General features: G+C 40.7%; 4 protein-coding genes across 8 annotated transcripts; 1 reads left to right on the top strand and 3 right to left on the bottom strand.

Annotated features, from left to right (window-relative positions):
* Positions 1–11,253: 11,253 nt before the first annotated feature.
* On the bottom strand, positions 11,254–16,290 carry PDP1 (pyruvate dehydrogenase phosphatase catalytic subunit 1). 4 transcript variants are annotated; one of them, XM_082753005.1, is made up of 3 exons: positions 16,212–16,262; positions 15,826–15,860; positions 11,254–12,921 (listed from the first exon to the last, which is right to left on the bottom strand). In XM_082753005.1, the coding sequence occupies exons 2-3, from the start codon at positions 15,854–15,856 to the stop codon at positions 11,270–11,272; spliced, it is 1,683 nt and encodes a 560-aa protein (XP_082609131.1). In that variant the 5' UTR covers positions 15,857–15,860; positions 16,212–16,262; the 3' UTR covers positions 11,254–11,269. The 4 variants fall into 4 exon arrangements, with proteins under 4 accessions (XP_082609131.1, XP_082609133.1, XP_082609130.1 ...); XM_082753007.1 differs by lacking the exon at positions 15,826–15,860 and adding an exon at positions 14,212–14,268 and having other exon boundaries at positions 16,212–16,227; XM_082753004.1 differs by having other exon boundaries at positions 15,826–16,290.
* Positions 16,291–29,429: 13,139 nt separating this feature from the next.
* Positions 29,430–59,718, bottom strand: TMEM67 (transmembrane protein 67). 2 transcript variants are annotated; one of them, XM_082753370.1, is made up of 28 exons: positions 59,557–59,718; positions 57,466–57,554; positions 56,110–56,203; positions 54,554–54,653; positions 53,490–53,559; positions 53,324–53,398; positions 52,306–52,368; positions 50,992–51,146; positions 50,763–50,871; positions 48,238–48,324; positions 46,779–46,844; positions 45,857–46,013; positions 45,355–45,478; positions 43,995–44,100; positions 43,606–43,662; positions 43,413–43,511; positions 42,809–42,907; positions 42,366–42,452; positions 41,875–41,974; positions 41,635–41,774; positions 39,104–39,244; positions 38,537–38,617; positions 37,336–37,452; positions 35,996–36,112; positions 35,802–35,906; positions 35,344–35,446; positions 32,962–33,104; positions 29,430–32,545 (listed from the first exon to the last, which is right to left on the bottom strand). In XM_082753370.1, exons 1-28 carry the CDS (start codon positions 59,693–59,695, stop codon positions 32,465–32,467), a joined length of 2,904 nt encoding a protein of 967 aa, XP_082609496.1. In that variant the 5' UTR covers positions 59,696–59,718; the 3' UTR covers positions 29,430–32,464. The 2 variants fall into 2 exon arrangements, with proteins under 2 accessions (XP_082609496.1, XP_082609497.1); XM_082753371.1 differs by lacking the exon at positions 43,413–43,511.
* A 2,012-nt stretch (positions 59,719–61,730) lies between these two features.
* RBM12B (RNA binding motif protein 12B) lies at positions 61,731–68,354 on the top strand. Its single transcript, XM_082755270.1, has 3 exons — positions 61,731–61,831; positions 64,469–64,514; positions 65,234–68,354. Exon 3 carries the CDS (start codon positions 65,262–65,264, stop codon positions 67,362–67,364), a length of 2,103 nt encoding a protein of 700 aa, XP_082611396.1. The 5' UTR covers positions 61,731–61,831; positions 64,469–64,514; positions 65,234–65,261; the 3' UTR covers positions 67,365–68,354.
* A 2,253-nt stretch (positions 68,355–70,607) lies between these two features.
* CIBAR1 (CBY1 interacting BAR domain containing 1) lies at positions 70,608–90,781 on the bottom strand. Its single transcript, XM_082755271.1, has 8 exons — positions 90,594–90,781; positions 89,429–89,663; positions 87,720–87,788; positions 83,129–83,230; positions 78,855–78,959; positions 77,866–77,979; positions 76,492–76,611; positions 70,608–72,569 (listed from the first exon to the last, which is right to left on the bottom strand). Exons 1-8 carry the CDS (start codon positions 90,623–90,625, stop codon positions 72,486–72,488), a joined length of 861 nt encoding a protein of 286 aa, XP_082611397.1. The 5' UTR covers positions 90,626–90,781; the 3' UTR covers positions 70,608–72,485.
* Positions 90,782–144,179: the final 53,398 nt, after the last annotated feature.

The raw sequence follows: 144,179 nt of genomic DNA, 5'->3' as shown, positions 1-144,179 counted from the left end.
CAAGTCAGATTCACATCCTGGGCTTCAGAAGACTTTGGCTTCTTCAGGTATCTGCTTAGAAAAATCCTGTGCGAAGGATCCATCCCTAGAGTGAAGGGACCATGGGAGCCAGTTGTGGTGGTTTTACTTGGTTGGGCAGCCAAGTTCCACCACAACCACTCACTCTCCCTTCTTGAAGGGGGAGAAAATAGGACATAAAGTGCTCAAGGGTTGAGATAAAGATGGGGAGATCACTCAGCAATTACTGTAATGGGCAAAACAGACTCAGAGCAGGGAGGCAGTAAGATTTATTGCCTATTACTAACAAGCTAGAGTGTGGTGGAAGGACTTCTACATGTATATCAGCTGCAAAAGGAAGCCAGGCCTGCTGCTGAATGGAGTATGAAGGACATGGAGAAGGCTAAGGTACTCAGCGCCTTCTTCACGTTGGTTTTCACTGGTAAAACCAGCTTTCAGTAATCCCAGGCTCCTGGAGCCCGTGAGAAAGACTGAAGCAAAAGGGGTTGAGTAGGGTGAAGTTAAAAAACACTTGGAAAAGATGGGACACACACAAGTCCATGGGACCTGCTAGGATGCATCCATGCCAGCTGAGAGAGCTGGCTGATGGTAGAACTAGATGATCTTTAAAAGTCCCTTCCAAACCAAATCATTCTACATTATATGACACTGAAAGGTCACGATGACCAGGAGAGGTTCCCAAACAAACGAAAAGTGAAAATGTTTCTTCTATCTTCAAGCAGGGCAAGGAGAAGAACTCGGGAAAATACAGGCTGGTCAGCCTTGGAAGGTGATGGAGCAAATATTCCCAGAAACCATTTCCAAGTGTATGAAGGATGAGGTGACTGGGTGCAGTCAGCGTGGATTTTGTAACCACAAACCCTGTAATACTGCAGAATTGGTAATAGAAATAGCCCATAAGCTTTGTACTGAGCTTGCAAGGCCTCAGGCTGAGGCTTGCTCTCTCTAAACTACTCCTGACTTGCCTGAAGCTTGGCTTTATTTGGTTTGACTAATTTGTCTAATTGACATGGGAGGGTCGAACAGATTTGGGCTGGATGAACCCCAGCAGTCCCTACCAACCCCAACTTTCTGTGATTCCATGAAAATGAAGCCTAAAGAAACACACCCAGAGCTTTCTTCATGTTAACGATCAGCAAAGACAGTTCTTTTTTATTGTTTGAATTTTAAAGAACATTTCAAACCACAATTTCCTCCTTCTTCTGACCTTCCTTCAAGTGACTAATTACAAATCATGAAGGAATTAATGGTAAAGAGCTGCTATAAAGTGTTTGGGAGGAGCTTACGGATTTAGGGTCATTTATTCAAATTCTTTAATGACAAAATACTGTTTTAATTTGACTGAGTGTTTTAGAAAAAAATGGCAACAAAAGAATGTGAAAGTACTATTGTTCTTCTGCACTGCTTCTCCACACAATGACTCAGAAAATTCACATATGTGAATGCTCACAAATGGATTTAAGCATATGAAAATGAATACACATTTTGAATCCAAGATACCTTTTGCAAGCATCCTCACTTTGGCTGCTTCTTAGTTTCCTCCCATAAAAACAGCCGGAAACAATGTCTTGGGTAGGTCTGGTGTCTTCAAATCAGGAGTAGATCAAAACTAATGTCAGTTTGATCAAACATTTTCTATGTCCTCATTTTCTCTTCTTACTCCTCTTTGTATAAAAAAACCCTTTGAATTTAGAGAGGATCTTTTTTCCAGATGAATTGGTATTTCTCTTCACATTTTACAAACTTTCATCCAGAAAACATTGTTTTATTGACATATTATATATATATAGCATTGCCCATTAAGTTATTATGTCTAAGATCTGAGTCCATTTTGTTATTGACTGGGTTTTGCATTCCTGTTCTGCCTTGCTGCCAACTCTTGGCATATTGTCCATGTTGATCTGATATTCTAAAATGTCATTTTTCCTTTCTGCAGAGTAAGAAATGTCAGTTTAATAATTCAACGATTCACTACTGCAAAGTCCAAATGTATTTTGGAGGTTTTTTGTTGTTGGAGTTTCTTGCAGTTTTCGCCCAAATTATCACATCCTCAATGCAGACTTACACACACTGTTCTGCCAAACACTCACTAGTGGAGTATTTTAGGAACTAAATATATTTCAGAGGGTGTGTCTGGAAACAAAATGTCACAGAAAGCTACCTTATGATATATATCGAAGGTCTTCCTCTGGGAAATCCCAGCTGCCAGGAATCATGTGATGATCCCAGTTTTGCAAACAATGCTGTCACCTGATGGTTTACTGCCCTCGGGGTAGTAGATGACGTGGTCGTTTGATGTTCGCTGTGGGACTGGCAGGGTCTCTCAGTGCCCTCAGATTTTGTTTGAAGTACGCCCACAGACAACATGCTGTGAGCATGAGCTGGCACTTCCATTGTATTAAAGCAATTCAAGATGGACAAAATTAACTTTCTGTACTTTGTCTTCGGGACAATAGCTTCACCCAAGGTATAGAGAAGTAGAAAAACTTGGTGAACAAGGGAATGCCACAATTAGTATTCATTTGGGCAGCAACTGGTATGAGAATGTAAGAGAAAAACCTATGTTTTTGCATTATGACTGTAAAAATGTCAGTGAATAGCTGCTTTTAACTACACTGCAAGCCAAGCATAGCTTTTAACAGTCTACAAGCACAGCCTAAAGGCACAAACATCTGAAATATACTGCAAACATTCAGATTATCAGACTTTGGAGGCTGATGGAAAAAGAAAATGAAGTGACAAGATGATAAACAACAGGGAATGGAGAAAAATAACCCTCACCAGGCTGTGACACGAAGACAGATATGACGGATTATCGACTGCGCACTATCATTGACAACGCAATAAAGAAGCTAAATGAACTCTCATGTGCCAGCTGCTTTCTGTATGTGCTTTTCTACTTTTCTTCCATCTTTTCTACAGGTGCTTCCCAGCTGTGATTTCTTTTCTCTGTTTAGTCTGTTGTTCTTCTTTCCCCTGAGTTTTCTTTCTCCCTTCTGCACTGAAGGGTCATAGCAATATAAAAACCAAAAAGTTATTATTCCTTGATTTGCACAAGCCTTGTTTTTTTAAGTTTCCTGCACTCATAAATTCATCTTGCTGACTTGTCTGGTTTCAGCTCCGGAGACAAAAGTGGTAATGCAAGCCTCATTAGAAATTAAAACAGCAGCACCTGCGTTTTGTTCAGTTTTGTTTTGGTTGGAAACAGCAGCTTTTTAGTCTTTGCCTTAGCCATTCAGCTATTTCTGATCATACATTCATTCTGCTCTTTTTTTTTTTTTTGAGCAGGACCATGTCACCACTGTAACTGATAAAATCTCTTCTGACATTGTTATAGTTTGTGCTACATTTCTTTTGTTTTATAACAGATTTTATTTCATGTGTATAATTTCAGCTTCAAAGACATACTATGGTGTTATTTCCCCCCTTAGGTCTGCCTAATTTACTTTTTTAAGGATTCGCTCTCACTATATTTGTGTACTATTGAAAAAACACACATTCTGCTGCTTTTCTGAAGCCACCTAACTACTTGCTGCCATTTCATTCACTGCCTTAGAGATTATGATGTGCTTTTTCTGTCTCTTCATTAGCTAGACTTTTTTTTTTATTTTATTTTTAAAGGTAAATAAGGCTCTAAGTCAGAGCTTTCAAGCACCCTCTGTGTTCGTACACTGGGAGGCTTGATCTCATATCAAAGAGTTTCATGATTGCCTGACTTCGGAACTGAGCTTTTAATCTCACAGCTGTGACGTTCTTCAAAGGCTCCTGCAAGAAGCTGCGTCAGGAAATCGGGCGCACAGCACTCAGATTTCTATTCCATACAGGTTAGCAAATTCAGAAGGAGAAGTTGTCTGAATCATCACTGAACAAATTCAGTAATGACACATTCCACCTGTTCAAACCCTTGACATACCTCAGGCAATTTTCCTTCGTAAAATATTGTTTGCTAAGGTGGCTTTAAAAATGCAAGGAATATCAGCTTGAATGCTTGCCAGCTACCAACCTGGAGGGGAGAGAGGGAAGTATTTGCTATTTTGGGGACCTAGCCTTGTATTGTTTTCTTTCCTCCTTGTACTTTCTGGTCTGTTGGCTTTTCACAATAGCTTCTTATCTACTTTTGTCAAAGTACCAGGCGCAGTCAGTAGCCTTCCTCAGATGTCAGAAATGAGCACCTCTGGCTTCTTTTCACCTGCCTGGAAAAGATTCAGATGAAACAGCATGAAGTTCACATAAAGGTGGTCCAAACCTCACAAAAGAAATACTGCCAGCTAGCTCATCACAAACACTCATTATGTATTTTATACTTAGCTGCCTTTCTGACACTGAGCTAGACAGCTCCTCAGACTCTTTCATGTCAGTGTTTGCTGCAGTTTCACCAGCAAGCCCGCCCTTCTGGGCAACTCCCTGCTAGAAGACTCCCTTCTGTACTATTAACTACAAGTCAAGGACTGTCGTTAGGGATTACAAGGAAGCCATGTATTCCTCACTTAAAACTGTTTAGCAGGGAAAATAAAGGGAGTTCGATGTAATAGCAGCCTAGGAGGAAAAGGGATGAAAAACCTACAGCCCAGGAGAGCCATGTCCTACATCTGTGTAGGCCAACATAAGAAATATTAAGGCAGTGGGCATGACAGGCACTTCCATTTATCTAACAGACCAAAGGGCAAAGGCAGAATAGGGCTACTTACAGGTACGTCAGGTACAACGCTGAATTCAAAAACCAAGATGTGTGTGTTGCTGTGCAGGATGGGCAGATGCAGGATCCGCAGACTGACCGTATCCTTGAAGGCCCTGGAAAGGAAGGCTGAGGCTTGCCTCCAGCGAGCACCCGATGGAGCTGCCTGCATGTGAACAAGGTGACCAGGCTGGTGCAGTCAGTGGAGTTGAACAGAGGTGTTTTGGAGTGGGCTGGAACAGCTCCCACATCAAACTTCCATGGCCTGTATTCAATACAGCTCCACCACCTGCAGTAGGAGCTCAAGACACTCAGTGTATTTGTACATACATGTGCACACAGATATAGGGGTCTTAAGCTAAAGCTGGTATGGATCTGTCCACAAAACTTGCACGTAATCCATAAAATCTTGGGAAACAGTAGTCCAGGTGGTAGCCACCAGCATGGCAAGGCAGCACCAGGGATGGGCAACAGGGAGCACCTGCAGAATTAAGGGTTATGGGCTTGCAGCAGTTCTGTCAGATGAAAGTCATCGGGGGCTGACTCATTTTGTGAACTCAGAGTTTTTGGAAAGAGCTGGGCTTAACGCGTGGTTGTGTCAGCTCCTGGGGTGTTTTCCTGTTAACGTCACCATTTCCCTGTTTTTCATTGGGTTTTTCCTGTTCTGAAAGCTAGCCGAAAGGCATGTGACACCGCACACAGGCAGACTGAACTGGATTAACTTCACGATTATGTGAGGCACTAACAAATGCTACCCTTAAGCACAGATACAGGATATTAAAAATGGACTGTTTGATCATGATGCCACATAAATAGTTTGGCAAGTTCTATCAAGCAGAACTTACTAGTTAAGAAATTTAGAATGAGAAGTCAAGGACCATTTTCCAGGTCAGAAAGAAAGACCCACCATGACATCAAACAGCCAGTCACAACACCACCTGCAATCTGTAAAGCCAGTTAGCTGATTCAGACAGGAACAGATACACACCCAGCTGGTTTTCAATCTTTTTTTCCCTGCCCAGTGAGATGAAAGGATAAAGGCAGAACCATCTCAAAACAATCAGAAGTCTAAGGCCATCCTCCACATTGTTGCTGAAAGGGCCTGATTTATTTTTTGGAGTCACTTTTTAGTCTACTCCTTTTATTAGTTCATATCCAAAAACCCTAATTTCCTGGTAATTGCCACCAGAAAGCAGTTTGCCATTATCAGTCCAGTGCCTGAACTTCCTTATGGTGCATTTTATGTAATCTGAGAAAGTTTCACAAGCGATTAGGTGAGTCACTTGCAATAAATGCAGTTTTTCCAGAAGACTTGCACGCTGACATTAGCACACGAGACAAGGTTTCTAACACCACGGCCTTGCAGCACAGCAAACAGATGAGCATTTATTCATCTCAGATTGCTTTTGTATTCACAATGCAGTGCTGCTGCCAACTCAAGTTCCATTTGTGATCCAATTATGAAGGTCAGAAATTTATCCCTGCCCATTACCCTGCCATCTATTGTTTAAATAACACATACATAGGGACAGAAGTAAGACAGAAGACACAACCAGAAGGAAAAGCAAAGAGGACAGATTAATCTACGGCATCACAAATATGACCCTGGATTTATCAGGGCATTAACATGGGGGACAATTTATTATTACTGAAATCTGCCAAGTGACTGAGTTAAGTTCTTCTGATTCTTCCTTCGTTCAAGCACAGTTGATGTGGGTTCAAAGGATCAGAATTCAGACTGGACTGTGTGTTTAAAGGATGCGGTACTTACAAAATTTAGTCTATTTTCTCTCCCCTCCACCAGGAACATACTTCACATGATACAGGCAGCTTGGGATTAGGTCCAGACTTGGCTTTCATAAGACAAGAATTAAAATCAGTCATCAGTGTTTAATACCAGCTGGCTAGGATAGGAAAAAAAAAAAAAAATGAACTTCACTGCACAGGTATAACATTTATCTCTGAACTACTGACTAATTAACAGGGTATGTTATGAGATTCATCTAAAAGAAATAACCCCCTAATCAAGATTTGGTAAATCGAGTTAATACAACTGAGAAATAGTGATAATGAGCTTGAATTTAGTTAATAATGCTCCCGATGAAGGGACATCTACTTGTTTGCAGAACAATTAAATATGCTGTAGCTGTTAAATGAATAATTTAATCCAGAAGGCATCAGCGAGCCTTTTTCCTACACAAAGAACACCTAAGGGTAGACAGTTATATCACTGGAACGACTTTCTGTATTCACTGCTGAGTAAATGGCAAAATTCTGGAAGTGAAACCATTTGGCAAAGGCAGGCTTTCAAATTAAAACAGAGAAGAAAGGACAAAACAGCTAAACCACCATTTTGAGGCATGAATGCATTCATTCTGAAGCCTGCTTTGTTTAAAGCTTCTTTGTATTAAGACAGGAACCGATACACAGCAATGAAGTATCTCATCAGCTTCTACACTTAAGCCTCTGAACATAACAGAATAAGGCATCTCCCAAAGCACTATCACACTTGAAGCACCTCTCAGGAAGATGCAGATCTCTGCAAACCATCACTTTGGGCTCATTTCAATAAGTTTAGCTTAACTTCTTCGTTATTCCATACAGCAAGGTAACTACATCAACCTGCAGCGTGCAAGAAAGCTCCTTCTTATCCTATCCCCAGGATGGGCTTCATTCTCAGCTTCCCCAAATTAAAGACAAGGCATTTTGACTAGATACTCCATCTCCACAGATTGTTTCTATTTACATGTTACTGAACAGCAACGAGGAGCTTCCTCCATAGAAAGAAAACTATTAACTACAAGAACTATCCCCCTGGCACGCCCAAACACCTCGTGCAGGTACCGTTCTTGGACTGCCGTGCAGCAGCACTGCTGCCTGTTGAGCAGCCACACTGATAAAGGTCACCGGTGCACATCAGGTGGCAGGGAGTTACTGTAAGCCATGAAACCAGACGCTATCTGCATCAGGGAGCCTGGGATATCACAGATGGGCAGGACTGAAAACCCGAATTGTCCATTGATGCCAGGTAATCTCATTACAGATATGCCTTCCCCCAGAGCAGCCTAACTGTTTTGTAGCACACTCGCTGGAAGCAGTTACCAGACATCCTTTTGCTCCAGAACGGTTCAAAGTACAGGAACCCAAGTCTAAGAGTCCAGCTATAAACAGCACATCGTGATGAGACTATGCTCTTACAGCATGCGTCACATTTTAGGAGCATGACACGCAGAACTCTGCCCTATGGTAAGGAAATGGAAAAACAAAATGAATTCTGAACTCAAGTCTTGCATACAAAAGGCAAAATGAGAATGTGGAAGCTCTCACAGTAACAGCTGTAACACATTATACTTGCTTTTGGCAGAATTTTATAACACATACCATTTTTTTTTAAACACAAGGGAATGGAATTAAATCCTTAAAATGAAAGCAGATCACAGGAAGATTTGCCACTCCCCCCTTATCTAGGATTGTTACTGCAAAACAGTTCTGTTGGCATATTCACCTAGAACCATTTAAAGATATTGGCTTAAAGATGAATTTGAAGGCTTAGGAGCCATCCTTCTGGGTTAAGCCATCTACTTGCAGCTGTGAAACACGTATTTGTGTAACAAGCAATCGCTGCACCCTCCTCCCATAGAGCATAGCAATGCTCCCTGCAGTGCAACAGGCTTGGTGAGCAACCCAACAGAGCACATTCTCAGCCTGTGGTGCACGAGCTGCTCCTTTTTAGCTCACCATCAAGTCATTTTGATCTGCATGTGTAATAGATCATTTGCTTATGAAATATTGCTCTGTATAGGGCACAGTCCACAACTTATGTTGTTGCCTCGGATTTCTGTGCGCTGATAACGCCTGTTTTTATTTCCAGCACCCCCATCTCCCTTCCCAAGAGAACAATGAGGGAAGGGGAACGCTCAGGAGGTACCAACAGAGAGGATTTAGGCTCTTTTTAAGCTCTACTGCCAGCAGGCGGCAGCAGCAGCACACCTGATGTAGGGTTCAAGCCTCCGTGGCATTTGGAAGCTTTGAAGCCCAGTTCCCAGCCTGTTTCCATTTATGCTTTGCATTGTTGAGCCATCTGGTCTATTCATAACTGTGACTGCACAACAGAACACACTTGAAATGAAGAGAGCTCCATGAGCTCCACCCCTGGCAGAGCCACTGCTGCATTCTGTATCAAGCCAATACACAAGGATTTCTGCATAATTGATCATTTTATTTATTCTATTAAAAGACATTTGTTCAGATCACCTGTTCAGCAGGCAGTTCCGCTGTTTCTGTTCACTGCATACATACTGAGCAAGTCTCCAAGCAAGACATAAATACTATTTTGTCTGACCCCATACATATGCGTCTTTTCTACAAAAAGCAGCTTCTCCTCAAAAGTTGTGTACATGGGACCAATATTCATTTCTTCTAGCCATGACTTGTACCAAATCCATATCAAGAATCATAGGTTAAATACATCAATACATGTAATAGAGCTTTAACAGTAAAAAAAAAAAAAAGTAAGAAAGTTAAATACTGTAACAGCTTAGATACATACTGCATTTGAATGATAGAACATGAAGTCTACTGACCTAGCTAAAGACAGGCACCAAAACACAACATACAGAAGCAATGTCAACAGCCAGTACTTGTCTAAGCATTTTAGAGTTCCCCTTTTCCCTTCGAATAAAGAAGGGCTGTTCACATCTTGGATGCAAACTGAAGATAGCATTAACCTTCCAGCAAAGTTGATCCTGGTATTTTCAGGCTGGGTAAAGGGAAGGCAGATTAAAGCTGCAGGCCACTAAGTACACCCAGCACTCATGAGTCCGAGGAGCCAATGTTTACTATAGCACAGGTTCCTTGTTCAAGCTAAGTGTACCCTATGTAACAGTAAGCTTAGCTGGAAATATTTGCATTTAGTGGAAAGTGCCACATTACTCAACTAACCAAACTAAGCTGGGCTTTTTTTTTTTTCCTAAGTGTTTGTGTTTTCTTTTCGTATTGGCAATGAAGGCTTAAGGAAGTTATTTTAGCTGAAACACCTCTGTGAAATGAAGTATGCTGACCTATGATTGATCTAGAGTTTCTCTAGAACACGACTCAAGTTACAAGTGTTCTCCCAGTCACCAAGGACTGGCATTTTAGCCAGCATCTCAGTTTTTAAATTAAGGGCAGCTTAAGAGGAATCTGTACAATGTGACATATCTCAAACAGATGCAATGACAACCTTTAAGTTAGTTGTCAGTCCCTCCTTTTTACAGTTAGAGCCCAACAACTCGAGGCACCCAAGTTTAGTCCAGGACACTACTTGTTAAGTTCAAACTCAACCCCTACAAGCCAAACAGACCCATTTAGGAGACTGCCATGTGGTAACATTCTGGACTGTAAGAACATGCATACACCAGCTGTCCAGAGAACCAGAGCTGCTAATAAAGCTGCTAGAAAAAAAGCCACTAAACATACACGTGCATGCCAGTTAGCTTCCCAACTAAAACCCTATGTACAAGCCATACTTCATTTTTTGTAATTTGTAGTTTTTTAAATCTGACATTCTTACTAATATGTATTCAAGTGCAAGACATTCATTATGTGACCACTTGAAACAGCCAAAGTAAAAACGAGTGCAAATTACAAAGCCACAATGAGGTTAGTAATGATTTCCTGATCTTTTCAGGTGAAGGTTTATCTTACCAGATAAGTAACACCAGACAGGGTGGAGTACATGAAGGACATGACCTTTAGGAAAGCCAACACAGTCTTGACTAGCAATACAGACTCTTTCTGAGGAGTCTGCAAGTTTCTTCATGCAGAAGTCCTCCACGAAGTTATTTGATACCTTAACTGCATGTTGTAATGTATTATTGCCCTACAAGTTGTGCAGAAACCCACAAGCCAAGAAGCTATTGATGCACAGACATTTAGAAGTCACTGCATATAAAGATATGATTAAACCAGAACAGAATCTCAAGTATTGATTATGGCTTAGACCTGCATTGAAAGTCAACACTTAGACAAATATCCTTAAGCAAATGACATTGTCTATATGAGTGAGATAATTTTGTTACATTGAAGACCTACTCGGTTAAAGTCATCCTCCTACTTAGAGGAAAAGGTTGTCAATATATTCACAAATAACCAACCGCACCTTCTCCGCAAGAATTAGCCCTGTAAGAATTCAACAACATTCCTCATTACTCATCTTTTAAGACAGTGATATTTACAGATGTTAACAGGCTTCGTTTCTTGAACAGCCAGATGTTTGGTAGTTAATTCTTAATCCTCCCTTCCCTCCCTCATGCAGCTCTGCCAAATTCAAGACATTGTTCTAGCAGCATTCATGAAATCAATAGTGCAAAGTTATTACAAAAACCTCTTTTCCCAAACTGTGACTTCCTCTTCAAGTGACTTAAGGTCAAGAGCACTCCCCCTCTATCTAGAGCTCTGTGGGAAGGCAGGAACAATGGATTATGTTGAATCTAGCAAGCAACCAGTTTGCTCACTTATTGAATTTGTCTGTTTTTCCATCTGCTGCTCGTACTGGCCATCGTTACAGCTTTGGTAACCAGTTCCCTACGTGCAAATTCACAGTTCTTCATTTTGACATGCACCTATAACATGCGAGTTGAACTGCACCACGATAATGGTAATGTCATCTCTATACATGCGAGCCAGCTCTTCTGGAAGACTGAGCATCTTGGACAGCCGCTCGTGATCCACAGTGCCAAACTCGTTATTGCCCACTGCGTGACGGATCAGGTGAGTCGCCGCGTTCTGGTCTTCGAATACTGAAGAGATCCTCGCTCTTCTTTCTGTGAGGAGACCGTGCATCTGCCCCAGAGTTACCTTATAACCGCCAACAGCTATCGGCTGCTGGTGGTGAACCCCAGTGAGGTACTCCCCTACGATTCTAGCCACATCTTGCCTGTGCATAGTCTCCCACAGCCCGTCTGTAGCCAAAACCAGGAACTTATCCTGCGGCCTTAATTTGTGATGGATGACCTCTGGCTCAGCGGTGAGGTAAGGGGGAGTGTGATAATTGGGAGGAATAAACTTGGTGTATTCATTGTCATTCAGCTGATCCGGGCCCGACTCAACCACTCTCTTCTGTAGTTCAATACTCCACTTGAACTTCACATCACCAAAAGCTCTGAAAGGCATCAGCAGGCCCAAGAGGCGGTCTTGTTTCACCAGACTCTTCTCTTCAGATTTGGGATGCTCTGTTTTCACACGTTCCACTTCCCGTTCGTTTTGTGCGTTGTGGTCGTAGGAGAGATTGACTGCGGACCAAGAGCCGTCTTCTTCCTGAACCCCGAGCATGGCCCTGCTGTCACCTGTGTTTGCCACATGCAAGTCAACACCATCTACGTGGGCCACACAGGCAGTTGCACCAGAGAACGCTACTCGCAGTACTAGGTAGTTGAGGAAAGAATTTGGATCTCCTACTTGAGCTTCCAGAGAAATATCATTATCAAGCCTCTTAAAAGCATTAATTAAAGCTTCTTTCACATCCGTAGTCTCTCCGCTATTGAGATCAATCAGCTCCTGCCAGTAAGTCCTCAGACTATTGAAGTAAAGCTTGGAAGCTTCTTTGCTAAAGTAATCATTGGGATGCTTGTGCCACTGCAGAATAGGCAAGAGAGCTCTACCGCTTTCCACAGCATTTTCTATTTCAAGTAAAGTCTCATGAGGTAACAACGAGACAGCGATGTAGTAGAACAGTCTCTCACTGACAGCTTGAGCACAAGCACAGCCTGCGTGGCCATCAAACACACCCAGAAGCATCCCTCGTGTCTGTAAGCAAGTGGCAGCGCTTCTCCGGTCTTCGATTGGAGCGTTAGCAGGCAACTGGTTGCTATCAAAGCCAAGGACAGAGCTCACATTCTTGCCATCAAACTCTGGGACTTTAAAACTGTATTCGTTTGCCTTCAGGATGCTGTTGACCTGTGGAGGAGTGAGGTAAAATCTCTGTGGTGTAGAAGCGTAATCCCTCGCGTGAATAAAATGATTAAAGTTCTCCTTTGGCCTATAAAGTGCTGCAAATCTCTTCTGAGGTGCATATCTGAAGTGACCGTGAGCAAAATGAGAGGAAAAGCAACACAGATGTTTATGGTGGCAGTAACAAGCAGTACTGCATATTCTGCTAATCTCACAGCTACGAATCAATGGGAACAGATGAGTTGGTGCTGGCATGGCATCAGACAGCAATGGCAGCCTGGAGCTTCGGACTGGAATTGCTGAAATACAAGAAAACAACTGTGCTTAGGGGGACAGCTAACAGATTTTTTCCCCCAGAAGACTGTGTTAAGACTTTTACAGCCCCTAAACAAAGTTGCTTATAACATGAAATAAACAGAAGAGGAAGAAGTGCTTGTTTATACAGTGCTGGGCTATAACAACAGAAGCTGTACCATACTCAGAAGCTCAGCATAGAGGCAGTAGCTCTTACACCCACTCAGACAGTAGTAAGGAAGTGACAGCGATCCAGACAGACAATGCAGCTCCATATAAGATTTCAGGCAACAATTAGCACGCAGCAATGCAACAGAGCAGTGCCATGCTCCACGAGGCTTCTATGGAGGTTTGGTTTCCTGCTGATGCTGAGATTCCAGCTCGGCAGAGCCGGATGCGGCACAGGAAGATGCAGTCTTTGTGAGACTGAAGAGATAACACGTAACAGTGAGCTTCGAGGAACAGCATCGAGATGACAGACAACCAGCACTAAGATGAAGATGCTTTAGATGATAAAAAGCAAGCAGCAGACAGCAGACCTATTTTAGGCAAACAGAAGCCAATAGCAAGGTTTGTTCCTTCTCCCCCCTTTCACATGCAAAACTGTCACACTTGTGACATCACGGTGTCTATATATACAAAGCAGCCACAGGAGTCTAGGCAACAGATTTCTAGTTCATCAGATAAAAATATAAGTGGTAGAAAATGTACATCTGCTACTAACAGCTGATCTACCTCAGTTTTAGGATTATAAATTCCAAAAAAAAAAAAAAAAAAAAAGCTAGTTAGTTGAAAGATTACATACAACCTGGGTTTTCTTCCACCACTAGAACAGCGCCACACTAACCCAAAGCTAGATCAGTGCTACAGTAAAATAACTAAATTTAGTGCCCAAGAAAAACACTAATGCTTTGCCATGCGTAAGTCTCCCTAATAATTTTTCATTCCTCTGGAAAAAACTTACTCGAACATCACTTTACTTGTCCCCATCACCACACTCATTCACAACACTAGCACAAGCACCTCTTAAACCTCTTACTCATTATGCTTCATTTTCAGGTAGTGTTTTAGTGTGAAACTTGAAAAAAATGCAGTGGGAAGAGAGCAGAATTGCATTTTTTTTTTATGCAAAGTGTGCACAGTTAATGGCAATTCATTTTTCTCCTTCCATCTTTTATGATCAAGTTTCTTTATGATTAAGCTTCAGCGTAACTGCTTCTTCTAAAAAGAAGATTAGAGTTCTTGTACAAGGCTTCCGCAGCCCTAGGTATTGTTGTTAGGCACTCGTCTCTCACCTATTCTCTGCTTCCCATTGATCAGAATTCCGTGGCAGTCTATCAGCGAGGAAGTATCTAGAATAAGCACATGAACACACCCCGTTCTGTGTTGGAAGGCAAGGAAGCAAGCAATGCTCTGCAAGCCTGCCTCTTCTTAGGAGTAGACCCCGTTGCTTTCAGCATTTTACATATTTTGTGACTGAGAAAAGTAGAATTTGTGTTTTACCATTCCACTGGCGTTCTCACATTGTACTTTCGTTCCCTGAAGAAGCGCCCGTCAATCCAAACTTGTATTCACAAAGATTTTTTTGTCCACTGACCTCTGCCAGGCCTCCTCCTGACAGCTATGATGCCTGAAGAGGCCAATTTGCTGTGGTTCAGCTACCAGGGAGAGCTTCGGTCATAGTCCTGTGGACCCCGGCCAGCTGCCCATATACTCAGCAGCAGTGCACTGGCTTGAACTCCCAGGCACATAATAAATTTATGCTAGCCACTGGCTTCCCAGAAAATGTCTTTCTCCAGCCCAGACTTCACATGCACACAGTATGGCACAAGTGAACTGCAACTCCAAATATAGATTTTAAAGTCTATTACTGCCTTCTAATTATACAGGAGCTATTTTGGTAACAGTTATGTGCATTTCTTCACATGACATTTGAAAGCCACAACTTTGATTACAGAATGGGATCCTCAGCATTCTACAGATGTGTCAGGTCTGCAGCAGCACCTCAGATCCCACGCTGGTCTCCTGCTAGACCCCTACTGAGGGGAGCTCCTCTGGCTGCTACATGCTTGAGTTCAGTGCTGACCCATGCATGGTTTACAGCTGTTCCAATAGCTTTGCTGTCAACCCATGATGAAGCAAAATTACAAGCATACTGCTGATATAGTGGCCCTGCAGTGCCACTAGAAGTTATTTTGCTTATTTTTTATCCTTAGTTTAGCAAATGTTTAATGAAACCTGTGAAGATGCATGAAGAAAATAGCCTCCAATTTTCCACTGCCTGTATCTCTCACAATGAATCCCTGCCAGCTTTTCCGAGTCTGCTTTGTGTGCCTGATTTTAGACCCAGCTGATCAAGTCAAAGAAATTCCAAGTCTACCAACATCAACTGAAACCATTCCAAGTCTCTCCCATTTAACCCTGCAACATGGATGCCCAAAATAAAAGCACACTGCAGCTAGCCCTGAAGTACTTTAAGGCCTTAAGTTAATGAAGATGATAGGACAAAACGAAAAGGCATTAAGAAGAAATTTTACTATCCAAGCAGGATTTGTCAGGTGATTGGTAGGAGGATAGATTTTAAAGCCTCTTCAGGCTGAGAACAGGGTACAAACACTACTTCTCAGGCCACAAACATGGCAAATAATGAACCAGATGGCCAGTTTATGGGTTTTGTAGTACTATTCTGATTAAACAGAAGAATATCACCCCTTCCTTTAACAAGGGCTTACTACAACTGTCCTACAAAGGCCACTTGATGCTGCTCCTCCAAAACACCTCCTGAACAGCACTGTCAGACACTTGACACGAAGGCAGCAGGCTGCTGGAGAAGAGGGGAGAAGGAACGAGGCAGGCTCGGCCCTGGGGACCCCCAAACCCCTCCCCAAACACCGGTGCGAGATACATACCGATCCGCCTGGGCCCGGGGCACACACACATTCTCCTGTCACAACAAGAAGCCGCCAACATCCACAAAGCAGAAGCCCGGGGCGGGGTGGGGGGAGGGAAGGGAAGGGAAAAGGGGGGGAGGAAAAAAAGAGGGCGAAGAAGCAAAGGCGGAGAGGACGTTAGAGAAGACGGAGCGCCCGGGGGGGCGCCGGGAGGGAGGCACAGCACACACGCAGCCGCTCCGCGCACACACCGAGCCGCCGCCGCCCGCTCCCCCGGGGCAGGGCAGGGCAAGGCCTGGCCCGCCCCGCCGGCCGCCGCTACCCCCTTAGGTTAACACAGCCGCCCTCCATGCCTCCTCCCGGCCCTTCCTGCCCCTCTCCGCGCCGCCCCAGAGCTGGCTCACCTGGCTCCTGCCCGGACGGCTGCAGCCGGGAAGCCGCCGCAGGCACCGCCCCGCGCGCACACCCACTCACGCCGCCGCCGCCGCCTCACTGCTGGGGCCGTCGCGCGCAGCGCCGCCTTATATAGGCTCCGCGGCCCGCGGCGCGCCCGCCCATTGGCTGCCGGGGAGGGCAAGGAGGGGCACGTGACGCGGAGGCTCGGCGGCCGCTGAGGCGCGCGGGTGGAGGGAGGGGGAGGGGACGTTGCGTGCGCGCGCAGGGGCGCGAAGGCGGGAAGGCGGCGAAGCCACGCCCACTGCCCCCCCCCCATGAGGGAGGGGGAGATGGCGGGGGGGGGGGGGGGGGCATGGCTGAGGCGATTCCTGCGGCGGTGCCCGTGGGGCTGCCCCTGCCCCTGCCGCTGCCCCTGGCTCTTTCCAGAGCTTTTTCTTCTTCTCGCCGTGTCTGCAGGGAGAGGCGTGGTGGCTTCCTCCCGGGTCGGGAGGCAGAGCCCCGTCCTTGCCAGCCGTTAATAAAACCGTTTGCAGGGGCGTTGTTCAAAGTTGCCGTGTGGCGTGCTGGTTTCTGAGCCCGAACAACTTCAAAATAACGAAATGTGCTCTCTTGTCCCCCCTTGAAACGCTCCAGAGGTGCCTTCGTGTTTTATGAAGCCTGTTAACGCTGCAGGAGGCGACTGAAGCCCATGCTGCAGCACTGGGGGTTTGTGCTGCTCGTTTGCGCCCTGTTTTTCCACTGCCACCAGCCCCATTTCTGGGAACATCGGGGTTTTGGGCAGCTGCTGCCAGCGAGGAACAGCCCGAGGGCAGCAGCAGCCCTTGCCCAAAGGAGCAGCGCCCATCGTGCCCCACAAGCAGCTCTCCCCCCCGTTAGGTACAGTCCTGTCCCCCTTCCACATCTCCAGGGCAACAGCCAGGTTTTTTGAGATGCTTTGAGCCAGCCTGGATTCTGCATATACATTTCTGAAAACAAAACCATCATAAATTCAGCAATGTTTCGATTTGCTCTGTTTAGAGGTGCCTGTGCCCTCATGCCTCTCCAATTCTAAGGTGGCCAGGCTGCCCGCTCTGCTGAGCATCAGACGTGCAGCTACCTGTGAAACATTGCAACAAGCATTCCTTTAACAGCTGTAACGAAACCTTAATTTTGACTATATTTGCACCTTTATCCAGCTTTGGTAGGTTGCTCACAGATGTAGACAGAAATGAAGAGAGGAAACAGGAAAATCTCTGTGTGTATTACCCAAAAGACTCAAGATGCCTACTTATATTAAAAAGTTCTTCTCAGTGACCCTATATATGAAAACCAGCTGGGAGGGTATAATGCCACCCTTGAATATACAGGTCTTCCACAGTGGTATCTGAAAGCACAAAATACTAAAATGACTGTTTATCGGTGTTCTGGGCGACTTTTGTGACATTTATTTGTCTGAAAAAGTACACCATCATCCCTCTCTTTGCAGCCCACTTTAGAGTAAAAAGCAAGTTAATGGTGTCTGACACCGTTGCACATAAAATACTTCATTAAATGGCATGGGGGATGAATAATTTACATTCTTTTTTAACGGTAGCACATGGGTGGAAGTAGGTTGGCAGGGTGTGCTGTAACAACAACCATCTACATCATTTTGTATTTGCAAGAGTGACTGTAAAGGTCCCGAGATTAGAAAGGTCCTAAGGCTACGTAAGGAGGCACAACTGAGGCATCCTCATTCTCCATCAGGAGATAAAAGCTTGTGGGAAGACAGACCTGTGCCTGGGTCTATTTAAGTGATCGTTGTATGATGAGATTTGGTTCAGTTATAATGAAAGCTGGTTCAGGACTACGGGGTAACGCCTCGATTGATTTTATAGCCCTTGACTGCTTAAGGCTTTAACAATGTCTTTGCACACAGTGTTTCCCAAATGCCATCGTGCTGCTGCGCCTTGTGAAAAGAGCAGGTGCCTATAAAACCTGTCCCAAAATTTGGAAAGCCAAAAGAAAACCCTAAAAAAGGGGAAAACGGGGCAGAGAAACATGGCACGTACTGAATATATAGGAAGGGTAGGACAAGACTGAATTACTCTTGTCACCTTTCCTGAAAGCACCACAGAAGTAATGACAGCAATGTAAATCTGTTCCCATCGTTTATTTTTAGCAGAAATCAAATGCATTACGTGGCAAAAATAAACGTGTCGTTAGAGCTCGAAGCAGACAGCATACCTGCAGACAGCGATGGCCTGCGGTCTTCATTCAGACTGCTTCAAAGACAGGTTTTGACTGCACCTTTCTGTATCCTGCTGCCCTGATCCTTTCCAAAACACAGCCGTTGGGAGCCAGCATCCCAGAACCAAGATAAGCTAGGACAGGAGCTCGGTGAGGCTGCCCAGGGCCTCAGCCAGGCTGGTCCTGAGCACCTCTGAGATGCTCAGAGACTCTCCAGCCTGCCTGAGCCCCAGTTCCCATGCTTCACCGCCTGCTTTCCAAAGATATTATTTTCCTTAAACAGACTTTTTCTTGCTCAGCTTGTGTCTGTTGCCTGTTGCTCTTCAGGACTTCCTTGCACCATCCGATCATATTCCTCAAATCTCGTTAGCAGATAATTAAATGCATTTTCTTGCACTTGGTAGGAGCTGTGCTCTAGCTTACACACTTCATCTGGGTGGATCTTTCAGGATTTGGTATCCGATTTGGGGAATTGTGGTGCTTTTACCTCTTTAGGCAGCCAAACTCCACCACAACCAGCCTCTGCTGCAGGGAGGGTTAACTCCATCCCAGCCAGACCCAGTACAGGAACAAAGCATTCTGCTAACTTGCTGAAGTAAAGGAGACACTGCACCAAAATGTCAGTGGAAAAGACTTTTTTGGCAAGCTTCAAGAATGACACTTTTGACATTATCGGTGCCTGTTCTGTGTGGAAACAATTTCAGGCTATCGGGAGGTTGGCTCCAGCAATCTTGGCTCCGAAGGGGCTGTTCCCTTCTCCAGCTGTTGCTCCTGGTGTGCAGTTTTTACATTTGCTGCAAGCATTTAAAAAGGTAACTGCATTTCCAGTCGTGCTGGCTGATGTGTAAAAGATTCAAAAGGCTCCAGGGGAAATAGCAGAGAAAAAATTATTATTTTTAGAAGAAAGATGAGTTAGGGTCCTGTTTTCCTTGGTTAATAAATAGGATTACTATCTCAAGCAAACCCTCCTACATAAATATTTGCTCTTTGCTTTATACGGTATGTTTAGGTTATATTTTTAGACAACAAACCCCAAAATGTGTTTGTTTTGTCCTCCCACCTTCAGCCTGGCTTGTCTGCCCGTCCTCAGGCAGCGGGCTTCGCAAAACAAGGAACATACTTTGCTGTTGGCCACCGAAAGGATCACCTTCGGTCCAGACACAGACAAATAACCGAGAATGTGCTCCAACTAACACAAACATTTTAAAATGTCTGAACTCTTAGGGCCGGATCCAGGGAATCATTTTGTTCTTCCGGGTTGAGTGCCCCAAGCAGAAGGTCACGGAGCCTGAGCCAAGGCGCGGAGGATTCCTGTGTGTCGGACAGCAGCCGGCGGCGCGGGGTAGGGATTACCCTCACCCCAGCTGACCGGGCACTCGGGGTGCTCTCCTGGAAAATCAGACCAGTTACAGGGAATAAGCTTTTGCCACTGGGCTCTTCACACGGTGGAATAGGAACCTGTGGAGGGAACAACACTGTGTTTTAGGAGATAAGCCAAGCTCTGTTACGGTGTTGAGGAACTGGAGGAGCTGACACCTCCCTCTGAGAGACCCCGTGGATCTCAACACTACAAAGCCACGCTCCTGAGCCAGGCTTTTAGCTGTAAGACAAATCTAGACTGTGACCATTTCCACCAGGCCGGCTTTAGGAGTGCCTTTCTTGTCCTCGGGAGTTTTTTAGAAGGGCATTTCGGGATCCCAGCTCTGGCTTTGCCGCAGGTTGGCACCTGGGTGCCGTCCTCGCCTCTGGATCCCAGCCCAGTGCTGGGCTTAGCTCGCAAGTCCAAATACCCGGCATATTCAGCTGCACGGATCAGCGACGGCAGGGGTCAGGGAGGTGGTGCAAAATCGCAGATGATTTTGGGCCTGCAAGTGAGCAACCCAGGCACCTTGCTCTTCCCCCGGGGTCACTTTACTCAATGTGTTTCAGATGGGCTGGAGCGCGTCCAGACTGCACGCTGTGTGTTTCAGAGCAGGGTTTTGCGAGGGAGGGATTATTTCTCTCCTGCTAGCTCCGATACGAAACGCTGGGGCGAGACCCCAGCGACGTCAGGGGATTTCTTTGAAACTTCTTGGAGCCGTGGCTGCATCTCCGAAGCCCACAGCTTTGTGTGACCGCAGGGGGGTTGGTTCGATGGGGCTGGGTGTTATATAATCAGCCTTTTCTTCTCCCTTTCGCTTGTGCTCACGCTATGTAGGCTGCCTTCTTGGATTTCAGCAACCCTACGGCAGCCTGAGTCATGTGTGCGAGGCTCTTTTCTGCACGGTTGTGTAAGTGAGCGAGTTGCAAAGGTCATGGGAATGAGTTATTTAAAAACTGAAGCATGCTGGGCTCCATCCAGCTTCGAATAGATGAGCTCGGAAAGGCATTTACGTTTTAAATTACAGCACTGGTGATCGGGAGCTGATTGACTCCGAGTCAGTGTTTCTGTTTCCTCCTCAAACTGCAGTATCGCAGTGCTCCCGTTTCTTCTAAAAGCGCTGCTGATGTGATTATGAAGCCCCACGTGAGACAGCGAAGAAAGGATTTGCTCTCAGCCTTCAGAAAACAAACTCGCTCCCAGATATTGCCATCACAGGCACCGCTTTAATGCTCTCTCATTTTCAGCGCTCACAGGAATTCATCTCCCGTGGCTGGCCGTGCTTTGAAGTGGAAGTGCTCCAACGCACCCAAAGAGCGTTTCCAAAGTGATGAGGTAAGATACGTCGTGGTGGTTCAGCCTGAGGAAGCGGCTGAAGGACTCTTTGATTACTAAAAAAAAAAAAACAAACAAACAAACAAACAAAAAAACAGAATAGTACAATCCAGCACCCAAAATATTGCACCTGTATCACAGTGTGAGGCAACAGCACACCCCGTGAGTCCGTGGAGTCACAAATGCACACATAAGGGGAAAAAAGGGGTTAATAAACAAATAAATTAATAAATAAAGCACCACAAAAATTAAGGGCAGAAATGCAAAGGGCGCAGTAAAACGAGTTCAGGGGCATGACACTGAAAATGACAGCAAAAAAAGAGGACGCTAGGGCAAAGGGCTTCCTGGAAAAGGCTTCACAGGTAGGCTCTCGCTGTTTGCTGCTTCGCATTGACTTTGAACTCGAAGCCCGCGTAGCAGAATGAAGGCACTGCAGCAGCCTGGAAGGGGGATCTGGATGTGACTGAGTCACAGATAGATAATTCCTTCCCTCTCCATGGAAAGCACATACAAAAAAGGTGCTTTGTGCAGAGACACAGCGCTGGCAAGGAGGCTTCTCCGCCTCAAGCAGCTCTAGGAAGTCATCTGGGGCCGCAGCCACATTCCCAGGGCTGTAGGAAAGGTCAGCGCCTCGTTGTCCTTCACCTCTGCGGGGCTTGGCTCAGCAAATCCGCGCCGCCGGCCTCTCTGAAGTGCTTCCAGCTCGTGATAAATTCGGGCCCCACGCGCACTCACGGTGAGCTCCCTGTGCCCAGCCCGTGCTCGGGGGCATGGGACCTGCTGCCCAGCGCCGGGCTCCAACACCCAGAAAGAAAATGCTGCCAGGTCTTCATCCAAAAAAAAAAAAAAACAAAACAAAAAGGCTGGGTTTAAATCCTGAAGGATGAGCTACAGGCACAGACCTAGCTCCTGGTCTCACATCCCTGCGTGCTGACGCCAGCGAAGGTGGGAGGGAAAAACGTGAGCAAGAGGGGAACGTGGCTCAGAAAATGTTAATATTTAATTCTGGAATTCACCTCTTTTTTTTTTTTCCCTTTGTGCATCACCCTGCAGTGCATCTCCCCCAGCGTCTGCCTGTTCGGAGAGGACATTTCCCCGCAGCCCGCAGAGAGAGGGGAAGGCAGAGGTAACGTCAGGTGATGAACGCAAAAGTTTAATTTCGGTGAAAGTTCACATCTTTGCAACATTTGCAAGCCAGTGTTTTAGATGATTCAGGCAGGCCTGCCAAGTGCACCATCTCCCCATACTCCCAGTGAAAGGCTGTGAGTGAAGGTTGCCATGGTTACAGCCGGGTCCCAAAATTGGCTTTATTATATCGTAATTCTCGTTTCTCCTCCCGCCCAGATACAATGAAAGACAGATTGCCATTTCTGTAATTAACCATGATACAAAAGCTTTTGCTCATTTAGCGATGCTCGAGCAAACGTGTGCGGGGGGACGTTTTGCAGTCTCATTTCCACCGGGACCAGTGAGCGGCGTGGCATTTGCTGCACCCAGCCTGCAGAAATTTGGTACATAATTCCTCTTGTTTCCTGAAAGTTAGTTCGGTATTTTCATTTGTTGCAAAAATATCGCCCATAAAGCAAACAAGCACACCCACGACTTCCTTTTATAAAGGATACGTTGCGTGTAAAGACCCGCATTGTATGAGCAGTTATTTTCACTGGGGAAGAAAAAAAAGAGCTTGGGGTGACTGAAGATGGTGGCTGGTAAGAAGAAATCGTCCAGGACTTCACGTTGTACCTGCTGAGAAGCAAACGGCTCCTCTAGGTGAGACATGGCAGGGTATCTTCTGACTGTTTGCATAAGTGACACACGAATAATCAGTAATGATTTGGGAGCTTTTTAGGCTCCTGGGTCATCGCAAAGCAGATTTTGTGAGCCGGGTCACACCGCCCTGTGGGTGAGGGCTTGGCACGCCTGGGGCTGTGCCCTGGTAATCGAGGAATGCCAGAGAAAATAGGATGGCACATCAGGACAAGATAAATGTGGCACCAAAAGGCTGCTCATAACCCCTGCTGTAGGGTTGTCCCCAATCCTTTTTGTAAAGGATCAACCCCCCATCACCCAACGGGACCAGGATTTTGTCTCGAAGCAGCTGAACAAGATATGCAATACAAAACTGGCACAACATTGAGGAAGACCAGCATTTGCCGTGCTTTAATCTTACTCTGAGAGCTCTCAGAGCTTGAACGCCTGTCGCCGAGTGCACGTAAGGCATACGTATGTCGTACCCACCGCGCAATAAATCTTTCGTTTGCTTGCAGCCCGGGAGCTGTGGAGGAGGCACATGCTTGGCTGAGCACCGCTGCTGACGGGGGCTGTGCAAGGATGCTCCGGGCTGCGCCGAGCGAGCAGTGAGTCACTGGAGTGGGACGGCACAAAAGCTGATTTCCCCGCTTACTCAGAGGTAAAATATTTCTGGAACCGAGCCTGGTTTGTGGTAGGAATATTAAGGATGTTTCTGTCTTTTTCTGATAAAGCTCCTTTTGAAAAAAAAAAAAAAAAAGAGAGGGAGATCATTGGTTCAGTTAGCACCGAATCCTTTCAGAAAGCCTGCAGCCGAGTTTTCCTTTGCAAATCGGTTTGCACGGCTCTGTCTGAAACACGCCTCGGAACAGCACTGGCAGCTCCTGTACCGAACACCGAGCGCTGCGTTTTCCCTTTGATCTCTGCTTTGTGTTTAATACCCCGTGGAGAACCGGATTGAGCCCGCGTCTGAAACGCGGACCGTAGGAAATCTGTGAGTTTTCAAGCCTTGATGGAGTAATTAGAAGATGAAAAGCCGTAAGATAAAAAATAAAAAAATAAAAGAATAAAGGCACGTTTAGCTCCTGTAAAACCCTTCAAGTTCCACTAAATAATGAGAGGAATTTAAACCATTTTTTAATTAAAACCTAAGTCGTGGAAATAATTTTCCTGCAGTGAAAATCTGATGAGGCTAAGAGTGAGGTAACGCTGGAACTAGAGGTCCAGTGCCTAAAGGGGGCTACAGGAAGGCTGGGGAGGGACTCTGTGTAAGGGGGTGCAGGGATAGGACAAGGAGGAGTGGCTCTAAACTAGAAGAGGAGAGATTTAGATCAGATAGGAGGAAATTCTTCACTCAGAGGGTGGTGAGGCCCTGGCACAGGCTGCCCAGAGAAGCTGTGGAGGCCCCATCCCTGGAGGTGCTCAAGGCCAGGCTGGATGGGGCTTTGGGCAGCCTGGGCTGGTGGGAGGTGTCCCTGCCCATGGCAGGGGGTGGGAATTAGATGGGCTTTAAGGTCCCTTCCAACCCAAATGACATACGGCAAAAGCAAAAAGAGGTCAAAGAGAAAGAGGTAAAAGACTGTTCAGTTGTGTCTCTGAGTTCAGTAAACACATGTCCATCAGGGTGGGAAAAGGATGGGACATTGCACAAGTCATAACCCCTGCTGTAGGCACCAAGCCTCAGTGGTGAGAATGGGAAAACATTTTTCCCTCCAAATCCCTCATCTTTCCTCATCTTCCTTTGTCTTTTCCTGTGTCGCTCACTCCTTCTACTTTCTGCAGGCAAAAGAAATGAGAAGTATTTAATATATTTATTGTGTTTCCTCAAACGCAGCCAGAGCCATGGGGCACCTCCTCTGCTCTCCGCCACTCTTGGCTTGCACCCACGCCAGGTCTGATGCTAAACCAGTGCTCTGGAGGAACGTGCGGGCATCTGATATGGATGTTAACGAGGAATTCAGCTCTGTGCTCATAACTAAGTGCACTCTTAATTGCAGGTAATCAACCAGAAGCAGCAGCAGAAGCTCTTCACAGGGAGGTTATAAGCTTGTGTCTTGCCCCTTGGGCACTGGGAAGTGTTTCTGTCCTGGGCTTGAGGTCGGTTATGTCAGGTTTGGTGTTCCTATAACCCTCTTTTTTCCCCCATTAACTTCCTTTTGTGTTACCCGTGCCCTCTTCAATATGCCCAGGCTCCTTGTTCCCTGGGGGTGGGCATGGAAACCCACCTGTCCTCGGAGTGAGATGGTGTCCTGGGGGGTGCCCGACTGCAGCCTGCACTGCAGGGGGCCAAGCCCAATTTCCTGCTAGGCATTTCCAGCATCCCCAGCTCTGGAAAATAGTCTGAAATATTAGGAGTCCCCCAGACACACAGAGGTGGGAACCCTGCAGTTCAAGAAAGCAGCAATGAATGAGATGGTTTCTGAACAGAAATTTGTTTTTTGCTTTCCTCAGAAGTCCATTAGGAGCCGCTCGGCTGGTTCGAAGCGCTCTGATTCTGATGAAGTGGCATTTCCTGACGAAAAGCTGTTGTTTTGATGGAAAACTTCCCTCCAGCTTCCAATTTGTTTATTGACAGTGACAAAAGCAGGTTTTTACTTCTGTCAGCAGGGACAACGCGGCCGTAAAACGAGCAGGCTGCCTTGCCTCACGCGTTATCAGCAGAACTGCCAGCTAAGCACTAATTCCTGAGCCCTGTGGTGGCCGATTCTCGGCAGTGATGTATGGAGCAGAGCAGCAAAACACGGTGCCTTTTTCCATTTTGCTGTGCTGGGGGTTAGAAAAAAAAAAAAAAAAAAAAAAAAGACTTTAACCAGTGAAGTGATTACACTGCAAAAAGAGGGGATGCGTGTGCCTGCAGGTGAGCGCGTGGCCCCAACATACCGCTTCATGGATGTGTATTTCTGATCGGGATTGATGTAAAATAACTGGAGGGGGTGGCAATATCTACCTGTTTTGACAGAATTCAGACTTTCCGGCTAAATCTGGTAAGACGTAGATAGCAGTAACACGGAGCTGAGGGCAGTGGAGTGATTTGTGGTTCTCCATCTAAGAGTAAACATATCTAACACGAACGTATAACAATACAATAGGGCACACAACTCAGACTATTGTGAGCCTAGCACTGTAAGAATAACGTTTGCTTGAGATCTTTCCAGAGAGATTGTTTTTGATTAGCCTCACCACCGTGCTTTCTCCACTGGAAGCATCAGCTCTGCTGCTTTGTTCCTTCAGCCTCCTCCCTTGGCACCGAGGGAAGGAAAGCAGCAGGGTGACACCGCCGGCTGCACAAAAGGACCTGAGGGTGCCACGAGAAGAAGACACGCCAAAGGCACAGCGTGGAGCGGGCTGAACTCAATAAACACAAGCAAATGTGTAACAAGTAAAACAGAGAATATTTAAGGTCACTTACTGGCAGGGGGAGGTTTAAGCAACACATTTTTTTAACCCGATCTTTTGCAGCTTTTATTTTTTCATTGTCCTCTGGCCACAGAGATGTCTGTGTTATCCTTCACTTTTACCTCTCTCTCTAGTATCAGGTCCTGTTCCAGGCTTCTTGTTTTGAAGCCCTTTGAAGGAATTATCACAGAGATTGTCCCAGGCAGAAATGGGAGGTTTGCTCTTCGGCTTCTGCCTCAAAATCACCCTACAGCAGCCAGCAGTGACAGCACCTGATGTGCAGGGGCCAGGTGGGACGCTCAGAGGATGTCACAGCTCTGTCCTCTTTGAAGAAACTCATGTGGTTTTAGTTCACACTGACCAAGGTGTTGCAGCTTGTGCTCAGCCTCCGAGGAAATGGTGGGTGCAGCTCGTGACGTGGCCGTGCAGAGCACCAAAGCTCCTGAGACGAGGCAGCACAGCCCTCCACACCACCAACCTCAAACGGCAGCAGGGGACTTGCGCTCAGCCTCAGCGCTGAGCCCAGCTGGCAGCGCTGGGGCAGCTTTTCGGGAAGGCAAAATTTGAGCCAGGGCTGGTCCCGGTGCTGCTGCCCTTCGAGCATGAGCACGCTGCACAGGCTGGCTTGCACCAGGGGCCTTCTGTGTGTTCCTGGGCGTTTTTGCCCTCCTCCGCCCAGCAGCAGCAGCTGTACGGGGGGAGTTTTGAGCCTCTGCACAACATCTTTGACCCAAATGCGCCGGGTCAGTGCCAAAAATGCCTTTTCGGAGGCGGGTCGGGGGGTGTGGCGGTGCTGCTGGGATTGTGCTGGGAGCAGCAGCTGGAGGAGGGGGGGAGGGCTGCCAGAAACACCCCTCCTCAGCCTGCACCCATGGTTTGTAGAAACGGGTCCTTCATCCTGCATTTTTTTCCTCCCTGCCAGCTCCCTGCTGCATTTGGGAAGCTCAGGAAGGGATTTGAAACATTCCCGTCCAGGGCTTGCTTTGAGCGCAGCCTTCATCACGCCTGTGCAAACCCAAAGGAAAATTGCATCTCATTCACCGCCGAGTTCGTCGGGACCGCACGTGATGGCCCCGCTCCCAAGTTAATCACAAAGTAAATATTTTGGGAGCAAAGCGGGTAGGAGCCGGTGCTACCAGGCAGCCATGGGAATCGGCCACCAGTGGGGTTTCAGCACGGGCTTGGTGCTGTGGGGTTTTTTTTTTTGACTGAAGTGCTGACAGGCACCAGCGGCCCCGGCCAAAGCAAACACGAGGATTTTTCTTCCTCCCCTCTCCCTGAGCTAGCAGCAATCCTTGGAGACAGGGAGCTGCAGCATCGCAAGCCTTTGGACCGAGATGTGAGCTTGGGGAGGTTTTTATGGTTGCTTACAACCTGTCTGCAAACTCTTAAGCAACACCTTGGGGCCACAGGGATTACGGGGCCCTGCTGCCTCTTGGGCTGATGGTCATAAACCATTTTTTTGTGGAAATGAAGTGGTGCTGGGCTGGGGGAATCCACCTGCTGGCTCCTGAGGCCTGCAGAGCCGCTCTCTGCCCAGCTCCACCTCAGCGGCCCTTCGTGGGCGAGGTGGGCCAGCGCGGAAAGCAGAAGCTGAGAGCTAAAAGCCTCGGGAAATAAAAGCCGTTCCCCAGAAGGGATCAGCTCCTCTCCGCTTTTTTGTCTCATTTAAACTCCTCTGCCAGCCTGGGCCCTGCGCCTCAAAGCCAGACCCTGGGATTGGGATGTGACCATGAGCAGCTACGAAAGCCTCGCGATGAGAGAGGTTGGACGCGGTGCTTGGGGACACGGTTCAGTGTGTGACACTGGTGGTAGGGGATGGTTGCACCAGGTGATCTCAGAGGGCTTGTACAACCCTAATGATTCTGAAAAGAGCTCTATGAAAAGAGTAAAACTGTTGCAGCACTGCTTGGCCCATGGATCTGGCTAAGCCTAATGCAAATACCTTAGTTCAGCATTGCAGGAAGAACCGGTGACTGATTTTGTGAATGATTAGAGGGGAATTATTTCCCCCTGGTTGTAAAGCGGGGTGAAGAGGTCACGAAGAAGATGGCATTAGAGCTTGTTTGTTTTTCATTTCAGCTCCTTCCACACCACGTGAGCTGGCCAACTTCTTCCTTCACTATTTTCAGTGATTGAAACCAACCAAGCAACCCAACCAACCAACCTCACTCGATGGCTTTCTGCCACCCTGACGAAGAGAGCTGTAAAGTGGAAATTCAATATCCATTATAATAGCAGGGGTTTCTGTGTGGGGTTTCTGGGGAACATCACTTCATCTGTGACCCGTAGCCTCAAGCAGGTCTCCCCGCAGGCACAAGAGCACAGATGCCAGCCTGCAGGGCCACAGCCACGGCCTTGCTCTTGCTGAAAGCACCATTTTGCGTGTGCTTCCCTGCAGAAACAGGGCTTAGCAGCTGATTCCCCAAGCAAGCTGCCAGCTTTGAGCAAAGTGCCAAGTCCCCAGGCTATGAAGTTCCTGCACAAGCAGCAGCTGGTACAGCAGAGCGGCTGTGTTCATTTAAATTATTAATGCCTTTTGCTGAGAAAAAGGCGAGCAGGGCACCTGCCTGACATTTCTGACGATGTGGGGTGAAGTACGAGGCTGCGGCAGGCACTGCTGGTGGAGGATGAGGTGCAGGAAAGAGGGACAGGGGTTCGGTGCTTTCAAATGGTGAGAAGGCACACTGGAAAAGGCCACGATACTGGCTAGAGAAAAGCAGAGACACACGGGAAAGCTTGTGTGGTTGCAGGAGGCTGGCTTTGAGGGCTTTGCTGGTTACCTTCTTCCGCCATCCCAGCTTCCTCATGCTTTTCTTAGGAGCACGTTGCAACGTCACCCTCCCCAAGTCATCCACTGGTCATTTGCAAACAAAGAGAAATGTTTTGGTGGCACTGCCACCTCGCCCATGCTGCAGCAACCTGACAGGCAGGGTGGAATTTTGAGCCTCACGCCAGCTGCACCTCTCCCCTCTTGTATGATTTACCTCCGTGCCATGTCCCTTTCTTACCCTTGTCCCAAGAGAGCTTCAGAACGAGCAAACCACAGAACGAGCAAACACCTCCTGCCCTGTTCTGAAACCTCTTGTGGTTATGGAAGGAAAAGAGTGTTGTAGACTTGGGTCAGCTGAGTGAATGAGTGCAAAAAGACTTCTCCAATCCTTGAAAACTTCTTTATTGCTCAGAGGGACGGGTATGAAAGTTTGATATGGGATTATCAAATCCATAATCCCAATCCTGTGGGATTAAAACATTTATAAAGTTAAAGACACTCAACACACGGATGACACATTGTAGCTGCTGACTAATTTTAAAAAAAGAAAAAAAGAACACACATTAAATTGGAAATACAATCATAAGAGCTATTTCTTGAACAAATACCAACCAATAGGAGAACACAGCACAGTTAACCCATTTCAAGCATTCAATAGTCATCAGGAATGAAGAAAATCTATGAATTCCTGGAGCTTTTGACTCCTGTAATTATTTTCTAAATCATGTACAGCAACCATGTTAGCTATATTAACATTTTAGATAAATGGCCTGGAAAACTAAAACACAACAGAGTAGTGTGTGCACTGAGGAGAAGTAGGGGAGCAAGTGACTCAACTGTTTTGACAGGACAATTTCAGGTTAATTTATCATTTATCTGCAACAGGAGTTGCCTTTACCAGTAGTTCTTTCAAACCACAAGGCCATTAAAAGCTTCCACACACCCTTCTGAACAGCAGTTAATCAAAGGCAAACTCAAAGTGTAATTTTTGCATGGAAAGATGTACCTGTTTAGCAAAAACGTTGAGAATAAGGTATAGAGGGAGAGCCCACATGCTGCCACGTCTCCATTTCTGCTGTTCCCAGACTGACTAAATTAATGCTACATGGCTGTGTCTGCAGATGGCACAATCACATCTGCATTATGCCTGCAGACATTCCCTGGTTTAGCAGGGTCTGATTACTACCTTTACTTGTTCTGACTGAAGTCAGTCACAAACCAGGACACTCTGGAGGAGGTGTGTTTGAAGCAGGGCTCAGCTCCCTGAAATAACTAACTTCTTGACTACAAACCCATCATTGGAATCTACAGAGAGAAAAAGCTTCTGTTATCACTGACAACGATGCTCAGTTCTATCACGGGACGTGCCAGAGTTGTAAGATCTGGGAAGTGTAGTTACACGTGGGTAAGCTATGCAAAGATACTGCCCAGAGAAATGCATGGGCATCATAGGAGCCTAACTTTGCCTTGCAAATGTCCTGTTGCAGACCATTTTTCAGATGGCTCCATAGCTTAGTTTAGAGGTTTGGCACTCAGTACATCACTGACAGGTGATATGATAGAAACCTCACAACTAGTGAAGTCACGTCATGGTCCTCAGTGGGAATACGGTTTGGGGCTGTTTTTATAGATCCAGAACCTAAAGGACACTTCTACTTACTACTCTCCCTATAAAGGCATTAACCTTGATTTTATGCAGTGGACATTTTGCTGCTGCAAATTATGTATTCTCAACTTTTTTGTGGCATAGGGTGCACCAACAAACTAAGAATTGCGCACAGTAGTAGACAAAAATAAAGAAAGCATGGTATAGAAATGCTTACGCTAAGCTGCATATTAATAAATGGATGTCTTGCTGAAAAATCAACCTTTCAGTTATCTCCCTTACAGCCTTACTTGGCAAATACACATCCTATCAGTTAATGGAAACCATATTGGACAAGAAAGCTACACTATTTTTGCAACACCAAAAGCAAATGCATCAGAACAAGTGACCCTGAGATTTACGTCCATATTCCTGGACATAAGTTTAAATTTACGATATGATATGGTATTAACATTAACAACACCTTTCTCTTTGTGAAACCAAGAAACACCTGAAAAACAATGCTGCTCCAACTCCAATAAGCATGCCTGCATTTAAAATCTGCTAGGTGCAACTAACCATGTCCTTCATCTCTGTTCTGAATAAGGATGCTAGCCTTGACTTACTCCCTTATGGTTTTTTTGCTGGTGAGAGTCCCTTGTTGAATCATCTAAAGACAAATGACAGTTACAAAAACAGCAAACAATATTCGTGTTTAATCATTTAATGAAAAATATTACTTTAAAAAAGCAGGGAGACTTTTCAAAGATACAAATGGGAGGTAGACACCTCGCTTTAAGGTGTTTCGAAGGCCATTCGTAATCTCCCTTAACACTTAACAAATGGCACTTGAACAATGATTAACTTGGCTAAATTTCAAAAATATGATAAAGGTATGGTTGTTAAGTCCAAAGACAACAAAGCCAGAAAATTAGAGAGCCTGAAGTATATGAGCATATAGGCACCCGTGAAGAACACTTTAAGAAGATATGAATAGTTGCTTGTGTTTCACTTGTGTGGAAACAGCACAGAATTAGTACTATTATTATTTCCCTGAGCAGCTCACATCAGATGAGAGAAGATCAGGATCAAACCCAAAATACCTACAAACATCTCCTCCGTGCAGTTATGACTAGCCTGCTTTTCTGCATTGCTGTAGTGATGCTGTATCTCAGACATAAGGAAACTTTGTCATGTATAGTCTACACACAAAAAAAACAATGATAAAGAAAAGAGACAAAAGCATTTACTACTATGACACAATGAAGAAAAGTTAAAATTTCAAGATGGAGTCACTATAAATAAGTGGTTTTTAGATAGTCCTCTTGAAATATTAATTCAACTCAGAACAAGGCCTGTGCTGAATAAAACTGAAATATGTTTGCTAAACATTATACCTCAAAATAAATTAAAAACAACAAAATGTAAAAAAAAAAAAAAAAAAAAAACAAAAAACAACATTTAAGGTATTTTCAGAAAACGTAAGAGTTGACAGCCAATCTTGCCAAAGAGAATGCTCAAATTATTTACTCAAAATTAGTGGTCCATATCTTATCAAAAGACATTAAATAATCTTTACCTTCTTCTAATAAAAACAACGTTAAGTTTACTTCTGTCTTTTTTTAATTTATCTTTCCTTTTAAAGGCCTATGGCTTAGTGTTCACAACGTAAAAACATTTGTAAATATACAAAAATAAAATCTAATACCAGACAATATAAAAAAAGATAAATTGCAAAACCATTACATTATGATTGAAAAGTACACCAGAATTAATCTGTAGGTGAGAAGAGATGCTTTGGTCCTGGATACAACTTCCATGATTAACTCCTCACCAAAGTCTGTAGTCTTTTTAACTAAATGAGAAATCGCTCATCCACCAAGGTTTTGGATGTCAAATTCTTCTGCCCAACTGTATTACGAATAAACCTGCATATCTAACAACACAGAGAAACTGTATTAATGAAGAAGTGCTTAGAACAGCAGGTTTCAATAGCCAACATAAAATAACTACATATTATATTTAAATAATAAATAGTGAATTAGGTGTCTTTAGCAATTTCAAAGTATCTTCCGATATCTTTTCACCTCAAAATATGATAAAATTGTGATTAATTTTAACAGATATTTGTGTTTTCTACTGAAAGCTACTTGTAGCCTCTTTACTCATGACATGCATGTGAATAAAATTAAGCCTGTTTTCCAAAAAGAAAAAATAATGAATAACTTTATAAGCTCTCAGTATAATCTTCTGTCACCACATACTGCCTACAGGGTTTAGTTATCTAACTATATAAGCTTTCATGCCAACCTCATTTTAAAGATACAATTGTATTCTTAAATTGAATTTTACCTCCTGTTGCAAGTACGTTAGAATAGCTGCTAAAACAAAACTTTGGGAAGCCAGATCCACAATGGAGAAAAACAGGATATCAAAGATGAGCAGTGTTGTCTCATTGCCGTAGTAGAGAACATCATCGAAAGAGTGTCCTTCATCTACAGAAAGAAAGGAATTTTTGAAAAAAGGGTTATTTCTGTGAATTACAGGTTTGCGAAGTTCATCAGTCCACACTGATAAAGCTGGTAAGAAAAAGTAAACTTACAGCAAGGGTATTTTGTAAGGTAGTTATGGTTTTCCATTTAAGCAAAATACTAGAAGACCTTTCACTTATGAAATGGTTTTAATACTGACAAGAACAATAGGAAAAGCTCATGTGCCACACACAACTTTGTGCACTCCAGAAGTCTCAATCAAATTGTTAAAAAAAAAGTGGCCTTGAACAAGAGGCAGACAAAACTTCCTCATCACTGAGATTTTTAACAAGTGTTAAACTCTGTGCCCAACTCAACAAAACAATGACACACATGCTTAAAACCTTAATCATGAGGAGCTTCAGAGATTAGTGTTATCTTTGCTCATCTGCTAAACAGTCTTCCAAAAAATGGGTCTTTTAAGCTTAAATTACCTTTTTCCATTGCCAAAACAGTTTAAACCACTTATCAACTTCTTTGCTTTGTTACCAAGCCCCACTCTCAAAAGATAAAACACTTAACTACTGAAAATAGGTTCTTTTATTTCTTTCTGCTTTTTTATGTTATTATGTTTAATGCAACTTTTATTGGCAACAGTTTATTTTCATTACAACCTGAATACACCTGACTTCCATGAAATCCTGACTTGTATCTAACCTTCTAGGAACTATGGCTGTCTAAGCCATCTCACAATATATTCAGAGCAAATCTTGTGATGGTGATGTTTGAAACAGTGGCAGTCAGGAAACTAAAGCAGAATATTATATGATTGTCCTAGATACTGGTTACCTGGTAATACACATTACCAAATACTGTGCTTTGCCTTAATAGGGAAGGAGAGCCCGATCCTTTGCTGAATTATGTGTAGCTCAGACATCTGGGATGAGAAAAGACCTCACACTACAGCCATGGCTTCTACTTCGTCTGAAAGCATGTACTGCATTCCAGACTATATAGCAAGGCTTGTGATTCAAACAAGGGGGTCAGCTTTTGCAACCCCGGTGTCTGAGAGAGCAGCGTAAGTTCTGCACAGCTCAATAATCAAAAGTGGGGATTGCTATTATAAAAGACAATGACATATTTAGGATGCATGATGGTCATCTGGTAATACCAAAGGATTGGATTATGGTTCTGATAGAGTTTAAAGATTCTGAACAGTGAGGCTGGAGAGCCAAGGACCTAAGGGACTCAAAACGAGGGGCTGCATTGTCACAGATCACTAGTTAATATTTAGGTTTCACAAAGGTGATGGCCATATTTATGATTAGGGGTAGAATAAGGGTCTGAACTAAGTCTTTCAAAGATGAAGCTTGGAAAGACTTTTGATGGATTCCGAACAGCTCAGGGACTGAGGAAACAGACTGGCATCAGGCTCATACTCCTACTGCTTCACAGCTTATATTGCATTGCAATGTGGATGCTGATCCCTAGGCTGTATGTTAGAGGAGACCACAACTCAGGATTTCAGAACCTTGAAGGCTGAAACATGGTTAAGAGCTTTCATTAAACCTATTCTTACCACATGTACTTGGAAATACTTATGGCTAGGTTTAGCATGGGCTTGGGCTTCAGGACAGTGCATTGGAGAACCCAAGTGTCTGATTCCAAATAGCCCCAGGGACCAGAATCAGAACTTGTGTCATCCCTGTGCCTGCTGAAATACTCGTTTTGGTGTAGATATTGGCAACACTTAAAAAGCTTCGAAATAAAATATTCAAGAACCTCAATTACTCCGTACAGTCTGCAAAGATGTGTGGTACATTAACATCAACTATTCCACTAAAGCGTCCTCACTATGATCAATATCCTCTTTAGAGAAATTGTCTTTCTGGATGTTTAGCTGTTTCAAAAGCAATTTATTTCTATACAAAACAAAACACTGAGCTATTTAAATATTGTGGCTCTTCTTTCCATTTACAAAGTGTATATTGGATCTAGATAGCAAGTCAAGGTAGCACTTCCTAACCACGTACACAACTCTACTCAGTATTTTCAGTTGTCTAAAAGAATAAAAAATTGCAATTAAGTTGCATAATAGAAATAGAATAAGAAAATAAGAACACCTGTTAAATAATTCCCTTAGAAACTATCATTTAATGACACCTCTTGCTGTAAAATCCAGTTTATATTGTAAATCCTGTGAAGTAAATCTACATTGAAACCTACGTATTATAGAAGTACAAATGCCAAGTCACAATTTTACCGTTGTAAAAAATACTCTTCTCTATTGGCTCCATGAACTCCATGCCTAGAATCCGTTCAAGCAGCAACTTATCTTTAACAATATAATCCATTTCTTTATGAACCTATAAGAAAAGGAAAGACAAAACTTGTTTTATGATTACAAAGAGAATGTACTTGTTACAAAGTGGAGTATAGCTACTTAGACCTGTACAAATGAAAAAAGCACCAGTTTATTTCAAGACAAAACCAAACACATAACAAAAAAGGATTTGTCTTTTTTAAGAGCAGGCTGTACTGCTGGACAGTACTCCAATTTTTTACTTGAATGAACCACTGTTTCGGTTGCCATAAAGCCTTTAACAAGAAGTTTTTAAGCACAAATGCTTGAAGAGAAATTACTGTCTTTCTGATTTACAATTTTAAGTCTCTACTTATTATATATATAATTTTCCTGAATATATTAATATCAATACATACGTGATCAATAAAAGAACTGAGAAATTTGTTCATGGCATTGTATGCCCTTGTGCTTTGTTCAAAAGTATTTGCAGATGAGTCCAAAAACCTAGCAGGACCACGTCTCTGAAAAAAAAGAAATATGACCATGATTTCAGTGGAAAAAAATTACCTTTTTTAAAAAAACATTTACAAAATAAAAACGTCTCACTTACTCTTGTTAGGGTTTCATGAATCCTATCGTACTGCAGTCTCATTTTCCTTGAGATGGAAATCTGAAATGTCTGGCCATCTGTGTTTGGTAACAAACCTCTCTGACTACACAGGTTTTCCTACACAATTAAAACAATTGTTAATTGACATAATTAATGTCATACATAGACCAAAAAAAGTCAAAGGCTTTTCTTTTCCTCTCTTTCATGTATATAAAGTACTTGATATCTCTAAATATTTGAATCCATTGCACCTTGGCTCTGTTATAGCAAGATTTTCTTAGAACATGAAATCCTGACCCCTGCTGTCACAAAGTCATTGCTCTTTTTAGTCATGTTCTTTTCATTACCTTCTAAAACATCTTTTAATGTTCATTCTGAAGCCTTTTGTTTCATGTTTATCATTTGTTCTGTATTTTTCTGCTTTTTCTTGTGCTTTGGATTTCTGACTTTTCCATATCTTTACCAGATCATTCTTAATAGATCTCAGGAAAACCAAGAACAGAAAATTCAACATCTCCATAAGGGAAAAAAAACACCTTTTCCCAAAATTATATTAAAATAAACAATTCAGAAACAAACAAACAAACAAAAACAACAACAACAAAAAAACACAGGAATACAATTAAGTCAAAAATTATATTTAAAAGATTCCTTGACATTTCAATGTTAATTTTCACACAGCCTTTTTTCAGTTATCAGTAATAATCACATCCTTTGCCTAAAGTAATTTCTTCCTACTTGTCCATACAAAAGTGCAAGATGTCACGAAATTTCGTGCAAAGTGCTCCCATCATGCACCAATCATATTAGACATTTGCTTGATCTTGCTAAAAAGATGCAACATACAACAAACCAGAAAAAAATACTTATTCAAATGAATTTCTGTAAAGGTCAGGTTATGTCACCAGAAGAGGATAGATAGAATAAAACAATTTATTTGAAGAGTAGATGATTCTTTACTAGGAGTTTTTCAGATTTGTCTCTTTATGAAATCTTCTTTGTACACGTATTGTTGCATGTGGCCATGAGCTTATGAAAGGCTTCAAGATTAAAAAGCTCATGTACAAATACATGAAAAAAAATGTTAGAAAAACAGGATTTTTTTATCTAAGAATTGTGAAGAAGACAGCAAGTAGTGAAGAAAGGTGAAGAGCTAGTTATTAAATCAAAAGCACTACTGGGTCACTTATTTGCCAGCCAACAGCTGGTATCTTTGAAGTACAACTTGGTATTATGTAATGCAAGAAGAGTTGATCCATAATGGAAACCTTTTTTTTAATTACAGTTAGAATTAAATTAGAGGAACAGACCAAGTGTAAAATTTTGCTGCTTTTACTTACTGCTTCTCTCTTTAGGTTCATATTCATTTCCTCCATATTGGTATCTGCATGTCCGTGCACAGAGCGACCATGGATGTAATAACCAAAGCAGCTGTGAGACAGGATAAACACTGAAATCTAAAAGAGGTGGTGAAGAGAAGAATACTGTCATTAAATACTATTTTTTCACAGAGATTGGTAATATCAGCCCTTCTAGAACACAAAATAAGTAGGTAGCAAAATACATACCACAGAAAAGTATTTAGAAACTTATCTGTGTTTAACCAGAGACAAACAACAGCTCCAAGTTTAGTTTATCAACAGCAAGGATCAGCATCTAATTCCACAGAACCAAAAAACATTAAAACAAAGGTATTACCTTTTATTTCAGTTCTGTGATACATAACACATGTGCATGATTTCAGTTGAGCTCCTAGGAGACTGTATGTAATAGAATTTCATTCAGTGTGATTTATTGCTTATATATCATGTAAAATACGAAATTAGCTCTTTATACAACCCATGCACTACATGGACTTTCCATGGGAAAGGAATAACCAAGGCTGAAAAGGCTGATAAAAGGGGTTAAATCCTGTATTTTTAATAAGTTCTGGCCAAATCAACTAATTCATCCTGTTCTAACTGTACTCTTCTTGCAGTATAGAGCTCCAAGACTCATATTTAACCTAATGGAAGTAGTTCAGCTGTAAATGAAAGTGTGTGAGATAGGTGGTAGCTATTCAGGAGGGATAACCATGAAGTTCAGCATCTGAGGGACAACCAGAAATTAAGAGCAGAAACTGAACATTTACATATTAAACAAAGCCAATGCAGTTGTGCCTAGAAGATAAGTAGTAAAGAGCATACCAGTAGAAAGAATGGCAGTAAATGGTCCAATGCCAAATTTCTGTCACAATTTGTTACTTTTTCATTCTGTATGAGCACATATAACTAACATAATTTGAAATAACAACCTAAAAATCACGTCTAGAAGTACATATCGATATTTAAGATTCCAGGATCTTTTTTCAACTAAAATTTAAATGAAATTTTCTTGTAGATTGCACCAATGAAGTGAGCTGAAAGAAACACCACCTTTGGCTGTTAGCTAGTGATCTCTGAATAAATTACACAAATAGATATTATTTAATATTCTTTAAACTATCTTATGCTTTATTGTGTTCAAAACGTCACTGTACAAATAAAACAAGGAAATACTTACATTGCTCACACAACACAAATCAACAAATTGATTTAGCTTGTCTTCGACAAATCTTTCATAAAACACAGCAAAAAATATAATCTGAAATAAACCAGACAGATTTTATTTTATTAGTTCATCAGATTTGACTTTATTTTATGAATTGCAAAGCAATTAACTTCAAAGTTCAATACCCATAAATTAAAGACTTCTGTAGTGGCCATCATTGCATGGGGGTCTATGAAATGGGATTGACATCCTTCCCCTGTGAAATCAAATCGTAGCAATAACCTGATTTTTATTTCAAATGTGGGAGATGCTCCATGGTTGATTAAAACAAAACAAAGTAGCTGCATAAATTCTCCCCTTCGGGTGATCAAAATTGTGACTAACAAAGCAAGATCTGTCATAGCTCAGAAGATTCATTTTTGATTCTAATTTTGTACCACACTAAAGAAGCTCAAAGTCTACATCAAGAAAAAAGAGTTAAGGATTTACTCAACACTATTGTAGGTAGCATGGATGGCTTAGTGATACATTTTAGTTTCCAAGAAGCAGTCTGAAAACTGTTACCTATAGATGTCATACCTGTAGGAAGGCAATGGCTAACCACAGTGCAGCAGACACACCAAATCTTAAAATGCGGCTCCAAGGTGCAATGTAACTATCACTGCTTCTTGTAAGGCTGGAGGAAGAATCCATTAAAGCCAGGTTTGAAAATCCCACCACCTGAAGAGATAAGGTCAATACAAAGGCATGAGGCAATGAATAGCATTAGTTACAACTCTGTTGTTTCCATCATAACAGGAAATAAAAAGAATAAAAAATCGAGAGAAACAGAGCTGGGAAAAGCAGCATGTTCATTTTGATACAGCCCAGTTGTGGGATCCAGTATTATTACTGAAAAATATAATTAAAACCAAACTGTACATACCTATGTTGATGTATAAATATACTAACATACACAGCTAAATCTCATGACAAGTTAACACTGATTTTTGCTGAAAAGGTCCAAAAGATTCTCCTGTTAGACTGCAAAGGGATCTTACTTCAGCCAAACTTCTACCTTCTTGTCCTAGATAGTCCAGAGTTAATAATTTTTTTGTTTTCATATATAAGAAACTGAGGATTTTTTTCATTGTTTTTATTGAACATAAATATATTTCCCTCTACTGTCCTTATAGCTGAATCTATTTTAAATAAACAATCTAGAAAAAGTTCCCAAATCAAAACAATGAAAGAAAAATTAGGCATTGAAACACTTAAGAGGTGAAAATTTGTGAAAATCATTCAGAACTAAAGCTGCAATAGATATTTGTGGTGGGTTGACCCCACCACAGCAGGATGAGGCAAATAATAGGGTGAACAAAAACAAGACAACTTGTGGGTCAAAAGAAAGATTTAATGAGCAAAGAAAATGGAAGGAGAAAGGAAAAAAGACAAACACTTACAAAAGTAAAAAAAAAAGTGATGCAAAGCCAGTCACTAACTACCTCCCACAGGCAGACAAATGCTCAGCCAGTCCCCAGGCAATGGCTACATACCCAAAACACCTACCCTAATCATTTTTATTATTTTATTATTTTTTTATTTTTGCTGAGCATGATGTTATATAGTTCCTTTGATCAGTTTGGGTCAGCTATTCTGGTCATCCTCTCTCCCCTACTTGCTGCAGGGGGGCACAGTGAGAGACTGAGGAGACCTTGATGAGACCTTGATACTGTGCTCTTCAGCAACAGCTAAAACATTCCTGTGCTATCGCTGTTGCAAAAAAATCCAAAACCCAGCTCCACATGGGTCGCTGTGAGGAAATTTAACTCCATTCCAGCCACACATAGTGCAATGTTCAAAACCTCAGTTTTGCTGCCAGTGCTATCTTCTCTACTCTTACAGTCAACACTGCAATGATGACCAGTGCCAGCCAGAGGCTGCTTTGGTGCCAGAAATAAGGCCTAAGGCAAGGGAGACTCCTTCTGCACTTTCCTGCTTCCTCCAACTGATAAATTTCCAGGCTTCTTTTTTACTCCTGTCCAGCCTGTCACCATGGTGAATGAGAACTGAACTGCCACATTATCAAAACCGGTAACTGGAGTATTTTTAGCCTACTATTTAGGCTAAAATCTTTCATGACTTCCTCTACTATTGGTGACAAGAAAGGGACTTTTCCAGAGGTAAATTCATAGCAGGAATTACTAAGCAAGATGTAAAAATGAGACTCTCCCTGCTAGTAATAACAGGAGCCTTAGAAGATTAATGTGAGGATGCTAGTTAAGTTTTGGGAATACTTGCTCTCTTTTCTCCCATTCTTTCCTTGTGTCATGGCACTGACATTGGTCCTGTGCTGTATCTACCGAAAATGCTGCAGTATTTAAAGAGAAATTAATATTTTAACTGTCATTAATTTAAAAGAAAATAGGAAATTCAAAACCAGAAATATTAAAATGAATTAAGGTATTAAAAAATATGTCAGAGAACCTCACGTGAACAACTATACACTTTAAGAGTGCTTGCCAAATTAAACTGCTTTCCAAACAGTCCAGAAGAAATAAAAGAAAATGATTTTGAAAAGCTAAAGCACAATTTCTCAGATATCCTTGAGTTGTGACTAAGGCTTACAACAGCCTTATGTTAGGACATCAGAAACAGAACTGGCACATTTCATTTCCTGCTTCATAGAAGGTCACTACAGCAAATTAGGAGGAAGGAAGCTCCTGTCCAGATAAATATGGAAGCAGAAATAAAGCTGCAGACTGTGGCAGGAGGGAGCAAGTAGGCAAATAAAGATGTGAGTGTGTACACAAATTTATCAGCCTCTTAGGCCATTTAGGGTAACTCATTAGCTTAAAAAAAATAAAACCAACAAAGGTCTATAAGGTAATTAAAGTTGTGTTTTTTTTAATCTTCCTTAATGAACTAGTGCAATGACACATACATGCATACACATAAAAAAGGTGTCAAAATAGTTATTTCACCAAGCTACATCTTATCAAGTGAACTTGGAAGGTCATCTACTATTACCACAAAAACTGCAATAATTGAAATACAGACCATTATGTTACAATTCAGATGTGAAATATAAAAAATAATAAAAATAACAATTTTAAGTGTAGTGGTAATACCTCCAGGAAAAAAAGAACTGCAAGCACTTGAAAGACGGGATTTATCTTCCTCACTGTCTGAATTTCGTTCCATTCATTGGCTATAAAGTATGTTCTCCATATGCTCACAGGTGCAGCAGCGCTTTTTACTGCACCTTTACCTAAGAAGAATACACATAATAAAGCTCTGAAATTTAACACTTGAGAGCACTATGAGAATTTAACAGAGTTTTTTATACAAACAAGCGTAACTGGAGTTACCTTCAACTGCTTTAAGAACTTTGCCCTTAGGTCTTTCCCAGTCAATAAAGAAAATATCTATAGTAAGTTGTGAAACCAGTAATTGCAAAAATTGCAGAGCCTATGGAAAAAACAGGAAAAGAACTCAAAATAGGAATATCAAGAGCATAAAGGCAAAAATGAAGTAATTGTCATTGCACATGTTATTCATTAAATATAACAATACACTTGACTACACTTGAAATTGCAACTTCATCACTAAGATTTGATAGATAAATATATATGCATTTTAATTAAAGGCCTGGAATAATGGTAAATCATGTGACAATGTCTAGAATTATTAACAAAATATATATAAATTCCTATGGAGAAAATGACTTAATTCTTAGTTGTCTAACTGTTCCCATTTATGTGCTAATGAAATGTACTGTTCAAGATGCTTAAGAAGCCTACTGAAAATATACAGGAGCATATGCTAACATTTCTTTAATACCTGAGGAAAAAATACTTACCTTCAGACTGAAAGCACATGCTATGTATGTAACAAAAGCTTTTTCTTGAGAAGGAAGTGGTAAGAAGACAGAGACAAACTGCTGAGCCTGTAATTGAGAAGCTACATTGAAACACTGTGGAAAGCATAGGTAACAACACAGTAAGTGATTAGAAGAAAATACCTTTTTTAGAAAAATATCAATATTTAATTTGTAATTGTTTCAAATTATAAAATATTTTATCTATTAATATGACTGCAAGCATAATGAAACCTAAGGAAAAGAAAGAAGTGATCACAAAACTTTAAGCACATAGAACAGAATATTGTGTATAACTTGCCTCAACAGTCTGACCAGAAAGGCGAAGAAAAAAAGAAAAAAAAGAAAAAGAAATGAATTTTTGTGTAAAAATGAATGCAGTATTAATAGGTATTCATAACAGCAAAATCTGGTAGAACACTTACTTTGAAAAACACAAGCCAATAAATCCCTGTGCCCACTGTGATGATAAAGAAAACGTTGGCAAGGTCTCCAGCATAAAATAGTAAGAACTTCAAAACTGTCTGCAATTATAAAAGCACACTGCACCAATTAGTTCAGTAACATATACACACACTTCTATAAAATGTTATGCAGCTAATACTATAGGAGACTCTACTATTGAAAAGTAGCCCCTAACAACATTTCTCTACTGTGGCCACATATTTATGGTATATTCAGTATATGAAACTCTTACTCTAGCCTTTGTTCAGAGAAGAATGAATAAGAATGAATATGAAAACTACAGCTCTATTTATAAATACCCTTCCTTGTGAGTTGTTTTTTTTTGTTTTGTTTTTTTTTAAAGCAAAGCTATTTCCTGAATGACAACATTAGAATCTAAGAAAATGGAAAAAAACTACTTCCTCAAGTGATCCCAACTCCAGGACACAGTTCCATGCAGACAGGCTAGAAATTACTTCAATTTCCATAAGAAACAGAACAGTTATATCACAGGGAATGACAGCAAAGGTCTCTAACTTAAAGAGAGGAAAACATGACTCTTTCTGGTTTATCAGCTATTTATACCTGCAAGTCAATAACAGAGCTTCCTGTACGCCTCTTCCAGCCCGCAGTCTTGAGAAGGGACCATAACACTGCGAGCCCACCTAACACACCCAATGTGATCTGAAGAGAATGGAAAACTATTTGTAGGTATTTTTTACAAAGACAAGATATAAGCAAATCATTACATCAACAATTAAGGAGCAATACAACTTACGTCAGTCTGAATCTGAGCCTCCGATTGATTCATCTCATAATTGACCGAGAAGGAAACCTGAATATTAAAATACAAAAGGTAAATATCTACAGAAAGTCTTAAATGCTACAACCACTATAATCAGTAGTGGTTTTCACATGTTTTAGTTGGTGAGGATTCCCATTCAGGGCTACTATCCAGATGCAACATACATTTTTTACTGTATACCTCCTCACTTGGTACGTGCAGTACTAGCATGTGTTTTCCTACATTTAGTGCTGATTTTACCAGCTGAACTATAAACTGCTTAGTTTTTTTACAGCCTCCAAAGTGTTCACTCAAGTGGAATTCCAACAAAACTAAAAATATGATTAAAAACAAGTTCAATTAAGATAGCACAAAGATCTCACCATCACACTCTCGGTGTCAGGGTTTTGGACAAGCACGTCTGTGTAAGCAATAGTAATTAGAGGTGGGTAGATATTTCCTCTCTGAGTATGGGATACCAAACGAACGCTGCAGAAATACAAACAATATTATTTAAAAACAGAAAATGGATGAGCCGCTTGAAAGGTATTGACTGAAACTTGTACTAAAAGGAAAATATTAAACAAAGAGAACAATCTGATCAATAAAATGTGTGTTTCAAACTCAGAGACATGGCAATTCACATTTTAAAAGCAACTCAAAAGGGACGTACACAAACAGATAAAACTAGAAGCTCGGGAGAATTGTTCCTTTGTAAGAAAATGCCTGAATCAATCTTCACCTACTATTACAACATTACAACAGTTGCAACTGAAGTCAATTCCAAAAGGTGACTTTTTCCAAAAACATTGCAGAATGACCTTTTCTATATTTATTTTGAATTTCTGTCATTGTTTTTTCAGGGGGTATGACAGATGACAACACGGAGAATGATACAGCTCTCCTAAGGTAGATAAACTAATCCTTATTTTTTGAAATAGTCTAATCTGTAACTCATGGCAAACAGGAGTTAATACTTTAAATTAACCTTCAAGATGTTTACCTGTATGGATGAGTACACATTGCTAGTCAGCAATCTTCTTAAACTACAGCTTCACAATAAATTGTGAAGAAGTGCTGATGGACAAGAGAAATCTCAATTTTCTTTAGACAGTGATCTTAGAGAAAGATGTTATATAGAGAAGGAAAAAATATGTTCTAAAACATATTCCACTTCAGATTAACAAGCAGTAATGACCCTAAAAAGCAGTCTCACACTTTCAGCTGAATGACTACAAAACCCTTCTGGATTGTGTGACAGCATTTAAAGGCAACAGTTTATTAAAATACTTCAAAAAAGAATATGAATATTGAAAGCATCCTTGTATAGTCTGCAATATACACATCGAAAAACAATTAGCAAGAGACCTAAAAAGGTCTCTTTTTAGACTAGATTAGAGACCTTAAGAAGGTCTTGCCAGATGACAACTGCTAATAAGAGTTTACTGAACGCTTTCTAACTTGCATTATGCCTGCATGGTCTGATCCATCTTAACTGAGAAGTAACCACGGTAATCTTAACCCTCACGAGTCAGTGTTAGGTATTCTCACTCATCAGAACAACCTATGGAAACTCTTGCTATTTCCAATTAAACAATGGAAAAAGCAGCATGGGACATACTAGAAACAACATAAAAAAAAAACAAAAAACAACAAACTTTCATTTAGGAGACCATAAAATTCAGATTGCACAAGATTGGCTTTGTTTTCTATGTACAATATATTTTATATGTATTTACTTACTTTATTGAAATTTTGCTAGCAACTCGAATTACTCTTGGTAGTTTTCCCATGTCATTCTCTTTTCCACTTAGTGCATCCACCAAAAAAAATCGACGAGTCAAAAGCCAGTTGTTCATATTGCTGCCTTTGAAAAAACATGACAGAGCCACGTAATATTTTAAAAATTAATTCAATACATAGAAGGAATGAAATCTACTAAAAGTAATATGTATTCATGTATTCAGGATGTAAAATTATTTATTTTCAACTTAAAGAAATGTATAATAAAATTAGATAACCTTTTCGTGCATAGTATTGATTGGGCCAGTGTATTCAACCAAAACTTGCACATACCACTATCAGAACCCGCTCACAAAATGATAAATTCTTAGAGCAGAAACAAGTTATGGTGAACTGAGTTATCCCAAAAAACAACTAAGTGTCTGTAATTAATACAAATTCTTTGTAATTGAAGTTATTCAGATTATTTAAATTCAAATAAATGTTACTGTGATATTCGTACCTTGATTCACATACATTTCCCTGTATTGAAGGTCCAAATTTAAAACTGGCACAGCCCAAAGATATTGTTGTCCATTGTCACCATTATATTCAAGGAATAGGTCATAGAAGATTGGATTAGGAAAATCCAGCAATATCTTGGAAACAGAAATCTTACACTATGTGAAAAAAAAAAGAAAAAAAGAATAAGACCACTTTCTGCCATTTAGTAATTTTATCAACTTGTGGGTTCTTCCCCTATAAACTTACTGTGAAATTTGTCTTATGCCCTTTGCAAAAGACAAGGCATTCCAGCTATTTCCAAGCGATTGTGAAGTACTAACGATTTTATACAAACCTCTGAAAAATGACTGCAATTGACCAGAACAACTAATGAGGAGAATGAAGCTCTGCTAACATTTCTTCTCTTATTTTTCAACACATTCCGAAAAAATATCCTAGCAGCTTTCACAGACATAAAATTTGAAATGGCATGAACACTAAATTCATGGAGCATTGTGTCTGGTCCTGAGCTCATCAGTGCAAGAGAGATATGGAGCTACTTGATATAGTCCAGCGCAGGTCCACAAAGATGATGAAGGGACAGTTACACCTCACCTATGAGGAAAAGCTGAAAGAGCTAGAACTGAGAAAAGGCTGAGGGGCGATCTTATCAGTGTCTACAAATACCGAAGGGAGGGTGCAAAAAGGATTCTTTGCAGTGGTGCCTGGTGAGGCAACAAGAGGAGGCTCTGTCTGAACACCAGGAAGCACTTCTTTACTGTGCTGGTGACTGAGCACTGGCACAAGTTTCCCAGAGAGGCAGTCTCCATGCTTCAGCTTACAGCTAAACTCCAGAGGTCCTTCAGTATGCACTGGGTTACTGGTGACACATAAAACAACTTAATCCAAATACTCAGAAAAGCATTTTATCTCTTACTTACACTTTGTTCATAAGTTGTTCCAAACACATAAGCTGCATTCAGTTTAGTCTGGGTATCAGGACAGAGCTGAACAAAACATAATAATGATTAGGGTAATTCAAAGCTATAGTTTTCTCACATGAAATATTCACGGGTACCCCAAGCAGTTTATGTATTCACAGTTCTCATAAAAGATACACTGAGCTTTATTCTATACTATTTTTTAAGAAGAGAGGGATTAATTTTAAAGAGTAAACAGCATTATTTATAGTAGCAATATAGGTGTTCTTAAAATGCTGTTTTAACTTATTCATGCTTGCATAGTATTTTCCAATTTCATCACTAGCTTAGTAACCTGTTTTCTCAGACACTACTGTCCTCAGAATTTGAGAGGGTGAAGCAAAAGAATTCATCCTGAGACAATAACAAAAGAAACAGCAGTCGCTATCTAAACCCTGAATGTCAACTGTTCTTCCGTAGATACTGGAGCATTTGAAGTGACATACTCCAAGGGTGACATGAACAGCCTAGAAAAGTGGATGGACAATTCCCAATTGTTTTTGCCAGTGTTCATACTGTTGCCTGCCTAGGGAATTGCTGAGAGTGCCTAGATCATCCCTGGTCTGCTAAACAAATTCTGCTCTGTAACATTTCACAGCAACTGGTTTCTGCTGTTAGGCTAATTACTATTGCACTTTTTACTTGCTTCTTCCTTGCATTTTTCACACCCTATACAGCGTGGTACTGCTGAAGTAGAATCTGTGTTTGTGCTACTGAAATCTGAGGGTAGAATGACCAAGGGTACTCTGAATCTTCTAACCAATGCTCCCTATTTCTTTGTGAAGTCTCCCAGAGACTTTTTACAACTTCATGTTGTAAAAAAGCCAGGTAGACAGTGGCCAATGTGTATACTCTGTATTTCAAACAAACAAACGAAAGTCAGCCAAAAGAGTATGGGGTGCTAGATCTGTTTTCCCTCGTCTCTTGGCAATGACATAAGCACTGATTTGCTTTGCACTCCCATAATGTGTGAAAACAGTAGCAGCATCCAACAGGGAAATACACAGGGACATACACAGGGACATTCTATAAATGTGTGTGGACTTACAGTTAATGAATACACATTTCTCATTAAGAAAAAGGAAGCTAGTAATAAATATGCACAGAGATAACAGTATGATGCTGAATGGAAGAAAGAGACAGTTGGTTCTAAACGACTGCTGCTTCTCAGAACTTTCTGATATTCCAAACTGATACTGGTCTAATGGAAGAGGACAACGTTGCTGAGTTTAAACTCTTCAATTTAGAGATATCATTGTGAGCATGAATCTAGGGCTATGTTCCCTAATCTAACTCTATGATTATCTTATGAACTGTCATTACTGTAGTAACGAAACACTTGGCTTTTCTTTTAAGGCTCTGGTTAAAGGCATTCAGAGTATTACACTATCCAGAAAAAGGCAATTAAAATCAAACCTACCTGTAGGATGCCTCCTTCCAAACTTTGCCACTGAAGAAAGTTTCCTGCTGCATCATATGAAGCTGCAATAAATTGCAGTTTTATATCCTGGTGATGAAGAAAAAAGACAAAGAAACAACAAAACCAGAGTGTGTATACACATTTTAGGGAATGCATTTTCATTGTTTGATGCTTTACATCCCTAAAACTTTCAGCATAATGCTTTATTTTCCCCTCTTTGATTTTATATTTTTAATCTTGCTTTTGGTATTTTATTTTTTAACCTAGTTTTCCTTTCTTCTACAGTCTCACTTTTTACTTGGATTTTTTTTTGTCCCCAAAATGACAGATTCTAAGAGGATGACTTAGTTTCACTCGAGTGCATATGCACAATTGCAGACAAGCAGACATTTGCTCTACTCAAATTCAAAGTCAACACAAATTATCTACAACCTAAAAGCCACAGCACTGTACTACTGCTGTACTACCACCTGGCCTATATTGATTCAACTGCTTTAGCATTTGGTGTTGATTACACTGAGCTTTTTTTAATTTTACAGAAAAAATTGTATTTGAACATATTGCTCGACACAAATGAACAGTGGCATACACACTAATTATTAAAAGTCACCCTAACACCCAGAAAATTGGTTCTGCTACTGATTAAGAGGAAACAGAAAAGGAAATAAAGATCACCCTGGTTTGCCCTTTTTTTTTTTTTTTTTAATATGGAAATGTTACTGCAAAATGGAATAAGAAAGTTGGAACAACATCATAACAATGACAATTTTGACAAAAGGGATGCCTGGTTTTGGTATGAGATTTATCAGTATGAGCTATACCTTAAAGTGTTTGCATGTTTAAGAGATGCTTAAAAACTAGACACATAAAGTAAGGTGTTGAAAGAGATAAAAAAATTCAGCGTTCCAGGTGTGTCATTTTTGGTTCACAAGGGATCCTGCTTTTGTAGCCAAGTGAGTGTAAAAAACACTGCTTTAAACTTAGTGAAAAACAACAAGAATCCTACTTCTTGATTTCTGCTAGGAGAGGCCTGTGACCTTCTACATTTATCTCAGTGTTGGTACTCAAGGGCAAACCTACCCAAACTAACAAATACCGAGACATTTTGTTTGGCAGTGATGAGGCAGCTCGGTCCTAGCAGTAACAGGTCTTTTTCTATCTGTGAGGGATGGATTTAGTCCATCACACCAACCTCAAATTTTCATTTCCTGTAGGTATATAAAAAGCATTTTATTTTACAGGCCTTTGTTATTAGAATTATTAGGACTGGAATAATCTATTAAAATTAAGTATATGTCTACACAGATAGACATGCCCTAAACTAATCAGAAATATACGTAGATTTCTAATACATACCAGCCTTGGACCTTCAGCATTAGGGAGAATAATGATTTTTTTAATTGTTAAAGCAGAAGCTGCACTACAACACCGCAACTTAGTTTAATTTAAAACACAACCTTTTATAGTTTGTCTGAAAAAAAATGCTTATTTTATTTTTGAGCCAATAGGAAGAAAAGATATGTTTTGCAATATAACTGACAAACAGGTTATCATTAGCACTACCTACTCTGTGTGATTAACTTAATCTGAACGAACTCTTCCAGTTCTACTAACTTTGAATGAATATGTAAAATAAACTGAAAATGAAAATTTTGGGCGGGAGCTATAGACTGAATCCACCTCTGATATAACTCAGCTTGTTGAGATTTGTAACAGTAATATTAAAGTTGGTATAACTGAAATATGAATAGAAATGCGTGTGTAAGCACTGGAAACAAGATAAGGAAAGTGTTAAATAGTGTGCAGAAAGAATGAAGCATACTGTTCCCTGCAGTGAAACTGAGGAATGAGTTGTGATAAAACCACAGATCAGACGATTTGTCAGCAATAATCCTGCATCCTGGCACCAGGAAAATGGCAGAAAAGTTACAGCACATCCCTTTTATCCTTCTTTTTCCAATTAGCTCACCAGGAAAACTGAGGAAAGCTGTAAGGTTGTATATATTTTGAACAAAGGAAAGACACACAAAACCTCTTTGCCTCAGATTTATGGAAACTGAAGTAAACAATACCCCGAAGCAAAGGACAATGCCAAAACAACTATTAACTTCTAAGGAGCATAAATGATCTGTCTGAATACTCGTTCATCACTGACAATCCAGAAGAATCCTGTGGACATAACTAGGACTTAATAGCTGGCATCCCTTGTTCCTGTGTCACACACAATTGGTCCTGGTCAGATCACACAGGCACAAACATCCTTGACTTATAAGAATGTGGGTATAAAAGTGTGAACGAAGGAAACGTGTGTGCAAGTGAGTGTGAATCAGTAAAATCACCCTACTTAAGAGATTTTGTTTTATATAAATACACCTTCCTCTTCCATTAGATCTCTGAGTTTTTTTACATGAGCTGCCTAAAAATGATTTTCGGTGGACCTGCATCAGAAACAAGACTAAACATTTTTATCCAATTATGTCCTTTTCCTGATATCTGCTTCCCTGTGTCTACTGCCAAACACTTACCTTATTTTTTCCTTTAAAACTGAAGACTGTGGGGAAATGATTTGTCTCAAGCACTTGGGATGCTAAACCTGGTTGATCACCGTAATACAGCCATGGAAGATTGTGTCTCCTGAAAAAAATGACAATGCTGTCTCTAAAGAAACATAACATTTTAAATCAAAGAACACTTAGAATAATAAATTCCATAAACACTATTACAGATTGTACCATAATGGAAAAGGAAACTTACCAGTAGGCTATCGAATGAACGATGCCTAGCCTTGCTGTATTGGCATAAATGTACTGAAATAAACCGCAGGCATCCGTACTTGAAGAACTCAGTGAGTTCATATTCATCACACACATATTTCCAAGAGCTTGGCACGCGGTTAAATTAGAGTGCAACTGTAGTGGAGAAACACAGGAACACAGAAAAGTATTTATGAACCTCTCCTTTTGGTGAGGCAGTCATAAAACTAATGTTATCTTTAATAAGTCATTCCTGAACCCTCGTTTTTACTTTAAACAGATTTTGTTTTGTCAACATCTAATATTTTCTTCCATTTATTCAGGTTCTACATTTTTAAAGGTCTGCAGATGGCAGCACGAGAATAGAAACTTTTTCAGAGTTTATTTTCACTGCATCAGCTAGATGATATGATGTTACAAAAATGTCAAAATGTGTATTTGAAAAACACAGAATCAAAATGTTTAAAACCTCTTAGGCTGTAGGACAAAGATGACTCCAACAAAGACTTAAGACTGGCAACAGTATGTATGGAGTCGTATGTATCATAAATATTCTCTTTTCAGTTTTAGTAGTTACTCTAGCCTGCTGTTACTAAACTATGCTGTATTTATACCATTGTTCAGTTTTGGCAAACAAACTGCTGCCATGTGAAACAAATCTGTATGCAGATAGATTGTGGCACTAGTATTAACTATTATTATCACCTATTGCCTTTGTGTGGGTCAGATGAGCATCCGCTTCAAAATTGTGCGTGATTCTGTTGCTGCACCTACACTTCCATGACAGTTACAGGTACCCACAGCAATATGATGTTAAATAACGTTTGCACACATAAAAAAAAGCAAACCTTAAAAGGATGGTACTGTGATAATTCTTCTCTATCACAAAACAGAATTGTCAACTGAAAGCCAATTAAGAGATAAAGACCAGATGCCAATCAGTACAGGATATGTCAGAAAGTAATTCTGAGTGTCCCTTATGCAATATACTCAACAGTTCATGTGACTATGACCACTGTAGGATATTTTTCCAGCCAGACCCAGTACAATTTTTTAAACACAAGGTTTACTCAAGGTAAGTATCTTTGTGCAGATTCCAGCCACAGAGACTTGCATTACCATTGACAAAACTGCTCACTACTCTTTCTAAGCGTTATGTATATATATTACTTTCTTATCTTCTGTCATCTCAAAATAAGGTTCTTTAATAATAAGCACAACTAACTTCCACAAATTAAAGTCACTTGTTAAAGGGGCTTTTATACAGAGTACTACTTCTGAACAAGAAAAAAATGGAAACATTAATGAAACTCACCCAACAGGCAGAGGCTGAAGCTTGCAGGTTTTTCAGAAACCAGGCTGATGTCAATGTTACACCCTGTAAATAAGGAATGGTTTCACTGTCTTTGTTCAGAACAATAACCCATCACAAAACAATCTGAAAAATTGTCAACTAAGAGCTGCTACTTATTTTTTCTAAGAGACTTCAGTCCTTTGTAAATGTCTAAACCAAACCATCTCCTTTCAAAACCCAACCATTATGAAATAATTTGTTTCACTTCATCAAGTTAGACAGAATACACAGAATAAGAATGGAAATACCGACATTTTTTAAATAGAATCTGTGACAAAGGAGTTTTCTTTACTGCACAAGGGAAGTACTAATGATTTCAAGAGGAAAAAGCCGACTGGGTGGTAAATTTAACTCAGAAACAAAATTGCCAAATTCATTATTTCACAACTTGCCTTTTATAATTCCTCATACTTGTTGAAAACACGGGTTTCATACCTACTGTAAGCAACTGAAAAGACGTGTTTTCAATAAGATATTATTTAGAATATTGCACTTTCAAAAAGCACTAGTATGTGTTGTCAGGAAAACTGAAAATTGCTTTTTTTTCTGGACAGGTGATATAACTAAAAATGTCCCCTCAATCTTTTAAAACTCCTTTAAAATACATTATACAAATGTTAATTTTATATTAAAAAAAAAAAAAAGCCTAGAGGCTCTCATGAACTCTTCAGCATTTTTTGTGATACAAGGATGTGTTTTAAATGCATACAGTAAATACAATATACTTGATACTTGTTTTGATCCCAAATTCATGTGATTTACCTCTGTTTTTCAGTTTCCAAGAGGGCACAAATTTTCTTAAGCCTATTCCATTAGAGCAATGCCTGCCTGGTCTCCACGTCTACACTCTCCATGTTGATTACCTTGCGATCACCATGATAGCAAACCACCACCTTCGGTTTTCAGCAACAGAATTAAAAGACTTACTGAAAATAAGTAATGAGATAGCTTGAAAATGATTCAGAATAAGCATACATACTATTTGTCCAAACCGAACAGTTGCTATGGCCTTTGGAGGTAAGCTTTCAGTGGCACTGAAACATAATCCCCCAGTCTGAAAAAGAAAGAATTATTTTTTTATTATTATTTTTCAACATAACTTTTATTTTTTTTCTGAACTTCATTAAAATAAGCGTTCTACTTACTAGAATGTTTGGGCTGCTACAGTCACAAGACTTGCTTACATTGATGAAAGTTTGTTCACATCTTACACACCTATGAAGCACAAACATGAAGAAAATACTTAAAGCGTAGTTAAGTATGAGATTAAGTATTTAGTGAAAATTGATTATATAGTTTGTAATTCATGGAGGTAAGGCCTGATAATACTGTAAGCTTCTTCAAGAGTTCAAACTAAAATCCAAAATGCATTATCAATTTTTCTTGTCAGTGAAGTTGTAAAGAAATGAAATAGGTGATTATCAAAATAAGAATTATGTTTCTGCTTCCAGTCCAAATCCTGCTTGTAGTCACGCTGAAGGAAAACAAACAACTAAAAAACAAAAGAACAATGCTGATCATATAAGGACTTCAATGAACACAATACGTATTGAATTTGATATGGGCTTGAGGACTTCCAACTCACTGCTTTTAAAACTGTCACTAAGCTTTCAAGACGTATACAGATGAAGCAATAGAGAATGCTTCTATTATCCAGAAATACTTATATCCCACAGATATAGGCTTTACCTCAAGAATATTCCATTTAAACAGAATATGGTACTTTCAAAGTTGTCAGCACACAAGGAACAAAAATCATAGAATCATAGAATCATAGAATATCCTGAGTTGGAAGGAACCCTTAAGGATCATCAAGTCCAACTCTTGACACCGCACAGGTCTACCCAAAAGTTCAGACCATGTGCCTAAGTTCACAGTCCAATCTTTTCTTAAATTCAGACAGGCTCGGTGCAGTGACCACTTCCCTGGGGAGCCTGTTCCAGTGTGCAACCACCCTCTCTGTGAAGAACCCCCTCCTGACGTCCAGCCTAAATTTCCCCTGCCTCAGCTTAACCCCGTTCCCGCGGGTCCTGTCACTAGTGTTAATGGAGAAAAGGTCTCCTGCCTAATAAAATAATAAAAATACTCTTTATCTCGAGATAAAGAATATATCTTTAATCTTTAAGAATATATCTTTAATTTTTATCTTTATCTCGAGATAAAGAAAATACTCTATTATCTATTATCTCGAGATAATAAAAATACTTACCTATTTCCTAACACATCTGAAGCAGAGAACGATGGCTCACTTCCATTACAACGTATGCACAAAGCTTCGTTTAGCAAAACACCATCAACGCTTCTTTCCACTAAGTGGAAAAGAAAAGCAAGTGTAGTATAATAGTATGATGCACAATATGTCACTATGGCTAAAAAAGTGTTAAAAGGGAAACTGTCTATGCAGATCTCTGAAATAAATGCAAAGATTTCATTTCCCAAAAATCAAGCACAAATTGCAAAAAACATCCCTATAATGCACATATCTATATTCATGTGTTGTTTATAGCTGTGCACACGCAATATTTCATGTCCAGTATTGCTGTTCCTTTGCTATTTATTCAGAACCAAATTTCAAAACAAGGTTTCATTGCAAATATAGAACTCAAAACATCAAGTTTACAAATTACTGGGAAAAATAATAATTATTAATTTTCATCTGAAATGCAAATGTCACAGATTTGAAGTTTCAAAACTGCATCTTCCAGCAATGAAATCATTTGGCAAGAGATTTTAAGTCTAACCATGAAAAAAAAAAAGCATTAAAAAATTTCAGCACTGATGCTTTGGAGATTAAATGACAGAAGGAGCTTTACTCTCAACATTTTACCAAAATGTTTCAGAATTTATATTTTTTCAACTCTTATAAAGCTTGTGGGAGAGGATGTGGTATTAATTTTTTTACAGATTCCTAGAAAATTTTATAAGTAGTCACCTGGAAAAGAGTGACTCTCCAGCACACTCAGTTAAATAAATACCTAAACTGGACATTAGCAAATAATTAATCAAAGAATTACAGGCACATGGAAAGTCTTTTCTGTCCTGTGTCTTTGCAAATGAGGAAAATCAGAGCTCCAAGGAGGTAATTTTACACCCTTGATGAAAATTATTCTTTGCTATTAGTTTTTTTACTGTGCAAGATAAGCAAAAACATACTTAATACCACCACTAAAATTAACAGCAAAAATCATTTCCTGTGTTTACTGAAATGAGTCTGCAGCTTTCCCAGGGCATCAAGTAAGCGTTGCAGATACAAGGAAGTGTGTCTCAGGGATTCAGAGATACAGTCGTGTTTTAGGGAAGCATGAAATCCACAGACCTTAATGCACAGTAGCTTGCTTGGCTTGCTCAGGCTATCCTGTTCCACCTACTTATGTATGTATAATCCCTGTACTGAGAAGTACTTACACTTTATAACCTTCAAAACTTTCAAATGTGTTCTTCTTAGTCTATATTGATACTGTTTTTATGCCCATTTCAACCCTTCCTCACCAATGCCAACCAGCTTAAAGGAAACGATGTAGCAGTATTCACAGCATTCATTTCTAGAATGTTTGCATAGTATTTATCATTGCAACCAACAGTGGCACAGATTTCCCTGCTCTCTTTGAGGAATGAGGTTTGAAATCAACAGCAATGTTGAAATGTTATGTTACAAATGTAAACAGATGTTAAATTTCCTTTCTCATTTAACAGAAGCGCCTGGCTTAATAATCTCTAATATCTAAAATAAGCACCAGTATCTCACAACTTGCATATGTTCCTTACCTAGTACTTCATTAATGAGGCATTTACATTTTCCTTCAGAAGTTAGGCCCTTAGGGCATTTAATACAATTCCATCCATCTTGAGTAACTCCACTCTAAAATAAAATGTAAAGCTATTATATTTTTCAAAAATATCAAAATCACCAAACATCTGTGAAGAATTCCTGATCCAGATGTTATTTATTAGAAAATGTGTTCATGTATAACAACATCGATAGAATTCATGAAGCTGCTAAAGAAAAAAAAAAAAAAAAGCTAAACAATCTGGCAAAAATGATTCCTATGCAGAGATAGACTAAAAAAGGGTTCTTCAGTTTTTCTGAAACATTAATTGACACCTGCAGTGAAGATAAGAGTTTGCTGGAAGTGTTAGGTTTAAAAAAGATAGAGCCTTTTGCTTAGAAACAACAACAACAAACAATAATCATAGCAATGCATAAATAGCCATATTTACATATAGATATACAGAAACAACGGAAATGGAAGTCAAAATGATTTGTCAAAAGCTTTGTCTAGTGTAACAAGAAGATGAAAAGAAGCAGGAAATTTCTTGCATTACCCAGTTAGCCACTAAATATGTAACTGATCCAACTAAACTGGCCTCTTGAGAGTTTTTCTACAATTATTGGAGAGAAGGAAATATTCCAGAAGCCTTTTTCACAAGTTGTTTTTGCTGGAGAAATGTTATTTTTTTATTTACTGCAGAGGAAGAAAGCTGGTTGGTTAAGTCTGGTGTCTCTGGTTCAATGCTGCAAATGTGGCTCAAAATTATAGCTTAATTTGCCAAGACAGGTAGAAAGAACTGACCAAACTACAAAGGTATATGGACAAAAATAAAATAACATAAAAGTAGCAGTTAATTTAAAAGTAAAGATGAAGTATAAGGGAGTAGGGAGATTAAGTATTCCAATAATAGAAATTATATAACTTATCAAATAAGATACTTATGAGCTGCATTTCTACTTTGGCATCCTGTAAAAGAGTGGGCAAGGGTAACATAACATGAGGCAGAATAGAAAAGCAGTAGAAGGAAACTGAACTTTTAAAATATAAACATAAATATTGGAACATTTATTTGAACAAACAAAATATTGAACATTTAAAATATAAACTTTGTCTGTGGGGTCAAATTTATTACGAAAAAATGCCTGCAAAATAATAGCAATAAACAGCTCTGAAGAGAAAAAAAAATACTACAGATAAACATGGTCTAATATTTAAAAAATCCCAAGTAAGGACTATTTTGGAAAATAATTTAAAATTAAGGAAGAACAGCTTGCATTCAGATGGAAATTTGAATTTGAAAAAAAAAAAAAAAAGCATTATTATGGTAAAGTATTAAAAGTGCAATACTTACCATATTTTCTGGGCATTTCTCACAAACAACAGAGGACCCACCATTATTAGAAACCATCCTGAATCCTGGCTGACATTCACATGAACTACCTGAAAACAAGAACAAAAACAGTTTTAATCTATGTAAAAATGTTTTGTTTTTCACAGAATACTACGAACAACCGTTATTGTTCTCAAGAGATCAATATATTTTTTTAGATACACAACTAAAAGACCTGAGTAAGATGGGCATGAAAATCAGCTACCTTTTTAAAAAATGTTCATGTTACCGTTTGTAGGAAAGTTTTCACAAAATGTCACTGGGTTGGCTGATACACCGGGGCATCAAGGGTGAACCCACAGAGCTTGTGTTTTTGTATTTTTTCTTTAGCTCTATCTAATAACAGATAGAAATATCTGTATAAATCTTGCCACAATGCCATTCTCAGGCCATTCCCTTTACGCCACCAAGCTTAAATGTCTGTATTCATTTTTTATCCTTTGAATAAGAAGTCAATCTTAAAAACATGTTTGTATGTAAAAGTTTTTCAAAATATAAATGTAGTTTTAAAGATATTTTAAACTCAATGCCTTTAAAATTTTGCATGAGGATCAAGCTTTCTGTTGGTTTTCAATGAATAACAGAACATGCCTATTATTTACTATGAAATTAAACTCAACACTACTTTTACAGCACCTGTTAGTGGTCAACAATATTTTTTTCCTAAAATTTTTCATTCTCACTATCATGGAATGTATGTTTAAAACCATACTACAAAATAAAATTGATTCTAAGTACTAATGAACTATGTTTATTATTACTTCAGCTCATAGAACTGTGCACTTAAAAATCACGTAAAACTATGTGAAAAGTTCTCTAACCTTAAAGCACCTTAAAGCTTCCTCACCAGACCAGTTTTACAGAAATGGCATTTCTGAAAATGATCAGGGATTGAGTCAGGGGACACCAAACTGTTTCTTAACGATACCGAAAGAAAAGCCCAGTAGGATCAGATCAAGGAAGAGGTGTAAGGAGCTGTTGCTTGAGGGAAGAACCCACAGCCATGAGCTTGTCATGAAGCACATGGCCAGGGAGACTGAGGGAAGTGGGGTTGTTTGATCTGGAGGAAGCTCAGGGGAGCTTATTGCTCTCTCTAACTACCTGAAAGGAAGGTGTGGGGAGCTGGGGTCAGCCTCTTCTCACAGGTAACTAGTGATAGGACTAGAGGGAATGGCCTCAAGTTGCCGCAAGGGAGGTTCAGGTTGGAAATGAGGAGATATTTCTGCTCAGAAAGAGCAGTCAGGCACTGGGACGGGTTGCCCAGGGAGGTGGTGGAGTCACCGTCCCTGGGGGTGCTCAAGGAGAGGTTGGACGTGGTGCTTGGGGACAGGGTTCAGTGGGTGACATTGGTGGTAGGGGATGGTTGGACCAGGTGATCTTGGAGGGCTTTTCCAACCCTAATGATTCTATGACTTGTGCAGTCCCAAGCAGATTTCAGGCAAGATTCAAGGCTCAGGCTGAGTGGCATCTACCTGCACAGCTCCAGCCAGGTGCTGCGGAAAAGCTTGGATCCTTGACCTCCCCCAGGAATTTACCTTGCCTTGAAGCCTTGGAGCTAAAGGAAGAGTCAAGGCTAAAAGATCATTATGGATTTAAACACATTCATTATGAAGGGTTTGAAAACTATTAGAGTGTATTTTTTCAGCAAGTATGGAGTTACTTTTGTAAGATACTGTGCTGGTGGGGGGAAGCAGTTACAGAGAGAGCCATCTGCATCTGACCACCCCCACTCCTGAAGAAGGAGGCTGTCAGGTATTAGGGTCAGGCCTGCCAGTGCCTGAAGGGGACTACAGGACAGCTGGGGAGGGACTTTGCGTCAGGGGGTGTAGGGATAGGACAACGGGAAATGGCTTTAAAGTGAACGAGGGGAGTTAGATTAGATATAGGGAAGAAATTCTTCGCTCAGAGGGTGGTGAGGCCCTGGCACAGGCTGCCCAGAGACGCTGTGGATGCCCCATCCCTGGAGGTGCTGGGGGCCGGGGGCCGTGTCCCTGCCCGGCCTCCCCCCGTCCCGCTGCCGGGGCCGCCGCCGCCGCCCCCCGCCTCGCTCACCGCCGGCGCTCGGCGCCTGGTTCTGCCCGCAGGGCCCGCAGGCCAGGCGGGAGACGTCGAAGTACCGGGATCGGCCGCACTCGGCGGGACGCTGCAGGGGCAGCGAGAAGCCGAGGCCGGGCGGCGGCTCCGCCACCATCACCACCAGCAGCAGCGGCAGCAGCGCCATGGGGACCGGCGGCCGCGCAGCCTCACGGCGGAGCCGCCCCCGTACGGAGGGAGGGAGGGACCGGGAGCCCTGTGGGCAGGCTGTCCCCCTGCAGCCTAGGGGTCCCACATGGAGCACATCTCCGCGCTGCAGCCCGTGGAAGAGCCCCTGGTGGAGCAGGTGGATGTGGCCTGGAGGAGGCTGCGGCCCATGGAGAGCCCCTGCAGGAGCAGGGGGGCTGGGGGGAGCTGCTACCCGTGGGGGACCCGTGCTGGAGCAGTTTGCTCCTGGGGGATGGACCCCGTGGTGTGGACCCATCTGGGAGCAGTTCTTGAAGAGCTTTTGGGCAGCCCACGCCATGAAGGGGTGGCGGAGACGAAGCATCAGGGACTGACCGCAGCCCCCGTTCCCCTGCAGCCCTTGCGGGGAGGAGATGGAAGAGGGTGGATGGGGTGAAGGTGGTTTTAGTTTCCTTCAATTCTCACTGCCCTAGTCGTGTTAATTGGCAACAAATAACACTGATCTTCCCCATATTGAATCATGTCGCCCGTGGTGGTAGATGGTGCACAACCTCCCTGTGCTTATCTCAACCCATGAGGTTTTTCAAGGGGAGTGAGAGAGCAACTGTGTGGTGCTTGGCTACCTGCTGGGGTTAAACCACAACAGAAACATGTTATGTTTTGGTCTCTAACACCCCTCCCAGGGACAGCAAACATTTGTCATAGGTATTTCCCGTCACAATGTTACGTGTTTTTTTTAAAACATCTCCAGTGTTTTTAGTCAGGACAGACAGCTTCCTCTGTACCAAGACATGCCCAGGCAATGGTGCCATAAAAGTTGGTTTTAGAGAAAAAAAATACAGAGAAAAAGTAGTTTCTTCCTGTGCAAAAATTATTACTCAAATATCTTAATCCTTTAAAAGAAATAATATTATTATTTCTTTTAAAGCCCTTTAATCCAAAGGGTTAATGATTTCACAAAAGTCCTACAACCACCAGCAAGCTGCTGGCTCCTAAGGAGAAGGCAGCTTCACTGCTTGTGGCCAGCCACCTGTTGTTTTCTAGGGATTTTCTAACACAGCATGGATACTGGCTTCCCAAAACTCAAAGCAAAAGGACAGGAGGACCTTGTTACAGTAGTTGCTCAACTATGTCTCACTGATGTCTCAGTTACACTGTGTATTTTTACTATCAGGAAATTTATTTCTGGAAGAGAACAGGCAGTCTGCTTTCAACACTGCTCTGGGGACGGCTCTGTCAAAAACACTGGCACAAATTCAACTTCTTAAGCTCAAGTTAATCTTAGAAAAGATAGATAAGGGCCACTTGAGAGGGTGAATCTGCCATAAAGATTTATTTTTGTCTAGCCAAAGTGTTGTTCTTTATCTGGTGTAACGAGCTGATTAATGGTCAATATATATATATATTTATATATTTAAATATCTACATATTTATATATTTATATATCTACATATTTATGTATTTTTATATTTATATATTTATATATCTATGTATTTATTTATGTATCTGTGTAGAGATGGGTGCTAGGTGGTAGCTCCACAAAGCTAGCACACCTCTCGACGCTGAAAATTCATTTTTATACTTTCCAGTTATACACAAAATTACTACAATTGGTGGTTAAGGGAGCATAATGAGTTACGCATAATGTCATAATGTCAGCTAATTCTTTCTTGTTTCTCTTTAAAGGCACTGTGACCCTTTAATTCCTTGTGCACGCTCCATGAGCAGCGGGCTCACAGCGAGAAGGGGGCTATTTCTGCCCAGGAGGTGTGGTTTTTAGTTGTAAAAGAGGATTGTTCAGCCAACAAGGCATTGTATTTCCTATTCCCTCAGCTATCATTTACCCATTGTATTACTTAACCCCCCCCCCCCCAAGAAGAGAAGAGGCACGGACAAACGGTCGCTATGCGCATGCGCAGCCCGCCGCGCGGCTCCCCTCAGCGCCGCCCGCTCCCGCCAAAGCGGCGGAAGGAGCCGCGGGGGTCGCGCAGGCGCACTCGGCCTCCTCCTCCGCCGGCGGTCGGCGGCGGGCGCCATCTTGGCGGAGCCGTGCCGGGAGCTGCGGGCGGCGGGGCTGGGCGCGGAGCCTGTCCTAGCGGCGCGGCCGGTGGGTGATGGAGGGCGTGAGGGGCGGCTGAGCGGCTTCCCGGGCGGCCTCCGCTCCCCGAGGGCCGCCGGGCTTCCACGCAGCCGCCTCACGGCAGCCCGGCCCTCGTGGAGCGCTGCGCGGCGGCGGCCGGGCCCGCGGCCCTGTCACGGCAACCCCTTCCCCCCCCCCCCACCCCCCCCCTTTTCCTTCCCTCTCTCTTCTCCTTCTCTCCCCGCAGACGGAAGGATAAATCCTGCTGGGAACCGCCGGGGGTTGGTGAATCCCGGCGCTTGGTCGCTTTTACGCTCGGGGTGTTCCCGGGGGTGCCCCTCCTGGCGCCGTTTGCTGCATGCGAGCGGCTCTGACCTCGCTGCGTTGTGCTCAAAGTGCTGGTCCGGTGCAGGCTTAGCTTCCGTAAAGTGTTTATTTATTTAGTTATTTACCTGTATTTTGAGGGAGGTGTTTCTGGAGCGAAGCGCTAATGGTGTTCAGAGTTCACTGAGGCTGTGGAGGTATAGGTGTAGTACTGCTTTCCGGCTAACTGAGGCAAACGCAGAATTTCTTAAAGCTTTAACATGCACACCTCTGCTTTTAAACTTGCCATGAGGTTGCCAGTCTGTTCATTACGTAAACCTTTGTTCTCTGAAGCCTTTGCTCAGTTCATGAACGTGCATCCTAAAGGCCACTCGTTTTGGTCATTCATTTAACAGTTGGATGGCTTGTCTGCAGTTCCTACCGTTTTTTGGCTGTTTAATATATGGCTCCTAAAAGCTTACTGCCTGGTCTTACGCTTCTGTTTGTGGATTTCTTGAATATTGCATTAGGATCTGGAATCAGTGTGCCTGGTTTTAAACGCAGGAGTTTGTATGTTGGCACATCGAGGAGAACTTGCCGTTTGTCACCGAAGAAGTACTGAGGAGATCTGTTCTGAATGCTGTTTAAAAATGGGGATGAGAATGCAGAATTGCGAAATTCAGAACAACTACAGATAAAGTGCATCATCAAGTAGCAGGGCAGCGGATTTGACTTCGCAAGACACGAAGGCCCTGTAAGAAAATCCTGCCCTTGAATTCTCTCCTTGCTTTTTTGGCATGGCCATCTCATCTGTTGAGAAGATAGATTAAAAGGTGCAGAGGGTCTGGCTGGGATGGAGCTAACTTTCTTCGTAGCAGCCTCTGTGGTGCTGTGTTTTGGATTGGTGGCTGGACAGTGCTGACAACACACGAGTGTTTTGGCTATTGCTGCGCAGCCCTTGCCCAGCGTCAGGGCTCTCTTTTCCCCACTCAGCTATTGCAGCCAGCAGGCAGGGAGTAGGCAAGAGGTTGTGAGGGGACGCAGCCGGGGCAGCTGACCCAGACTGACCAAAGAAATGTTCCGTGCCACGTAACGTCGAGCTGAGGTAGAGGAAGAAGAAGGTTTTTGTTTGGTTTCTGTAGAGGGAAGTGTATTTTTGGCTTCTAAAGTGGCCGTTGTTTGGAGGCAGGCTGGGAATCGGCCCACCCCTGGGAGGTGGTGAGTGATTTCCTTTGTTTTGCTTTTTTTCTTCACCTCTTAAAGTTTCTTTACCTTGACCCTCAAGTTTTCTTGCCTTTCCTCTGATTTTCTTCCCCATCCTGCTGGTGAGGATTGGGTAGAGTCAACTATGTGGGTGCTGGCTGGGGTCAACACTCCCCAAAAACACACGGAGAGCTGATGGTCTTCAGTGCAGGTATTAAACAGGCAGTTGGTTTGGGTTTGTTGTGCTTACGAAGTGCTGATGTAGAAGTGACTCATAACTTGGTCTTTGCTCTCGTTTTGCTGGGCTTACGCAGAGTGACTAGGTACTGTGATCAATAGGTAACTTGGCATCAGGATCTAGTGCTTCAGTTATTGAGCAAGGGTTTTGTACGGGGCATATTCCCAAACGCTTGTCATCAGAGACTTGGACTCTCTGTTTTTTTAGAGGGATGTAGTTAGTTGTTCTGGGAGCTTGTCTTTGTTCTGAGGGTACTGTGCTCTGTGTTGTGTGACATCAGATGGTCATGTTGAAAATCTGGATGTGGTCAAGTCAGCGGATGAAGCAATAGTTGTTCTTACTTGTGAAAGGCAGTTCACATTTAGGGAAAATACAGTTTCTGCTTTGTGAATTGAAGCCTTGTAGTTTCTCCTCGCTGCCTAATTTTGTTCTTTTGATAGTCTTCGCTGTGGACGTTAAGTGCAGTGCTGGACTGGTGAGTAGTGTACTCCTGTTGTGAGCTTTGAAAGCAGGTGAATTTTGGAAGAACGGACACGTACTGTAATCTTGAGATGGACTTGAACGTCTTTCAAGGACTCAAAGAATTGAGGGTTTTCCCCTCGATTCGCTGTCAGTCTGTTTGATTTCAACAGCTCAGTATGGCACAATCGATGACCAAATAACCTCATCGTGTTTTCATCATTTGCAGAAGTCAACTTAACTTTTGAATTTCTTTTGCTTCTAAAATGGCAACACAGGGATGCGGTGCATAACATGTTGGAACGCGGAAGGAGTTCTTCATTGTATCCCAGATTGTGGTTTCATTACATGCCTGGCTTTAATGTTAGCCACTGCTATGGATGAGCTGCAGCAATGTAGCACAGTTTGTAAACCAAAGTACAGATATCAGCCATTAATTGTGTTTCATTTTCTTTCCACAGTTAAGTTGATTTTACAGAATTTATCAGGTCTTCCAAGCAGAAACAGGTAAGCTGCCCAAAGCTTAACACTTCTCACTGAGTATTGTGACGAGATCGTACACAGCCTTTTTTTTTCCTCACAGTCTTGTGGCTGGGAGCTAGGATATGCTCTCCTGAGTGCATGTGGCTGCTGCAATTAATACTCTGACTACGTGAAAGAGACAACAGTTTTGAACACTGAGAGAACGTACGGTATTGATCAGAACCGATCACTGGTTAGAGCAACTTGTCAAAGCAGTAAAGTCATCAGTGTTGGTGAATTACTTCATTTCCCAGTGTCGCAATTAGTCTTTTTCCTTTCTCCTTTTATCATCTAGCGTTTTCGGTGTTTATGTTCCCAAATGTCCTGTTCAAAAGCAAACAGGATTTTATTTTGTTCCTCGGGACTGGGCAGAGATCTCTGGCATCCAGCAACAATGCCACGAAAGACTTTAGGTGTTCTTTGGGTACCGTGGATGGTGAGGAGTGACTGAGGTGGATTTTGTTGCCCTTAGGATAGGGAATACTGATAGACTTGTCCACGTGTGCAGGTGGAGTAGATAATTGTTCTGACTAATCAACTGTCAGCGAATCTTCTTTTAATCCCATTCTTGTAAACGTGTGAGTTTTTTTCGTGCCTTCTCTCTTGATTGAGACAAGGGCATTCATTAAAAAGGCTTAAGTGTTAAGATACTGTAACAGCTGAGTACTAAAGACGTGCTATCATGTGTACCTTTTTGTCTGCAGGTGATTTTTGCTGTGGGTTGAGCTCAGCATGGCTGTAGTCATCCGTTTGCAGGGGCTTCCTGTTGTTGCGGGTCCTGCAGATATTCGTCGTTTCTTCTTGGGATTGAATATTCCCGATGGAGGTGTGCATATTATTGGAGGAGAAATTGGGGAGGCTTTTATTATATTTGCAACAGATGAAGACGCACGGCGTGCCATGAGCTGTTCGGGAGGGTTTATCAAGGACTCCCGCGTAGAGCTCTTTCTCAGCAGCAAGGCGGAGATGCAGAACACCATAGAGATGAGCCGGAAACGATTTGACCGTGGGGGCCGAGAAACTCTGTCTGGGTCTAGACGAGCAGGTGCTAATGGTTCTGGTGCATCGGGTGTCGGAGACATCTCGCATTTAGTCGCGGCTATTACGAAAGGAATAAATAAATCTGGTTACGGTCCGCCAAATCACCCGGAGGCTGGGTTCCATGCCAATGGCACGCGACACGGTGATGTAGGCATGCCTAAATCAAGCTATCAGTCGAGAAAGGATTCCCACGCGTTTAACCCAGATGATCTGTACTTGTTCCTGCGTGGCATTCCCTACTCTGCGACAGAAGATGCGGTGCGGGCGTTCCTTTCCGGAATCCGCGTGGACGGGGTGATTCTGATAAAGCACCGTAACGGTTTAAATAACGGTGATTGCTTGGTAAAATTCGCTACGCCTGGCGATGCCTTAGAGGGACTGAAACGCCACAGACAGTACATGGGGCAGAGGTTCATAGAAATCAGTCCGACCACGGAGGAGCGGTGGATCGAGTACGGCGGGCGGGTAGACGTGCCGAATGAGATGGATCACTTCTTCAAAGAACGCTCCCCGAGAGGTTCGGGCTACATGCACGCAAGGAAGCATTCTCATTCGAGATCACCAAGGAGACAAAGAACGCGTTCTCGTTCTCCCCCCAGCCAGGAATATTACATACACTTAAGGAATCTTTCGACTAACGTGGAGAAGAGAGATCTGAGAGATTTTTTCCCTGATCTGGATATAGGCAGCAAACAAATCAAGCTTCTAACGGACAAGCATCAGAGGAGGACTAGAGATGCCTTTGTGATGTTAAGGAGTGAGAGAGATTATCAGGCTGCTTTGGAGTGCCATAGAAAGGTTCTTCTCAATCGTCCTGTTTACATTTTTCCAATTGCAAGAAAGTCTATGTTGAAAATAATTGATTCTTACGAGAGGAGAAGATCTCAGGAAAGAGATCTTCCTGGCCAGGCCATGACAGAAAAAAGTTACCGGGAAGGTCATTCTGGCCCTAAGGTGTGTGCTTATGTGAGGAATTTTCCGTTTGATGTGACAAAAGTCGAAGTGCAAAAGTTCTTTGAGAGATTCGATATTGATGAAGATGACATTTACTTGCTCTATGACGACAAAGGAGCTGGGCTGGGAGAAGCCTTAGTGAAGTTTAAGTCTGAAGAACAAGCCATGAAAGCGGAAAACTTAAATCGTCGGAGGTTCTTGGGAACGGAGGTGTTGCTGAGACTGATATCTGAAGAGCAGATGCAGAAGTTTGGTGTCACTGTTCCGTTCTCTGCCCCAAACGAGATGCAGGGGCATTCGCACACGTATGACAGAGGTGAGCTCTCCCGTCCGGTTGGTTCCCCACCTGGACCACCGCAAGGGCCACCCATGCACTCGTTTGGTCCCCCTGGGAACTTCAGGCATCCTTCAGAATTTAGGCACCCCCCTGAGAACTTCATGTGCCCTCCTAAGGATTTTAGAGGCCCGCCACCCCTCATGGATTTTGGTGGTGACAGCGAACACTTTGGCAGAATGGAGTTTGGGAATAACAAAATGGGAAACTTTCCAGAAGGCAGATTTATGCCGGACCCAAACTTCGGTGGTGGTGGTGGTTCTGACCGGGTTGTTCCTATTCGATTGAAAAATTTACCTTTTAAAGCGACTCCCAATGAGATTCTGGATTTTTTCTATGGCTACAGAGTCATACCGGAGTCGGTTTCCGTGCAGTATAACGAACAAGGGTTGCCTTCGGGTGATGCCATTGTGGCGATGACAAACTATGAGGAAGCGATGGCTGCTATTAATGAATTGAATGATAGGCCGATTGGTCCCAGAAAAGTTAAGCTGAGCTTGCTGTAAAGGAGGAAGAGATGCTCTAGAATAAAACATTCTAGATTTGACAGTATTGACAGTTGTTTTTACGTTTTTAATGACTAGAAGTTGAAGAAGAAATGGTTTCCATCAACGGTTGTAAATAATACCTAGTTTGGGTGTTTAGCTCTGGGTTGAAATACCTTGATGGTTAAGATTTGAGAAATATATTGTGCCTAATTCTTGTGGCAGAGAAGAGCCTGAAATTCCGGAGGACATTGAATATTTTACAGCAAGGTATAAAAGCATGAATTTCTAATGCTTTTTCTTTTCTTTTTCCTTTTTTATTTTTTTTTTGTTTGCTTTAATTCCCTGTCCCCTGACTTTGCATCAAATCAAATTGTAAGTGCTGGTTGACCAACCACGCAAACGGTTCAGACAAAAACTTCAGTGCAATCTGCATTAGTCAGTAACCGTTCTTACTGAGGTTAGCTTAATGAAATTAAAAAAGACTGGGTTTTATTTTTTATTTTTTTGTGTAAGCTGTTCAGGTTTTGTTCGGTTTCATGTGTTTGCAGGCATCCCTGTTAGAAGAAAAAAAGATCTGTTCACATTAGCTGGCTTTGCTGGCTCTGCAACTTTTTTTAAATAAAAATGAAATTGTTATTAAGTGTGTGTCTTATAATTAAAACTTGTCTAGCTACTCACGTCAACTATTATCTGCAGCGTACCTGGGTCTTAGAACAATGCTGGTTGCTTTCCGTGGAAAGATTGAACTGTTCAAAGTTTGTCAACTTTGCAGTGAACACACAGCTCACAAAGACTCCGAGATCTCCATGAATCAGGTGGATAGGCTTTCTTGTTCTCTTCTCTCAGTGTAGTACCTTTGAGGCAGAAAATGAATGCTAAAATTACAGCAAGAATTTTGGCTTCAGCCTGAACTTTCAGTGGTCTTTAGTTCATCTCCACATGCTTGTTACATGAATATTAACTTGCTAATGGTGGCTGGATGCATTCCAGGTCAATGTATAATCAGTTTTAACTAATGTGTCCCTGGCAACCATGCTCACGAGGAGCTTTTTTATTTTTTTCTTGTACAAGAGAATAAACTTTCAGTGTTTGGAATGCTTTGACTGGTTTGGTACCAGTGTACACAAACTTCAGTAAGAAATAAAAACTATCCCGATTGAGGAAAATCCTCTGCATCTTCAAAATTCAGGCTTAGTAGGAAACTGGTGTGAATACACTGGCAATTGCAACTGGAATGAGGTAGTACTTGGATTACTAAAGAATTTTAGGGCATTTTTGTAGTTACCTCTGAAATGAAGATGGCAAACTTGCTACTTGATGACAAAAACTACTTTTAAACTTTGCGTGGGCAATGCCAAAAAAATTATAGATTGATAGAGGAGTTGAGGTTGAAGAGGGTCCTGGAAGTCTCCCATTCAGCCCCACTGCGCAAAGCAGGGTCAACTAGAACACATTAATCAAGGTCTTGTGCCTTAGCTTTCCAATATCCAAGGACAGAGACCATCACTGCCTCTCGGAGGAGCCTGTTCTAGTTCCTGATCACCCTTGCTGGAGGTCACACCTTAGTTCTTTTATGTAAAGTCATCATCATTACTAAATTTCATGTAAGCTCTTTAGAAATTAACAAGGCACCCCCCTTTTTCATCTGTAATTGTTAAAAGGCTAATGTAGCTTCATTTCTTGTGCATATGACTTGTCTTCTGTTTGAAGTGCTCAGAAAAAAGCATTTTAAATGAGAATGGTAATGCTGAGTTTGTAGGTGTGGATTCCTCAGCAGAAGAACTTTGATATGGCCAAATTAAAAAAGCCTGAATACTTTTTTGCTGACTGATAGGAACTTTAGAAGTGTGTTGTTCTGAATGCTCCTCTGAATTTAAATGGAATAAAAAAAACCTGCTGCTTTTACTTCAGAGTTGCTATAAGAGTGATCAAAAAGCCAACAGACTGCAGGGAAAATAATAGCACGCCAAAGGGATCCTCAAAATAAAGTTACATGTTCTAATCACACCGTTGAAAACTGTTTTTTTCTGTAAGCTAACATTTTTACTACTAATTCCTGCCTCTGTTACCTGCTGTTGTTTTGTAAAGAAAGAAAGCGACTATTTTCTCCTCCAGGTAATGTGGAGTAGCTGGAAGAATTTAAAAACACCAAAATAGGGGGTTGTCAAATCCTGAATATAAATTGGTAAATTTTTTACCGTGCCTCTAGAGCAGCGTTGCTCTGTGCACATACACACATTTTTGTAAGAAGCAGGATTTGGAGACTGGAAGGACAAGGTAATTTAGTGGGTCATTCGTTGGTTAGGTGTGAGATTGTTTTGGGAAAAGCCTACTCCAAGGGCATTGTCTACTCTCAAGAAATTTTGAGTAACTGCTGACAAAGAACTATTAATTTGGGGAATGGTAACTTTTTTTTTTTTTTTTTTTTTTTTTACCCTAGTGGATACGTGAAAAGAGTCCCAAAGCTTATAATGGCAGAAATCTTAATTAAGGTATTTTAAAGCATTCCTTGTTTGCCCTGTGGCTACTTAATCTTAAATTACAGATGAGAGGTAATGACTGCTCTAGGTTAATCTATGAAATGTCTAATTGATAGACCAGATTCATTTTTGTGAAGTACATAAAGCTCTGCTTCAAAGGATGTGTAGATGATCTGAAGCCCAGGGAAATTAGAGAAGGATGCCAATACATCAGTTAGTAAGGTTAATAGGGTAGTTGATTCTCAATTTTTACCCATTTTCCAGTTAGTATTTTTGTTTTTAACTGGGACGTGTGTATCTAGTTTGCATTGAATTCTGTCTCTGCTTGCATAGGCTGGTACAAGTGCATGGTGTGGTGATTGATAGCGTTCCCTGCTGCAAATAGTTCAGATGTTTAAGCTTTGGAGGCACTCAGAGTAAAGGACACATCAGTGACAGCAGTGTGTAATTACACGGTGTGAATTATTGCTCTTCCTTTTTAAGCACCATCCATCCAGTAAAAGAACAAAGGAAATGCTGCAGTTTGTGCTGTTGATCTGGAATCCATCTAGTTGCCTTAGTTACACTTAATCTGTGGTTGCTTTTGCTACCATTGTCCAAAAGTTATATTTAAAGAACAGTCTGTGGCTTCAAAAACTAGTAATACTGATCACATAGGAAGCAGCTTGAGGCATTCAGGAAAGCCGTAACTTATGACAGTCTGAAAAAAACCTCTTCATAAGAGCCTGCATCATCTAGGTGTCGGGACAAAAATGTGCATGAACAAAGGGAGTACTGAGTCTTGAAATAAGCACTTAATTCATCAGAATAATCTTTGCAAAAGTATCCTTAGGTAATGTTTCATTCTGTAGCTACATTCTGAATTCTTGTGGTTTTAAAATGCATTAACTCGTGTATTGGCTTTTATGTCCCTAGTTTCGAGCTCACAAAGTTTCTGTCCATCATTCAAACTTCAGACATACGTGTAGGAGAACAAAGTTGCCCGACACTGATATTTCTCCCTTTCTGTAGGTCTTAAAGTAAACTTCTTGTGAGGTAGAGAAGCTGCTCAGGAAAGAAAAACCCTTTCTGTATCTTAAAACCGATCTTTTAGTTGGAAGTTGATGTAAATGCTATTTCATTCTTTATTAAGAATCCCTTTTTCAAGACACGGTACAGAAATAATTCCTATTCGCACATACCTAGAGCATACTGATAAAGGCATTAAATGAACCAGGTATTTAGGACGTGCACTACATGACTTGACAGAATATGAAATGGAAAAGTGGCAATGATCAGTAACGATACCAATATCTATCTAAGTGCCCTACTTGCTGAAATAGAAGGGAATTCGTTTCCTAAATGCATTTTGGCATTCTGCTAAATTCTGGTCATTACCAATTCTGGTCATTGCTATTTCTGGTCATTAGCATTTTGCTTCTTGTCAATGGTAGGTAAGTGATGATAGTACATAATTCATTGGTAAAACTATTTTCTGGGTTTAAACCAGAGCCCTCTATACTGACATTTTCACTTCTATTTTCCTCATGTTAATTTTTGGCAAAACCTGTTTTCTCACCTGTTAAAACAATTGTGTTGCATGCTTTGCATCAGTGAACACACACAGCATCAATATTAAAAAAATCATTTCATAGTTTATTTCCTTAACTGAGAGTATTTGCTTATAACTCGAAATTGTTTTCCCAGTTACAGGTTTAAATTCTGGCTTTATACGTGTGCTTAACATCTCAAAAACCTTTAAAAATGTTCATTTTTTTTGTAGTAATGAAAATCTTACACATTTAGCAGATACTAGACCTGGAAATTACACTCAAAATGTGTAATTTCTGATGCATTGGATGGAAATGATAACTGAATCAACCAAATAAACACAGGAAACAAACTATATATACAGAATGTCAATTCATAATAAATGTCAGCTATATAAAATATTACCTAATTTTAGTATGAAGGCACTTTTATTTAAAAGCAATGCAGTATTAAAACAAGATCCTGGGCTAGGCCCTTAATAGTTAATGCTTCATTGTGCGTGTATAAAGGAATCAAAAGTCATCTTAGACAAGTCTCAGGAAAATAATGAGAGAACAATATGCCCCGCTCTGCCTTCTGTAATCCAGGGTGTGTAACAAAATGAAATGAAATGTAACAGGATTGTTACTTTAGGATGGATAAAACCAGTTAGGACAGGTACCACTAGAGGATTTACTGAACAGAGAGGTGTGTAGCTAGAGAATGTGGCAATATATTGGCAAAGTAACAAGCAAAACCCTTACGTTCATAACTGCTTGTCAGCTTCGTGCAGTTTTTCAGTGTCATTTGTCATAGAAGTTTAAGCAACTGTGACTGCAATATAGCACCTATGCATATCTAATAGAAGATACTATTTACAGTTTTCATTTCCTAGCTGCTGAAATTGTCCACTTGCAGCAAACCTAATTCCATTTCTTTGAAACCGGTCATTTGTTGTCTGTAGAATACACTACTATTAGTAGCAATTCTTGCTCCTGATGGAATTTTTAAAAAAATACAACCTCAGGGAAGTTTTTAATATTGTAATTAATACATAAAAACCTTTAGGTAAAGGGAAGTCTTTTCTGTTTTCCAGTCAGTTAAGAAAAAAAGACATTTGGAACAGTTTTGTTACATCTCTTTGTAGCATCTAAAGTTCTTCCTCATCATCATCGTCTTCATCATCATCTTCCTCCTCTTCCTCCTCCTCTTTCCTTGGCATGCTGTTGGAAATCTAAAAGGAAAATACAACAAAAGTAAATCAAGTATGTATCTAATGCTGGAAGGAAAACGTCTCTGTTGGCATTTCAAGTCTTGTAGGTTGGGTGTTTGGTGGTGGTCTTTATCCCTTAATCCTGCAATTTATGGTAAAGTGCAGCATGCCAACAGAAAGGTAACGGAGCACCAACTAGAAAATCAGTAGATGAATCTTGAAAGCTAAAAATCCCCATACTCCTGAAAGCTATTACATGGCAGGGAAAGCTATGTAGTAATTGAATTAATGTTAAAAAGCAACAGGGTGTTAGGTTTTTGCTGGTTGGCTCCCTAGACGGCAGGTTGAAGGTGAGTGTTAAGGCATAATCTTGAAGACATCAAACCTCTTCAGTTAAATGAAAAGCTGAACACTGTGCTGCTCTAAACTGTTTCTGAGAATAAATTAGAGACTTTACCAGAAGTCTTGGTTCATATATGAACTTGTTTCCCTGACCACCAGTGCTTGCCCTTCAGAGTGGTAACTTCAGTCCTTTTATGGTTCATCAAATATTAAAAAATAATAATAAAATGCCAGCTGCTAAGCTTTCATCTTATCTGAAAGGCTCTGCCATCAGTACTTTCTTCTAATGAGAGCTCTAATTCCTACTAAAGAGAGAGTATTCATAGAAGATGGAACATTTACAATTTAAAGTAGAATACCTTTTTTCCCCCCTGAAAAAGGAACGTTAAGAAAGATAGCTATCTGAATCATCTAGAATGCTTTTCAAAAATGATTTTGGGTTCAGCAGTTCTCTGAGGGCATCTGCAGCTCTAATGTTTCCTGAGTTTTCTCACATGTGGCTACATACACAAACTTCAGTACTGAAGACAAAACTTGCCCTTTTATTCTCAACCTCCTATTTTAAGGGTTCTTAAAAACCGGTTATTAAATTCAGACTTGTGAGATCTCTTAATTTATACAGCTATGTACATAACAAAAAAACTTGGTGTGTGCATAAAGCAAACTGTGTAATTAGTGAACTAACGAAAGCAGAAGAATCCTTAGTGGTGTTGATGCTCACGAAATATATGATTCAGCTTTAAGCAAGTACTTGGTTGCAAATTTTTGAACTTAACAGAAAATGGAGTTAATCATTAGATGGAACTGGGTTAACTTGAGTGTGAATGCCTAATGCAGCAATTCGTTCTGGGAAAGAAGACAGAGACAATGACACTGATTTGGAATTGAAGATAAAGGAGTGCCACAAATTGAGCCTGGTAAGGTAGCTTCATTTCAACAGACTAATCTTCCAAGCTCTTTTTTTTCTTTCTTCCCCCTCTTTTTATTTTTTTTCTTCCTCCTCTATTTAAGAGCATCTGAAGTTCTCAAGAACTTCAATCATATTTCTGAATAAAAGCTTCCCCTCTCTTGGAATATGAGGTGCTCGTTTGGGGTCTTTCTACTCGCTAGTCAGGTATCTCTGACCACTCTGTAATTAAATAAAGAGCAAACTAAATACTTTCACTGATGGAGGTAAGCTGGTGGCTAACCTGAGAACCAAAATGGATCAGAGTAAGGAAAATGAGAAAGGAAATGAGGCAGTTTAAACGCATGTTATTTTTGCCATAAAGCTAGAACGTACCAGTACCTGAAAAACTCATTTGCTTTTAAAAAATGTAATGGAACTTGATAATTTGTTGTTTCTTGTCCTAAGCTATTTTATGTGAAAATGAATGCTCCTAAGTTTGCATGTAGGTGATGGCTGTCCCCCTGCTCATGCTGTTCAGCCGCATGCTTCACTGCTTGTGCTACAGAAAGCATGGCAATTTTCTACTCATGCCATTCTCTCTTCATGTCTTACACAGTGGGCAGTGTTGGAACACTTTGCTGCGTAGTTTCAGCCATGGTTAAAATATTTTTCTGCCCTAGAAGAACAGGTGCAAAACAGTTAAATGCATGTGCCTAAAACCCTTGTAGCTAAATCTGAATAAAGTACCTAGAAGTCATTATTTTCTGCTATAGTTTTGTCTAAAATACAGCAAACCAACCTGAATCAAGACAATGAAAACTAGAGAAAAACTGCTGATGAAAGGGCAAAATGCAGGGATTCACTAAGGATTTTTATAAAAACTTAAATAGCCTTTTCAGCACTTTTGTAAAACTAAATATCTGTAATACTCCCGTTTAAAAAATATATTTAAAATTCTCTGAAAAGTTCTTCTCATGATGGGGAGCCATCCTGTAAGTGATGGGACACATGTCAAATTATTTTGTTGCTTGACCAAGTTAGACCTCAAATCAAGGCACTAGAATTTTAAAAGGAGGCGGTACTTTCTCCAAAGTGAATCCAGCTCTAGGGGTACTTCAGATTTCTGACACAGGAAATATATATATAATAGTATATATAATAGTATATTATACTGCTTTAAATTGAAAATTCCAAACTACTGCTTTATGTAGTCAGTAAAATATCGTTGTGATGCATGAAATCAAACAAATGTGAAAACTTTGGGAATGGAAGATCCCCAGAAAGATAAAACCACTCACCTGAAGGCTCTGCTGAAAGCAGCGTTTTTTGCTAGTGAATGTTTGGAGGTGGGTTTAAGAGACTGCAGCCCCTAGTGTAATTCAAGGTGCCGGTTCTGATGCAAGCATACTAACTACAGAACCAAAAAGGGCAACGTGTGTGTGTGTGGGTGCCCAACAAGATGTCTGCGTCTTTTTACTGCCCTCTAGTGACTGCATTAAGGCACTCCACCCCTGCTCTGGATCCGTTGCCTAGCACAGTAAGATGGCATTGTTTCCCCCTAGGTCTCATTTCTCTCAGATATTTCATTAATAGGTTAAGAGAACGTGAACACCTAAATATAGCTGAAAGAGAGGTAAACTTGCAAGTTAGTCAAAATGGAGCCCACACCACCTCTGAGCATACACACATTCAGATTTCTGTTTTTCTAAAGACAGTCCCAAAATACAGCTAGCTGTGGCACCTCGAAGTAATTACAAATACTTCCGTAACACTGGGACAGTTTTATGGTACCACAGGGAATTCTCAAGGAACGTGGCAACGGATTTCTGACAGCTCTCTCTGGGCTTCAGAAAATGAATGGTTAAATACTTTCTGGAAAACAAAACAAAACAAAACACAGCCCACGAATCTGAAATACCTGAAATTTGGTTGTTTGGTAAAGAGGTAGGGAATCTTAATGCTAACATTGGTCTCCATGCCCTGAAATACAGGATTCTTTTATCTTTTCAAATGGCATGACTCACACTTTCATTAACAGAGTAACTCAACTGTAATGATCCTTTAAGTGTTGAGAGGAGCAGAGAAGGGGTAGTGCAGTGAAGAAAACTTTCCACTGTTACAAAACCAATGCATCCAAAGAAGGAAGACGGGATGTGTACATTTTATATCTGGCCATCTCGGTAACTGAACCACTGCTAACGAATCACCTCAGTTACATGATTAAAGCTGCAATGAAGAAAAAATTCAGTCATTTTGTGATGATGTCTGTAAGCTTACTGCTGCAAACAACAGTCAAAGATTTTTGCAAGGTAGCTAGGTCAAAAGCAGTAACACTGTTAGCTGTTTTGCCTTTTTTTTTTAATCATCTTCCTTTTCCTTCATCTGCTTTGAATTTGAATTTGAAGGTGTGTAGGTCAGTGTTTTGCTTTGCTCTAGGAGGGATCGCTAATCTGAGTCACCACGTGGTAGAGAATCCACTGTGACAAAGAAAATGGAAATGTTACTTAAAGAACAGCACTTCTGTTCCCAAGAAGCTCCTAGATCTTTGCTGTACAAGATGCCAGAGTTCACTAATGAAAGAAATGGTATCACTGGAAATCACTTTGTCCTGAATTCACTGAAGAGAGCAGACTCATTTACATTAGCTAAGGTTCTCCTTAAGACATTCTTTTAATGAACATAGTGAGCTGGCATTTAATCTTTCTTTCTTACCTGTACTGTCTTCAATGAAGATTTTAAGGAGCCGGTTCTTTGCAAGGGGGACTTTGAGTTTGCACGAACTATGTCTAAGCGAGACTGATAGTCTGGTGGGTAAAGTGAGCTCCGAAAAACCTGTTCAAATGAAGAAAGCTGTTACTTTGGTGTCATGATACCCTCACCAAGACTGAAGCTAACGAAAACTCAGCATTGGGCAATTAGCCCTGCTCTAGATAGATGCACTAGCTGTAGCTTGGAGCGATTGCTTTTAGCTGAAATAACATCCTTGCTCAACCTAAGACATTATCAAAACATTTATGTGGTCAATGTAAACATTCTTCAGATATCTGAGGGGATTCACAAGTGAAAAACTGCAGTGGTTTCCCATCAAAATACAGAGCTGAGCTTCAGGCTAACCCAGAGCTAGAGCTATAAACTGCAGCAGCTCCACCTCAGGCTCTCCAGTTCTTGGGAAGATGAACTCTTGGCCCCTTCACAAGCAAATCCTTGCTGCCAGTCACAGCTACGTCAGGAATTTTGTCTGAAATGTTCAAGTGATCTGCAGCTCAAGAACTATTTTGGAAAACCCTTAGAACACAGGGGAGAATGTGGTATCCATTATACTGACAAGTTCTTTCCAACAGCCAAAAAGAGTAAATCGTAGGACTATCAGCCTGATACTAAAAATAATAGAACTATTCATGCAGGACCTTATTAATAATGTGAAGGAGGAGAGTAGAATTATGGTAAGTCAGTATTTGTATAGAAAGCGTATCTTGTCAAATCAGCAAGAACTCTAATATGAAACCAGAAACCTAGCTGTGAAAGGTAAAATACTGACTTAAGGAATATTTCTGAAGTGGTGTCACATGCCCTTTTAATTGTGAAACTACAGCAGTACAAGATTGCTATGGCATACAGTGTAATGAAAAATAACAACTGCAAGATGAAAAAAGAAAACAGAACTCAGAACAGAAAGAAGATAGAGATTTTTAATGGAGTAATTAGTCTTTAGATGATCTTATCAGAGCAGTATAACATTCTGTCTTACTGTGCATCTTTACAGCAAGATTCACTGCAGAAGTGTTCTTTAAGAAGTGGGACTAGCTGAGCTTGGAATGGCAATTAATTTAGGAGAAGTCTCTTATCTGTCTTTGTGAGAATGATTAGATGGTCACCATGGTTCTTGTCTGCTTCTAAAATCTCACAGTATATAAACCCGTGGACCTTTATTTTTTTGGATAAATGCAAAAAATGGCTTAGTGTGAACGAGAAGCTTGTTCTGGGAACCTGAAAAGTAACGTTGCATGGGACATGTATACCACTGAAGTATGAAAACTGTCTTTATGTAGTAAGTAAACTGAAAAGCAAATCTTAAATTACTCTTACCTCTAAATCTTCGTTTTCATCAATATTTTGGATATTTTGGTATGCAGCAGTATAAATCTCTAAAGCTTTCCCATGGAATAACATTTCAATGGTTATAAATTCAGAAAATATGTTCTAAAAACAAATAAGAACAAAGTTTTCTTAATGCTATAGAGTACATTCTAGTTGAAATGCCAGGGACTTTTTCTTTATTGATAGGTATCTTTTTAACTTATGGGGAAAGATTAACTGTAAACTTTATACATATTTATAATTTACAGATAGTTATGTGTTTTTTGGTTTGTAATAAAAGACATAAAAGCTTTTATTGATACGTTCAGAACTCACACAATCTTTTTCGTATTAATCTAACATCAAATACTGGCTGTTTTTTTTTTCCCCCCCCAACAATCTCTCCTATTCCCATTCACCATTCTTTCTAATTTAGTCTTTTTTTTTTTTCCAATAAAAACTATCTCATTTTTATAATTGAATTTGAGATCACATAATTTAAATATTTTTCAATTACTGTAGTTTTTGGGACTTGAGCCATTCGACGTTTGAGATTGAGAGAAATGAAAGCTTTGTATTTGTAGTCACTAAGCGTTTGATGGTTTCTGCGCTGCAGTAACCTACACAAATTCTGGCATGTAAACTATATTATTTACTTTTCACTATTTCTGTTAATCTTGCTGATATTAATCCACACATCATTCTACTACGAAATGCAGCTACCAGTGAAGTAGAATACAGCAGCTGTTGGAAACTGCAGATACTACACCATCTAATATATGAAAATTTGGAATTTGAGAACCTGTAAAAATAATGAACTGATTTTCAAATTGCAAAGCTGTGGATGTTTGGATTATGAAATAGTCAATATCACAAGCTTTGTATTTATGTAAGCATAAATTAATACTAACTGTTGCTTAATCTTGCTGAAGAGTAACTATAGTAAATGTTATGCAAGATGAAGACGATGTTATATCCTGAAATGTAAGCACACCTACTTTTATGTCCTTTATTTTCTGTTTCTCAAAATTATCAATTGTTTCCTCTAATTGCCGAGTTGTTCGAGTTGCATCCAGCGAAGCTCTCTGCAATTCACTTTCAGCCTGGTAAAGGAACACAAAGGTGAAATTAGTTCTGTATTTGATACAAAGCTATTTGCTATCTAATTGCTCTGAAACCTTTGAATCTGGGTTTTCAAAATACTACATTTCTGGATGACTGTATCCGTAAATGTGTTTGTAGCTTAATAAAGATGTCTTCTATAGTGTTGTGGTTTTGATCTGAAACATGAGAAATGACTAGCTCCAGGCAATCAGGAAAGTCTCACTGCCCTACCCATTTTCTAAATGCTTGTCTGCTAATTCTGCAAATCCAGCCCAGACATGATCTGACCACACAGTGACTGGGCTCAGGGAGTTAGCCCAGATGGGTTAACCCGCAAGGGATTACACTTCACAAAAAGGTAATTTTTTAGAGCTAATAATAAAGGAGAAGACAGGAATGCACAGGCCAGATTGCTGGAAAAGCAGACAATATTACCCTTTATTTTTCAGTGCAGATCAACCTGTTGTGTCTAGAACAAATCTCTTCTACTGCCACACACTGAACCTTGTCTAAGGTTTTATAAATTCTTTAGACAGCAAAGGAGCAACTGGAACTAATGCACTTCTCCCATAAGTATCTCAATCTGTAGACTAGAGCCAATATATTTTTTAGGTTAAAAAGCATTTCATGTGTATCTTTAATACAAAATGTATTTTATATAATTATTTTATAAAAATATATTCAACTGGGCAGTTAGAAAAGATCACACAAGCCAAGAACTAATGCATAAATACAGTTCCTCTTATTGTGTTACTACAAAAAACATTTAGGATGTGTATTTTAATTAGATATAAGTGAACTTCATAAAACGTGCAGTACCATTTAAATAATTATATTTTGAACTATTCTGGATAAGTACCTTCAAGTCTTAGAACTGTGTAATATTACAAAAAAAATATGTAAAGATCTAACAGCTTGCACTTATACTGCAACATTTGGGTCTAAAATTACTTTATTTTCCATAAGTTACTGGTCAAACATCATGGACTACTCAAGACAGCCTTTACTTACAGTCTTTACTTTCCTGAGAGTATCATCAGGAATCTATTCTGTCCAGGGATTTGGAAATGGATTAACCAGTTGTGTCCTATCATCAAGACTTCCCATTGGGAAGAATGGGACTCTTCCCATTTCTCCAATACTGTATCTTCAGAGGAACTTTTTTTTTTTTTTTTAAATTGAGTGATCTGCCATGGAAATAAGACATCACCGGCCCAGTTCCCACAGTCTGGTTTCACTGTTACGTATCTATCAAAAACACATGCATGTTCTGTCACTTTTTTCTTTAAAATCTGCTAACCTTTTATTACCGGTTTATCAACTTGAAACAAGTTAAGTCTGCACACATAAAATTCTACCATTACTTGGCAAATAAAATTGGTAGTGATCATAAAATGGATTGGGTTGGAAGGCACCTTAAAAACCTCCTAGTTCCAGCCCATCCCCCCCGCCATAGGCAGGGATGCCACCCACTAGATCAGGTAGCCCAAAGCCCCATCCAGCCTGGCCCTGAACCCTTCCAGGGAGTGTTCAATAACCACAACTTAACTGGGCAACCTGTTCCAGTGCCTCACTACCTTCACAGTAAAGAATTTCTTCCTAATATCTAATCAAAATCTCCCCTTTTTTAATTTAAAACCATTCCCCCTTGTCCTATCCCTACGCTCCCTGACAAAAAGTCCCTCCCTGGCTTTTCTGCAGGCCCCCTTGAGGTACTGGAAGGCTGCAGGAGGTCTGCCTGGAGCCTTCCAGGCTGAACAACCCCAGCTCCCTCAGCCTGTCTTCACAGGAGAGGTGCTCCAGCCCTCTGAGCATCTTCGTGGCCTCCTCTGGACCTGCTTTAACAGGTCCCCATCCTTCTTATGCTGGGGGCCTCAGAGCTGAACACAGTGCTCCAGGTTGGGGTCACATCACAGCAGAGATTCACCTCCTGTGACGTGCTGGCCACGCTTCGTTTGATGTAGCCCAGGACAGTATTGCATTGAATGTATTCCATCAGGTCACATACTCATCTCCTTTTCTTGATTTTGTCCAAAGCACAGGAGGTAAACAGAGTAAAAAAAAGACATATTGTGTTTTCCCAATTACTGCAATCACTCACTCTCAGTAAAAGAAGGCAGCTGTTATGCATGAGCAGCCATTACACATGCAAACACACTACGTTATTTCTGTGATAATCAAATATATCTTCTTGATCCATCTTAGACTGGCCAGATGTGCGCAGATGATTTGGGAAAGGAATTCTGTTTGCTGTAGAGTGAAATGTTTAAACTTGCAGAACCTGCACAGTCCGTACAGCAGCAGTTTAGAATTGCCTCTTCTGAAGCACTTACCTGTGACTGGAAATATTAGTAAAGGAAACAAATGGCAAAATAATAAATATTCATTAAAGTACCTGTTTCTACTTCCAATTACTATACATTGTGAAATATTTACCTGAGATATTTGAGAACTTCTGTGTACTTGGAGGATGTTACTATTATGTTGTCTGAAGCTTCCTGTTACAAGTCATACAATTTATCATGACTTTTGTATTATAAACAGGACAGCTGTTTGTCTTGGACTTACATTTTGGTTAGTTACATTTTTTTTTTTTTTATTCAGACAACCTAGCTAGATCATTTCAGAAAAAAAAATAAATCATTTTTATATTAAAAGAGATATATATACACACATCTGAGAAGGTTTTCTTTGCAAAGCTGTACTACCCCCCTGGTTTTTAAGCATTTCTTTACCAGTAGTCTGACACTTAGCTTACTCTATTGTACTGTTCTTTTCTATCCCAAGGCAAAGAATGTTTACAGTGCTGAGCCTGTGAGGCCAGGAAGAAAGTTGCACGATGTCTTCCTGATTCCCAGTATTTTGTGCTGATCACTTTAAATGCAAACACACGGTGTTTGGAAGGCACATGCCTTTGGGCATATCCAAAAATAGGCTCTACTCAGACTGAAGTTTTCAGGCAAAGTTTTAAATACAAAACCCACAGGTGTTACAAGAAGCTAGGCCATGGAAGGGTGTAGCAAAGAGACAAGAAGAAACAAGTGAAGTGCCAGCAATATGTATGTGAAATCAACTAGGAATTAGTGCAAGAGGAAGGAAAACAGGGAACAGCTTCCCTGCGGGGATAATATGTTACTGCTAAGATTTACTTCCTTAATCCTGCTGGAAGAGAACTCTGCATCACAGCTCAAATTCTAACCCCACAGCTGACGCACGTGTCCTTATCTCCTGAGGAACTCTGATTAGTCATCACTTGATTTAACTGATTTGATTAGTAATAAATAGAAATTCTTCAGCAGAAGGGAAAAATAGAATGCAATTCTCCTGGGTGGCGTTTGACCATCACAATCATTTCTCTTTTTCTGCTGTCCCATGCCCTGCTTGCTAGAAAGATCATCATTTCTGAAATAAAGTTGATGAAATCCTACAAAGAATAGCACTGCTTCACTATGCAATCCTGAGTCCAACCCCAGAGCGTAAGAAAAAATAAACAGCACGTGGTCATGAACTTAAATGCTGTATCATAATATAAAGGCACAAGGGGACTGAACTAGGATTGCCCCAAAAGATCAGGAAATTGTAATTTCCTAAAAGCTGATTGTTTCAGAATTTGAAACATCAGTGATGTTTTAATGGAAATTTTGTAGAAGCTTAATTTTTCCCTCTGTGATACAGAATAATGTACTGGGGAGGGTCACCAGTCTCTTGAGAGGAAGAGTAGTCTGGTTGAGTATTGTTCCAGCAGAATTACAACTTTTCCCATTACACAAATTCGCACCCTGTCTAGGTACAAGGAAGCACAACCACCAAAAGGGCAAATGTAAATATAAAAATAAAAATCCACAGAAGTGAAAAAGGTGTCTGATTCCACTTACTTTTAAAACCTGCCAATGTCTTAGATGCAATCTATGACTACCTCTCTGGCATAAACGTATCAAATACTTCAGTTTCTTTTCAGTCAAAACGGAGTTGGGTAACAAAGCAGCCATCATAACCTTTACCTCGTTATCACAAAGTTTAAGAAAAGTTACTTACATTCAAAATCAACATAGTCTCTCTAATATTATTTGAAATAGTCCCTCTGAAAAGCAATTTTCTACTGCTTTCTAAATACAATTGCTGTAACATTTTAGAGATACTTCTTATAGTCACTAGAAATGCAGGATACAATGATGTGTCGATCTGACGGGTTCCGCTGACGCGTCTTTTCCAGTTGCGATAACTGCTTGGCTTCTCGATTCTTTGCTGTTAAAGTTGCTTTAAGATCATCCTAGAAATACAATGGTTTAGATATGTTTGAAATAGATCTAGAAAAACATGAAATGCATTTTTCATCATACAGGGATTGCCTAGAAAACATGAACAAAACTTGTGCTTTGAACAAAACCAGGTTTTACTGATCTTACCCTGTTAAATGATCCCCTAAAAGATAAGACAGTGGGGACCAAGAGTTTAGTGCCTTGCCTAACTCTCTGTAGCACACAGTACAATTTAAAAGTGAAGAAAAAGAATTTTGCAGCTTTTCAGAAAAAGTACAGTACATAGTCAAAAGCTGAGACCCCCAAAGCAGTAAGAAGACAGGGCTATTCTAGTTCAGCAATGGACTAAAGTTGGCATCCAGAACTAAAAAGCAACATCTAACAAACCAGTAAGGAAAAAAACAAACAGGAGAAATAAAGAACAGAAAACCATTACAAAGAGCTTAAGATACCCTAGAAAATCCATGGCTGAAAGGGTTCAACTGCATAGTTCCATATGCAGTGAGCTAGGTGTTTAAATACATTTGGAACAAAATACATCCACGTAATGATGTAGCTGAAGAAGAAACACTGATATAGGAAAGGCACACACTGCTGAAAAATATTTCTGCTCTTCATTGTTGAGGGAGAAGCAGGATATAAGATACATGATGATTTCAGAATGCTTACATACAGCTTTGAAATTCTTGTTTGTGCTATAAAAGTCTGTTTTGCAAACAGTTTGGCATACATGGAAAATACAATTTTCAGTCAGATACGTATCATTCCACTGCCCTGGTATGAGAGATGTCACTAATTTTGGTGACCCTAATTTAAAGGAACTGTACCTTAAGACAAGCAGACAACCCAAAGGAATCAATCTAACCAAATCTACCCGAGGCAGCCAGTGGGTGGACGTTTTAGGCCATCAGTTCCTCTAAAAAGAACACTTCCCATTTATCTAGCCCTCCAGAATGGAGTAGATTGAAGTGTCCTAATGCTCTTAAATCTATCATCTCAGGAAGTTGTCTGTGCTCTTTCCTGGGATTCCAGAATTTTATCATGGTTGCACGTCTCCTTCTCAGGGCCTGGAAGACCAGGAATGTCTCTCTTTCGAAGTTCTGGGATCCTGTGACCAGGTCACTAGTCAATGACAAAAACAAGCCTGCCACGTCTCAAAGTGCCGTGTGTTTCTTCAACGAGTCTGTAATGAGGTCAGAATCACAATAAGCAGTTTATTCTTAGTTTTTATCCTTCCTGCCTGTTCGTATGTCCTCATGTATACAACTGTTAGTTTGCTTTAACTTTAGGGACGCAAAGCTGGTCTGTGATAATAAAAAACAACCACAACTTTAGACTATCAAAACTAATTTTGCTTCTCTTCGTGCAAAAGGGAAGTTACAGCACCTTTTGGGTCATCTGAAAGACTGCTGGAAAGGGCTTTCTCCTTTATGAAAACCATGCAGCTGCAAGAAAAGCAATAATAAATATATTTTTAAAGGTCTACATTTCAAATTAAAGGTTCAGAAAGAGAATAGGCAAAATAAGTTTATTTTTGCCTCAGAACACAGACGTTTTGAATCCCATAGTCACAGCTGAATGCTTGGTGTTGTGTAATGAGTGGGCCCTGTTACCAGCACTGACTGCCTCGGCCTGTTTACACCAGCCACTCTGAATTAACACTAGGCTCAAAGGGCTCTGACCTCACTCCAAAGCAGACTTAAGAATGGTGAAGAAACCATTAGTTACCATTATAAAATTCAGTGGTTTTTTTTTTTTAGCATATAATAGCTTTGGAAATGCCTACAGGACTGCACTGTTCTCTTCTCTACCTCTGTTCTCTGCAGCAAGAACAGCTACCAGATACGCTTTTTTGTGCTTACCAGAGACTGACAAAGATGTGGTGCTGCTGTGGCACAGCTTTACAGATGTTTTGGATATACAAAGGTAGGGCACGGTTACATACATATTTTATCCTGGATGTAGGAAAATTGAAAAAGGTGCAGAAAGAGCCACAGAAATATTCAAAAGCTGGGGAAGATGTCATTATGGTGAAAGAATCGGGAGTTGAGATGTTTAGCTAACTGAAAAGAATGAAAAAATGGTTTTACTATCATCTAAATACCTTCACCCAGAAGAAAACAAGGTATCATAGAGCTCTTTAATCTTAGTGGAACATAAACACCAAAGATTATGAGAAATCTTTCATTTACAACAAAACACCACAAACATCAACGAACCTCTGACTAAATACCACAAACAATCCTACGTTCTCCCCCAGTGTCTTCAGACTAAGACTGGATGTGCTTTTGGAAAACATGCTTTAATTACATCCAAGGAGAAATGGGATGGAATGTAATTGCCAGGGTGATACAGGTTGGATACAGAGAATATTAAATTGCTCATAGTTCCACTGGCTTTAAACTATGCATTTAAGTCACTCTGTTCAGCCATCTCATTTCAAACCATTCAGAAGTACAGCTACAGCCACCAGACAATGAGCTGGCAGATCCTCGCCACTGTACTGTTACCTGCTTTAGTCAGTGAGGTTATTAAAGCAAACCAGTCCTTTCTTCTGCAGGTGGAGCACCTTGATTTTAGGCTGTCCTGTTTTATACAGAGAAAAGGAACCAGGAACAGAATTGCCAAAAAGCAGAAAATGAAGATTGATGTGTAGAACAATGAAACAGAAACAAATCCTAAAATCCTATACTGAAGCTGTATTACAGGCCAATACTACACTAAATTCCACTGAGGCTGCCAAAACCTTCCCCAAAGAGATACTCAACATTATAAACGCACAAACATGCAATTCAAACAATTTTACTGCTTTAGCAGCTAAAGGACAAATGCATTCTAGTTGACCTGGACCTCTTTAAAGCAAATAGCACCTTAGGAAATAGCAACACTTCTTTTTAAGATACAGCATGAAAGTAGTTTGTGTATACTGTGGAACACATCCAACAAGAACATCCCCTCTGTAAGAAGTGCCATAATGATATGTTGTGCCTCGGTTACTTGAGCAGTGAATGTAAAGCAGTCCTGCACCTAGTTTTATGTAATAAAACTTCTTTTTTTCACTAAAAATGTCCCACTGTTGGATGATAGAAGACCAGCTGGCTGAGGTTTTAACCAAAGTTTACAGTAATGGGCAGGAAGAAAAACAAAAGCATGGCCTACATCTTTAGCAAAGTGTCTCTTAGTTCAAAGGTGCGTTGCTGTAATTGTTAACCCCACTTACAGCTCAGGAATGCTCTTGGACTCCTCACTGTAGCTAAGACAAACATCACGTAATAGTTTCTAGCATTCTGAATGGCAAAGACAACAGGAAATGCCATTCATTGTTCTGAGGCATGACCTGGCTTCAGTTGGTGCTGTCCTCAGCATTTACAGGCTACCAGTGGCAATGCAGGACACCTGAGGGCAGGATTTCAAGTGGTGTTCTGCACGTCACATGTCTCTCACTGTAGTCTACAACTTTCCTACAGACCACAAGCAGTACCACACAGGTGCATGAAGTATCCTTCACAACTGTTTCTCTACCGACCAAGCTGGATAGCTAGGCAGTGAAGGAATCACTGTGCTCACCTCTTCACCATATGAAAAAGAACAAAAACCTATGAAAAATACTACAGCTTGAGACGGAATGCCACAGCGTGCTCAGATTAAATATGATGAGCACACTAAGATTTTTTTTGTACATAAAATACCATCAAATGTTGATCCTTTTCTATTTATACAGACTATGATAAAGATATACATGTCAATTATAGATTGTTTACAGGATGAAGGTAACCTCTATGTAATGTATCTAGTATACAAATATTACAAAGAACTTACTTTTGTCCCATAAGCTAGTACCTGCTTATTAAAATTTACTTGTTCAAGGAAAACCAGAGGAAAGAAGTTTACAGCCATTTTGTGGCTACACTATATTCAGAATAAAGAGAATTCACTTATTTTTGATTCTTCAGGTCATCTTGATGACTCCCCACGATGGCAACAAGATTCACACCACTACCTATTTCCTATTTTTATTATTTATTCAGTTTCAAAAGGAGTTTTCTATGTAACAGACTTCCGTGCACAATTCTAATTTAGAAAAGCTGTTAAGGGCAGCATACAGATGACTAGGAGCCAAAAGCATTACACATAATCCATCATTTGGAACTGTGAATAAAAATATTAAGATTTAAAAAAAAAAAAAGACAGTATTTATATAGAAAACATCTTCCACATGAATTTGCACTATCCAGGAAGCTTCATTCACACTACCCATATTTTTTTCCAAAGTCTTTGCTTGGGCTCAAGTAATCTGAATATCCTTGACCTCACATCAAAGCTTTTTTCCTCCAGCACATAGATAGCTTCAGTCCAGATGTATCCTCATATAATTTTTTATTTACACTGGTTAATGCAATATGAAAAATCACAACCACTCCCCCAGTGCAGAGTAGAAATTTTAACTGAGTGGCCAGAGCATCACAGTGTACTTTGAGAGAAAACACATGCTTAACCTACCCGTTTAAGTTTCACTATGGTCCCATAACTTTTCAGAGGTTCAACAACTTTGGCTTCAAGCCTGTCAACCTACAAAAGAAAACACAAGGGCACTAAAACCATCTGCACGTGTGATATGCAGAAACAGGAGATGGTTCATTTACCAGTCACTAGACTCATTAGGAATGTTGTCAGCCAAAATCTATGTTGGCTGTGCAAACATACCTCCTTTACTCCATTCTACCTGTGCACTGTCAAACAATGTAATTTAAACTACCAGTGGGATAGCAGAAGAGTCTCTAAATGAAGCACACAACGTAGACATACCAAACAATCTGCCCATCTCACTTGCTTGTGCTTCCACCTGTTGTGTAAGAACCTCACATTTACGTACAGAGCACTGCAGCTGAAGACCAGAAATGGAAAATCCTTAAAAACTGATTTTCTCTTGCCTACATTGTTAATGCATATGGAAAGTGTTACATTGACGCACAAAAGAAACAGGACAAAGATTGCTGAGCTGGTTTCCACCAGCAAATGAGAACTTGATGTAATGGCTAAAAGCTCTTATTTCTTCCTCTGCCTTTTTTCATTTGAAGCGTGGTGGTGGCTTGAGGACAGGGACAGTAGGAGGATTTAGGCCAACTGCCAGTTTGTAAAAACACACGTAGAAATGTAAAGATGCAAACTCAAATTGTTGCATAGGTACCTAACATTGACTGAAAATACAGTCATCATTTAAAGGTGAAAACAGATTAAGAAATCATGCTTTACAACTTCATATATATCCTCAGCCATAACATAAATTTACCGTATTAATAGATTGGTATGATAGCAATTTATTCATTAAAGCATAATAGCTTACTTGTGGCTCAGTTGGAGCCAGAAGCATAAAAGCTTATGAAAAAACAACAAAAACCCCACACTATCTACATCCTTGGATTTCGTATTACTTCCTAAATATCCATCCCTAAGTACAATGTGAAAGACACATGGTTATTTTCTAAAAATGCTCTCTTTAATAGACTAGATAGTTCACAGATTAAGTTAATTAAAAAGTCTTAATTTATGTTTGTTAATATAGAAAGAGTAGAACTGTTTCCTTTTTTGAAAAAAAGTGAAAACATCAAGAATGTCAAACACTTTAGTCTCTTTTCCTTTTGTATACGTAATTATAACACTCCTTAGCTTCTCAAAACTATGAATGGCCATGTTGACACACATCCACATCAAGTTTGTGCTTCAAGTGTTGAAATGCAACTTCACAGAAATCGACCATGGTCCCTGACAGCACCTGAGACTGGCTCTCAGAGTGCCCTGTGAACAATTCTCTTCCACACTGTTTCTGGTAACAGATTCAGCAAAAGGAAAATGTTGCTACACAACTCAAGTCACGAAACTAAAACCAGAACACTTAATTAACCATATATTGTAATCCAGAATGCGAGACTGATAAATGGCTTGCCCTGTTCTCAAATTCTGTGAGCATTCATGTGCATACTTTCACTGACTTCAACAGGGTTAATTGCAGGCAGTTTTGACTAAAGTTATTAGCAGAGTAAACTATGAATGATTTGGCAACCTATCCCGCTCTGCCACTGATATATTTAAAAGTGATTTCTTCCATGCTTCTCTTAAGATTACAGAGCGTATTTTACCCCTTTTAATCACAGATAAGTAACTGAAAAGTTCAGATGGCAAACACAACATGTACAGCTTTAATTTTGTACCTCTGCCTGGCGATAATCCTGAAGTCTGGAAAATTCATCTGCAAAGTTTTTCAGTCCAACTTTTAAGTTTGGTGTCTCTGTGGCTGCATATGCATATATTTCATTTACTAGAAGATCTGCTTTGTCTCGTAGTCTGGCAGTTTTACGTACATATCCAGCAAATATTTGGCACAATTCACCAAAATGTTTTTCCACATTTGAAACGGCATCTTGTATTTGTCTAGTCTGATTGTCCCTAGATACCAAAGAAAATGAAAAATAAGAAGAGGAAAAATGTTTACAACACACACAGCATAAAACCCGTATAATTACATTGTGGATAATTTGTAAGTGACTTAAACATCTCATTTTAGTGCAAAACAAACCTACTTTTAAAAAGATAAGAGTCCTAATGGTCTAATGTAGCATGTGCTTATATAAGTAACAACAACAAAAATGTAGGATTTATACTTAAAGATCCAATAGGGGAAAACATGAATCACAAAAATCACCTCAGAAGTCTTCATACTGTGGTTTTGTAAAAGCTCATTGTTACCGTTAGGGTTAATTACTAACATAACACTACCAAAATCTGCAGGTCTCAAAGAAGGCAGGATTAGACAGCTTCCTGCAAGTGCCTGTAATCTACAGAAACAAGTCAGTGGTTGGAGAAACCAGGCAACAGAAGGGAAATCTGTGAAGGTATTAGAGAATCTTTGTATCGCAACGCATGAAAATCAGAAGAATGGGAAGCAATTTAATACTTTAAGACTTAATAGCAATGCAGTCAAGCGAACGGCATTCCTCAGGAATTCTTCAGGAAAAAATATTTTAGAAAAAAAGTTGTTATGGGCAAAAACCCAGATATGTTGCTTCAGAGCCAGCAGCCCATCAGACCGCTGAGAAGAGAGCTTGTTCTTCCACACTACGACAAAAATCTCCAAATTATTCACCTCTCCGCCCTGTACACCAGCGACCGGCGCTCCGTGAGGCGGCTGAGGGCAGCAGCCGATCCCCTCCTGCAATCTGGGGGCTCGGGCCGGCCCCAGGGACCCCCAACCTCACACCCTGGCACCGGGACCCGCCCGCTTAGGCCCAACGGAGCCTTCCTCTCCTCCTCATCCTCCTCCTCCTCGCTGCCACAGGCCCCCCAGAGCCGCCCCTGCCTCCCTCAGGCCGCCGTTACCTGGCGTCCAGCCCGCGGCCCAGCATCATCATGGCGGCGGCGGCCCGGCGGGAAGGAGGGCGGGCGGCGGGCGGGCGGGCTCGGCGTACACTCGGTCTCCTTGGACACCAACCACCGCCCGCCCGGGCTCCGCCTCGCCGCCCATGGCGGGGCCTTGAGGCCTCGAGGACCTCTGGGGTCCGCTCGGGAGCCTTGGGGTATTCCAGGGATCGGGGTCCCCCTCGGCGGAACGATCCCCACCGTGCCCCGGGGGTCCTGAGGCCCGAGCCCGCCGGCCCGCCTGGCCCTCAGGGAGTTGCAGGGCCCGGCCTCTGCATGGGCAGAGCACAAAGGGTCGGGGCTGTCTCTTAAAAATAAAAGCTAATGAAATAAACTCATTTGTGTGCACTGCTGTCTCTTTCACTCCTTCTCTCTCTCTCTCTTCCTCCCCTTCCTTCTCTCCTTCTCTCTCCTTTCTCTCCTTCTTTCCTTTCTCTCCCTCTCATCATTTCTCTCCCTCTCATCATTTCTCTCCCTCCTTCCTTTCTTCTTTTTCTCCTTTCTCTCGAATTTTTGAACCTCTAGGCTTGGCAATCACCAGCAGTAGTGTGGAAACAGCCCACCTGCTTGCAGCCTCACAGGGAGTGCTGCTGATGACAGGCAGGCCTGGGGAGAAATGGTGTGGGTCACCAAGAAGGGTCTAAAAAACCCACAAAACAGCAACAAAAACCCTTTCTGTAAAGCTGCTATCATGGAAACGTGACTCAGAGGGGCTGTGTGGGCATTGCCCTGGCTCACTGCTGGAGAAAAGAGAGAGACGGCAAAGGCCCAATGGGTATTGTGCTAAACAAGTGCAGAAAAGGCTCTAAAAGAAGAAACTCATGAATTGTGCTGTATCCAGGGTAAACCCACTCCAAAATAAAGCAATGCGTGAGTGTTAAGCATTTACATATGTTCTCATATATGAGAAAATTCTACAGGTTTACCTGAGTCCTTGAGTCTATGAATTGAAAGTGATCCGGTTAAGGATTTGGCTACTTCATCAATTTATAGCTGTTAAGTTTGTGAAATCAGTAGTAAAACTCACCGCGAAAGTTTGTAGCCCTTATGGACTAAAACATATCATCTCAAAATGTCCTTCGGAGGACCCAGGGGTGAGAGATCAGCTGTTACCTAAAGGCCTGACTGTTCTCCTTTTGACCGCAGGCTTGACATGAGAGGCTATAGAATTTATTGGTTAATCATCCCACTATTAATAATCTAATAAATCCATTAAATGACCTAGCTAATAATTACATCACTATTATTAATGTACAATTCCACGATTTCTCACCTTATAGAAATTTTTGAGTTTTTAAGTCATATTAATTACACACAATTACAATGCTATCACCCTGCTTATTGTTGGGGTGCAATTCTATCTGTCATTGTTCTACTCTCTCATACCAAGTCTTCTGGAAATCACGTGTGCTTCCCTTTCTCTGCCCAATCCTCTTGAAAATAAATGATCCATCCTTAATTATTTTTTCTTTATTGGTCCTGATTTTGCTACATCTGCACACAAATTTGGTGATTTTGATACTATTACTTGGGCAATCTGAGTTTTTATATAGGATTACTGATATGATCACCTAGGTACTAGTCGCCTTGTAAAGTTTCTTCCCCAAATTCTCCTGCATTTATCTGGTTCATACTGTCTATGTCTCGTGTATCTTGTACACCTTCTACAACTTTTCCTGCCACTTTAGTCCTCATTCCTCTATGTAGCTCCAGTTATATATGACCACTATCCTATATGCATACAACATACCTCAACAAGGCTTATCCTGTTTTGTTTTGTTTCCCCCTCACAGTTTTTGTACTCACATAGCTTCCTGTTTTTAAGTGCATTATTGCAAATCATTGTCCTTGACATCTTTGGACAATCTCCTGGTTTCCTGCAGACGTCCTGTCTTTTCATGAGCCCTTGTACTCCAGCTGGATCTCTAGCTCACAAATTCTCACCTAGTTCTGTTGCATTAAGAACTCTGAAAGTTGAAAACATCTATTCTGCTATCTGAAGCCTATTTAAATGTGGTCACCCAGGAAAACTAAAGCAAAGCAAGTGCCAGAATACCCTCAAATTCTTATTAAAGACAGAATGCTGTTGTATAAAGTGCTACATGGTAAGCAAAAGTAAAAAAATATTTGCTTCAAATTACTAGCTCATGAGAGGCAGAGGCTGGCATTTAATGAGCGGGTAAAATACTTTCAAAATAAGGAAAAGTTACTTGTGATTAAAACCAAAGAAGTGGTTGTTACTGGAACAAGACACAAAAGAGGAATGACAGCTAATCTTCAACTATTGCAAATTAAATCTTCTTCAATCCTAAAGTATAGGACTTGGCATAGACATTTAAAAACTTAATTTGTATATGCTGATTTTGCACGTGATTTGACTTAATGGTTCTTAATATGATGCTACAGATATTCCTGGAATGTATAGCCCAGCAGCCTCAGCTGCACATAAAACATTGAAAAAAATTAATGTCATGAGGGTCTATTGAAATTTTGAGTCATCAGAGTGTGCACAAGAGCACAAGCTGCACAAATCGTGGAGTGGAAAAATATTTTTATACTATGACTTAGAAATAATTACGGAGGATGATGTTGAAAATAATGTCAAATTTCCTGCTTATTACCTCTAAGTAAGTTTCCAGAATAACATACTAAAGATGATGATATCTTATTAATGGCAAATTCTAAAGATAAGAAAGCTCTGGAATATCCAGTTGACAGTGTTTTATAATATTTCTCCTGAGTATAATCAAATAGCAGGGTTTATGATGATGTCTGTTTATCTCATGATAGCTTGTGTCTGTCTTAACTTGTTTAGAAATGTTCTCACCCAGAAATCTCCATGGAATTTTCTCCTCTCAAAAGGAGTCCTCACGACTTAAATGAACTTGATTAATAAAACTGAAACTAAAGCCATTTTTTCTGGATTGAATTTTCAACAATGCGTTTATCCTAGGTATATATGTCAAATACCAGCAGAATATTCAGCCACTTTTATTTGAATTAACTGATGTCTCATATTTTGTTTAATTACAAACTGATCCACACCAGTTCAGAGGTTCATCTGTGCTGAGTATGTTTGTGTGATTAGTTCTTTTCTTCTAGCATATTTTGTTACTTTATAGCACTTTTTCACATTTTTTTTTTTAATAACTTTCCATGTTCACTTCCACCTATGCCATCCAACCCCATTATTAGAAGGGCAGTCACTGTAGTTCTTGGATGTCAAACATTAATTTTAGCATATGAGTTTAGCTCATAGTGGATTGGGGATTGTTCTTTGAGATTTAATAATTTCAAGAGCTTTCTTCTGCTGGAACATTTCCTCTTTTCCTGTAATTTCACTGCTTTGGGTCTGCAGTTCCCTTACTTAATCCAGGAACTAGGCCACCTCTTATTCTCTGTTTTTTCTCAAGAACAAGAGGCAGTTTCTGGGAACCATTGTTCCCTAATGCACAACTCTCCAATAACAAGTTCCGGATATCTTAATTAAAAATCAGTTAGTTAGAGAAAAAAAAATGACAACATAATTAAAAAAACAGTAAAACATCATTTCCTCAGGCTAATACCCGTAGGCAGGTATAACCTTCTGTCATCCATTTTGTCAGTACTGGTTAGAGTTTATCTGCCTCTTGATGATTTATGCATTTGCCTGTTGTGTCCTTCATTCTTTAAAAGAGCTTTGGCCACTGTCAGAGGTAGCAGGCTAGCAGGATCTTTGATCTCATTCATTACAGAGACTCATGCTTTTATGAAGTTATATGTTTTATAAGCTGAGAGGAATTCTTTTGTTTGCTTCCTTGCTTACCTTTGGGTAAGTATTTTTGCGTCTGTGCTTCTCTGTATGCAAACTGAGTTCAAAGGTGAAATGCAAAATATGTCTGGAACATGGTGCTATACAAGGTTTTTTGATGTCTCTTCTTTTCTGTGATCTGTAAGAAAGTAAGGTGTTGTCTTACTGACATATTTTAATATCACGTATATGAGTTTCAAGACTTTTTTCTTCTAAATTCTCATTTATGTTGAAGGATTGTATTACACAGAATCACAGAATCACAGAATTTTCTAGGTTGGAAGAGACCTCAAGGTCATCGAGTCCAACCTCTGACCTAACGCTAACAGCCCTCCACTAAACCATATCCCTAAGCTCTACATCTAAGCGTCTTTTGAAGACTTCCAGGGATGGTGACTCCACCACTTCCCTGGGCAGCCTGTTCCAATGCCTCACAACCCTTTCAGTGAAGAAGTTCTTCCTAACATCTAACCTAAAACTCCCCTGGCTCAACTTAAGCCCATTCCCCCTCGTCCTGTCACCAGGCACGTGGGAGAACAGGCCAACCCCCACCTCGCTACAGCCTCCCTTGAGGTACCTAAAAAGAGCGATAAGGTCGCCCCTGAGCCTCCTCTTCTCCAGGCTGAACAAGCCCAGCTCCCTCAGCCGCTCCTCGTAGGACTTGTTCTCCAGGCCCCTCACCAGCTTTGTCGCCCTTCTCTGCACCCGCTCAAGCACCTCCATGTCCTTCTTGTAGCGAGGGGCCCAAAACTGAACACAGTACTCGAGGTGCGGCCTCACCAGAGCTGAGTACAGGGGGACGATCACCTCCCTAGCCCTGCTGGTCACGCTGTTCCTGATACAAGCCAGGATGCCATTGGCCTTCTTGGCCACCTGAGCACACTGCTGGCTCATATTCAGCTGACTATCCACCATCACTCCCAGCTTTCCAACCATTCCTCTCCCAGCCTGTAGCTCTGCTTGGGGTTATTGCGCCCCAGGTGCAGGACCCGGCACTTGGCCTTGTTAAACTTCATGCAGTTGACCTCAGCCCATCGGTGCAGCCTATCCAGATCCTCCTGCAGAGCTTTCCTACCCTCAAGCAGATCGACACACGCACCTAACTTGGTGTCATCTGCGAACTTACTGAGGGTGCACTCGATGCCCTCGTCCAGATCATCGATGAAGATATTAAAGAGGACCGGCCCCAGCACCGAGCCCTGGGGGACGCCACTAGTGACTGGCCTCCAACTGGACTTGGCTCCATTCACCACGACTCTTTGGGCCCGGCTATCCAGCCAGTTTCTAACCCAACGAAGCGTGCGCCAGTCCAAGCCAAGAGCAGCCAGTTTCTTGAGGAGAATGCTGTGGGAGACGGTGTCAAAAGCCTTGCTGAAGTCAAGGTAGATCACATCCACAGCCTTTCCCTCATCCACCCAGCGCGTCACTCTGTCATAGAAGGAGATCAGGTTCGTCAGGCATGACCTGCCTTTCATAAAGCCATGCTGACTGGGCCTGATCGCCTGCTTGCCCTGCAAGTGCTGCATGATGGCTCTCAGGAGGATCTGCTCCATGAGCTTTCCTGGCACTGAGGTCAAACTGACAGGCCTGTAGTTTCCCGGGTCTGCCCTCCGGCCCTTCTTGTAGATGGGCGTCACGTTTGCTAGCCGCCAGTCGATTGGGACCTCCCCCAATCGCCAGAACTGCTGATAAATGATGGACAGTGGCTGGGCCAGCTCCTCTGCCAGTTCCCTCAGTACCCTTGGGTGGATCCCATCCAGCCCCATCGACTTGTGCACATCTAAGTGCCGTAGCAGGTCACCAACCAGTTCTTCATGGACCTACTGCTTAGATATTGATGGATGAAGATATTCTATATTGATGCTGTTTTATGATGTCTGATAGTCTGTTTAAAATCATCATCATCTGTGGCAAGTGATTGTGATGCAGATCACAATCTCAGTTACGTGTAGTGAGTACTGGTTCAGGAAAAATATGTTGTTAAATATCTGTTTCCTGGAGTCATGGTCTAGATTATTCTGAATGTTCTTATACATTATTATCTGTAGTTAATGTTACTGCTAGTAGCGCTGTAGAAATCCTAGATTAGGCAGTCAAATTGCTTTACCAAAGCCTGTTCAAGTTTCCCGAGCAGTGCAGGCACATGTTTGATGTTGAAGATGAAGAGCCTATTCCAATCTACTTGTGTTGCTGGAAAGACAAGGGAGAGGGGAGCCTTGGAAGGAGACTAGTACTGCATCTCTCCACGGGAACCTGTACCGAGAAGCAAAAGATTTATTTGAAATTAAGGTTTGGATGGTGAGGAAAGGAAGTGCTAGAAATCTAGCACACTGCTCATTCTGCCACATCTTCCCTTGTACCTTCAGTGGCAGTGGCACTGAAGCAACCCCCTTGGCTTTCCAGGGCTCTGGGCTATAAAGTTAGGCAGTGAAGCCAGGCTGTTTTGCCATTCCCCTTAGGCTGGTGCCAGAAGCAATTTGAACTGTCTTTTGCCTCCAGATAACTGTGATAATACGTTAATTAGGCACTTGTATTATTAACATGGGACATAACCATAATAAGTAGTTTTACAAAAATTTTATTATTGAAATGAGTGTGAGTCAACAAGCAACTCAGAATTCTTCCTTCTCAATTTCACATTTATTATAATATGAAACTTGTGGCAAGCTCCTTTGTTGCCTAAAAACAGATTGGAGAGTAGAGGGCTCTTTGTTGCCCCATTCAGCAGGTAGGACATTTCTCCTAGATCCTTTGAAACTGAACTGAGTGAGGTTGGAAGAATTGTGAGATCAGCATAACTCACCTGAGTGGACCAGACATCTGTAACATATCCCAGGTGCAATACCTTTGGTGGAGGTTTCTTCATATTTTCTCTGCAAGGCTCATGCTGGTGTCTGTGGCAGGATTCCTGTGTGGTGTCTGTGCTGCTCTTTAGGAATGTGATTCTACTCAGGGCATGTTTCTAAATTGCAACTCATATAAGCAACTGCTTCCCAGAGATCCCAACAGCAAGTGGCAGGGGTTGTCTCATGCCCTCAGTGTAATTACTCGCACAGTTCTGGTATTAGAGCAGGCTGGCTGCATCCGTACTGTATGTCTGGATGTCTCCTCTGGGCCTCTTGCGGCGCCACTGTGGCTGAAATAATGCAAAGGCATGAAATAGCCCTCCTGAGTGTTTTTATAGCACGGAACCGAGGCTATATACGTCCTGGGATGTGGTTTATGAGATATTCGAGGGGCAAAATTTGCTGCAATAAAGTTGAAGGATTGTAAAGAATGAAGGGAGTCAACTGGAGAGTGGAAGAAGCAAACCTGATGCAGTTCCAACCACAATGACTTTTGTGATCATTCTCTGGAGAATATTGTTCCCAGAATTGTGCCCATACTTTGTCTGAGAGAGAACAATTTGGAACTGACCGGAGTAAGGGAATAATGAAATAATTCAGCAACCCTTGGTTCCGTCTCATGGCCTTATACCATTTAGCAGTGCAGATATACCCAAACAATCTTTCACACTCGGAAGGGACGCTTCCAGATACACCTCAGGGACTCTCTTGTGGGTTTGCTGTCTACATGGACTGCCGATCTGTTTTTCTGTGTGTCCTGGTGTTGGTCACAGAATATTATAAACACAACGCTTTGAAAGGAAGTTGATACTGGTTTAATTTAAGTCTCTGTCAATTTTGTCACTAGCGGTAGGAATCAAATGTTATCCTCAGCAAACTTTTTTTATCTTTTTACAGTTGTGCTCTTGTGTTTCCAACAAAGTGCTGCTTCAGGAATATTTTCCTGCAGCGTATAGCAAGATAATGCTCAACATACTGGTATGTGATAACAGCCACCGCTTGGTGGCATCCACTCCATGCTTTATTTAGCTGACAGCCCTACAACCAATAAGCTCAGAAAACTTTCTGAATTCCTGGCTTGGCATTCTTTGTGAGGATTTAAAATAGCCGGCTTTATGTTAGCCTTTACCAGTATGCCTTGGACTTGGCATATGCACAACCCACCCTCTGCTTGTATTTATGGGAGTATACACATTTGTGGACGTTTCAGTTGAATCAAATAATTCAAGTAGTTAGCAAAGTCTATCTTTGTATTGGTCTTTGGAAGACAACTATTTATTCACAGAAAACCTGCAGAAACTCCTGATCCTTTGGTCCTGCCCTTGTCATGTACCTTATTTTAAAACAAGCTTTAATTTTAGATAAATTGATTAGAAACAAAAATAACATATATCTGGTTAGGAGGAGAGTGTATTTGAAATGAGCTCTTGAATCTTTGATTTGCACTTTTCAAAGGAAGTATATTCAGGCTTATTCTGAAGTGTGTAACATTAACATTACTAATAAGGTTTAGGAGGAGATACAGTGTAAGCAGCTACAGATTCAATTTACATAACTTTTGGCATTTAGGTGACACATCAAAATCCAAAACATATTTCACTAACCAAAATCTTAATTTTAGAGGTCTCTCTTTCTAAAATTATATGTGGCATGAGAATCTTGTTGAGCTTAATTCTCAGAAATAGTCTCGGGAAAGTACTTTGTTGTCAAAGTACTGTGAAAGCAGGCAAGGCAAGACTTTTTAATGTGGTTGGTAAATTATGAATCTGTCAGATTTTCAGTAGCACGGTGGAGGTATCCTTGGGAGCAGTGTGCTTGGTGGTGTTGTCTGATGTAAGGAGAATGAAAAACTTTTCAGCTGTTTGAGACTTGCTCTACAAGAAGAGAGACATCCATTGTCCTTGGTCAATTTGGGAAACATAATAATGAACATGGTGCAAGATCTAAATAAATGGCAACTGGCAGTTTGTGGAATAGTGTTGGAAGAATAGTCCTACTTTTGAGTATTTCACTCATGAAATCCACTTGTGATGGTAGAGAAATAAAAAATAGTTACTCCACCTACAAAAAATTACACGTCATCTAATTGCATTATGGTGTGATAACTGAGTGCTAGATAGCATTTGAATCTTATTCTTTGCTTTCACACCTAGGTTCTTTAAATTTTTCTTCGAGCTGAGGTTAAAAGACTTGAGGGTTGTCTTTTTTAATATTTATATTTATATTTAAAAGGAAATTTCATTAGCCATTCCTATGTCATTGGAGAGTTGATAGAAACCAGACACTACCCAGCACTTTTAGAACTTTCTTTTAAACAAATAAAAACAAAACAACCCACAAAAACATAGAAAGATCTAAAAACTTGATAATCAAATAGTCATTATTAACAAGTGAGATCCCTACTCTGGGGGGCAAGAAAAAATGGACTATTAGCGCATTACGCATAATTCAAATTTGCTGACATTTGGTGATGATTCCAGCATGACGAGGTGAATCTCCCTTTCTTCTCTGTGCTTTGTATCAGTGTGGTGAGGGTTATGCTTAGAAAAATACAGTAATGATTCTCCTTTGCTAATTTTCAGTTTTATTAAAAAGAGTAAAGAAACAATCTGAGTTAATTTCTTCTGGGAAGTTAATTCTATTTGATAATCCCAGGAACAACACACGATGATATTCCAGGCTTCTACAAGAATAATCAGACGTTATCAAAATACTCTGATACGAGAGAACACTTCAAAATTCTCAGTACCTTGTAGTTCATCACATTTTTTATTTGTTCTATTTGAAAGCTGTTATCATAGTACCGAGTGAACTGCAACGTAGAAATACATGATCATTAAATCAATCTGTTGTGTTTATATAAAGTCACGTATTTTAACATTTATGCAGGGGCAGTAAAATGTTTCAACGTTTCTTTGCATTGTTTATATATATATATTTTTAAAAAGTGTGTCTAGGAACAGGCCTGTATTGGAGAATACTGAAGCATATGCCGTAGTCTGCTTTTAGAGGGCAGCAAATGACTGTGTTTTAGCCACAGAAGAAAATTCAAAATTCACATAGTTTTACCAGCAAACCAAAGGCACAATCCAGCATCTTGTAGTTAATGGCAAGCTTCCTATTTTCTTTGGTGGGAACGCGATCAGGCCCCTGTTGCTTTCCTTGCTCTCTTTCCACCTCACTTTATAAGCGGGTAAGTATGGTATATAAAATGCATTGACTCCTGCTATCAGCCATTATTTTTTTATTTTTATATTTTTCTAATACAGAGTAAAATGATCTATGGGTGCAAGCATTATGTTTTTTATTAATTTCCTATGGCTACAATTCACCTGACATAAAAAAGTACATGACATAATTATAATATTATATATCTAAATAATAACTCATTGTTTTTTAACCTGTTTTGTCTTGTGGTGTATTTAGAGGAATGTGAATGTTATTTTTTCCTCTGCCCACACATGGTAAGTGAGAATAGTGTGAGGTGCTCTCCTCTTCTGGAAAAAAAGAACAATGATAAATTCACGTGTTTCTTAATGTGATCAAGAAAAGTAAAAGACCAAATAAAATTTTTATTTTAAATGTAATTCACTTTTATTTATGCATCAGTTTTTCCATAGTCCCCCTTACAGTAGCACATATAAGTGTCTACCAGCAATGTTGTAAAAATGGTGATAAATTAGCTAAACATCTCATAACCATTTTATTTTTCTTGGCCAATGGTCTGTCTCTATAAAGGTTATTCTAACTTTGTAGCCCCCATGCTACTTTCAGCTAGATGTCCTCCTCTTCCTCTTCCTCTTCTCTCAGAAAACAAACAAACAAACAAACAAAAATCACAATTTATTCTCAAAATTATATTAGTTGAATTTGTGCTGGAGGAATGGGAACTGATCAGATAGCAGCTTCTTTAGGGAGTGAGTCTTGACTCTTTATCTCTTTGGCCCCTTGCTTAGGAAGAAGGTCAGTTGTGTTGTTCATATATCCAGGGAACAACCTGGCTGCAGATAGGAGCTGATGGGATTGTGGAGCTTCTCTAATATTGATTTTATTCCTCGTGGCTACTTATGAAAGTAGAAGGCTGAAAACAACCATTGTTCAGTATGTGCTGATAATGCAAAATTTACATTGTTGGCTGGGAACACAGTTTGTGTATCCTCTGGCCCAGAACGCATTTTTCCCAAATATCAGAATATCATAAATAACAGTCAGTGTAACAGCAGCAGGCCATGACTGTCATAATTTCAGTCCTATGCAGGTCAAGAAATGGGATTGTTCAAATACAGACTGAGGAACTCTCTTTTAGCTGAGAAACATCTCAGAGCATCAGATCTGATGCCTGTGGTTATAGTAAATCCATTATGGATCACACCTGTAGCACCCTTGACAGTGCTGGCTATTGCTGAGTGAATTCACTCCTTTCCAGTGCTGGGGATCCACGACTGCTGCAAGGAAGGAAGGTGCATACTGTGTGCTGTGGATGTTTTGGAGGCTGATGAAACCCATGGCTATTTTCTTTGTCTCGGAGATATTGTTTGCTTGTTTCAACACTGAATGATTCCACTGGCAACCCTGGTACAAATCGGTTCTCATTTCAATCACATTTTTAAAAATTGCTCTGGAATTTCTTTTTTCCAGTTCTGCGTTAGAAAACTCTTGTTTTCAGTGCTAGTCCTGGGGAACGGACTGTGTCTGAAACCATTTACACTTCTGATTCAGTTTTCTAATAGAGACAAGTCTAAAGACTGACTTTTCTGATTTTTTTTTTTTCTTTTCAATGGTTATGAATAAAACATAATGTAAGAAAAAAAAAACACAAAACCTTTTGTTGTCTACTTCTGAAGTGCACAAAGGGAACATAGAATATTCTGTGTGACTTAGTGCCTGAAAAAATCACAGCAAGGCTTCTAGAAAAGTCAAGAGGTGAAATACCTTAGCTAGATATAATATCTTTGAGATGGCTCAAACAGGGAAATACTGTAGAATTTTTCACTCATAAAAAGAGGATTTTTGTTCTTCCTTAAGGGTTATGTTTAGTTTTTGGCAATCTGTGTATCTAAAAATGGTGACGTTTGCAGTGGCATGGTTGTTTCTCAGAATAATTATTCATTTCTCATTTCTGAAATATTTGCATAGATACTGGCCCACAGCATGTTGCAGTTTAGGCTACTAAGTGTATTACTTCTTGGCTGCTTACGTCTTCAGCATATGGTACTTTATTGTGTTGGCCACAGAAATGTTCTATAGTCTTGCAGTAGCATTGAGTGTGGTTCTGTGGCTTTCAATTTTAATTATGCTTAATAACTGTTGCATATACAGCAAATAACATTTCCCATATTTAAACTCTGGTTCCACTCTGAAGAGTGATGATTTTAAGAGGATAGTTACTAATTCAACAAATAAGTTCCTTGTGCTAGTTGAATCACAACTGACTGCTAACCAAAATAGATTTCGCTGTCTGTCCTCCTGTTAGCAGGGCAGAAGCAGCAGCCAGTGCCCATGCAAGCATGTGGTGTATTTGAGGGTGAGTGTACTGCCATGTGATAAAGTGTTAAGGAGCTACATCTAAGGCTGTCTGCCTCCGCTGAGGTTTCTATACAGTTATCATTTGTTAAACTCTCAGTAAAGTTTTAAATAGATCTTGGTAGACCAACTCAGTCTTTTGTTTCCATTTCAGCAACACAATCCAAATGGATAATTTAACAATGTGGGAACTGCAGCCGTGTTTTTCTTTCTCCTGATATAGAATGCATTTTCTGTATGATTATACTGAGGTAGGGTTTTTTACTTTGTTTTGTTTTGCTTTGTTTCATGCAATGGGATTTTGTTTCCAGTCATTTTAAACATGCTGTGCTTTCATTTTGACCTGAGCAGACAGGTAAATAAGTCAGCCTGATGGCCCCAGCGCAAAGCAATCAGAAAGCTAAGGGCTGAGATAACCAAGCAAAATTTGAGACCGAGTTCAGAGATGTCAATACCTTCCCCGCTTACAGCTATATCAGGGCAGAGCTATGCTGTGGGCACAAAAGGCGATGAGATGGCTTATTGTGTGCAGCCTGTGGAGCTGAAGTGCAAGGAGAGGAGCAGGGCACGGTGCTGGCTCTGAGAGCTGCCCCAGATGTGGTGTGTCACAGCTGGGAAATGCTGGCAGATGTGAGCAGGCTGTGCAGAGGTCAGCTCACCTGCAAGGCTCTGCAACAGGCTCCTTTCCTTAGGCAGGAGGTCTCTTCATTTTCACATACAGAAATTTTTATGATCGGTTCCCAGTTTATTGCACAAAACTGAAAACAAGCAGGAAGCTGGTGCTTCTACTTTAATAAAACCAGCCATCTTTACAAGGCAATAAAAAAAAAAAAGAACAAACCTCTTCAGATTGACAAGAGTTGAATCAGTGAAATTAGACTTTGTTGCTGCTTTGAATTTGCTAAAATACCCATCCAGTTTCTCACTGAGAGCACATATGGAGGCGATCCTGCTGTAGTATAACATGAGCTGCAATAAACTCATCATCATTAATGGTGCACAAACTCTCCACTTGTGTGTGTTGAACTTTCATGCATGCACACAGGCAGGCACACAGAACTATTACAGGTAATTGCCAATTCAAGCAGACATTGGAAACTTATTAAAAGTGGACATTTTTACTCGATTACATTGAAAATAACTTTGCTTTATATGTTCTATGAGCTTCCACTTCAAATTCTTCTTGAGATACCATTATCAGATAAAGAAGTCATAGTGCACTGTCTTTTTCTGCAGGTTCCTTATTTTAACTCCATTTTTAATGTAATTTTTAAGTAATGTTCAAGTTGACTCAGTCAAGCAAACCTCTAAAGAGCAATGGCAAGTGCTGGAACTGTTGGTTAAAACTTGTTTTCAGTGACCACGTCAGCCCAAAAAACCCAAATCTTTCAACAAACGCCGACATGAAAACTAGGAAGAAAATCACAAACCCTACAAAAATTTAGTAGAAGATTTTCTTTGTGTCTTTAGCTAAGTTTGCAGTAAAGTTCACACCAAAAATGTAAATTATTGCTTATTTTTGCCCTTTAAAACACTGTATGCCTGGCCTCTGTGCTTTGTTTAACTTAGGTAGGGAATTGCATGGCTGCCAGCTACAGCCCTTTTCAAGCCACAGGGGGACAGAGGTGAGGGAGAGCTTGACAAAGTCAGAAGGGTATTGCTCAAGCACCAACCAGACCATGAACACCAGTACTTTTGTCACCCACACAACTCACTTAGTAATGACAAGTGTTGCCAAATGACAAAGTAGTGTCGTTTTCCAAGATTATTTTAACTAAAGTGATACTTAGTACATTAACAATCTATTTTTTTTTTTCAGTTGAGAAAACAAAAACTTTTGAAATAGGCAAGTTTTAAACTTGCAACCGAAAGCATGGAAATACGAAAATATTTCCTGTGATTATTTTTAATTACACCTTTTAAAGAAGACTCATCCACCATATGCATGATTATTTTCAAGACATTAGTAATACTCCATTAGTACTGTCTCCAGCTCTAAGAGACATACTCCAGCTTTGAACTTTGATGATGTATCCTCATGATAGTGTATCATTTGTAACAGATAACACTGAAGTAAAATGTAAACAGATTTATGGAAAATCGGAAGGACTATTTTTTTTCAACTAATTATTTATTTCATGTACTACATAATAGAGAAAATTCTTTGATAGCTGCATTATTACTTATTCTTGAGGTTCATTATTACTTATTCTTGAGGTTATGTAATTTAAGTTTTCATGTACTCTACTGCATCTGTCAAAGAGTTTAAGAGTTACAAGAGTTACAAGAGTTTAAGAGTTACAAGTTAAATTTTTTTATCCAGTTACAAATGGATAATTTTGTCAGCCAAGAAGAGGAGGAAATAATGGAGCATATCCCCACAAAGTGGTTAATTCTGTATTCTGCAGTTGAAAGAAACTTAAAATGTTTTGCAGGTTATATAAATTACTGCTATGCATGGACTGCAAAACTGATTTTTTTCTTTTTTCCAAAAAATTAACATAAGGAAAATGCAAAGATGTTTCTAGTGATAGTATACTACTTACATTGCTTTCAAAATGTGCTAATGGATACACTCTTAATATTAAAGCATTTTCTTTTTAATGTGCTGAAGCTTAAGACATAATTCATTAGTTGAACGGTGAATTACAACAAAAAGCTTGTGACAAATTTTGGCCATAGGTATTCTTCAGAGCACACTCTGAAGCACACTTCAGAGAAAAAGAGAAAAAAAAAACGGAAAGTGGTCACAAAAAAAATTGCTGATATTTTAATAAATTATAAATATGTTTGGAGCAATGCTAATTCACAAAAGATGGAAGACTGATAGAACTGGGTTCTGGGAGATTCAGTTGAGTGTATGATTGTTTTTGGGAGCCAGTGAGTCCCTGCTTATCTCTAGTGCAGCAGCAGGAGGATACGTTCCTAGTGCAAACATACTTGGACACTTTACAGAAATCTGCTAAAGACTGATTCTATTAAAGCTGAGCTTCAATTAAGTTAATTTTGGTTGTATACATAAGGAGTTCTAAGAAATGATTAGAAAGCCAAAAGAGAATGAAATATATTACAACTGCAAAGTATCATTTAAATAATTAATTGATGCTTGTGTTAATTTAGCCTTATATCTGATAGTAATAGGAATGCATACTTAACAGAAAACTGCATGATATGCTAAAATAAATCATATTTTTATAAAATGTTCCTTAAAGTGAAGCAGTCCTCCTTATTTTTTAAATGATTGTTTTGTTTGCACACACAAAGATGTTGATCTGAGGAGAATCTTTATCCTCAGACCAGGACCTGCTGTATCTGGAACATATTAATGCCAGTGGGAGATACTACTTTTTTTTTTGACCACCTCAGCTCACAAATCTGTGATTTTCCTTGTTTAAAAAGTTAATAACTTTTATTTGGATAGTATGAAATAAAAATAGAGAGGATACGTCAACAAATAATAAAATAATAGAAAATGACTCTGCACTGGGTCTATTCTTCAGGTAGAGAAGAACTCCTGTTTCACTCCTGCTCCAAATCCAATCAGTCATCAAGTTTCTGAGAAAGACAGTAGAAAAGACCCCCTGAACTTTGTCTTTCAAGGCTGGTAGGCACAAGGCTGAAGTCCCAGCTGGCCAGGGAGATCAGAGGGAGAGATATCTGCAGCAGCTTTAGGGGGCTTCTCTTGGTTTCTTTGAGGTCCCCAAGCCTGAGAGTCTTACACCTGGTTTGTGTATACATGTACATGTCTTTTCAGAGGAGAGACATGGCTGTGAATATTTACCTCCTCAGTTACTGGGCTGGCACAAACTGAAGGCAGGACCTAGCTGGCAGCGATGGTCTTCAGCTAAGTGCAGTAGGGGGAAGGTGGGCTGGGTAACAAAAGGTGGCTGATGGTTGAAATTATAGCTGAAAACAGTCTATACTACATCCAGCTCCTGGGAATTCTTTTGAAGGCAACAGGGTGTAGGATAGCTTTGAAATTGAAGGTTGAGCTTTTGCTTTTCGTTGAGTTTGTGTCCTATGACCGGTGTCAGTCACAGTTCTGTAGCAGTGGGAAGGTGCAATTAGGGAGACCACACCTGAGCTTGGCTCCCTGAGGGGTCAGTGAGCCTACCGAGTCCCAAATCCTGCCGTGTGCAGACTGTGTAGTAGACTTCTAGGTTTGTAGGAAGCCCCTATGGCTTTTATGAGATGTAGGTACAGCAGTAAGGCTGGTGGCAACCAGTGGCAGAACTGGGACTTTTAGGTAGAAACACACTGCCTTTATGTGGTTAATAATATGCAATCTGTAGCTCTAGTAATCAGCTGAGAGAAATTTTAGCTTCTTTAGAGAAGTCAAAGTGATCATTAGCTTGCTCTGAGCTGACACCAGAAATGAGTCAGAAGGATCTTGATCTGAAAGCGCTCCTGTAGGTCATGTACGTGAGTTCTCAAGCTTTTCTCTTGTCCTGGAAGGGTTTGTCCTAATCCAGTTCATAACACTTTGGCCTTCTGCCTGATGTTGGTAACTTTTGAAAAGATGCCGAGAGGCAGAACTGTCCGATTCCTGGGAATCTCTGTGCATGCTCAATAAAAATTTTATGTTTCTCAATAAGAAGGATTTTGGAGAAGTTTCATAGTACAGTGATCTGCCTTTCCCCCTCAGGCCATGGGGAAGGAGTCATTTTAAGCACTTCACTGATGTATAATCATTATTTTTTCATGCTTTTCTTGAAGTGAATGAATAGAGCAATACCAAATAAACAAAAATTTGAAGACAGGTCTTTTAAAAGTTGATCGATCAAGTTACATTGCCACTTGATAGACTTTAACCGGCTAATGTTGGCATCCCAATGTTTATCTTAGGATTGTTTTATGTTCAAAAAGACACACAGGCACAGGGCTTAAAAAATGATGAAGCAGTTTTGTGGTGGAAATAGTTTTGCAGCAATAATTTCTAATGAGAAGGCAAGGCATTGAAATAAAAGAGCAAAATGAATCAACAGAAACTCCTGGTTTCTTCCAGAAGCTCCACAGTGTTCAGAAAGTTCTTGTAACATCACTGGGAGCTGTAAGGAACAAAATTTTTATTTAAAGCACTCCTTGGTTTCCAAAATAAGCACTGAAGTGAGAGGGCTGGGATAAAGCAAACTTTGTGCTCCTCTCTATACTTGACCTGTGAAAACTTTGAATGAAAAATGATCCTTGCAGGCAGTAAGAAAATAATTAAAGGAAAAGCAGGACTTCACCTTTGTTTTTGGCACATGCACTGAGACTCTAACTTTATAACTGTTAGAACCAGGTCTTTGATTCTTCCCCTCTCAGCGACCTCACATCTTCCTCTGAAGGCACATTCTGCAAGTCACCATCTCATTTCCCACCCAGAAGGAAGAAGTTAAGCCATCTTGCTGCCGAGGAGCTTTTCTTTTTGTGATGTCCTGGTTGCCAGTGGCTGTGAGCAGATTTTCTCCCGAGGGTGGGCAGGTGTACCACTCCTAACCTGTTATGAGAGAATACTTTCCAAACCTGATTTTCTGTTTGTGTGTGTATGCATGCCTTCTCTCTGAACTCCCTCAACAATCATTTGAAAAGCAGTTAAACAAAGTTCTCCAGCTGAGACCTATCAGGTTTGTTGCTGAACAGAATTCTTCTACCACACATCGCTTTTAGAGAGAGGATCAAGTTCAGGGCAGATACAGACAGCAGCAACCTGGCAAATTGACAAAATCCATAGTCCTTAAGCTAAAAATATCCATCTTGTTCTGAATCTTTTGTACCTTCTTGTAATCTTTCGTGGGAGAGTTTTTTTCTATCTACTTGCTGGAATTTTAGATGTCTAATGTTTGCTGGGGCCTCTTTGTGAGACCAGCAATCCCAGCAGAAAACTCTGTGTACTTGTTAAACCTGTCATGACAGAGAAGGGAGTCAACGTGCTAGGTTATCCCCAGCTGAGGAAGGCAGCTGGCAAACTGTTGCTCTCAGGAGCTGTCCAACTTCGTCTGCAATATGTTGAAGAGAGAGGACAGTTTTTTATAAGTCACGACACATTAAATCCTCCTTTAGCAACCCATTGCCCCCTTCCTTCTGCTTAGAAATGTTCTTCAATTTCCCATGTAAATTTATTCCCGAACTGTTTATATTACTGTTTTCTTTTGAGTTGTGTAGCTCTTTCCAAATCTGACATTGCCCCTTTTACATCCCGAGAAAGTAACCATATCTCATCTTTAGCTTGGTGGACTAATAATCTAAGGTCTTTGGCTGTTTTTGCTTTCTTTCCCAATTGTTCTTTTAGTCCTTCCCAGCATATTTTCCTGTTTTCCTGAAAAAGGGGAACCAACATAATGCATAGCATTCTAAATCAGAATGTACCACTGGCAGCAGTGCTGATTCAATCCCAGTTTTCTCTAAAACCACCTCCAGGGTTGATGCCTTTGATTAGGATCAACCATATGATCAGTTAAAAAGATCATTTTTTTCTCCTTCTGGTATTAGTAAACAAAAATACTTGCTATTATTCCAAAAGTACCATAGTTCACATTTCATACTATACATTCATTCTTATTCCTGCTGTATCAGTTCTGAAGGATGCTCAAGATTATCATGGGCACTTCATAATAATAATAAAAAAAAGATATTAATTGCTGTAATGAACTTGCAAACTTATTCAAAATGTGACACTATTTGATGGTACCAAGACTAAATCTGAGGTAAAACAATAAGAATACAGTATAGTTGAGAAGGACAAACATTCAGCATGGTAGGACTATTATTTTTTGTTTAATGACTAAACTCAAGAAAAATTATATATTTATTGGATCGATATGCAGCAGCAAAAATAGCTGACAAAATGTTGGAAACCATCAGAAAGGGTATTCAGAATAAAGGAGAAGATATTTTATCACTGTATAGAACCTCAGAGCACCCACATCTGAAAGCACTTCTGGTCTCTGCATGTCAAGAACAGTGGAATTAGAGAAGATACAAAGAAGACAGTTAAGATGAATAAGAAGATGGAGTAGACACTTTATGAGGAGAAACTATACGGACAAGGCTCTTCAAACAGGAGACAAGAAAGCTGTGAGGGTATGATTTAGTTTTAGGAACTTGTGAAGATATTGGATAAGCTGAATACAGAACTGCTTTTTAGCAAATTTCCTCAGTAATAGAAATAGAGGCCAATAACAGGCTGGTTTAAGGAACTGCTGGAATCTCTTGCTTCAAAAGTGTGTAGAGGTGGTACCAGCATGTTTGAAAAAGAATAGACAAATCTGTGGGCAACGGGTCATATTAGATCAGGTCTAAGTCAGAGACAAGTTTTGAAGAACTCTAAGGATGGAGGATCCACTGACTCTGGGCAGCCTGACTGAGTGATTGACTACCCTTCTAATGGAAAAGGTTTTCCTAATCTTTAATGGGATTTTTGTGTGTTACAGCTTGTGTTTGTTGCCTCTGGTCATATCACTATTCACTGCTGGGAAAGGCTTTATCATCTCTGTACACTCTGATCAGGTGGAAGAAGACAGCAGTAAGACAACCTCTCTGCCTTCTTTTCTTGAGGTAGAACAAACCTGGGTTTCTTTGCCTCTCCACATTTGTCTTGTGCTCCAGCCTCTGACTGTCTTGGTGGCTCTGCAGTGGCGTTGCTACAATATGTCCATGTCTTGTACTGGGGATACCCTACTGGACACAATCCTCCAAATGCTTGGTGCAAAGAGAGGAGGGCCTGGATTTAGGATACTCCTGGTATCCTGTTGAAGAAGGATAGCAGATCATGCTTTCTTACAAAGATACTCTCTCAGATAATATATTTATTTTGTTCTTACTGTGCATTCTGAAACAAAACCACAATTTAATTTCATTCTTAAAAAGATACTGTGCGTATTAAATGGACATCACCTTCTTATAGCAATTCTTAAATTACTTAATATAAAAAAAAAGAAGAAAGATATAGATTAAAATATATGGTATAGACTCATAGTCAAGTTGGCCATTGATAGACAGTTTAAGATGCTCTCTTCATCTTTCATAATCTAACCTAAATATTTAAAAATATAGTTCACCATGTTAATGAAGTAGAAAAATCAAATAGCTCTCTCATGAAAAAAGTTTATTGCAACTAAAGATGTTAATTGGAAGCCATAGTATTATGAACTGATGTCTTACTTTTCATATTTATCATCTAAATAAGGCTTTAAATTCTGGAGAGACAATATCATACTTATTCTCAGCACTGAAATATATGACAGTCTGGTCACTGATACTGCTGATTCTACAATTTGGATTTTCAGTTTTAGAGAGCTATCTCCTCAAATATTCAAAGTGACAATCACAAAAATAATCTTCTTCCACCTTCTAGAAATAATGTCATAAACATTGTCAAAATTCATTAATTTTAAAGGGCAACAAGGTCTAATCTCTGCATAAGGGACAGGATGAAAACCACATGCTCCAGCTGGCTGTTCCACTTATGAAAAAGTTCAGTTATTATCTGCATCCTGTGTACAGATTTTTATCTTTTTACCTCTCAGGCAGAAATCCACTGTGTAGATTGAGCAATGAAGCTGCTGATGCTTCTGGGATTAAGGCCCTTATAATCATGGTCTAGGCAGCCCACCAAAGTCAGAAAACATTTAATTGTCCCATGAAATCTAACAGCAAAATCTAGTTCTTAAGGTGTATATCTTTATTGTATATACCTAAATGAATGTAGCAAGTTGCAGGTATTCCTCCTCCCAAAAGCAGCAAAAAATGTCAGATACTTTCTATGTATTGATTTACTCCACTGCTCCTAGACTGAATTGGGTAATAGCTTGCCATTAGCTCATAGTTCATCATCTGGTGGCATCTAATCAATAGATCATGTGTTAGTTGCAGTTAGTCTTATTTCTACATCTCAATGTACAGATCAGCACAGAGTTCTGTTTGTTTCTCTTCAGCCTCTTCAAGCCCAATCCAAGAATTCACAGGAATGCGAATGACAGGATTGATTGAAAAAGGTGCCTAGCCTGCTGCATACCCACTCTCTCCTCTCTGTGATTTTCCCTTAACCACATTCAGACTTGTTCAATTCAAATTATATTCTGAGTTCAAATTTAATCTTAATCCAAACTCAATTTTCTCTTTCTCCAGTCCGTTCTTTCTTTTCACATTTCAGACATACCACAAGCTCTTTCTGAACCTGACTGACTCATTAAAGAATTTCTGTTCTCTCAGAGGTGATGCCTGGATTCCTCTGCCCATCTCTTTCACGGAGTCTCTCAAACTCCCCCAACCCTCTACTTGAGCCTTACAATGCATTGTCTTCCTTTCACAAAAATGGTAGTCTTTATTTTTATAAGAGAAAGCATATTTATTCTGGACAGCTATGTGGCATTCCTGGCTATCTCACTGAGCTACCTGTACAAGACATAATTCATCCCATACAGTTCAATAATTTAGTTTATTTTTCTAATGCATGTGTATAAAGGAACTGGTGCATGTGGCACAGCAGCACCCTGTAGTCACAGTCCCCTGAAGGTTCAGATCACTGGCAGATCTGACTCATGCATTCTGGCTTTCACTCCAGGGAAAACAGGGGATGTCAGGGTGAAGGAACTACTGTTGTGGGTCTGCTTTTGCCCAAGTCTAAAGTTGTGGAGTGCATATTCTAGCCCAAGGAGGCTAGAAGTGCTGCAAGGTGCCCCAGCATGGACATAGCCTAAAGGACCAGAACACCCAAGGATTTTGTTGTTTTCTATTTGTTATTTATACCTATTTGGGCCCTAGAAAGGCAAAACAGAGAGAAGAAAGACACACGGCTGCATTTGTGCTACTTGCTTTGTAAGTCTTTGCTTTTGGTAATGGCACATTCAGACGTATTACACAAAGCAAAGAAATAACATTCCTAGAAATAACTGTATGGACTCTCATTAGTGTTATGAAACATGATCTGGTTAGAAAAGAATACCAATAAAAAGAAAAACAAAAAATATCAGACCTAATTTTGACATTTACAACTCATGAACTTCAGACTTTTTTTTGTCAGGTCGGTATTGATTCATAGGAAAAAATCTTTTGCTGCAGAGCAAGTGAGATAAAAAGTATTAGAAGAAAACACATGAGTCATAGAAAAAGATATTTGGACCCACAAATGAGCAGTGTGGGCAAATTAACTGAGTACATGTGACACAAGTTTTGACATGACAGCAACAAAAAAAAGATGAGATGAGAGGGATGCAGTGAAAAGAAGGAACTGAACAACAATGATTGAGCTTGCTTTGGAATGGGCTGCTGGCTAGTGGGAAAAATAATGGATGCAGCTGGATAAATTACCAAGTTTCAGATGAATTTTGCAGCTGGGATGGTGACATGAACCACTTGTCACCAGGATTCTTTTCCTTGATTTATTGCCTGGTCACCCATCCATCTCCAAACATCACTTTCTCTATACTGTACACTTCTGAAATTGTGCCCCTCGAAACCGGAGAAGTCATTGGAACAATACAGAAAAATATAGAGTTCTTTCAAGAACTAATAGTTTTGTTATCTTGTGTGAGTCAGCTTGTGTGGGAGTTGAAGAGCTTTGTACCACATTTGTTAACTCTGTGCAGCTAGTGAAGTTTAGTGTTTAAATGAATGCCTGTGAAAGTTGTCTCATCCAACTAAATCAATTTATTTTAAGTCTTTGCAACAAATCTATTCTTACAATCTCTTTGGTATTGGGTTAAATTCCTCAGTGTAAAATGAATTGCTTATCAGATTTTGCACATTATGAAAGCTGTACCCACAATGTTGCCAGGCTTGAGTCTATTAATTGGTGGAATTTAAAGCTGAATACAGATGGTAAGCCTATTAATAAATGATGGGTAGGGAAGTACACACTGATTCTTAGAAAAATATTATATGTGGAGTGTACTGTGTAGTTTAAGATAAGACTGATTTTCTTCCCCAAGGAGTTTTTATATATACTTGCAAATTAGACTTAATATATGTACGTAAAAGAAAAGGACAGCTCTGCAGAAGGATGAAATTGCTCACTTTTAGTGAAAAATAGAAATAGACTTATAAAAACAGAATATTAAACAAAAGAGAGAGTAAGCATCCTGAGCCATCCATGGCTGAGGTTAAGGAAAAAATATTTAAATCAAACAGAGCAGCTCTCTATCTAAAGTAACACACTGTAAAGAGGCACTCTTGTACCATCCAAATGTGTACTTTCAGAGATTGGCACAGATGCCCATTTGTTTTGCGAGGGTTTACATGCTGTGGCAGAGACAATGAAACATTTTATGAGAATACCTCAAATGCTCATGGAAAGTAAAAAGACATTGTATTACAGAGGTGGTGCAGAGAAGATGACTGTATTGGGTTTACATGGCAAGGGCTTGGTAGCAGGAGGGCTGCAGGAATGGCCTCTGTGAGCAGAGCCCAGCTGCTGCCCCACATTAGATAAGGGCCAGTTTCAGCAGGCTCCAAAGGGACCTGCCACTGGCCAGAGCTGAGCCAGTAAGTTAAGTTGTTTGCACCTGTGTGAGAGCATATTTAAGGAAGGGGAAAAAAACCTGCTGGGTATCAACAGCTGGGAGAGTGAGGAGTGAGAACCAGCCCTGCAGCCCCCAAGGTCAGTGCAGAAGGAGGGCAGGAGGTGCTCCAGGCACACAGCAGCAGCTCCCCTGTGGCTTGTGGAGAGGCCCCTGGTGGAGGAGGCTGTCCCCCTGCAGCCCATGGGTCCCACATGGAGCAGATCTCCACGCTGCAGCCCCCCCGTGGGTGGAGGAGCCCCCGGTGGAGCAGGTGGACGTGGCCTTAAGGAGGCTGCGGCCCATGGAGAACCCCTGCAGGAGCAGGGAGGCTAGGGGGAGCTGCCACCCACCCGTGGGGGACCCGTGCTGGAGCAGTTTGCTCCTATGGGATGGACCCTGTGGGATGGAGCCGTGTGGGAGCAGTTCTTGAAGAGCTGCTGCCTGTGGGCAGCCCCTGCAGGATCGGTTTGGGAAGGATGGCAGTGATCTCCTTGTCCTATCTCAACCCTTGAGCCCTTTTCATTGTATTTTGTCCCCTTTTCCTTTGAGGAGGGGGAGTGAGAGAGTGCTTGTGGTAGAGTTCAGCTGCCCAGCAGGTTTAAACCACCACAATAGCATAGAATCCTGAATATCTCATTGAGATCTATATTACAAAGACAGAAAGTCAAGCTCAGGTCCATTCCGCTTCAGTTGATGGGGATGTATGAGTGGAGATATCGTGCAGGACAGCCCTGCAAGAGTTTACACAAAAGGCTTAGCCACCCAATTCAAAATCTCATATTTCAGCAAGCTTGCTGTGGATATGTGCAGAGCATTTACTGCATGCCTTAAAGGAAGGAGTACTTTGTGGGTAACCTGGGACAAGGTCAGACACACATTGCTCTGCACACAGTACTGGGGACTTGTGTGATATAGACAACAAAAACTTTACTCTTAGCTGTTTAAAAGGAAGTCTTACTAATTGCCCTGCAGAAGTTACTCAGAGAGATGAAATGAATGAAACCAAACTAGTAAAATCAAAGTTTTATAAAAGTGTTTCTAAAAAAACACAAAATGTAATAGGCAGTGATATTAACAGAGGAAAATTATCTAAGTTTAGCTAAAATGCCTATAGACCATGCTCTGTTCAACTCTACCACTGTCATTCTAGTAGGAAAAACTGCAGATGGAAATATATCGTAATATGTTATGAATAATAAACTGTTATATCCTAGCGTGCCCCAAGTATCTGTCTAGTATGTCATTTACTCTGGGAAATGATATCTGGACCCTCAATTACAAGCTCTCTTCTAGAACTGCTGTTGTCTGAACTAACTTGAACACACTTTGTCTTAGCTTGATGGTTAAAGGTGCTTTTGGTTGAACACAGAGTGAAGTTACAGCTTTGTAAGCAACTTAACTAATGACTATACTTATTTTAACTGGCCAACAAAGTGTTATGTTTTGTGTCAGCCTAATTCATTTCTGTGATAAACTTATTGAAAGTATTATTTTGTCAGTCCTTCTACTCACTAAGCTCCATGCTAACTTCCCAGACTTACACTATTGGCCATGCCATTGGTGATAAAGATTTAATATTAAGAGGCCAGATATGGCTGTGCAATATTATCATTCATATTTTTGTGAGTATTGAGAATATGGCAGGCACCTTAAAAAACAAGAACATGTCCTTGTCCTAGGAGCTGCATTCACAATGACACAAATGTCCATCATATGCTAGAAAACTAGATAAAAGGGAATGCGTGAGAAGAAAGAAGGATAATAAAGTGGTACATGGGTATGCACCCAGGCAGAAATACAGGAGTTCAGTTTCTTTTCATTACCATTCTTGCCCTAGACTTCTCAAAGGAAAAATAAAAGGAAATGAACTTTTGGTGGTGACTTGAATTCAAGGCAGCTGGTAGATCAGGGGAAGGTTGGAGGAAGAACACTCTTCATGCTGTGACATTATAGAAAAGCAGGTAAGTTAGTATAAGTTAAAGTTGCATATGTACTGCTTTCATCCTGAATGCTAATATGCCAATTTCACTATATATCATACATGTAGGATAAATTTCTTACAACAGTTCAGTTACCCATCTCCCATTGGCGTAGATGCAGCCTGAATTTTACTCATTTTCTTCACTAGATTAGAATCTCTTGATCAAATCCAAATCACCTTTTTAAGACTCTGGGCTAATCCTTCAGGAATACCGCTGGTAGTTCAGGGCTTTAGTTTGTGCTGCTTTATGATCAGTCTTTTGTATTTCCTGTACCTAATTATGCATTTTAATGAAGCTTTCCTTTATAACTTTCATCTCCCAAAGAGATGATAATTTTCACTTAGAATAATTTTAGAATTCTTTTAGATGATTAGTATTCTTTTAGAATATATAATTTTTCTACTCTAGCAGTCAGAAAGATCATTCTAGCAATTTATGTCTTTTCTACCCTCAAAACCTACATGACTTTAACAAAGCCGATTTTAAGTCATAGTGTTAGATAAATCTGTGAAAATTTATCTGTCCATATCCTTTTATATTGACTAAAAATTGGGTTGGATTGATAGATATCGGTACAAAGAAGATATAAGCTAAGATTAAGTGGCAGTGACAGCGTTCACAATAGAGATTTGCAGTGATTCAACCATATCATTTTTTACATCAGTGTAAGTTTCACTGCTGCAACATGCTTCAGGACCTCCAGCTTTTTCATTTTGCACACTGAAGCGAACCTTTCAGCCCAGTGCCAGCAGTAGGTCTGGTTTGTATGGATATCACCACCCACAGTCTCTTCTGACTCAGGTGGATGATCCCAAGGTTCCAGTGACAAAAGGATCAGGGCAGCGTGGAGGCAGTGGGGAAGATCTGTTGGTGGCTGGGCATGATGGGCTCTTTAATTGCACAGGCACAAAATTACTGAGTGAAAACACAGCCAAGCAGCTTAAAAAGCCTCCCATGAATTTTTGACTTCGAGCTGTCAATGTTGCCAACTATTTTTAATGCTTGCCTCATGGGCACAGCTAGAAGTATGAGTTTGATAGCAGGCACAGGTGGTACTGTGGCCTGTCCCATATTGTCCTAGGTCATGGGGGCAGAGGAGGATATTACTGCCTGGAGTCCTCTCCAGCTAGGTGGGGAGTTGGAAGTGGGGGAGATTGTAATGAATGTTGAGTAATTGAGAGCAGTGACTGCATGTGTTTGTTGGGGAGAGCTGGAACAGCTGGAAGTGCTGACACAGACCCTTTGTAATCCTGCTGGGATCGTCATCCCTTAAATGGATTTTCATAATTGGAAGAGTATGAATAGCATAAATAAAAGGTGGTGATTTACCTTGCTTTTCTTCTTGTTGTTTCCTGGAGTTTTATAGTATAGTATAGTGTGCAGGCTCTGTTAGTAGGCGGTGGGTAGTCTGCTCATATGAAATATTAATAATTGCTCCTAAATTATTGTTTTGTTAAAAATCATCTTCTCTAATGAAAGTGCTGAGGTTGGGTGTTACCCATTGGACTTCTTTTGTGTATTTCTGTGAAGGTATTTTTATCTTGCTTGCTTAAGGAAATGAGACATGGTAACAGGCATATGCGTGTGTGTGAACCCCTCTGTGTTATGTTTGTGAAGGCATATGAATATATATGCCTTAGTGCCTTATTTTTTTTCCCAATTAATTTTTGAATCCAGTGGCCAAATTCTACCAAATTTAATAAATGGATAGAAGTTTTACAGTCACTGTGTTCTTATACTTAGTGTGAAAAAACAGAAATCCTTACAGAGGAAAGAAAATCTCTTCAGGACTTCAGCAAAGGAAAGGCTACTGTCTATAACAGACATCAAAGAATCCCCACAGAAGGTTTTCCCATTTCAGTGTAAATCAGTAGGGGGTCTTCAGGTTCACTGCTGAGAAATCTACTTATTTTTTTTACTTGGACAACTTTTGTCCCTTCTTCATCTTAGTCAATTGATTTGCTAGTTTTAATGCCCCCGATCCTTTGTTTCTCCAGGTAGAACGAACCCAGTTTTTTTGGCCTCTCCTCTTTTGTCTCATGCTCCAGCCCCCAACCATCTTGGTGGCTTTTCAGTGGCCTTGCTGCAGTATGATGGTGTTAAACTCAGTGATCACCAGGACACCAGCCTCAGTCCTTTTTGACAAAACTACTTTTTCCAGTTGACTCTCAGCTTGTACTGTTGCATAGGATTATTACCTCTCTGTTAGAAGATTTGGCATTTGGCTTCTTTGAACTTCATTAGATTCCTGCCAGCCCTTTTCTCAAACTTGTTGAAGTTTGTCTGCATAGCAGCTCTACCTCAGCATATCAGCTACTCCACTCAGTTTAATATCATCTGTGAATTTACTGAGAAAGCTCTCTAGGTCTCTAATAAATACACCAAACAGTATTGGCCTCAGTATTGAGACCAGAGGGATGCCACTAGTAAATGGCTTCTGGCTGGACTTTGTGCCACTGATAACAACTCTTTGAGTCTGGCAGTCCAGGCAATTTTCCACCCTCCTTATCATCTCCATAGCCAGTCCATTTCTCCCCAGTTTGGAAGTATGGATTCAATGGAAGACCATGGCAAAGGTCTTGCTAAAGTCAACATATAAAACATCCTGATGCTTTCTCTTTGTAAACTGTGCCGATCTTTTCATCATACAAAGCTATCACTTTAGTCTGGCAGAAATTGCCAGTGGTAAATCCACGCCAGCTGTTCCCAGTCATGTTCTTGTTCTTCATGTGTTTGAACATGTGTTTACATATTTGAATTGCTTCTTTGTGTTGTCTAGAGTACATACTACTTCAACCTCACATTCTTTTCCTAATTAAATGAAGTATGGTGAGTCACTATTCAGAGGTATTAACACAAAAAACAAGAAACCTTAAAGTATATTAGGAACAGCAAATGAATAAAGGAAGTGGTGTCTCTTTTACCAGCTATCAAAGAATTAAGCAAACAGTCAAGACGGATGAGCAGGCTGCCAAAAAAAAAAAAAAAAAAAAAAGAATGATTTCTTTGTATAGGTCCTCCTTTCAGAAGATGTCAGGGAGTTCACTACCTTGATCTTACTCATGCCAGATAAAGATGGAAAAGTGTCAGGGAAGAATTTTTCTAAAGAAGATGTAAAAAAAATCCAGGACTGTGGAATTCAAGAATTCCAAACACACCCAATAATTAGGATATTGGTTAGATCATCCAACACTGATGTATATCTCTGACTGAAACTACCACTGATTAAAATCCCCAGACAAAAGGAAGAGAATGGTAAATAGTTATAAAGCAGACTGATAACATGATATGATAGAACACGAACAATGATTATGTAATGTAAAATCCTATAGCGTAAGAATCCTTTCAATCAGTAGGAAAACAGATAAATGGAATTCATGGCCCTAATTTGCTTGGATTTTGAAGCTATTGATATCCATTAAAGTACCGGAAGATCAAGAATTACTAGTAACGAGCTAGTGTGACTAGACTTAAACAATTAAAGCCAAATTTATATTAGTTTATGATTTATTTTAAGTCAGTAGGCTATAAGCCAAGTAGCATGTAGCCAGCATAAGCAACAGCTAGCATAAGTAATTTATGGTTGAACCTTCCTCCCCCTCTCCTCTTGAAGAAGAGTAGCTGCTGCCATTGTGTTATCTAAGAATCCATAAACAAAACAGAGGGAGATAAAGAAAGCCAAGAAAAGCCTCCTTGGAAAGATAAAGAAAGGAATGCAACAGCGGAGGGAGGAAAAGTGACTTCTGAGGTAAGCAGAGGCATTACCAGCTTTAAACAAAGAACTGAAAAAAAAAATTAATAAAAGGTGACCAGAACAGAAAACTTGTGAACGCTTTGAACTTCTGAATGCTTTGAACTTAAAGGAGCTGAGTCTACATGATCTCTGCTGTAGACCATCTCCAGATTCTCAAGACTCACAGGACATCTGGCCAACAGACTGCTGAGATTTTATTAACAGAGACTACATATCACTGCTTAGCTCTGCTTAGTTGTATATGTTCCAGTAAAGATCGTCTGTTAGAGGACAGACTTTTTTATCTCAGCTGTTGACTGCCCACTACTGATGTTTATCATGTTGGCAACAGATTTGGCATTTCTGGGTGGGCTTGAAAGTTAAGTGAACTGAGACAGATAACCTTTCACGACCAGATGTTTGAAGGATTGCAGTTTCCTTCTCTGAATGTAAGAAAGGTGCAAGTGCTAAGATAACTCTAGTTTTGAAATTGAAGCAGTTATCTCCTCTTACATTATCATAAAAGACGTAACTGGAAGTTAGCAATTCATGTTTCAAATGTGTGTCTCTCTCATCTGATCATCTATGGCATGTCAAGAGCTTATGACATACCTGGTTCTGCATCAGTTGTAAGGAAAGGCTCATAAGGGTCATGTATCAAACACCAGGCTAACCAAGTTGTCGCTTGCTCTCCCAATCAGAGGGGTCACAATAGGAAGTCAGGATCTGTCTCAGCAGTCTTTGATTTGGTAATGGATGAAGAAAAAGCGGTGGAAGACTATGAGTGCTTCCTACCCAAACCAAAACCACCAAAGTCACCTTTTTTGGATGGCACTGTTAAAGTGGCAGGACAAAAAGCAGAGGGCACATTGGTTGGTTTGTGGGTGGGCCAAATTTCTGTGGAGAGGGAGCACCTCACATGACATATGCGATGGTGAGTGTAAGTACTAACAAAACGATCACGAGAAAATTGCTGTCGTTGTATGCTCCAGCTGACAGGTGGCAGCATTAAAAGCCATACCACTGGATCAGCCAGTGCCAGTATCCTGCTTCAGATTATGTGGTGCAGGACCAGTGCTTGGTCTGGAAGGGCATTCAGTCAGCAGGGAGTACACCTCCTTCAGCTTCAGCATGCAAGGCCAAGAAGTCCTTAACCTGATCCATCGTCTCAAGCAGGAAGGACAGAGAACTTAGTCAAGGTAGCATTGCAAGCACAGGACCTAACCCTCTCTGATTTAGTGGAAGGAGAAAGCTTGAGATGGAAAGAGATAGGGTACCACAAGTCTATAGACCTGTGTAAAAGCTGGACTGTGCCTGAACACACATTGAACAGGTTGACAGAGTAAGTTCATCTTCAGGGAAATTCAGGAATAAACAAAACCTTGATGAATTTACAGAGTAGAGTATGATGGTCTAGGATAAACGATGTAGAGATGTGTGTTAGGAAGCATATATCTTATATACCAGCAGTCCAGATACAAAAGTAATAAATTGAGTGTAAGACTTCTGGACTATGAAACAGGTGTGAAATAGATCCTTCTTATCCCAGACTGTGTGAGGAAACAAGGATCATCTTATGATAGTTTCACCAATTGAAAGAAATATTTCCAACTTAAATCAAGAGAGCCAGCACAGCTGCTAGGGCACTGATAGCACAGATGTTTCTCTGAAGGAAACTGGCTATGACTTGGGTCTGTATGTTGCAGGAGAAATTATAAATGATTGCATCTGGCGCCAGGGTTTCAGCGAAGGCTCTGCATTGCTGGACATCCCCAGGGAGGACTACTGAGTGCTGAAGACCACTCTGAGAGGTAAAGCAGCAAGGGAAAACCTGAGATGAAAATCTCCAAGTAATCCTAATGCTGCAATAAGGAAAAACTGCCGCATCCTGTGGAATAGAAGAGACTTGAGGTTGCTCCATTTGTGATTAGGAGGGTGGCTGCCAAATAAATTACAACCATATGGCCCAACAGACAGATGGATTCAAGGCATGTTAAAGACAGTGTCAGCTACACACCACCAGGTAGCCAGGCGTACATTAGAAGCAAATGTTCAAAAGATGGATAAAGTAGCATGCTTGTTGCACCTGGTAGAATGAAATATTGGAAGCTGAGTAACAGAGAACCAAAGGAAAAAACAAACAAACAAACCAAACCAAACCAACCAAACAAAAAAACCCACCAACCATGCTGAGACTTCAGAGGACAGGACATCTTAGAAATATCAATGAGGCAGATCTACCATGTTAAGACAAAAGGGGAAGAATGACCTGGAAAAAAAGTTCAAATTTTCACATTTAAATGCACGGAAATTATATTAATGAAGCTGAGGATTTGACTTTTGTTTAGCAGAAAAAAAGAAACGACGCCTGGCTTGGACTAAGAAAAATATAAACCTCACAGTGTCTCTAACTTTGTTTCAGTATGAGGAAACAGTTTCGAATTTGTGGTTTCAGAATTTCCTCTGGTTGCTGGTAGATGTATAGCACTGGGTATAGCACACACCTGCCTAAACTTCCACACCTGTGACAAGTTTAGAGAGATAAGTAATAGTTGCCAGTTAAAAACACATGTTGACAAAGGAGCCAGAGAACAATGCATATTTCAATAAAATACATATAATTATATAATAAAAGAGTGACACATAATAGCCAAGGTGTGAAGACTATCTGTTAAAAATAATAATAATTGGAAATACAAAATAAAATCTAGAATAGTCTTATCCAAAAGTCAATGCTCAGGCTACATAATGCATCTTTTCTGTCTACCCTAGATACAGGATAATTGGCCTGACTTCGCAGCTGTTTCAGATATGAAGTCTGGCTGATCCTGACTTGCTGTTCATGGCATTGAGAGGAACAGGAATTGGGAGGCTCAGACAAGTCAGTAGTGTGAATGCTGAAGCCATTGCTAATTCAGTTGGACGCTGCAGTGTTGTACAAAATCTCTAGATACTCCTAACTGAGCAATAGCCAAGCCATAGTACAGGTAATAGTGGTTGTTAGGAGATGGGTTGCAAGTCTGGAAATGGACAAATGAAAAGATCAAGTGTTACTGAAAGTATTAGAATTAAAAAACAAGCAGCAATGACAACAACAAAAACATTCCCCTTTTTGTGGTTGTATACAACACTCAGTTGAAGCACTGAGATGGAAAAAATCAATTCCTTCACGCTGAGATCAGAAGGATTGTCTTGGATTCAGCTATGTGTAAAGAAAAGGAAATACAGGCTTGATGGAAACCATTCTCCCTAATCCAGGATCAAGTCCTCATCTAAGTGATTGCCTGTTTTATCATTTTGAGACCAGTCTGCAGAGGAGTAAGAAAACAGTGTCAACTTAAGTATGAAAAGGATACGTGTATTGTTAACAATGTGTAAATACAATTTAATTAATGACATTTCACAGTTAATAAACTGTGTTTATTGACTTCAGTGTAGCTGTTACTAGATGCCATGCTTTTTTTTTTTTTTTTTATTAACCACTTGTGTTTATTACTCATTAAAAACTGTACCCTGTATCAAAATTTAAACCCAAATGCAATTGGAAAGAAATTGTCTCATGTAAAAGATATTAGAACATTCAGATTTTCAATAACTATTAGAAAAGGTATGGAAGAAGCCAGAATGGTCTTGATAGCTATATCACAGTGCCAGATCCTTCAGTGAATTAAAAAGAGGAAGAATAACACAGGTGGAGTTTTCTTTGGTGGTGCCACACAGCTGCTGACATCTTAAATACGTCATTGTAGCTTCTCACTACAGCTTTATTAACACTGCTAATAATGATAATAATATACTAATTACGTGTGCCTACTGATCTAAAAATGGCTTGTTACTGGTTGAGGCAAGCAGCATACCAAAAGGGACAGTCATTGACATGGCCCCAGACTGTCTAGTTGCCTCCTGCCTTAAGTCAAAGACAAGGCCTTTGTCTTGGCATTGAAGTGTTGACTTCACTAGCCAGCACCCAGTAAGCCTTACATGGAACTTGATGTGGGTAATGGTCTCATTTATTACAAGAGATCCTTCAAGGAAGGCACTTTGGGCCAAGCAGATAGAAGTTGACATGGACTATGGTTATCACAATAACTTTTTGTTGAGTATTTTTGTCTTGCAGAGTCAAGAACAGGTACTAATGTGCTGTTACCCCACACAGGGAACAGAACACGAGATTTTTGGAAAATACCCTTGGAAAGATAGAGAAGGTAATGCATCAGCTGAGAGGAAAAGCAACTGCTGAAGTAAGCCTCAAAGAAAGCACTGAAAATAAAGTTGAAAGGTGACCAGAAAAAAAAAAAAAAAAAGAAGCAGTGAACACTTTGAATTTAAAGGAAGTGAATACACATGGGTCCTTGTAGGTGACCCCAAGATTCCTACAATGTTTGAATAACAGATTGGTGAGATCTTGCCACAAAACAGCACTTGGCTTTGTACAGTTGTGAACATCTTGTGAAATTCATCTGTCTCTGTATCAGGTGTGAAGTGCCTACTATTCAGATTTAGCAACAAAGGCTGATTCGGCTCTCATAAACATTTAAGCCTGTGCAGAAATACAGTCAAAACAGTATCAATCATCTCAGAACCTGTAATTCATTAGCTCGACAAACTTGTTAAAATAAAGAAGATACTGAAAGGGGCATGAGTTTTTCAGCACACAATACATTCATTTCAATTGATGTACTGGAAATTGAAAGTTTTTAGCAGTGAAGTACTTGTTAACATATTGAGTACACAAAGTCATTGCACTTCTTTGTTTCCTCTCTGCTATCAGTTTTACAGTCTCTAATTTACTCTTAGGGTTTTGTCCCTTCTCAAGTACTTTTGATATTACATCCATTGCTGTGTGTTTTTCTCTTTACTTTAGCTCATTAATTTTCCATTTTGTCTTTTTGACCAATTTCTTCCATGAGTTTTTCAGCGTGGGTTTTCTGGAAGTGTTCTCTTCAAAAGGTAATTTAGGGCTTTCATAGTGAAAGTTCAGGTTTATTGCTTAAAAAAGACCTCGTTGTATAAGAACAAGAAATGACTGATATGCTAACATTTTTATTTTTTTTTTCTCTCTGGTTATTAAACAATTCTTCTGGGGATTGTATAAATTCAGAGATTGTTGAACTTTTGCCAGAATTGTGGTACACTTCCAGTGGGTATATATAACTTTTTAATGCCTAGAATGCAGCTGGATGGGTTGGGTTTACGCATACCCAGAGTCTCATGCATGTATCTGCTCCAAAAGTGATTCTCTCTTTTGCCATAACTCTTGCTAGACTGTTATGTAATAAAGAGCCAGGTGCCAACAATCGTTGCAACGATGCCCCAGCTAAATCTGTTTTAGATGGAAGTGCACCTGCCAGAACCATTTCCCATGACATGCAATCATTTAGTCTAAAAATTCAAATAATGCTTATTCTCTTGATTAAATTACACATAGAAGTCTAGTCAGATACATAAAGAAAACTTGGTAGATATGCCAAAAATGCATAAATTGGATGCTATGATTACTGATACAGATTTTACAGCTCTGGAGATCTGTGAATTCCGATGGAATTACCTCAAATTTATAAGGCTGAAGCATGAAACGGTTTGGAATTTCTTGTAAGACTTTTCTGTTTTCTCTGGAAAAATATTTGCAGAGATGAATTCTGCTGTAATTTTATTGAATTGTGTGCAGGAGGAATGGGTATGTGACTTCTGTGTCTCTCTTGAATCCTAGATTTTGGATTTTAGGGCTGGATGACCTCTGAACCATGGATTGTTTCTAAGCTTGCCGACTGCAAGGCTGTCTGCTGTGCAGGGGGAATTTATTGACTTTAATGGCTGTAGAGTTTCACCACTGACTTCACTGTGTAACCACACAGGGCACCAAGTCACAAAGGTACAGTAGTCTACCTTTGGTTAGAGCTTTGATGAAATAGTTATGACTGGAATATAGCTTTCAAAGCCTAAATGGTTCTTTCTGTAAACCAACATAGATCAAGTGTTGTTCCTCAGAAATCAGAGAAGTGAGTGTAGCAATGCTGTAGGTGAGAAGAGGAACCTGGTGTAGCCTCCAGCAGCACCGAAGGATGCTCTGAAGGGATGCCAGATTCTGGCACTCAGCTGAGCATATCCAGCCCCACCGATTTCCGTGCTGCCACTGGAGCAAAAGATTCTGGCTTTGCAGCCGGGGTTTCAGCCTTCCTCACAAACTCTCCCCAGGTTTTCCTAACAGCAGGTATTTCTTGGGAATAATTTCTGCTGTGAATCACCCTCCTAGAGACTGTATTTTCTTCCACTGAATGTAATAGGAGTTAAACTGAATTTAGGTGGTAAAAGTACATAGGAGTTAAAATCTGCTGGGATGCTAGATGCCTTAGAGAATTAGGGAATATGGGGAACTTTGTTTGCAGATCTGCTCAAATCCAGATTCTGGATGACTGAAAGCTATTATTGTCACACAGCCATGAAACATGAGATCACCTTATGTCATTTCCTGCACAGGCTTGTGCCAAACAGAGTTGTCTAATTAGGGCTCCTGCTGGGATGTCCAGGAGAAATGAGGGACTGGCTGGCAAACAGACTGGTTTAGCTTTTCAAGCCCTATTGCCACGATGATATACGTGAATTAAGAGTATATTTGTAGACTACTGTGGGGAACCCTTCTCTGCCTTCACCCATACTTGTAGAGGAAGGCTGTGCTTCTACAGGACAGGACTTTTCCATTTAAATTGGATAGTTATGCTTTTTATATGAAAGACAATTTTATCCTATGTACACAGTAGGTGATAATAGGTCTTTGTGAATGCTCTTAAGTTATCTAATGGTATCATTAGGAACTTTAAATTCAGGGATTATTCCAGTTCAAACCAGAAAACTTTAACATTTCATTTTTCAAACCATTACAGAGTCTTCAAAAGTCTCTACTTGCTTTATTACATTAGGAGTAAAATTTCTGTTTGAGGATGAAGTAACAGCAGGTTTTCAGAAGTCGTGAACACAGTTTTTGAATAAAGGAGGATATAATAGTATTTTTTTTTTTTTTTTCAGGATCAAAAAGAACAAATTAAAACATATCAATAAATATTTTGATTCACTTAATACTAAATAAGTTGTGTTGCTTGTTGTAATAGCTGGTAGTGGCTGTGCTTTAGAGACATCCAGCCTGTTCTGCTGAGGAGTTGGACCAGACCAGCTTCTAATTAGCCTTATCACAGCCTTCTTTGCTTCCAACATCTACCTGAGTGAAACACAACTGTTGATTCTCATGGTCAAACATATAATGAAAAGTAACTACTCCAATTCTTCCTACCCCATGGCTTGGGGACTCCAGACCACGGCTAGTATTTCTGATATGTGAGACTGAGTTGAATGGTGAAAACTGTGGACACTCTCATCTTCTATGGAAAGCTCTGAGGTGTGGCTGTGTACCATGGATCCAAAAGCATGCAATTTGCTACTCTAGCTCATGTCAGTACAACACCTACAAGCGATTTCGCCTTTCAGCTGTCCTCTGTGACCCATCTGACAGACAACCTGTACTGCCAGGGGAGGTCTTGGGCAGGCTCCTTCAGCAAGGTCTGGACACCTTGGCTTGTCCTAGCAGCTCAGAGGGTCTAGCTCTCACCTGTGACAGAGTTAGTGTTAGAGGTGTAGCATATCTGGTTTTAAGCCAACATCCCCGCTCTTACACAGACAGGGTTATGGGGGCTCTGTGAAAGAGGAGGCTCTGCTATGCCTGCACTGTCCTTGACTAGCAGATGTTCTCTTAGGTCTTATGCTCAGAAAATATAAAATAAGTCTTTTAGCAGAGCTAAAATTAAGAGTTGGGTAGGAATAGATCCTGAATCAGGGGGTAAAACCTGATTTCTTTGCAACAGCCTTTCCTAAGCTATACCCAGCAGATCCTGAGCACAGCTGAGAAGATAAAAAGCTATAAAGATGTTAATGCTAGTAATATTGCCTGTTCTTTTGGCACTTAGCTTCCCTCTTGGATGAAAGCCAGCTCATCTTGATTTTTTTTTTTTTTCCGGTGTGTTATAGATTCTCCTGAGATGCTACATACTTCAGGTCAGGCTTTGTGATTTGTGCTAAAGTGGTGTAACTGAGAGTAAATCTATTAATTTATTTCAATGTAGCACATAAGAATCTCAACCCTTACTGCTATTGCTGAATCAGTAAACAGAAGTTAATAAATTGTGTTGCTCTGTAGATTTTTTTTCTTCTGTAGAAGGGAACCCATGAAAATCTTGCAAGGCATTAAGTATGAGTGAAATCAATAAGTACTTTTAAATTTGCAGTCTTTCAGGTAACAGTGAGGAAGAAAACAGATGTTACTTTTTTTTTTCTTTCTTTTTTTTTTTTTTTTTTCTGTTTTGCTGTTGTTTGTTTGTTTGTTTTTTATTTTGAAGCCAGGGACTTGAAACAGTTTTTAGTGACTACATTATTTTTATGAAAACAAACAGGTATCAGCTGCAGATTAGGGTGATTTTGAAAAACAAGCTTAGCAACAGCACAAAGGTTATATTTGCAAAAGCTATAAAAAATACATCACCTGTAGAGGACCAGAAGAGAAGCATCACAGGGTTGAGAAAGAAAATAAGGAAGGCAGGAACGAAAAAGACTATAGTTTTAATGGAAAGTAAGGGTTGAATGATCTAGGCATCTGCACAGAGCAAGCAGCAGTTTAATGTAAGTCCCATGGGACTCATTTGCTTTATGATATTGCTTGTGCTTAAGATATTATTGGAGAAATATTTTAAATTATGAACATGTGATATATTTTTTTCTGGGAGTACTGTTAAGAAATTAAAATTCACAGATAGCTGGACTGGAGAGGTAAGTAGATTTGCTTGGAAACACAGGAGTGTGATGGTGGTGGGCTGAAAATTGTCTTGCTAAGGAATTAAAAAATGGGAGAAGAGAGCTTACTGAGTGGCACAATGTAGAAGGAGAAACTAATTGTAGGCAAGCGTGTCAGTGACAGAGATAAAAGAATGAAGCTAAACACAGTATCACTTTTTAAAAATTACTATTATTTTGGTAAAACTCGCATGCTTACAATCCAGATCTGTGAGATTTCAGCACTGTAGATCAGAATAAGTGCTAGTTGACAGTGCTAGCACTTAAAGTGGAAGTGCTAACTTCCACTAATGGGAACAATGCAGAATTGACCCTTTTCTTGTTGCACTAATGGGAACAATGCAGAATTGACCCTTTTCTTGTTGCCTAAGTCTGAACAGTAAACAAGTGACTCCAGTGATTTTTTGTCATTAGCTGTTGCAGGTGGTCCAGAGTTTATATTGGTAGCTCTGGTGTATGGAAGGAGTCCTGATAAGGGTTGCGTGTAAAAGAGAGGTAATGGAGCAAGCAACTGGCTACTACACTATAACCAACCATTTTCCCTCATGAAATAAAGTGTGATCCACTTGACTGATGATATAATCTGAGCAGTATACAATTTGACTCAGAGAGCAGGGAAGGAAGCAGAAATTAAAACAGGAGGAGAAAAAAGTAAAGGGGGAGGAAGATGAACAATTCAATATGTGGCTTGTGTATTTTTACTGCTATATAAAGCAAATGAAATGTCATTATGGCTTTTTGAAGGGCTTCAGAGACTTCCAAAAGTTACAGAAAAGCAGGGTTTTGATTAAGGAAATGGGATTCGTTACGGCATGGTTGTTGGGAAGCATTGCTGAGCACTTGACTTTGCTCAAGTGCAGAGTAGAAAGGATGAATGTAAGACCATAAAGAGATCAATATTCAAGCACTAACAGAGGAGGGGGATTGGGCTATCAAAATTTGTTAGGATTGTCCAGCTTTTCTAAGCGTTACCTGTCATGAAAAGGAAAACAAAAAGGAAAAATGTTTTACAGCCAGGGTTTTGTACAGATTCCAGACTATTTCTAGTAAGAGCACTGAAACTAGAAGCATATGTTTGGACTGGGAAATACATTTGGAATGACTGAGATGTGTTGTGTTAAGATGTCAGCTAGAAGATGGAATTATCATGGCTGTGGCTTACGAAGAGGAAAGGCAAAACAGAGTGAAGGAAAGGTGGCAATTCAACTTCAATATGGTTGAGTGAACTTTCAGTAGAGTTAGAGCAACAAAAAACAAAAAGCACACAGCACATTCTAATCTTGGCTTATTTCAAAGTTCTGTTACTGAAACTAAAATTAGGTCTCCTCTTTGAGCTACCATTTTAAATTCCAGTCCATAAACAAGCAAATTAAAAAAATGAAGGCAATGTCTCTTTTCTCCAAAGTGGAACGCAACTGCAACAGCTAAATTAAATACAACCAAAAAGGTGACTTTGTAATGCAGGAACATCATTTATAATTATCTATTTCCTACTAATAAAGTAAGTATAAAATAATGTGTTACTATCAAAATCACCAAGAGAATTAGGCATTTGTGGATCTGTTTCAGTACACAGATCTCTCTTTTTATCTGTCACCATGTTCTAGAACAGTCTAGCATCCTGGTTTTGGCTGGGATAAAGTTAATTTTCTTCCTAGTATCTGGTATGTTGCTGTGTGTTGGATTTGGGATGAGAGTAAAGCTGATAACACAGTGGTGTGTTTTAGGTGTTTTATCCCACAGTACGAACCGGAATCAAAGGCAGCCATGTGGTATGCTACAACTGGTATTGCTAATACATTTTTCTCCACCCATTTAGCAGCAGAATGGAGGCCACAGTTTGCTTTTACTTGGAGGGGCAACCAATACACATGGAAATGATTGCCCCAGGGGTACCAACACAGTGCCACCATTTGCCATGGACTGGTCCAGTCTGCGCTGGAAGCTCCTGAACATCTGCATCGATGGCATCATCATTTGGGGCAACACAGTGGTTTCTGAGAAAGGGAAGAATCCTCCTGAAAGCCAGTTGTGCTGTAAACCACAACATCTAGACACAACGGAAACCTTTTGGCTCCCAAAGATGATGTGACCCAGTAGGAAGCATGGAAACAGATAAGCCAAATGGCTTTACGCAGTGGTTTCACACCCCAGCTCTCAGTATCACACTTTGACAGTTGCAGAGGGAGAATTTTTGCTGTCTGGGCAGTGTTTGCTGTCTGACCCTCCACCCCCGTCTTGTCTAGGAAAACGCCTACAGGTTGGATGGAAAACACCTATGGATGGGACCTGATCCAGGTCCTTGCTATTTGGACCTTGTGGCCTGGCTTGCTGGGAAAGGCGGGTGAAGGGAAGAGCAGAGATGAGTTCAGGACACTGCTTGGTGGGACGGAAGAAGCTTAAATCTCATTGTGAAGGTGCAATGATAGTGAACAAATGTGGCATGTTAGATTCTGTGAAGACAGCTGGCATCCTTATGGGTAGGAAGACAACTTCTCCTGAAGCATTCTCACTTAGATTAACTGTTTATTAGGTGTGGTGTGTGCAGATTGAGAAATACACCTAAATAATTGTTATTCTCTTGGTGTTCATTAATCCATTGCCATCATTACAAGCACCAGCATCTCATTAATCACCACTGGAGAACTTCGTAGCTCTGACACCATAGGAAGAAGCCCTGGTTTTAGTTCTGAGTGATCTTCTCTTGTTCTTAAATATTTTTGTTAGTTTTGTGGGGAAAAACAAAATGATCTTTCTGCTCCTCTATCCTGGGCTAAACGTATTGATTCCAGAGGAATGCAGATACCATCAGTGATTATGCTTGGATTTAAAAAGGTGAAGAAACCACAAGAATTGTGTTACTCAAATTTGATTTGTAAACAAAGAGAGAAAAACACATGTGCAAAACAATTACAATCATGCTAGAAAAATCTTCAGTGATGAAGAAGGTAACATAGAGGACTGGCTAGATTCTGTTCCCAGCTGCAATGAAAAACATAATGAAGCCCATTTTAAGATCCCTTTTGATATCAAAATTTTAAAAGAAATATGCTTTATTTTCAGATATTAGAAAATCCTCATGATGTAGAACTCTGCATACAGAGCTGGAGCTTAGTGTGTGACAGGTGCAGATTTATGCGTCTAATAATATTGGGATCTTAGACTGAGTTTTCTCTGCTGATTGAACTATTTAATAATTTTAAAAGATTGCATCATTATAAGTATCATAATTTTTCTTTAAAATGTTTTGCACTGTTACGCTGAGATGAACTTAGTGTTTTAAAGGAACAGAATTATTTTAAGATCCTATCTAAAGAAAACCTGTGTATTAGCGGAGTAGAAAATAAAATATGTATTTTTATTGAAAGTTCTGCACTTTTTTAAGATGTAACTTTTCCAGAAAGGCATTTCCAAAACCAATGGCAAATTGAGACATTCCATGCTGAGAAATCATTTCCTTCAGTCCAATGACTGTTCCTGCAAAAACTTTTGCAAGTTCTGCAATAAGCTGAAGATGCTCTTCTATTGAACTCTAATGCATTCTGTCATGTATTTCGCCCAGAGACTGAGGACTTGGCCAGCCAGACCTGAAGGCAGGGCAGCAGAAAACATGCACAGTGACTGTAAGTGGAAGTGAATGACCAGTGAGTGCCTCGGTGTGGGGTGGGACAGAGGGCTCAGCCTTGGCCCCAGGCACGCTTGGAGCACTTTCTTTGTGCTCCCTACGTGTCCTCTCCTCTCGTCTTCCTCTTCCCCTTCCCAGTGGGTAGGAGCAAGGGCAGGGAAAGGTGGCACAAGCAGAGGCAAGGGCTGAAATCGCTCTGTCTGCACTTCCCTGCTGGCAATTTGAGAGAGAAGAGAAGCTTTGCCTTGCATCTTCTCAGGAGGGGGGATGCTTTCGGGCACACCGACACGGAGAGGGATGCCCTTGCATACAAAGATGCCAGAGAGCACTTCTGACATGGTCCCCGAGTGCTGTGGATGTCCGCGCAGCCAACAGCAATTTGTCTGCTCTCCAGGCATTGATTTATTGAGTTGAGAGCAGGACTGAGTGCTTGCAGGACAGCAAAGTAGAAAAATTAATAGGAAGCTTGGAGAATTAATAATGTGATGTGAAACTATTCCTTATTTAGTTACCAGAAGAAATGTGGCTCAATCAATTAAACAGCCATAAAACTGTCCAACGGCTGGCTGGCCTCTGTGAAAGTAGGTTGTGTGAAATCCAGTTTTGAGTGTACAGGCATCGCTCCCATTAAGGTAATTTTCCCAATTAGTGCAGACTGTTGTCCCTCTCTAGAAACACACTAATGATGAAATAGCACCAAAGATTTTTATCTGCAGGCATCATCTCCTTGGTTCATTTTTTTTGGACTAGAGACCTATCTGAGATGTCGTGGATATGCCTGTTTTTTAACGGTCTATATTTATTCTGTCAGTGAGAGATGAGGTGTACGTCGTGTATGTGTTAATGAGAGACACTGGTACCGTTGGTGTCAGTGAGTCCAGCAGACCTCTCAGGCTGATGGAGTCAAATGACATTGGAGGGGGGGGTGCAGGGAGGATGGAGCCAGGCTGTGTGCAGTGGTGCCCAGTGCCAGGACAGGAGGCCCTGGGCACAACCTGGCCCCCAGGAGGCTCCCCCTGAGCACCAGGAGCCCTTCTGTGCTGTGCGGGTGACGGAGCCCTGGCACAGGCTGCCCAGAGGCTGTGGGGTCTCCTCCTTGGAGCCCTTCAGCAGCCGCCTGGACGTGGTGCTGGGCACCCTGCTCTGGGTGTCCCTACTTGGGCATGGGTGGCACTGGGTGGCTCCAGAGGGCCCTGCCAGCCTCAGCCACCCTGGGAGTCTCTGATCTAGTGCTATGCAGTGCAAAGATATGTTTTTTTGTCCATAATTATTTCCATGGAAGTTTTTGAAAGTCCAACTAACAAGCTGTGTTTGCACAGGCTGAACAGAGGAGGTGAGGCGCAGGCAGGCAGCAGCTGCAGCTGTGCTGTTGTCACTGCTCAGCCTTTCACCTTGCACATGCTTACCCTATTGTAAAGGTAATTGTAAAATAATAACAATTTTTTCCCTCTCTCTTTCTTCCCCTGTGAAATACCAAGTGACAAAGTAGCACTTGAAGAACCAGTGTTTTTTGTGGTTGAGGAATGAGAAAGGAAAGTAAGAGCAGGGAAAACTGATGAAGGAGCATTATCCTTATTTCACCTCAGTGTTAACAAAAGCGTTAACAAGCCTGGAGTCTGTACGTGAAAAAATGTGCTGGCAAGCATGTGACCATCTGAGGCACACCTGCTGCTGCAGCTGGGCAGGAAGGCAGGGGCTGTGCATGGGGCTTTGGGTGTACCCTGGGCTGCAGCACTGATTTCCATCCTGCTCAGCACCCAGCCTTGCTGTACATGCACACAGCACTGAAATCCTCTGTGGTCATGCACGAACCCTGGATAAACCTCCAGCTAGTTGCAGGGTGGGTGGCTGTAGGGTTGGTGGCTTTTCCAAAGGGCTCCAGGTGGGAGATGGCTGGGCTGTGTGTATGACCATCTCCACCTCCCTCTTCTCCTCCAGCATCCACGATCCTTGAATGGGGACCAAGAGTAGTGGCAGCAGCAACTAGGGGAGAAATTGGGGTACCAGCCAAGAGCAAAACCCTGGGAATGGTTAGGGATGGATAGGAGGATGCTGAGCCATTTCTTTTCCATTCTAATGATTCTATAAGGGACATGGTTTAGTGATGGGTCTCGGTAGGTCAGGTTGATGGTTGAACTTGATGATCTTGAAGGTCTTTTCCAACCTTTTCCAACCTTTTCCAACAGTCTTTTCTACGATTCCATGAACCACTGGGTCAACTTCAGTCAGTGTTTCTGTGTTCAAGGAGCTGGCTTCAATCCTGAGTGCTGCTCTTCAATCCCGTATGACTGCTTAGTGCTTGTACAGCGAGCCGTCCTGATCCTTCGGCCAGGGCTTGCATACATGCCCCCCCCCAAACCAGGGAATTTTTTTGATGTATACATGCAGGGGGAGGGGAGCCAGTGTAATTAAGAAGAAAAAAGAAAATAAGCTGAAGGAGTACTAATTACTGCAGACTTTTTTTTTTTTTTTTTTTTTTTTTTTTTTCTGGCTTTGTTAATGAAGAAATGGAATTGGGAAGCAGAGATGCTGTATATGAAACACTCTGACAGTTTAAAAACTGTTAGCCACCTCTAGTGAGACTGCTTAATTTTTAGTACTAATGGCACGGCTGTTCCCAGAACAACAGTTCTCTGAGCTTCAGCGGTACTCTGGGGACAAGGCTGCTATTTGTAACAATATTACCCCTCTTCTTCTTCCCTGTTATTTATTTATTTATTTATTTATTTATTTATTTATTTATTTATTCTTTTAAAGCCTCATCGCTCCCTGCTTATTGTGGCACTCGCTGCGTATGATGAGAATGAGGAGAGGTTTGCACATTTGGGCCAGCTCCTGCGCGTCTCAGCGCATCTTATCTGGCTCTTCCAGGGCTCGGAGGAGCAGGCAGCTGCCTCCTTAATCCTGCCCCGTGCAGATACTGCAGCAGCCGCCAACTTTTGCCTGCTTCAAAGGCAGGTGAGGGGCAGATTGCTGATGACTCTTCACGTGATGGAAAGCGCCTAACAAAGAGAAGTGTAGAAATGACTACCGTTGCCCTGGGTGTTACACAATGTTCAGTACAATGGTTTGTGGCATCAGGTGTTGGTAGTGCACTTGCAAAGGGAAACACTTCTCCTTGGAGCATTTTTCCTGTGATGCAAGTTTTCTTAGCAAGTTCATTAAGAAAACCACGTATGCACTTCTTACCCTGCAACAAACAAAAATCAAGAGGTAGAAGAGCTGGTCCATTATTTTTCTTTTATCCTTATACTTTCTTATCAGAAGTAATCCCCATGCTTTTATCTTGTCAAAAGGTACTCACATTTTTTAATGCAGACATCTCGGCATGGATCCCGTTGTAAACAGGGCTTGGAAACACCAAACTTACATGGAAGGCGACTGGGGTTTGAGATGTAAGGACTCTGAAGGATCAAGCCCTCTCAGCTGTTGTGGAGATTTGCTGATTTACATGAAAACCCAGATTTGTTCATGCGCTTGGCCACTCCCTTTTTGTACGCAAATAAATTGTTTCTTAAGCCCATGTTTTATCTTCTCTCATAAATCTACAGCTGTTGAAATCCAGGCTGCATCCTAATGCAGTCCTTACTACCTCCTTTTTTCCTCTGGGATAGAGTGTGTCTTATGCAGACTAATATGTATATAAATACCCACAGAAGAGGTAAACCCAGAATTCTCCATTCTCTCACATTTACTTGCTACAATTGAGTGTTTACCCCAAAGGGTGCTCTACTGGACAGCTTCCTTTATAAGTGGGAACATTTGAATCTGTGCTGCTGTGGGCCAAGTTCAGAGCTGGCTTTAACTCACATTTGTCTGTCAGGGTACAGAAGGAGGTGATTTCTTGCTTTGCTAGAGAAAAGTGGATTTGCTTTCAGAGTAAAAATGTGTGGTGGCATTAACATCCCTTGGGATGTGCTTTCTGCAACAGATCTGAATTTTACCCAGTGATGTCCAAACATGATTTTCACAGTTTTGGGACAGTTTTTGGACAGAAAGGTAAATATTGGATTACTGAATGCAGTGGATGAAAGCAGGTTATCCAATATCTTTATCAAGCTTCAATTTCCACCAATGATGATTTTTATTTTTTTTATTTTTTTTGTCTCTCTGTAATGCTAGGAGGCTGTTCAAGATCTTACTTCTCCAAAGGCTCAAAACCTTCTAAATCCATCCTTACACATACAGGAACAATTTACACCCGTTTGTTCTCATGCCAGCATTTCCCTTTAGCTTAAATAGCTCTTTCTTCTCCATGTGTTTACCTCCCCCCAACATATTTATAGACAGCAATCATAACCCCCATTGTTTATCACATCTCTATTTGCCATTTTAATTAGAAAGAGCAACCCTGATTTCTTATCCTTTTCTTTTCTTTATAAAAGATTGATTATCAGATATTTGGTGCCACTGATTTTCTTTCCTTTATTTATTTTTTTTTTCTGTGTGTTAATTTTAAATGGCATCAATTTATTTAACTTGCTGCTCATACTGAAAAAGAACGTTATGCCTAATTGGCTGCATTTTTGTAGCTACACAAAGGGGACACTGCATACAGGCAAAGCAATTGGATTCTCTGTCAAAACAAATTATAAAGTATATTTTTGGTTCTTATTAGGGTAACAAAAATCCTCGGTTCCTCTGCAAACCGCATAATCATTTGACCTATTTGTGACCTCAGGTGCACTTGATTCACCTCCAAAGACCAAATGAAGTGATAACTGTAGCTAGTCAATAATCCAGGACTTAGCTGGCCCAGGAGACATTAGTATTAGTGTCCTATGGGTGATGTCTAAATTAGATGGCAGTCAGGTATGTGTACACTAGAGTGGTCATTAGAGTGGGCAGATGTGCTCAGCTAATGGCTTACAGTGGGGATTGCTGCAGGGGGAATTCCTTGGGAAAAAAAAGAAATGAGCTAATGCGAGACAATGGGCTATACAAAAGGGTGCTTTTCCGTGAGCTATTGTGAACATTTTCAACAAACCAACTTGTTACAGTGGCTCAGTGGGCAAAATATGCAGCTTATTAATTTAACATGAAAAATGAAACTAGTCTGGGTGCATAAATGCTGGCCAGTCAAAGCTAGCTCTTTATTCTAAATGTGTAAAAACACCGGATTAGCACAGGAATGCAAAACACAGTCCTGAGCACAACAGGATAAAGCTCTACATATGTAAGCAAAAAATGCCTATGATCTCATTACACCACTGAGAGCTAACCAGCATTACTCCCAAATCACAAAGAAAACTAAGTGCACAAGTGACCTATGTACCAGCATCTATGCAAATCTCAGGCAGATGCAGAGATTTATACACACTTTACACACCCCTGAGGAAATACCCATTTTATATCACTGATGGAGCAGATGTATTTTCCTCTGTGAAATGTGCATGGAATCTAATCAGAGCAGAGTGTTTAATGTATTCAAAACAAGCATGCACCATCCCTTAACTTTACCAGTAAACTGGAATGGAGAGCGATGTCATATCTGAGCTAATTAGAGGTTTTATTGTACACCATGACTATACATTTGCATGAGTGCATTAACAGAATCTTGTGCCATTCCAAGTGCACTGCAAATCCTTATCCAGACAAAAATAACTTTTATTCTAATCATAATCGGCAGTGTGATGCTGCCAGTGTATTACGATTCTTTGAACATTCTGATGTCCATTTTTGTTATTTCCTTCTGCCCTCCCCAAACCTTTTACCTTAGTGGATGTGGAAGAAAGAAAAACAAGAAATCTCTAGGAAAAAAGTCAGTCCCAAACAGAGCTTTTTAGAGCAACTAGCCCAGTCCTGCACCTGTATAATTTACAGTAGGAAAGTGATTTTTATGCTGCAGAATTTGAACTTGTGGACTCCTAGCTGTTTTGATGTCATGCCAGCAGAATAAAAGGACACAGTACAGTTAATATATGTGTAATCCTAAAGAGTATAAAATGAGATGTATATTTGAAGCGTCAAGGCATTTGATTGTATCCTGTGGCATGGTCATGGACAATTATGTAAGGATCCATGAATAAAACATTTTTAGTACATAAACAGTAGAAACATAAGAAAAAGGAACAAAACATGAAATAATTAATCAAGAAGGAAATTCATCCTTTAATCTTTTTCAGACTGTGGATCATAGCATGCCAAGTGAAGCAGAATTACTCACAGCAACGTCCAGAGAAATACATAATTTACAACCTATGCACAACCTAAGATTTTAATCCTTATTTTTTTTCATGAGCCCCGCAGATGGAGAAATTATTGTTAGCTTTTCTAAGCCTTTGATACTTTGGTGAGGAGATCCAAAAAGGGGCGCATTAGTGTCCGTCGATTTAAACACGGGATTAGAAGGATGTTAGTGTTGAATTCACGACAATGAAAGCCAGCCTCACAAAGCAAACAAATCACTCATCCTGCTTCTGGCATCAGCTGGCAATAACGTTGCAAGGCAGACCGCTTGTTCCAAGGAACTTGTAGCTCACGTAGTGACACAGATATTTGTCAGTATAATGAAAGCCTAGGAGAATGGAAGATATAATTTGGAAATGATTTAGGTAGCTGAGTTATTGAGGGGTTAAGTATAATACAATTATTTCAACATGCCAGATGATATGGCAGCCAATTTTCAGATGTGACTTTTTAATGATAAATGAGTTCCTGAGATTATTCAGGATGTTACTGCTGAATGCTAGTGAGACAGGTGTTGGTGTGTGTTAACTGAAGACCCAAGATCTGTCAGAAGCAGGGTGCTGAAGAGATCATTTATACTGACTAATAAAAACAAAGTGATCTGGTTCCAGAACTGATTCGTATTAATGTCATTTTGCAACAAGGACAAGGAGTAATGGTTTTAAACTAAAAGAGGGGAGATTTAGATTAGTTATTAGGAAAAAATCCTTCACTCAGAGGGTGGTGAGGTAGTGGCATAGGTTGCCCAGAGAAGCTGTGGATGCCCCATCCCTGGAGGTGCTCAAGGCCAGGCTGGATGGGGCTTTGGGCAACCTGGGCTGGTGGGAGGTGTCCCTGCCCATGGCAGGGGGTTTGAACTGAATGAACTTTAAGGTCCCTTCCAAGCCAAACCATTCTGTGATTCTATGATTCTGTATGAGGAACATCTAGAATAGAGAACATTTAAGGCTGCTGGTCAGAACAACCAGGCCTTTCTCAAAGCATGGACTTTTCTGTTTGTGAATTAAAAATTAAGCTTTATTTTGTTGATCAGGCTTTATGTCAGTGATTCGGATGGGACTTTGATCATTTGGAGGTACAGTAATTAAAAGTGAGAATTTCCACTGGTTCATAGATTGGCATTCGTCCAGCGAGTGAGTGGAGCCACAGTGAGCTCAACAGCTGGGAGTCCTCATCCAAAGCTGCATCTGACTGTGTTTAAATGTTTTTAAAGTTTTAAGAACTTATGATTCCTTGTGAAATGTAACTCCTTGGACACAAGTATCAGTCTAGTCTTGTAGAACTGTGTAAAGAGGGTAGGGGTTAGTTGATCAGATTTGTTAAGGTTATTTGCCATCTTGAAATTTCAGGATGTAGAAAAATCACTAAATTAGTTTTGGAGTTATGAAGAGGGTTTCCCACTGAGAAGTTCTGGGGAGTTATGTTGAGAAAGAATAGAAATATTTATTTCAAAAATGGAAAATTTCACTCTATTAAAAGGCTAGGTGAACACCATACATGTAAAAAATCAGTTTTGAAAGACTCTTGATGTCTTCATATTTACATGGAACTGGTTTTCTACATTTTCTGATGGAGAAACTTTCCATCTGAGAACTTCTGACTGGTCTCAAAATAGACATGGCACTAGGGAGAGTAAAAGAAACTGGGCTGGTGGCCTAGAGTCCTTACAAACAGAGACCCTGTAGTGAAGAGGCAGAAGAGAAAAAAAAAATCTGAAAATAAGAGGTTGGAAGAAAGAGAAACTGGCAGAAGCAAGACGAGAGTTTTGAGAAATCTGAATCTCTTACAAAGGAGGAAACGTAGCTAAAAACAAAAACAAAAACAAAAAAACAAACGAAAAAAAACAAACAAACAAAAAAACTTGAGCACGGACAGGAAAGTATTAATAATATTCACTCCCTCCTCTATTTAAATTGACTTTATTTAGCATTTAACTTTTGCCTATTTCCAAAAGCCCACCATAGAATCACAGCATGGTTTGGGTTGGAAGGGACCTTAAAGTTCATCCAGTTCCACCCCCTGCCATGTGCAGGGACACCTCCCACCAGCCCAGGTTGCCCAAAGCCCCATCCAGCCTGGCCTTGAGCACCTCCAGGGATGGGGCATCCACAGCTTCTCTGGGCAGCCTGTGCCAGGGCCTCACCACCCTCTGGGTGAAGAATTTCTTTCTAATATCTAATCTAAGTCTCCCCTCTTTCAGTTTAAAGCCATTGCCCCTTGTTCTGTCACTGAACCCCTTGACAGAATCCCTCCCCAGCTTTCCTGTAGCCCCCTTTGGGCACTGGCAGGCTGCTGTAAGGTCTACGCGGGGCGTTCTCTTCTCCAAGGCAAACAACCGCAGCTCCCTCAGCCTGTCTGCATATGGGAGGTGCTCCAAGCCTCTGAGTATCCTCATAGCCCTCCATGTCTTATGCTGGGGGTCCCAGAACTGAACACAGTACTCCAGGTGATGTCTCATAAGAGTGGAGCAGGGGGGGCAGAATCATCATTTTGTGTTTTACCTGATCTATTACTCAACTGCAAAAACAATATTAACTGAACACTTGCTTATCTTAGCAGTAAGAACAATGTCAACCCTATGTGGTGCTACTTCTGCTGGAAACACTCTTATTTTGGCACCAACCATTTCTAAGTTGCAGGAATGTTTTAATATCACTACTTCTGAAAACCCTTCAGATCTTTTTCACCTGTGTGACAAACAACAGCAATGATGGGAGACAGAGAAAATCATGAGCAAAGGCCAAAGGGAATAATTAACACAGGGTGTATGAGACTGCTGCTCAGGTGTTGTGTCTTGTAGATGGAGAGAGCTGTGGCAGAGGTGACTGGTGGTAAACTAGTCGTGATGGTGGTGCTTGTTCTCCCCTTTCCCCTTGGATGGGTTGGAGCCCTGCCTGCCCAGGGAGCTGGCAGGATTTCTTCTTGCAGCAGAAAGGAAACATCAGATGGCAAGAAGGAAAAGCACAGAAATGAAAAGACCACAGTGGGAAGAAGATGCAAGCATGTCAAAAGAGGTAGGACCTCTTGATGGTGCCTGAGGTGAGAGGGGAACCCTGTGGCTTTCAACTCCTTGGTAGTCTTCCATGGCCTGTGAGACTTCTGCAGATGAAAGGAAACCTTCTTTTTTTGTGCTGGATGCAATAAAACATTTTTTTTTTCTTTCTGTGAAAAACGAGGCAGACATATGTATGTGCCTGTGAAAGTTAAAGAACCTGGCTGGGAGAAACCCACCTTTGTCTGCCTGTGGTGCCAGGCTCCTGGCCAAGAGTCTTGGCCATGGGGCTGCTGCTCCCATGCTGGTTCAAGGGGTATTTCACACTTCTGAATATTCAGCTTTTTTATAGAGGTTGAAACATCTTCAATGAGACAAGCAGAGACTCTCAGTCCCTGGCGCCTCTCTAGGGGCATGAAAAATTCAGCTTTATGGCTCTTTTAAGTGCTTGTCTTCTGAGTCAGGCAGAGCAGGTCTGGAAGCTGGGGTTTTGTGCAAATACAGTTGTACCAGTGACAAGCTCAGAGACAACATCCTTTTTCTCAGACGGACCAGAAATTATATCTTGCTGTGGAGACTGACTTGCTGACAGGAGTTTTGCTGAGCCTCATAAACCATAAAAAGTTTTTATGTAGATGAAATAGTTTTTTTCAACTGCTTTGCCAGAAAACTTGCAGTTAAGGTCTATTTGTGTTAAGCTCTATTTGGGGATTGGACTAGATGACCTCCAGAGATCCGTTCCAACCCAGATCTAAACCTGAACCTGAACCTGAACCTAAACCCAAACCAAGCTATGCTGTGATTTCATGGCAATGCATCTGTATTAGAGACTTGCAGGAAATTATTATGGGTTTGAACACATGAAGGAGTAGAAAAGACTGGATCCAAAGCCTGCATAAATCTGTGAGGATTTCCCCTGCAACCTGTCTTCCCTTCATTGGGTCATCATCCTGTGTACTCATGAATCACTGAATCACAGAATCACAGAATTTTCTAGGTTGGAAGAGACCTCAAGGTCATCGAGAAGCATCAGCTTGGTGGGAACCCAGAAATTCCTAGTTGCTCTTTGAAGTCCCCTTCCCACAACACAGATAGCTTGGAATAAGTCAACTAAATTAGCAGTTTATCTCAGCTAACGGCCTCTTGAACTCCTCAGCTGTCGTTCCAGTCCCCAGGGCAGCCTTATAGATGCTGATCACACTGGACAGGAGACAGTGAAGCTGGGTGATGGGCAGCCTGTGCTGAAACAGAGCACCTAGCTCGGCTTGTCAGCTTTTTCAGCCTTGAGGATGAATATTATTGCTGCAAGAGCAGCAGCTCCTGTGGGAAGAATTTTCTTCTCACATTATCCACTGGAGGCCCTTTTAAAATTAAAATTCATTCTCCAGAGAGACTGTAACAACCCACAAGGATGCTGAGGAGAAGAAAGACTATAAATAAGTTCAATTGCCCCGAGACCAACTGTGCTACTAATGCAAACTCCCTTTTCAGTTCTGCGCCCAGCTCAGTTGCTGCAGCCTGGACTTTGGGTGCTGGTACCAGAGGACACTGAACATGGTGTTGTGTGGTCTGAAGCTCACACCAACCAAGCAGGGCTCAGCCAGGTAGCAGGAGGTCAGCAGGCACCAGATCTCCTCTCCATACGGCAGAAATTTCAGCACGTGTCCTCCATGGGGACGGCTGAGAGCTTCAGTACCAAACCAGATGCAAACAGCATATTTGTAGTCCAAATGTGGCTTACAGCCTGCTTAGCCCCGTCTTTGTGAGGGATAGGAATGAAGGCATCAAGCCCTCTGACTTGGGCTTGAATTTCTGATCTAATACCAGATTCTTCTCTGTTTCTTGTGTAATTAGTCTCACTGAGAGAGGCGCTGGAACTGTTGAGAGGTCTTAGGATAATAGCATGAATATTCCTTTTGCCCAAAGCTTGAGAGGAAAAACCTTCATATTGGCATTCCTCAACATGTTTTCTGAATAATTCTTTTATTCATGTTTGGACGCAAATGATCTTTTGAGGCTTGGAACGTGTGAGGCTACTGCTACTTGTTTTATGTAGGGGATGTAGACAAATACGGATGCTGTAACAAAACCAGGGCATCTGGAGCTGAATGCAGCTCTGGGAAGTCTGGCAGTGTATCTTTACTGGGACCTTGTCCCACTGTGGTTCTGCAGCTTTTATCTGTTCTCAGCACAATTACAGTGGATTTGCAGGAACTTTGAAAATTCCCCTTCAGGCTTGATTTGGGCAGCCCTCTGATTACAGAATTGATTTCTGCCTTTTAAAAATTCTTTCTGATCATCCCATTAGTTGAGCTGGGTGGAGAACGCAAAACACAAAGCTACATAAAACTAGGCAAACCATGTTTATTTTCCCCTCCCTCTGATGGCTCATTCTGCACCCTTTGTGGGCACACAGCCTTTATGCTGGCCAGTCTAGATCTTAAAAGGGACAATAACGATTTAAACTGCAACCTAACAAAGCATCTATAACCATGCATCTCCTCTGGTATGTGGGTAGCCCCTGTGACCATCAGGGGCCTTACTACCCTTGC

Source organism: Aythya marila (assembly GCF_965140915.1).
Source record: "Aythya marila genome assembly, chromosome: 2".
NCBI lineage: Eukaryota > Metazoa > Chordata > Aves > Anseriformes > Anatidae > Aythya > Aythya marila.
This window is presented reverse-complemented; position numbering and strand designations above follow the sequence as displayed.

Excerpts from the sequence above, each read along its gene's own strand:
- PDP1 (XM_082753004.1), bottom strand. The coding sequence starts at position 15,886 with ATGTTGGCGGCTTCTTGTTGTGACAGGAGAATGTGTGTGTGCCCCGGG. Across the intron at positions 12,922-15,825 it reads CCCCGGGCCCAGGCGGATCG|CAATTCCAGTCCGAAGCTCC; the intron begins GTATGTATCTCG and ends CTTGTATTTCAG.
- TMEM67 (XM_082753370.1), bottom strand. The coding sequence starts at position 59,695 with ATGGTGGCGGAGCCGCCGCCCGGCCTCGGCTTCTCGCTGCCCCTGCAG. Across the intron at positions 57,555-59,556 it reads CCAGGCGCCGAGCGCCGGCG|GTAGTTCATGTGAATGTCAG; the intron begins GTGAGCGAGGCG and ends TCTTGTTTTCAG. Across the intron at positions 36,113-37,335 it reads TGAACCTAAAGAGAGAAGCA|GAAAACCTGTGTAGTCAGAG; the intron begins GTAAGTAAAAGC and ends TTAATTGTGTAG.
- RBM12B (XM_082755270.1), top strand. The coding sequence starts at position 65,262 with ATGGCTGTAGTCATCCGTTTGCAGGGGCTTCCTGTTGTTGCGGGTCCT.
- CIBAR1 (XM_082755271.1), bottom strand. The coding sequence starts at position 90,625 with ATGATGATGCTGGGCCGCGGGCTGGACGCCAG. Across the intron at positions 77,980-78,854 it reads AGAAAATAAAGGACATAAAA|AACATATTTTCTGAATTTAT; the intron begins GTAGGTGTGCTT and ends ATTTGTTTTTAG. Across the intron at positions 76,612-77,865 it reads ATGAAAACGAAGATTTAGAG|GTTTTTCGGAGCTCACTTTA; the intron begins GTAAGAGTAATT and ends TCATTTGAACAG.